The sequence below is a fragment of the Eleutherodactylus coqui genome, chromosome 1 (genome assembly GCF_035609145.1).
Source record: "Eleutherodactylus coqui strain aEleCoq1 chromosome 1, aEleCoq1.hap1, whole genome shotgun sequence".
Lineage (NCBI taxonomy): Eukaryota > Metazoa > Chordata > Amphibia > Anura > Eleutherodactylidae > Eleutherodactylus > Eleutherodactylus coqui.
The window spans coordinates 52,066,886-52,211,064 of record NC_089837.1 but is presented as its reverse complement, the minus strand read 5'-3'; the positions used below and the strand labels follow the sequence as shown (position 1 = coordinate 52,211,064).

The 144,179-nt window shown below is 44.8% G+C and overlaps 1 protein-coding gene across 1 annotated transcript; it reads right to left on the bottom strand.

Annotated features, from left to right (window-relative positions):
- Positions 1–40,830: 40,830 nt before the first annotated feature.
- Positions 40,831–140,676, bottom strand: LOC136620922 (cytochrome P450 2C5-like). The gene is made up of 12 exons (XM_066596001.1): positions 140,425–140,676; positions 125,807–125,969; positions 123,709–123,858; positions 117,527–117,687; positions 54,234–54,396; positions 48,566–48,715; positions 47,330–47,490; positions 46,247–46,423; positions 44,589–44,724; positions 44,192–44,376; positions 41,680–41,821; positions 40,831–41,009 (listed from the first exon to the last, which is right to left on the bottom strand). Exons 1-12 carry the CDS (start codon positions 140,605–140,607, stop codon positions 40,831–40,833), a joined length of 1,950 nt encoding a protein of 649 aa, XP_066452098.1. The 5' UTR covers positions 140,608–140,676.
- Between the last annotated feature and the right edge of the window lie 3,503 nt (positions 140,677–144,179).

The window sequence follows — 144,179 nt, the reverse complement described above, 5'->3', positions numbered from 1 at the left end:
CATACAATCTCCTATATATCGCTATATGGTTGACGACTAGAGATGAGCGAACGTGTTCTTCCGAGCTTGATATTCGTGCGAATATTAGGGTGTTCGTGATGTTCGTTATTCGTAACGAACACCATGCGATGTTCGGGTTACTTTCACTTCCTTCCCTGAGACGTTAGCGCGCTTTTCTGGCCAATTGAAAGACAGGGAAGGCATTACAACTTCCCCCTGCGTCGTTCAAGCCCTATACCACCCCCCTGCAGTGAGTGGCTGGGGTGATCAGGTGTCCGCCTAATATAAAAGTCGGCCCCTACCGCGGCTCGCCTCAGATGCCTGGTGCGTTAGATGAGGGACAGTGCTGTTTGTACCGGAGCTGCTGTAGGGAAAGAATTGGTAGTTAGTGTAGGCTTCAAGACCCCCCAAAGGTCCTTATTAGGGCCACTGATAGCTGTGTGTTGGCTGCTGTTAGCAGTGGCAATTTTTTTTTTCTCAAAATCGCCTCTGCAGAGCGTTGCACCCGGCATTAGGGACAGAAGTGCTGCATAGGCAGGGAGAGTGTTAGGAGTGAGTGTAGCCTTCACGAACCTCAACGGTCCTTTCTAGGGCCATATTTATCCGTGTGCAGTACTGTGCTGGCTGCTGTTAGCTGTGCTGCATTTTTTTTTACTTCTCAAAATCGCCTCTGCAGAGCATTGCACCCTCCATTGATACTGCAGGGAAAGAATTGTGTAGGCAGGGCCACAACACAGTTATTATTCATTGAATATACGCAGTGCTGCCTTTTGGTGCAAAAAAACAGAAAATATTTCTATTTGTCCTGCCTCTGTCCGTCCTAAGGGCGGTGGACACGTGTCGGCTGCGTCTGCAACCTTTAAAAATCAGACGCACCCAGCTACGTTTTACTCCTGGCTTCGCCATTTGCTTTCCTTAATTGGGAAAAAAAATACCTGCTCTGCCACAGTTAATAACTCTGCTACCCTCACGTTCTGTGACACATTAGCAGGAAAACAGCACAGTTATTAAACTTCTCATGTTCATAGAATATACGCAGTGCTGCCTTTTGGTGCAAAAAAACGGAAAATAATTCTATTTGTCCTGCCTCTGTCCGTCCTAAGGGCGGTGGACACGTGTCGGCTGCGTCTGCAACCTTTAAAAATCAGACGCACCCAGCTACGTTTTACTCCTGGCTTCGCCATTTGCTTTCCTTAATTGGGAAAAAAAATACCTGCTCTGCCACAGTTAATAACTCTGCTACCCTCACGTTCTGTGACACATTAGCAGGAAAACAGCACAGTTATTAAACTTAGATTATACATTCACTAGAGGCAGTGGGGCCTTTCGTTTTCAAAAAAGGGAAAAAATTATATTTGGCCTGCAGTCTTGCGCCAATTTATTAGCTGCCTGTGAAATCAAATCACTGGTAATACAGCATGCTGAGGGGTAGGGGTAGGCCTAGAGGACGTGGACGCGGCCGAGGACGCGGAGGGCCAAGTCAGGGTGTGGGCACAGGCCGAGCTCCTGATCCAGGTGTGTCGCAGCCGACTGCTGCGCGATTAGGAGAGAGGCACGTTTCTGGCGTCCCCACATTCATCGCCCAATTAATGGGTCCACGCGGGAGACGGTTATTAGAAAATGAGCAGTGTGAGCAGGTCCTGTCCTGGATGGCAGAAAGTGCTTCGAGCAACCTATCGTCAACCCGCATTTCTGCGCCGTCCACTGCTGCAAATCCGAATCCTCTGTCTGCTGCTCCTCCTTCCTCCCAGCCTCCTCACTCCACTACAATGACACCTGCTCAGGAGCGGGAACACTCCCAGGAACTGTTCTCGGGCCCCTGCTTAGATTGGGCAGCAGCGGTTCCTTTCCCACCAGAGGAGTTTATCGTCACTGATGCCCAACCATTCAAAAGTTCCCGGGGTCCGGGGGAAGAGGCTGGGGACTTCCGCCAACTGTCTCAACAACTTTCTGTGGGTGAGGAGGACGATGACGATCAAACACAGTTGTCTTGCAGTGAGGTAGTAGTAAGGGCAGTAAGTCCGAGGGAGCAGCGCACAGAGGATTCGGAGGAAGAGCAGCAGGACGATGAGGTGACTGACCCCACCTGGTGTGCAACGCTTACTCAGGAGGACAGGTCTTCAGAGGGGGAGTCAAGGGCATCAGCAGGGCAGGTTGCAAGAGGCAGTGCGGTGGCCAGGGGTAGAGGCAGGGCCAGACCGAATAATCCACCAAGTGTTTCCCAAAGCGCCCCCTCGCGCCATGCCACCCTGCAGAGGCCGAGGTGCTCTAAGGTCTGGCAGTTTTTCACAGAGACGCCTGACGACCGACGAACAGTGGTGTGCAACCTTTGTCGCGCAAAGCTCAGCCGGGGAGCCAACACCAACAGCCTCACCACCACCACCATGCGCAGACATATGATGGCCAAGCACCCCACAAGGTGGGACGAAGGCCGTTCAGCGCCTCCGGTTTGCACCCCTGCCTCTCCCCCTGTGCCCCAACCTGCCACTGAGATGCAACCCCCCTCTCAGGACACAGGCACTACCGTCTCCTGGCCTGCACCCACACCCTCACCTCCGCTGTCTTCGGCCCCATCCAGCAGTGTATTTCAGCGCACCGTCCAGCCGTCGCTTGCGCAACTGTTGGAGCGCAAGCGCAAGTACGCCGCCACGCACCCGCACGCTCAAACGTTAACCGTCCGCATAGCAAAATTCATCAGCCTTGAGATGCTGCCGTATAGGGTTGTGGAAACGGAGTCCTTCAAAAGTATCATGGAGGCGGCGGCCCCGCGCTACTCAGTTCCCAGTCGCCACTACTTTTCCCGATGTGCCGCCCAGCCCTGCACGACCACGTCTCCCGCAACATTGTACGCGCCCTCACCAACGCGGTTACTGCCACGGTCCACTTAACTACGGACACATGGACAAGCACAGGCGGGCAGGGCCACTACATCTCCCTGACGGCACATTGGGTGAATTTAGTGGAGGCTGGGACAGAGTCAGAGCCTGGGACCGCTCACGTCCTACCCACCCCCAGAATTGCGGGCCCCAGCTCGGTGGTGGTATCTGCGGAGGTGTATGCTTCCTCCACTAAAGCACCCTCCTCCTCCTCCTCTGTCTCGCAATCAAGATGTGTTAGCAGCAGCATGTCGCCAGCAGTCGGTGTCGCGCGGTGTGGCAGCACAGCGGTGGGCAAGCGTCAGCAGGCCGTGCTGAAACTACTCAGCTTAGGAGATAAGAGGCACACGGCCCACGAACTGCTGCAGGGTCTGACACAGCAGACCGACCGCTGGCTTGCGCCGCTGAGCCTCCAACCGGGCATGGTCGTGTGTGACAACGGCCGTAACCTGGTGGCGGCTCTGTAGCTCGGCAGCCTCACGCACGTGCCATGCCTGGCCCACGTCTTTAATTTGGTGGTTCAGCGCTTTCTGAAAAGCTACCCACGCTTGTCAGACCTGCTCGTAAAGGCGCGCCGGCTCTGCGCACATTTTCGCAAGTCCCACACGGACGCTGCCACCCTGCGCACCCTGCAACATCACTTTAAGCTGCCAGTGCACCGACTGCTGTGCGACGTGCCCACACGGTGGAACTCTACGCTCCACATGTTGGCCAGGCTCTATGAACAGCGTAGAGCTATAGTCGAATACCAACTCCAACATGGGCGGCGCAGTGGGAGTCAGCCTCCTCAATTCCTTTCAGAAGAGTGGGCCTGGTTGGCAGACATCTGAAATGTCCTTGGTAATTTTGAGGAGTCTACCCAGGTGGTGAGCGGCGATGCTACAATCATTAGCATTCACCATTCCTCTGCTATGCATCTTGAGAAATTCCCTGCAAACCATAAAGGCAGCTGCTTTGCGCTCGGAAACGGGGGCGGGGGAAGACAGTATGCCGCTGGATAGTCAGGGCACCCTCCTGTCTATTTCTCAGCGCGTACAGGAGGAGGAGGAGGAGCATGAGGAGGATGAGGAGGAGGGGGAAGAGACAGCTTGGCCCGCTGCTGACGGTACACCGGCTGATTGCCTGTCATCCTTTCAGCGTGTATGGCCTGAGGAGGAGGAGGAGGAGGAGGAGGAGGAGGAGGATCCTGAAAGTGATCTTCCAAGTGAAGACAGCCATGTGTTGCGTACTGGTACCCTGGCACACATGGCTGACTTCATGTTAGGATGCCTTTCTCGTGACCCTCGCGTTGCACGCATTCTGGCCACAACGGATTACTGGGTGTACACACTGCTCGACCCACGCTATAAGGAGAACCTTCCCAGTCTCATTCCCGAAGAGGAAAGGGGTTCGAGAGTGTTGCTATACCACAGGACCCTGGCAGACAAGCTGATGGTAAAATTCCCAGCCGACAGCGCTAGTGGCAGAAGGCGCAGTACCGAGGGCAAGGTAGCAGGGGATGTGCGTAGATCGAGCAGCATGTACATCCCAGGCAGTGCAACAGTCTTTAAGGGCCTGGCCAGCTTTATGGCTCCCCACCAAGACTGTGTCACCGCTCCCCAGTCACGGCTGAGTCGGCGGGAGCACTGTAAAAGGATGGTGAGGGAGTACGTAGCGGATCGCACGACCATCCTTGGTGACGCCTCGGCCCCCTACAACTACTGGGTGTCGAAGCTGGACACGTGGCCTGAACTAGCGCTGTATGCCCTGGAGGTGCTTGCTTGTCCTGCGGCTAGCGTCTTGTCGGAGAGGGTGTTTAGTGCGGCTGGGGGAATCATCACAGATAAGCGTAGCCGCTTGTCAACCGACAGTGCCGACAGGCTAACACTCATCAAGATGAACAAAGGCTGGATTTCCCCAGACTTCTGTTCTCCACCAGCGGACAGCAGCGATACGTAAGCAATACGTAGGCTGCACCCGCGGATGGAAGCTACGTTCTCTCTCACCATCCAAAACGGGGACATTTCTGCTTCATCAATCTGTGTCTAATATTCCTCCTACTCCTCCTGCTCCTCCTCCTGAAACCTCACGTAATCACGCTGAACGGGCAATTTTTCTTAGGGCCACAAGGCTCACTCAAATAATTTTTCTGAACAATTTTTATAAGTTTCAATGCGCTTAAAAGCGTTGGAACTTTAACTTGAACCAATTTTTCGTTACACTGGGCTGCCTCCAGGCCTAGGTACCACTTAAGCCACATTAACCAAAGCGATTCACCTGCCATCTTGGTTGGGCATGGCCAATTTTTACTGAGGTACATTAGTACTGTTGGTACACCAAATTTTTGGGGCCCTCACCTACAGTGTAATCATAGTAATTTCTATGTTCTTCGCCTGCACTCATGGTACAGAAAGGTGTGTGGGGTTGGCCTACACTTTAGCTACATAAATGTAACTTGTGCCTTGGCTATACTAAGGCTACTGAAATGGAACTAAGACTGCGCTCCCACTATACTGCTGCTTCAGAATTGTTACTGGGGCCTGTCTTGAGTGCTACTATTGCTGACATGGAACGAAGACTGCGCTCCTGCTATACTGCTGCTTCGGAATTGTTACTGGGGCCTGTCTTGAGTGCTACTATTGCTGACATGGAACGAAGACTGCGCTCCCGCTATACTGCTGCTTCGGAATTGTTACTGGGGCCTGTCTTGAGTGCTACTATTGCTGACATGGAACGAAGACTGCGCTCCCGCTATACTGCTGCTTCGGAATTGTTACTGGGGCCTGTCTTGAGTGCTACTATTGCTGACATGGAACGGAGACTGCGCTCCTCCTATAATGCTGCTACTGATATGTTAGTGGGGCCTGTCCTAATGCTACGGCTGAAATGTTACGAATTCTGGGCTCTGCCTATACCGCTGCTAATGGTATGTCTCTGGGGTGTGGAAACAGAGGCTTCCCAAAGACATGATGGCGGCGAGGCCATTTCCCACCGACGCGGTTACTGTTAAGGTGCATATTAACACGGACACGTGGAGAGGACATGTAGTGCCTCAAAAACATCCCCCTCCTCCTCCAACAGGGAAAACATTCTTGGCAAATGCCTTTGCATTGGTTCGTCTGGTGGCAGTCCAAGAATTTCACCTTTACCGACACAACAAGAGAGCCCCCACACCATCCCCCCGCCACGGCCCACTTAATCCTGGCCGCATTCCGAAAACCAACAAAATACAACCGTGCTACTAGGTCCGCAGTCACCACCACATTACCACCAACGCGGTTACTGTAAAGGTGCATATAACCACGGACACGTGGAGAGGACACGTAGTGCCTCAAAAACATCCCCCTCCTCCTCCAACAGGGAAAACATTCTTGGCAAATGCCTTTGCATTGGTTCGTCTGGTGGCAGTCCAAGAATTTCACCTTTACCGACACAACAAGAGAGCCCCCACACCATCCCCCCGCCACGGCCCACTTAATCCTGGCCGCATTCCGAAAACCAACAAAATACAACCGTGCTACTAGGTCCGCAGTCACCACCACATTACCACCAACGCGGTTACTGTAAAGGTGCATATAACCACGGACACGTGGAGAGGACACGTAGTGCCTCAAAAACATCCCCCTCCTCCTCCAACAGGGAAAACATTCTTGGCAAATGCCTTTGCATTGGTTCGTCTGGTGGCAGTCCAAGAATTTCACCTTTACCGACACAACAAGAGAGCCCCCACACCATCCCCCCGCCACGGCCCACTTAATCCTGGCCGCATTCCGAAAACCAACAAAATACAACCGTGCTACTAGGTCCGCAGTCACCACCACATTACCACCAACGCGGTTACTGTAAAGGTGCATATAACCACGGACACGTGGAGAGGACACGTAGTGCCTCAAAAACATCCCCCTCCTCCTCCAACAGGGAAAACATTCTTGGCAAATGCCTTTGCATTGGTTCGTCTGGTGGCAGTCCAAGAATTTCACCTTTACCGACACAACAAGAGAGCCCCCACACCATCCCCCCGCCACGGCCCACTTAATCCTGGCCGCATTCCGAAAACCAACAAAATACAACCATGCTACTAGGTCCGCAGTCACCACCACATTACCACCAACGCAGTTACTGTAAAGGTGCATATTACCAGTCTGACTGGGGCATGCAGACACCTTGACAGAATGAATAGTGTGTGGCACATAGGTTCCCCATTGCTATGCCTACGTGTGCAGCTCCTGATGGCGGTGGCACAGGATTCTATTTCTCATTGCTTCTGTACAGCATTGTGGGCTATCGCCCCGCCCCTTTTAAAGAGGGTCGCTGCCTAGCCATGCCAACCCTCTGCAGTGTGTGCCTGCGGTTCCTCCTCATGGCAGACGCACTTCTAAATAGACATGAGTGTGGCGTGGCATGAGGGCAGCTGAAGGCTGCGCAGGGACACTTTGGTGTGCGCTGTGGGGGGGAGGGGGGGCGGTTGGTCAGCATGTAACCCAGGAGAAGTGGCAGCGGAGTGTCATCCAGGCAGTGATTGTGCTTTGTTGTAGCTAGTGTGGTGCTTAGCAAAGGTATGCCATGCTAATGAGGGCTTTTCAGAAGTAAAAGTTGTTGGGAGGGGGGGGGGCCCACTCTTGCCGGTATTGTGGCTTAATAGTGGGACCTGTGAACTTGAGATGCAGCCCAACATGTAGCCCCTCGCCTGCCCTATCCGTTTCTGTGTCATTCCCATCACTTTCTTGAATTGCCCAGATTTTCACACATGAAAACCTTAGCGAGCATCGGCGAAATACAAAAATGCTCTGGTCGCCCATTGACTTCAATGGGGTTCGTTGTTCGAAACGAACCCTCGAACATCGCGGGAAGTTCGTTCCGAATAACGAACACCCGAACATTTTGGTGTTCGCTCATCTCTATTGACGACCACTTTACAGTTAGCAAGAACACTCCATTTGTTCACATATACATAAAGATGTCTATTACTATTCCCTTATATATATAAGTTCTTAAAATCCTACTGATCGTAGGTGAGATCAACCAGGGCGATATACGTATATAAGTCACCAGTATTGATAACACTATGTAACAGGATTTTGTTTAAGTGGATTTTTTTTGTTCCTTGTTATTAGGTAACAAAACCATGAAAACATCCAAAATTTTATCTGTGAGATAATTTTTAGAGTCAGGAGATCGACTTTTCAAAATTTGTTAAAATTCCTTTATTTTCCCAGTTCAAATTGGATTGCAGTGTTGTATAACAATATTTACTGACAATAAAATTGCTGAAAACTTTCCTAAACATGTAAAATATGCATCAGTGAATGAAAAATCACTTGAGGTTACTTAAATGTCATTAAATGCATAATAATAACCTCTAAAAGTGCACAGTTTTCCTACTCTTCCTCTTGTGGGTTAGGTCACTTTCTCAAATTATTCCCCAGATAGTCACAAGGACTTATGGGTGAATGGGAGGTATGAGACATCTATAATACAAATAAGACTGCTGGCCTGTTGAAACCTCGCTGTCGCTCAATAAATCTTTCAGGTTTTTACCTGCACTCTTGGTAAACAAATCTTTCAAGGGTGCACCTATACTCTTGGTAAACAAATCTTTCAGGGGTTCAACTACACTCTTAATAAACAAATCTTTCAAGGGTTCGCCTATACTCTTGGTAAACAAATCTTTCAGGGGTTCACCTGCACTCTGGGTAAAAAAAATCTTTTGTTTTAGAATGGGTTGTTGAATTGTGGAGATGTGTAGAAGTACTGGCATCTGAGTTCCCTTTATGCCCAATTTTGTGACAGAGGTGGCATGGGATTGGAATTATGATCATATGTTAATTTATCAGCAATTCTCATCAGCATTGTGGGCTATCACCCAGAATTTCAAAGAGGGTCGCTGTCAGGCCCTGTCAACCCTCTGCAGTGTGTGTCTCCTGTTCCTCCTCATCCAATATGCGCTTATAAATAGACATGATGGTGGTGTGGCTATCAAGCAACCGTGTGGCATGAGGACAGCTGAACGCTGCGCTGGAAAAAATTTCAGTACACTGTGGACTACTGAGTAGGCGAAGGGGTGCGCCTTACCACTTCTGCAATGGGGAGAGCTGGACGCTGCGCTGGGGAAAATTTCCGTACGCTGTGGACTACTGAGTAGGTGAAGGAGTGCGCCTTACCCTGTCTGGGATGGGGACAGCTGGACGCTGCGCTGGGAAAAATTTCAGTACGTTGTGGTTGCAGGCTTGTGCCTGCATTCTGGGGGGATTGGACAGCAACGCCAGCATGTAGCACAGGAGAAGAGGCAATGGTGTCACCCGCAGGCGGTGATTGGCCTTTGTTCCACCTAGTGTGGTGCTTAGCTAAGATGTGCCAGCGTGTGTGCCTTGCTTTTTATGGTCTGGCCCAACTAAATTGTTAGGCGGTGACCACCAGGTTCTTGCCCACAATTTGACTTAATAGTGCGACCTGGGAGCCTCAGATGCATCCATGCAGGCTACTCCTGCTGTTCCCTATCCATTTTTGTGGTGTTTCCATCACTTTTTGATGTTTTCAGGTGACTCACTCACCCTCCCATATGCAGAGCATGGGTAACCTTGAAATGGGGCTCATTACTCGAAACAAGCTCTCGAGCATTACAAAAAGTTTGGGTTGAGTAACGAGTACCTGAGCATTTTGGTGCTCACTTATCTCTATTTACGTATCCTAAATGATAGGTCTAGCTCTGAAATACTACCACATGACCCAACAGATAGATTTGTTGGAGAACTTAAAGAGATATTGCTTTCAGCCAAGGAACATTCCCTGATAGGGGAAAAAGAGTTCCTATATTTGTATCCCCAAACACCTCAAATTACGACCTTTTATGGGCTACCTAAGCTGCATAAAGGATTATCGCCAATGAAAGGTAGGCCCATAGTGTTAGAGATCGACAGTCTGACTCAAGGAATTAGCAAGTATCTGGATATTATCCTGAGACCCTTTATTGAGGCATTACCGGCTTACATCAGAGACACCATGGATGTACTCAAACGTTTGGAAAGTCTATCATTATCACCGGATACAAAGCTAAGCACCTTATATGTAGAATAGCTCTACAGCTCCATCCCCCATTCGCGTAGACTGCAAGTTGTTGAATTCTTTTTGAACCAGAGAGGTACACACCTTCGAGCACATAACAACATGCTCTTGCAGTTTCTCTCATTCGTGCTCGAATGGAGCTATTTTCTCTTTGAGGAGAAACACTTCCACCAGCTATGGGGCACTGCAATGAGGAGCCCATGTGCCCCCACTTATGCCAACTTGTACCTTGGGCTGGTGGGAGGAGACATCAGTGTTCTGCGAGGCGAATGAGAATTGGACATCGTATGTTGACCTATGGATTAGGTATATCAACAACATTTTTATCCTCTGGTCGGGTCAGACTAAGAATTCCACAGCTTTGTGAGACATCTCAATAATAAGAATCTCTGACTTTTTTTCACTGCGGAAATCAACCCAATAACCATCACCTTTCTGGACCTCCGAATCCCACGAACGGAGGCTGGATTATGGGAGACAACAATTTTCCGGAAATGAACAACAACTAACATCTTGCTGCACTGGAGCAGTCATCACCCCATATCTTTAAAGAAAAGAAACGCTAAGGGGCAATTTATAAGAACACGAAGGAACTGCTCGAGTGATGGCGATTTTAGAGAAAAGTCTCAAGAAATGTCTCAGCAACTTAAAAGTAGGGGGTTATCCGGTTATCCTAAGAACTAACCCAACAGCAGAATATCTTTAGTGGAATCCCTCTACATAATCACTACACCATAAATATGAATTTGATCTGAAAAACAGCACAATATTTTTGGAACTAAAATTGGTGTGGGGCAATGCTATGAGTAAGGTAGCTTGCTACCTTCAGATGGAAATCGTTTGAATATATGCCGTGTACCCGAGATATGTGAAATTTGTACACTTTCCATAATAAAAATCTGTGCCCAGAAAATATATAAATCCTATAAAGTGAGGCACTATCCCTGACCTAAACACCACGGCCTCTAAAGCTGGGTCACAGCTCTCTAAAATTGAAAGATAAATTCTACCCTGATAAAACAGTGTAGGTTCATCTAGCTGTAGAAATGCATTCATTTGGAGTTAGTATTAGGCTATATTGAACTCCTATTAGTCTAATGGAGCTGGATGCATTGAGGCAATACAACTAGGGATCCAAGGATAGCTAGCATCCACTGAATAGAGAAGCAATAGTAGCCAGAAAAGGATATTTAGCTATTGCAATAATAGGTCAGATAATAGACAGATGTGAACCAATGCATTGATTATCCATATTGGTAGGGAGAGATTAATAAAGGCCATTCGATCTGATAGTATGTAACATTTCTAATAAAACTAGTTGACATACCTTCGCCTGAGTTAATTTGATACAGGTGTTTACGTGTTCTTCACACAGAAAATTTTATAAAGTCAAAGTTACTTTAGAGTAACTGAGGTATAAAATATGTATACATATAGAGGGGCATTAGTTTCTCCTCAGGCTGCATGTACTGATGTCTCTTAACAGAATGTGCCATCCCTCTCACTCTCCTTATTTAGGACCTAAGGAATGCTCGCACCAAATTTCACACTTGTACAACACAGGGAAGTTACATTAGATAGGGGTGCACTTACTTTTGTAATTAGCATTGAATAATCAAGTTGGGATGCCCCTACTTTTCCGATTTAGGACCTTATTTTTCTATTTAGGACCTAAAGAATGATTATCCAAAATTTCATGCTTGCACAACACCGGGAAGTTACATTAAATAGGGGTGTACTTTTGCAATAAACATGGAATAATCGAGTTGTGACCCCTTCACTTTTCCTATTTACAACCTAAAAATAGTTGTGCCAAATTTCATGTTTGTACTACATCGGGAAGTTACTTTACATAGGGGTGCAAATACTTTTGCACTTAACAATGAATAATCAAGTTGTGACCCCTTTACTTTTCCTATTTCGGACCTAAAGAATGGTCATGCCAAATTTCATGTTCGTATGACACAGGGAAGTTAGAGAATTATATTAGGTACATTACATAGGGTGCCAATACTTTTGCACTTAACATTGAAAAATCGTGTTGTGACACTTTAGTTTTCTTATTTATGACCTAAACGATGGTTGTGCCAAATTTCATGTTTGTACAACACCGGGAAGTTACATTACATAGGAGTGACAATACTTTTGAACTTACCATTGAATAATCGAGTTGTGACCCCTTTACTTTTCCTATTTAGAACCTAAGAGATGGTAGTGCCAAATTTGATGTTTGTACGACATCGGAAAGTTACATTACATAGGGGTGCTAATTAGAGATGAGCGAACGTACTCGTCCGAGCTTGATGCTCGGGCGAATATTAGCGTGTTCGGGATGCTCGTTACTCGTAACGAGTACCACGCGATGTTCGGGTTACTTTCACTTTCATCTCTGAGACGTTAGCGCGCTTTTCTGGCCAATTGAAAGACAGGGAAGGCATTACAACTTCCTCCTGTGTTGTTCCAGCCCTATACCACCCCCCTGCTGTGAGTGGCTGGGGAGATTAGATGTCACCCGAGTATAAAAATCGGCCCCTCCCGCGGCTCGCCTCAGATGCCTTGTGAGTTAGCTGAGGGAAAGTCCAGTTGTGTTGGAGTTGCTGTAGGGAGAGTGTTTGTAGTGAGTGTAGGCTTCAAGAACCCCAACGGTCCTTCTTAGGGCCACATCTACCCGTGTGCAGGCTGCTCTTAGCAGTGTATATATATATATTTTTTTTTAAATCGGCTGTGCAGAGCATTGCACCCTGTATTAGGGACAGAAGTGGTGGTTAGGCAGGGAGAGTGTTAGGAGTGAGTGTAGGCTTCAAGAACCCCAACGGTCCTTTCTAGGGCCACATTTAACCGTGTGGAGTACTGTGCAGGCTGCTGTTAGCTGTGTTGCATATTTTTTTTTTTCTCAAAATCGGCTGTGCAGAGCATTGCACCCTGCATTAATATTACAGGGACAGAATTGATTAGGCAGGGCCAGAAGACATATATTATTCATTGAATAGACGCAGTGGGCCTTTCCTTTTAAAAAAAAGGGAAAAATGTATATTTGGCCTGATTCTGACAGTCCTCAGGGCTCTGGGTACGTTTGTGCTGCGTGGAGAACGTAAAAAAATCAGACGTAACCAGCTACGTTTTACAGCAGGCTTGCGCCACTTTCTTTCCTGCCTGTGAAATTCCTTGCTCAGCTGTAGTTAATAACTCTGCAACACTAAAGTTCTGTGACACATTTGCAGGGGCACAACACAGTTATTAAACTTATTATTCATTGAATAGACGCAGTGGGCCTTTCCTTTTAAAAAAAAGGGAAAAAAGTATATTTGGCCTGCCTCTGACAGTCCTCAGGGCTCTGGGTATGTGTGTGCTGCGTGGAGAACGTAAAAAAATCAGACGCAACCAGCTACGTTTTACAGCAGGCTTGCGCCACTTTCTTTCCTGCCTGTGAAATTCCTTGCTCAGCTGTAGTTAATAACTCTGCAACACTAAAGTTCTGTGACACATTTGCAGGGGCATAACACAGTTATTAAACTTATTATTCACTGAATAGACGCAGTGGGCCTTTCCTTTTAAAAAAAAGGGAAAGAAGTATATTTGGCCTGCAGGCTTGCGCCAATTTATTTCCTGCCTGGGAAATCAAATCACTGGTAATACAGCATGCTGAGGGGTAGGGGTAGGCCTAGAGGACGTGGACGTGGCCGAGGACGCGGAGGGCCAAGTGAGGGTGTGGGCACAGGCCGAACTCCTGATCCAGGTGTATCGCAGCCGACTGCTGTGCGATTAGGAGAGAGGCACGTTTCTGGCGTACCGACATTCATCGCACAATTCATGGGTCCACGCGGGAGACCTTTATTAGAAAATGAGCAGTGTGAGCAGGTCCTGTCGTGGATGGCAGAAAGTGCTTCGAGCAACCTATCGTCCACCCACAGTTCTGTGCCGTCCACTGCTGCAAATCCGAATCCTCTGTCTGCTGCTCCTCCTTCCTCCCAGCCTCCTCACTCCACTACAATGACACATGCTCAGCAGCGGGAAGACTCCCAGGAACTGTTCTCGGGCCCCTGCTCAGATTGGGCAGCAGTGGTTCCTCTCCCACCAGAGGAGTTTATCGTCACTGATGCACAACCATTGCAAAGTTCCCGGGGTCCGGGGGATGAGGTTGGGGACTTCCGGCAACTGTCTCAAGACCTTTCAGTGGGTGAGGAGGACGATGACGATGAGACACAGTTGTCTTGCAGTCAGGTAGTAGTGAGGGCAGTAAGTCCGAGGGAGGAGCGCACAGAGGATTCGGAGGAAGAGCAGCAGGACGATGAGGTGACTGACCCCACCTGGTTTGCAACGCCTACTCAGGACAGGTCTTCAGAGGGGGAGGCAAGGGCAGCAGCAGGGCAGGTTGCAAGAGGCAGTGCGGTGGCCAGGGGTAGAGGCAGGGCCAGACCGAATAATCCACCAACTGTTTCCCAAAGCGCACCCTCACGCCATGCCACCCTGCAGAGGCCAAGGTGCTCTAAGGTCTGGCAGTTTTTCACAGAGACGCCTGACGACCGACGAACAGTGGTGTGCAACCTTTGTCACGCCAAGATCAGCCGGGGAGCCACCACCAACAGCCTCACCACCACCAGCATGCGCAGACATATGATGGCCAAGCACCCCACAAGGTGGGACGAAGGCCGTTCACCGCCTCCGGTTTGCACCGCTGCCTCTCCCCCTGTGCCCCAACCTGCCACTGAGATACAACCCCCATCTCAGGACACAGGCACTACCGTCTCCTGGCCTGCACCCACACCCTCACCTCCGCTGTCCTCGGCCCCATCCACCAATGTCTGTCAGCGCACCGTCCAGCCGTCGCTAGCGCAACGGTTGGAGCGCAAGCGCAAGTACGCCGCCACGCACCCGCACGCTCAAGCGTTAACCGTCCACATAGCTAAATTTATCAGCCTTGAGATGCTGCCGTATAGGGTTGTGGAAACGGAGTCCTTCAAAAGTATGATGGAGGCGGCGGCCCCGCGCTACTCAGTTCCCAGTCGCCACTACTTTTCCCGATGTGCCGTCCCAGCCCTGCACGACCACGTCTCCCGCAACATTGTACGCGCCCTCACCAACGCGGTTACTGCCAAGGTCCACTTAACAACGGACACGTGGACAAGCACAGGCGGGCAGGGCCACTACATCTCCCTGACGGCACATTGGGTGAATTTAGTGGAGGCTGGGACAGAGTCAGAGCCTGGGACCACTCACGTCCTACCCACCCCCAGAATTGCGGGCCCCAGCTCGGTGGTGGTATCTGCGGCGGTGTATGCTTCCTCCACTAAAGCACCCTCCTCCTCCTCCTCCGCAACCTCTGTCTCGCAATCAAGATGTGTCAGCAGCAGCAGCACGTCGCCAGCAGTCGGTGTCTCGCGGCGTGGCAGCACAGCGGTGGGCAAGCGTCAGCAGGCCGTGCTGAAACTACTCAGCTTAGGAGATAAGAGGCACACGGCCCACGAACTGCTGCAGGGTCTGACAGAGCAGACCGACCGCTGGCTTGCGCCGCTGAGCCTCCAACCGGGCATGGTCGTGTGTGACAACGGCCGTAACCTGGTGGTGGCTCTGCAGCTCGGCAGCCTCACGCACGTGCCATGCCTGGCCCACGTCTTTAATTTGGTGGTTCAGCGCTTTCTGAAAAGCTACCCACGCTTGTCAGACCTGCTCGTAAAGGTGCGCCGGCTCTGCGCACATTTCCGCAAGTCCCACACGGACGCTGCCACCCTGCGCACCCTGCAACATCGCTTTAATCTGCCAGTGCACCGACTGCTGTGCGACGTGCCCACACGGTGGAACTCTACGCTCCACATGTTGGCCAGGCTCTATGAGCAGTGTAGAGCTATAGTGGAATACCAACTCCAACATGGGCGGCGCAGTGGGAGTCAGCCTCCTCAATTCTTTTCAGAAGAGTGGGCCTGGTTGGCAGACATCTGCCAGGTCCTTCGAAACTTTGAGCAGTCTACCCAGGTGGTGAGCGGCGATGCTGCAATCATTAGCATCACCATTCCTCTGCTATGCATCTTGAGAAGTTCCCTGCAAAGCATAAAGGCAGATGCTTTGCACTCGGAAACCGAGCCGGGGGAAGACAGTATGTCGCTGGATAGTCAGAGCACCCTCCTGTCTATATCTCAGCGCGTTCAGGAGGAGGAGGAGGAGCATGAAAAGGATGAGGAGGAGGGGGAAGAGACAGCTTGGCCCACTGCTGACGGTACCCATGCTGCTTGCCTGTCATCCTTTCAGCGTGTATGGCCTGAGGAGGAGGAGGAGGATCCTGAAAGTGATCTTCCTAGTGAAGACAGCCATGTGTTGCGTACAGGTACCCTGGCACACATGGCTGACTTCATGTTAGGATGCCTTTCTCGTGACCCTCGCGTTACACGCATTCTGGCCACTACGGATTACTGGGTGTACACACTGCTCGACCCACGCTATAAGGAGAACCTTCCCACTCTCATTCCCGAAGAGGAAAGGGGTTCGAGAGTGTTGCTATACCACAGGACCCTTGCGGACAAGCTGATGGTAAAATTCCCATCCGACAGCGCTAGTGGCAGAAGGCGCAGTTCCGAGGGCCAGGTAGCAGGGGAGGTGCTGAGATCGAGCAGCATGTACAGCACAGGCAGTGCAACAGTCTTTAAGGGCCTGGACAGCTTTATGGCTCCCCAGCAAGACTGTGTCACCGCTCCCCAGTCAAGGCTGAGTCGGCGGGAGCACTGTAAAAGGATGGTGAGGGAGTACGTAGCCGATCGCACGACCGTCCTCCGTGACGCCTCTGCCACCTACAACTACTGGGTGTCGAAGCTGGACACGTGGCCTGAATTAGCGCTGTATGCCCTGGAGGTGCTTGCTTGTCCTGCGGCTAGCGTCTTGTCGGAGAGGGTGTTTAGTGCGACTGGGGGAATCATCACAGATAAGCGTACCCGCCTGTCAACCGACAGTGCCGACAGGCTAACACTCATCAAGATGAACAAAGCCTGGATTTCCCCAGACTTCTCTTCTCCACCAGCGGACAGCAGCGATACCTAAGCAATACGTAGGCTGCACCCGCGGATGGAAGCATCGTTCTCTCTCACCATCCAAAACGGGGACATTTCTGCTTCATCAATCTGTGTATAATATTCCTCCTCCTCCTCCTGCTCCTCCTCCTGAAACCTCACGTAATCACGCTGAACGGGCAATTTTTCTTAGGGCCACAAGGCTCACTCATATAATTTTTCTAAAAAATTTTTATACATTTCAATGCTCTTAAAAGCGTTGGAACTTTAACTTGAACCAATTTTTTGTTAAACTGGGCTGCCTCCAGGCCTAGTTACCACTTAAGCCACATTAACCAAAGCGATTAATGGGTTTCACCTGCTATCTTGGTTGGGCATGGCCAATTTTTACTGAGGTACATTAGTACTGTTGGTACACCAATTTTTTTGGGCACTCACCTACAGTGTAATCATAGCAATTTGTATGTTCTTCGCCTGCACTCATGGTACAGAAGTGTGTGTGGGGTTGGCCTACACTTTAGCTACATAAATGTAACTTGGGCCTTGTCTATACTGCAGCTACTGAAATGGAACGAAGACTGCGCTCCCACTATACTGCTGCTTCGGAATTGTTACTGGGGCCTGTCTTGAGTGCTACTATTACTGAAATGGAACGAAGACTGCGCTCCCACTATACTGCTGCTTCGGAATTGTTACTGGGGCCTGTCTTGAGTGCTACTATTACTGAAATGGAACTAATACTGTGCTCCCCCTATAATGCTGCTAGTGATATGTTAGTGGGGCCTGTCCTAATGCTACGTCTGAAATGTTACGAATTATGGGCTCTGCCTATACCGCTGCTAATGGTATGTCTCTGGGGTGTGGAAACAGAGGCTTCCCAAAGACATGATGGCGGCGAGGCCATTTCCCACCAACACTGTTACTGTTAAGGTGCATATAACCACGGACACGTGGAGAGGACACGTAGTGCCTCAAAAACATCCCCCGCCACGGCCCACTTAATCCTGGCCACATTCCGAAAACCAACAAAATAAAACCGCGCTACTAGGTCCGCAGTCACCACCACATTACCACCAACGAGGTTACTGTTAAGGTACATATTACCAGTCTGACTGGGGCATGCAGTGTGGGCCGAAGCCCACCTGCATTAAGCACGACATTACTACCTCAGCTGTGTTGGGCAATGCAATGGGATATTTTTATGTACCGCCGGTGGCTTCCTGGCACCCACCCATGCTGTGGGTCCACAGGGAATTATAAATGCATCTGTTTCCACTTGCAAAGAACCCCAGTCTGACTGGGGCATGCAGTGTGGGCCGAAGCCCACCTGCATTAAGCACGACATTACTACCTCAGCTGTGTTGGGCAATGCAATGGGATATTTTTATGTACCGCCGGTGGGTTCCAGGGAGCCACCCATGCTGTAGGTGCACACGGAGTTTAACCTACATGTGTCCACTTGTAAAGAACCCCAGTCTGACTGGGGCATGCAGTGTGGGCCGAAGCCCACCTGCATTAAGCACGACATTACTACCTCAGCTGTGTTGGGCAATGCAATGGGATATTTTTATGTACCGCCGGTGGCTTCCTGGCACCCACCCATGCTGTGGGTCCACAGGGACTTCACAATAGGGAGTTGTACCTGCCTGTGTCTATGAATTAAAAAGCCCGGTCTGACTGGGGCATGCAGACACCTTGACAGAATGAATAGTGTGTGGCACATAGGTTCCCCATTGCTATGCCCACGTGTGCAGCTCCTGATGGCGGTGGCACAGGATTATATTTCTCATTGCTTCTGTACAGCATTGTGGGCTATCGCCCCACCCCTTTTAAAGAGGGTCGCTGGCTAGCCGTGCCAACCCTCTGCAGTGTGTGCCTGCAGTTCCTCCTCATGGCAGACGCACTTATAAATAGACATGAGGGTGGTGTGGCATGAGGGCAGCTGAAGGCTGCGCAGGGACAGTTTGGTGTGCGTTGTGGACACTGCGTCGTTCAGGGGGGAGGGGGGTTGGGCAGCATGTAACCCAGGAGAAGTGGCAGCAGAGTGTCATGCAGGCAGTGATTGTGCTTTGTTGTAGGTAGTGTGGTGCTTAGCTAAGGTATGCCATGCTAATGAGGGCTTTTCAGAAGTAAAAATTGTTGGGGGGGGGGCACTCTTGCCGGTATTGTGGCTTAATAGTGGGACCTGTGAACTTGAGATGCAGCCCAACATGTAACCCCTCGCCTGCCCTATCCGTTGCTGTGTCGTTCCCATCACTTTCTTGAATTGCCCAGATTTTCACACATGGAAACCTTAACGAGCATCGGCGAAATACAAAAATGCTCGGGTCACCCATTGACTTCAATGGGGTTCGTTATTCGAAACGAACCCTCGAGCATCGCGAAAATTTCGTCCCAAGTAACGAGCACCCGAGCATTTTGGTGCTCGCTCATCTCTAGTGCTAATACTTTGCACTTAGCATTAAATACTCAAGTTGTGACCCCTTTACTTTTCCTGTTTAGGACCTAAAGAATGATCGTGCCAAATTTCATGTTTTTACGACATCAGGAAATTAAAGAATTAGATTTGGTACATTGCACAAGGGTGCCAATATTTTTGCACTTTGAATTGAATAATCGAGTTGTGACAACGGGAAGTTAGAGAATTCGTGGTAAGTCAGTGAGTCAGTCAGTCAGTGAGTCAGTGAGGGCTTTCACCTTTATATATATAGATAGAGGAAAGGAGATATTTGAGATTTTAGAAGGGATCTTCTGTTTGATTATCAATACTGGTGACCTTTATACGTATATCACCCCGGTTTGACCTCGCCAACGATCAGTATGATTTTAAGAAATGATATATATTAGGGGATGGTAATGGACATCTTTATGTATATGTGAACGAATGGAGTGTTCTCTCTAACTGTAAAGTTGTCGTCAACCCTATAGTGATATATAAGAGGTTGTATGGACTGGATATTGGATGACACCTATATGTGAGACAACGGTTGTTATTCCTTAATGTCTTTTTGCCTGTTTAGGAAGCAAAATACTCACACATCACATATCTGGAATAATGTGTGATCTCTTGAAATGGGAGTCACACGAGAAATAATATTTATACATCTACACGTTGTTTTAAGTAATAATAATAATGGTTATATTTTAGATTTTTTTCTTGGTTATTCCCGGTGATAAAGAAAGATCTTTCATCCATTACCCCGGTCTCAACAACTGTGACAGCCAGTGTAGACAAATTGTTTGGTTGAGCTTATGTAATAAATGTTCACCAGACAATTGTTCATTTAATGATTTTTCAATTAGCAGCCTACTTTATAGACCAACTTTAGCACTTGTATACTGGTACTTGTATACTGTAGAAGGAATATGTGTTCAACGCGACCTGAAATGACTGCAGTGCAGATGTGTAGTTGGCTCCTCGGCCCTCTCCAAAAGCCACAACCGGGGAAATCTTGTGTCTCTGTATTCAGTGTCATAGTATGTTATGTTTCTACATACATAATAGGGACACCTCTTAATGTTGCTTGTCATGATTGGCCAGGCAATAAAATCATGCCAATTTCTGCGAAATCGGATCAGGTCATTCCAACCTGATTTTTTTTCCCAATCATTTTACAAATAAAAGCGTGCATGTGTTTTATTCTTTGAATGTGGCTTAGTTGTTAGCACTGTTACCTTTCAGTGCTGGGGTCTTAGGCCACCCTCACATATGCGCTTGGCAAAACACTGTGCAACTTTTGTTTTTGGTTGCAAATTCCTGCGCCCAAGAGCGTGTTTTAGCGCACCTCAATGTAGCAAAATAGAGCATACAGTGCTCGAAAATTGCGAAAATTGCTTAGATCAAGCGCATATTCTGCAAGGCCCCGTTGAAATCAATGGCAGAGTTATACCGCAATTATTGCAGAATTCCAAACCTTACGGTAATCATGCTAAAAAGGGCATGTGTGTGAGAGCCCTTAGATGCAAAATCTATTGAGGAAAAAATCTGCAGGGACTTTGAAAAACTCCATCTAGATGTTGCCCTTTGTCAGATTTGACCCAACAACCCCAGCACTGCAAATAAGCAGCTCTAACATTTGAACCCCCACAGTTGTCTGGTCTGCTCCAGAGGTAGAAGAATAGCATGAATAAACACAAAGAGAACATAAAAACTCCATCCAAATGTTGCCCTTGCTCAGTTAAGAACCTACAGCACAAGTGTGGTGGCTCAGTTGTTAGCACTGCTACTATGCAGTGCTAGAGTTGTAAGGGCAACATCTAGATGGAGTTTTTCAAAGTCCATGCTGATGATATCCTTGATGTGATTTGAAACTAGGAACCCAGAACTAAAAGGCAACAGTAGTAACAGCTGAGTCACACCCCATTCCCCAATTTTTAATGTTCACTGATTTCATTGGGAGTCAGAATCAGCTGTTCTGGTTAAAGATAATATTAAAAAAAAATCATGTTGGACAGTCCTGACCGTAATATTTTACTAATCACTAACAGATATAATGTTTTTACATAGTGCTGCCCATACACTGTTTTATCACTGCACGCACATAGAACTGTCATGTTTTTTTTTTCACTTTGAAATGTGTATTTGAAGACCCTGGTGTGAAAACATTTTGATGTGTTGCCTCCCTGTTAGCTGTAAACCTATTAAATAATCATTACCCTTTGGGACAGTTTGGTCTTATGTAATAAACTAGTAATTATTAGGACTTTATAGTAGCAGTGTTTTTGGTGGCACATACATTCACAGCAGCTTGATTAGCACAAAAAAAGAAACACAGTTTGGCTCCTCCCACAGCAATGACATCAACAAAGGTCCTTCAGCCCACTGGATCTCTACGGTGGTGGTAGGTCAATGTGTTCTGTCAGGACTGCTGAGTTGTGTCGGAAATTATAGTACCAGTGTTTCTAGTGGTGCAATGCGCCACGCAGCTCTGCTACATGGTACATGCACACACACAGCTCTACTACAACCCATACATCACACACACACACAGCTTGGCTCCTCCCACAGCAATTACATCACCACAAGTCCTTTAGCCCACTGGATTGCTGTGGTGGTAGTAAGTTGTTGTCTTCTGTCAGGACTGCTGAGTTGTGTCTTCTGAGATAATAACGGCTTAGTTGTATTCTCAGTGTGTTACTTTTATCCTCCCCTTCCAAGAGCCCTAACTGTGCTGTTCTTCTGTCGGTCAGACTCTGTGTTTTATATATGTTGTAGGACCTTTGATGGCGTCACCAGGGGGTGGAGCGATGACGTTACCAGGGGTGGAGCATAAGAATCACTAACACACAAACAAGTGGTCATTAGTATTTGACTAGCAAAAATACAAATCACCTTATTTACCTATAATGCCATTAATGTGCTGAAAAATGTCTCTAATTTCTCCCTTCTTTTTAATTTGCTGTCTATTGTCTGTTGTCAAGTGATGCCCTTCTTTTAGATGACCTCTCTTTGGGTATTCATCTAAGGAATTGTATAGGGGCATCTGTATCTGGCACTCTGAGGGGCATCTCTGCAGAAAGCAGCTGAAGGTCATCTGTGCGAGAATAGGATGGATTTGCCTCTTTTCCATTTTTAAATGTTGGCGAGGTATGCACATGCTCAGATTGGACTGGCATTACATTGTAGCAGTCAGCTCATCTATGTGTAAAAACAGCCCACGTTGGAGGTATTTTAGCAACTTTTTATTCTTCACCTCATATTCCATTGCTGTAAGTAAGAGATGTTGTGATTGTGAGAGCTTGCTGCAGAGCTTCACATTCATGCCGCCTCCTGGGGCTACAGTAGACCTCACCCCCGCACTCAGATTCACAACTAGACCATTGCACCATAAGATATGTGCTTTATGGCAGCTTCAGAAAGATGTATTTGTGCGCATTTTTCAATGCAAAAAATACATGCATGCAATATTCAGAGACTAGAACCCATTGATATCATTGGGTTGTTGTGCAACAACGCTTATTTTGTGCACATTTTGGTGGTGCCTCCAAAAATAGAACCAGCTCTATTTTTTGCATTTTGCACACCAGGGGGCCCTACAGAAGTCTATGGGAGGTGCGCAAATATGCGCACAACATGCAGCGGGATGCGAAAGATGCTGCACAGGGAAAAGAACATATCTGGACCTCATTAGCATAAATAGCGTTTTAAATCACGACATGGGTGTGTTGGCTGCACATATGAAGAGACCCTGCGTGTACAAAAAGAACAGTACAATGCGCCAATACGTGTGTAAATCAACTTTGTTTACTGTGCAAATACGTCAAGCAGAGGAGAGCGTCTTAGCATATTTGCACAAATGCTCATCTAAAGCCGCCCTTAGTTGTTCATTACGGCCTATTTAAATACAACGATTATCACTCAAAATTAGCTCAAAAGCCATCTTTTGAGCGATAAATGTTGCCTGTAAATGTGCCTTTCTGCTGAACGATGGATTTCAGTTCGGCATGAAATCTATCTTTCGGCAGATCAGCTCATAAGAAGGACCGCACGCTGTGTTTTGCCTGGGAACCACTGATTACATTGTCTCAGCTGTCAGCCCCACGGCAAAACAAAGCAAATGTATTCAGAGAGCAGCGGGTGGTCTGTTCTCTGAATACAGCTCCCAGCGGCTCACACGCTAGTAATTGGTACTAATCGGCATTAGTATCAAGTAGTGGTTTATGCGAAATGATCGCTCAAAAGCCATCTTATTACCTATAAAAGTTCTAATCATTCTCTAGATTTGCTTGTGGTAAAATAATAATTACAAAATGGATCCCGTTATCTCACCAATTTGTATCCTGGATAAATATTTATATGTAAGTCTACAATGTCCATTATCTATGTATTTATATAACCTTTTGCGATGAACTGCATGTGTTATCCCCATAAGGGCTCACTCACACAGGCATGTGTGTTCTTCAATCGCATGAATATGCAGTGCATTGATATGGCCGAAATATGCATATTCCCTGCATATTGTGTTTTTTTGCAAGCCCCACAAAAAGGAAGGCAAGAATAGCCCCATTGATTTCAATGGGCAAGTAACTTAAATATGGGCTATTTTGGTTAATAATACACACCAAGATAGGACATGCTGTGGTTTTCTTCACACTGCTGAAATAGGCGGGAAACATACACACATATGAATAATCCAATTGAAATCACTTGGTCTTACTCACTGCGTATTGGGTGCGTTAACAATCTGCACCTAATATGCAGCATATTACACCTGTATGAATGAGGCCCAACAGTGTGAAAAATGTGCAATTCCTAATTTGTCTGCTGGCTAAACAATTGTATGAAGTATTTGAGGAGTATTTGCATGAATCTAGAATATCCATAAAAAGGCTGTCATAAAGAGATGATGCCTTTCAAGCCAACATCTTTCATATCTTTACTTCATCACCTTACAGTTCCCCTCTCATAGCACCTATAGCCACTGTTATCCTGTAGCCCGTTAGATTTGTATCAGGTATAACAGGGGATGTAAGCGTACCAGGTGAGAGAGGTATGTTTACAGTTGTAAGAATAAGCAGCCCTTTGGAATTCCCTAGATTTCTGCATTGATTGCTAATAGAGATGAGCGAGCACCAAAATGCTTGGGTGCTCGTTACTCGGGACGAACTTTTCGCGATGCTCGAGGGTTCGTTTCGAGTAACGAACCCCATTGAAGTCAATGGGCGACCCGAGCATTTTTGTATTTCGCCGATGCTCGCTAAGGTTTCCTTGTGTGAAAATCTGGGCAATTCAAGAAAGTGATGGGAACGACACAGCAACGGATAGGGCAGGCGAGGGGCTACATGTTGGGCTGCATCTCAAGTTCACAGGTCCCACTATTAAGCCACAATAGCGGCAAGAGTGCCCCCCCCCCTTCCCAAAAACTTTTACTTCTGAAAAGCCCTCATTAGCATGGCATACCTTAGCTAAGCACCACACTACCTCCAACAAAGCACAATCACTGCCTGCATGACACTCCACTGCCAATTCTCCTGGCTTACATGCTGCCCAACCGCCCCCCCTCCCCCCCACAGCGCACACCAAACTGTCCCTGCGCAGCCTTCAGCTGCCCTCATGCCACACCACCCTCATGTCTATTTAGAAGTGCCATGACGAGGAACCGCAGGCACACACTGCAGAGGTTGGCATGGCTAGGCAGCGACCCTCTTTAAAAGGGGCGGGGCGATAGCCCACAATGCTGTACAGAAGCAATGAGAAATAGAATCCTGTGCCACCGCCATCAGGAGCTGCACACGTGGGCATAGCAATGGGGAACCTATGTGCCACACACTATTCATTCTGTCAAGGTGTCTCTGCATGCCCCAGTCAGACCGGGCTTTTTAATTCATAGACACAGGCAGGTACAACTCCCTATTGTGAAGTCCCTGTCGACCGACAGCATGGGTGGCTCCCTGGAACCCACCGGCGGTACATAAAAATATCCCATTGCATTGCCCAACACAGCTGAGGTAGTAATGTCGTGCGTAATACAGGTGGGCTTCGGCCCACACTGCATGCCCCAGTCAGACTGGGGTTCTTTACAAGTGGACACATGTAGGTTAAACTCCGTGTTCACCTACAGCATGGGTGGCTCCCTGGAACCCACCGGCGATACACAAAAATATCCCATTGCATTGCCCAACACAGCTGAGGTAGTAATGTCGTGCTTAATGCAGGTGGGCTTCGGCCCACATGGCATGCCCCAGTCAGACTGGGGTTCTTTACAAGTGGAAACAGATGCATTTATAATTCCCTGTGGACCCACAGCATGGGTGGGTGCCAGGAAGCCACCGGCGGTACACAAAAATATCCCATTGCATTGCCCAACACAGCTGAGGTAGTAATGTCGTGCTTAATGCAGGTGGGCTTCGGCCCACACTGCATGCCCCAGTCTGACTGGGGTTGGTTACAAGTGGAAACAGATGCATTTATAATTCCCTGTGGACCCACAGCATGGGTGGGTGTCAGGAAGCCACCGGCGGTACATAGAAATATCCCATTGCATTGCCCAACACAGCTGAGGTAGTAATGTTGTGCTTAATGCAGGTGGGCTTCGGCCCACACTGCATGCCCCAGTCAGACTGGGGTTCTTTACAAGTGGACACATGTAGGTTAAACTCCGTGTGCACCTACAGCATGGGTGGCTCCCTGGAACCCACCGGCGGTACATAAAAATATCCCATTGCATTGCCCAACACAGCGGATGTAACGTCAGCTGTAATGCAGGTGGGCTAAAAATTCATTTGATTACACTGTAGGCGAGGGCCCACAAAAATTGCTGTATCAACAGTACTAATGTACATCCAAAAAATTGGCCATGGCCAACCAAGACGGCAGGTGAAACCCATTAATCGCTTTGGTTAATGTGGCTTAAGTGGTAACTAGGCCTGGAGGCAGCCCAGTTTAACGAAAAATTGGTTCAAGTTAAAGTTTCAACGCTTTTAAGAGCATTGAAACATATAAAAATTGTTTAAAAAAATTATATGAGTGAGCCTTGTGGCCCTAAGAAAAATTGCCCGTTCGGCGTGATTACGTGAGGTTTCAGGAGGAGGAGCAGGAGGAGGAGGAATATTATACACAGATTGATGAAGCAGAAATGTCCCCGTTTTGGATGGTGAGAGAGAACGATGCTTCCATCCGCGGGTGCAGCCTACGTATTGCTTAGGTATCGCTGCTGTCCGCTGGTGGAGAAGAGAAGTCTGGGGAAATCCAGGCTTTGTTCATCTTGATGAGTGTAAGCCTGTCGGCACTGTCGGTTGACAGGTGGGTACGCTTATCCGTGATGATTCCCCCAGCCACACTAAACACACTCTCTGACAAGACGCTAGCCGCAGGACAAGCAAGCACCTCCAGGGCATACAGCGCGAGTTCAGGCCACGTGTCCAGCTTCGACACCCAGTAGTTGTAGGGGGCAGAGGCGTCACAGAGGACGGTCGTGCGATCGGCTACGTACTCCCTCACCATCCTTTTACAGTGCTCCCGCCGACTCAGCCTTGACTGGGGAGCAGTGACACAGTCTTGCTGGGGAGCCATAAAGCTGTCAAAGGCCTTGGAGAATGTTCCCCTGCCTGCGCTGTACATGCTGCCTGATCTCTGCGCCTCCCCTGCTACCTGGCCCTCAGAACTGCGCCTTCTGCCACTAGCGCTGTCGGATGGGAAGTTTACCATCAGTTTGTCCACCAGCGCCCTGTGGTATAGCATCATTCTCGAACCCCTTTCCTCTTCGGGAATGAGAGTGCAAAGGCTCTCCTTATACCGTGGGTCGAGCAGTGTGTACACCCAGTAATCCGTAGTGGCCAGAATGCGTGTAACGCGAGGGTCACGAGAAAGGCATCCTAACATGAAGTCAGCCATGTGTGCCAGGGTACCTGTACGCAACACATGGCTGTCTTCACTAGGAAGATCACTTTCAGGATCCTCCTCCTCCTCCTCTTCCTCCTCCTCAGGCCATACACGCTGAAAGGATGACAGGCAAGCAGCATGGGTACCGTCAGCAGTGGGCCAAGCTGTCTCTTCCCCCTCCTCCTCATCCTCCTCATGCTCCTCCTCCTCCTCCTCCTGAACGCGCTGAGATATAGACAGGAGGGTGCTCTGACTATGCAGCGACATACTGTCTTCCCCCGGCTCTGTTTCCGAGCGCAAAGCGTCTGCCTTTATGCTTTGCAGGGAACTTCTCAAGATGCATAGCAGTGGAATGGTGACGCTAATGATTGCAGCATCGCCGCTCACCACCTGGGTAGACTCCTCAAATTTTCCAAGGACCTGGCAGATGGCTGCCAACCAGGGCCACTCTTCTGTAATTAATTGAGGAGGCTGACTCCCACTGCGCCGCGCAAGTTGGAGTTGGTATTCCACTATAGCTCTACGCTGCTCATAGAGTCTGGCCAACATGTGGAGCGTAGAGTTCCACTGTGTGGGCACGTCGCACAGCAGTCGGTGCACTGGCAGATTAAACCGATGTTGCACGGTCCGCAGGGTGGCAGCGTGCGTGTGGGATTTGCGGAAATGTGCGCAGAGCTGGCGCACCTTTCCGAGCAGGTATGACAAGTGGGGGTAGCTTTTCAGAAAGCGCTGAACCACCAAATTAAAGACATGGGCCAGGCATGGCACGTGCGTGAGGCTGCCGAGCTGCAGAGCCGCCACCAGGTTACGGCCGTTGTCACACACGACCATGCCCGGTTGGAGGCTCAGCGGCGCAAGCCAGTGGTCGGTCTGCTCTGTCAGACCCTGCAGCAGTTCGTGGGCCGTGTGCCTCTTCTCTCCTAAGCTGAGTAGTTTCAGCACGGCCTGCTGACGCTTGCCCACCGCTGTGCTGCCACGCCGCGTGACACCGACTGCTGGCGACGTGCTGCTGACACATCTTGATTGCGAGACAGAGGTTGCGTTGGAGGAGGAGGAGGAGGAAGGTGCTTTAGTGGAGGAAGCATACACCGCCGCAGATACCACCACCGAGCTGTGGCCCGCAATTCTGGGGGTGGGTAGGACGTGAGCGGTCCCAGGCTCTGACTCTGTCCCAGCCTCCACTAAATTCACCCAATGTGCCGTCAGGGAGATATAGTGGCCCTTCCCGCCTGTGCTTGTCCACGTGTCCGTTGTTAAGTGGACCTTGGCAGTAACCGCGTTGGTGAGGGCGCGTACAATGTTGCGGGAGACGTGGTCGTGCAGGCCTGGGACGGCACATCGGGAAAAGTAGTGGCGACTGGGAACCGAGTAGCGCCAGGCAGCCACCGCCATCATGCTTTTGAAAGCCTCCGTTTCCACAAGCCTATACGGCAGCATCTCTAGGCTGATCAATTTTGCAATGTGCACGGTTAACGCTTGAGCGTGCGGGCGCGTGGCGTCGTACTTGCGCTTGCGCTCAAACTGTGGCACTAGCGACGTCTGGACGCTACGCTGAGAGACATTGCTGGATGGGGCCGAGGACAGCGGAGGTGATGGTGTGGGTGCAGGCCAGGAGACGGTAGTGCCTGTGTCCTCAGAGGGGGGTTGGATCTCAGTGGCAGGTTGGGGCACAGGGGGAGAGGCAGTGGTGCAAACCGGAGGCTCTGAACGGGCATCGTCCCACCTTGTGGGGTGCTTGGCCATCATATGCCTGCGTATGCTGTTGGTGGTGCCTCCCCAGCTGATCTTGGTGCGACAAAGGTTGCACACCACAGTTCGTCAGGCGTCAGGCGTCTCTGTGAAAAACTGCCACACCGTAGAGCACCTTGACCTGTGCAGTGTGGCATGGCGCGAGGGGGCACTTTGGGAAACAGTTGGTGGATTATTCGGTCTGGCCCTGCCTCTACCCCTGGACACCGCACTGGCTCGGCCTGTGCCCACACCCTCACTTGGCCCTCCGCATCCTCGGCCGCGTCCACGTCCTCTAGGCCTACCCCTACCCCTCAGCATGCTGTATTAGCAGTGATTTGATTTCACAGGCAGGAAAGAAATTGGTGCAAGGCTGCACTCAACCGTAGCTGGTTGCGTCTGATTTTTTTACGTTCTCCACGCAGCACACACGTACCCAGAGCCCTTAGGACTGACAGAGGCAGGGCAAATATACTTTCTTCCCTTTTGTTAAAAAAGAAAAGGCCCACTACGTCTATTCAATGACTAATATAACTGTGTTGCGGCCCTGCAAAAGTGTCACAGAACTTTACTGTTGCAGAGTTATTAACTGTGGCAGAGCAGGTATTTCCCAGGCAGGAAAGAAATTGGCGCAAGGCTGCACTCAACCGTAGCTGGTTGCGTCTGATTTTTTTACGTTCTCCACGCAGCACACATGTACCCAGAGCCCTTAGGACTGACAGAGGCAGGGCAAATATACTTTCTTCCCTTTTGTTTAAAAGGATAGGCCCACTGCGTCTATTCAATGACTAATAACTGTGTTGTGGCCCTGCCTACACAATTCTGTGCCTGTAGTATCAATGGAAGGTGCAATGCTCTGCACCGCCGATTTTGAGAAAAAAAAAAAAAAAGTAACACAGCTAACAGCAGCCTGCACAGTACTCCACACAGTTAAATGTGGCCCTAGAAAGGACCGTTAAGGTTCTTGAAGGCTACACTCACTCCTAACACTCTCCCTGCCTAAGCACCACTTCTGTCCCTAATACCGGGTGCAATGCTCTGCACTGCCGATTTTGAGAAAAAAAAAAAAAAGTAACACAGCTAACAGCAGCCTGCACAGTACTCCACACAGTTAAATGTGGCCCTAGAAAGGACCGTTGAGGTTCTTGAAGGCTACACTCACTCCTAACACTCTCCCTGCCCAAGCACCACTTCTGTCCCTAATACCGGGTGCAATGCTCTGCACTGCCGATTTTGAGAGAAAAAAAAAATTAGCAACACAGCTAACAGCAGCCTGCACAGTACTCCACACAGTTAAATGTGGCCCTAGAAAGGACCGTTGAGGTTCTTGAAGGCTACACTCACTCCTAACACTCTCCCTGCCTAAGCACCACTTCTGTCCCTAATACCGGGTGCAATGCTCTGCACTGCCGATTTTGAGAGGAAAAAAAAATTTCTCCACTGCTAACAGCAGCCTGCACACACGTAGATGTGGCCCTAAGAAGGACCGTTGGGGTTCTTGAAGCCTACACTCACTACAAACACTCTCCCTACAGCAACTCCAATAGAACAGCACTTTCCCTCAGCTAACTCACAACACATCTGAGCCGAGCCGCGAGAGGGGCCGACTTTTATACTCGGGTGACATCTGATCGCCCCAGCCACTCACAGCAGGGGGGTGGTATAGGGCTTGAACGTCACAGGGGGAAGTTGTAATGCCTTCCCTGTCTTTCAATTGGCCAGAAAAGCGCGCTAACGTCTCAGAGAGGAAACTGAAAGTAACCGGAACACCGCGTGGTACTCGTTTCCAAGTAACGAGCATCCCGAACACCCTAATATTCGCACGAATATCAAGCTCGGACGAGTACGTTCGCTCATCTCTAATTGCTAATAAAATGTGGTCTGATTATTATCTAATTATAAACACAATTTTGCTAATAATACACAAACCGCTATACCATTTGTGTATTTTATTGAGAAAACATCCACAGTGCAGAGAACAAAAGTGAACCATTACATTTAATAACCTATAGATCCCCCTTTAGCAGCAATCAACTCCACCAAATATTCCTTTCATACACCTGCAAATAAGCATTCCATAACATGAAAAAGAAATTTTGGACCATTCATCCCTGCAGTTGTGTTTTAGTTGATCAATATTTCTGGGCTGCCTTGCTTGCTAAGCCCTTTTCAGGTTATGTCACAGCATCTCAATAGGGTTATGTAGAGGACTCTGACTTGGTCATTCCAAAACACAAGCTGATTTACTTGCGTGCTTTGAGTCATTGTCTTGTTGCTTAAGGCCATGGACAGCTGTCCTTACATTCCCCTTTGAAATGTTTAGATCCACCTTAGTTGTTCCATTTTTGATCATAAGGTTTCAACGTCCTGAGGCAACAGCGCAGCCCCAAGCCATAACGCCTCTCCACAATGCTTTAAATATTTGTGTTATTTAGTTACACTAACTGACATATCTGGCTTCGCCTGAGTTAATTTGGAACAGGTGTTTTCCCATTGTTCGCATGGAAAGTTTTGTGGAGTCATGGTTACATCAGAGGAACTGAGGATTAAAATGTGTTCACCATTTTGCATGGTTCTTCGCATTACTCAGGAAACACCATGTGGATGTGACCATGCATCATCGTTCTCATGTTTAGCTCATTGTTTTGTGTTTTAGGAGGTGTTGCCACACTTAGTGTGTGTTCTTTGAGGCAGGGCTAGAACTTGTTCATAAATATCAAAGTGACTGCTGCTCAAATTATCACTGCTAAATCAAAGTCTTTCAGCAAGCCTCGCTTGTTGACCGAAGGCATGATACAGATTGTTATTATTGTGATAATCTTCAAAGTAAAGAAGAACATTTCTCCTGCTGCCACCAACTCATGTAAGTATATATGTGTTCACTGTTTCATGTTTTTGGGGTTTATTTTTTACAGCATTCACTGTGCAGTATAAGTTACATGTTATCTTAATTCTATTTGACAGTATAGGTATGGCAATACCAAATTTTTGATTTTCACTATTTTGTACAATAAAGTCTTTGTTTTTTTTCGTCAACATATTCTGAAAGCCATAACTTTTATATTTTTCCATTGGTGAAATTGTGATGACTTGTTTTATATACAGGATGAGTTGATATTTTCATTGGTACCATTTAGGGAAACATACAACTTTAACTTAATCCTTTTATAGATTGGGTCATTACCAATTATGTGTGCTTTTTTCAATGGGGTAAAGGTGTAGTGTTTTGTTTCAAAAACTTTTTAAACATTTTAATTTTTACTTTTTTATTAGCTTTTTTTAGCCTCAAACATTTGCATAGATGAGCTTCATCGCTCCTACAATGCACTGCAATACTTCCAGCTGTCATATCAACCAATCTGCATCACACTGGCGAAGCCTTGTATATAAATACCCTAGGCAAGGCAGAGTGGTCTGTTGGTGCTCCCTAGCAGCGGGTTTTCAAAGGGGTGGTGCAAGATTCAAAAGACAGGGCTGCTTTCTTGCAGAAATGATGTCACACCTTTTCACGTTTTTTTCTGGTTTGGCAGCTCAGCTCCATTGCAGTGAATGGGGTTGAGCTGCAATACCACACACAACCTGTGGATCAGTGTGGTGTTGTTTTTAAAGCCACCATGTTTTTCTAATACAGGACAACTAGCATTTAAAGAACACAAATCCTGTATTCTAGTTAGCACTCTGAGTTCCTGTTCATGAGATAGACGTCTTACCCAATAGAGCACATGAGAATATCCAGCTCATGAATGAACCAGAGACTAAATATACTTAAAGTGGATATAAAAAGTCTACGCACCCCTATTAAAATGCCACATTTTTGTCATGCTGAAAAATCTGACAAAGATGAATCCTTTCAGATTAATTTGTACCTTCAATGTGACCCATTATCTGTACAATTCCATTGTACAATTCAATTCCATTGAACACACTAGAATCTTTTAGGGTGAACCCATCCCCCCCCCCCCCCCAAAAAAAAAAAACTAAACTAAAATAATGTGGTTAAAACCAATACTTTTTTTTTAATGTGCCCTATGATTTTATGACAGCATTCAGTCTTTGAGGTAGGCGTCTATTAGCATGGCACATCTTGACTTGGCGCTCTTTGCTAATCCTTCCTTGCAAATGTCCTCCAAATCTGTCAGATTGTGAGGGCATCTTGAGTGTAGCGCCCTCTTCAGGTCAACCAACAGATCTGCAATGGGATTCAGGTTTGGGGTCTGGCTGGGCCATTCCAAAACTTTGATCTTCTACCGGTGAAGCCATTCTTTTGGTGATTTGGAAGTATGCTTTGGGTTGTTGTGCTGAAAGGTGAACTTCCTCTTCATCTTTAGCCTTTTAACAAAAGCCTGAAGGTTTTATGCCAAAATGTACTTATATTTGGAACTGTTCATAATGCTCTCCACCTTGAATAGAGCTCCAGTTCAAGCAGCAGAAAAACAGCCCCAAAGCATAATGCTGCCTCTACATCTTCACTGTGGGTATAGTATTCTTCTAGTTATGTGGCTTTGCACTGAACATACCTTTTGGAATTAGTTCCAAAAAATTCAGCCTGCTCTCATCAGACCATAACACATTCTCCCATATACTTTAGGCAGCGTTGATGTAGGTTTTGGCAACACATAACCAGGCTTGGATGTTTTTCTTTGTTAGAAAAGGCTTCCGTCTTGACCCCCTACCCCACAGCCCAGACATATGAAGAATACAAGAGATGGAAGTGCTCCACTATTCCTAACCTTAAGAAAGTAATTACATTAATAAACTCTGCATGTATGTTCAAGAGCTCTATAGCTATTAGAGACTCTTTATACCACAAATTCAAGCTCATTTGGTCTAGGTGGCTTGAAAATCCCCAATGCACTATATCTTAATATTGTCTTAAAGGGGTTGTCCCGCGGCAGCAAGTGGGTCTATACACTTCTGTATGGCCATATTAATGCACTTTGTAATGTACATTGTGCATTAATTATGAGCCATACAGAAGTTATAAGAAGTTTTTCACTTACCTGCTCCGTTGCTAGCGTCCTTGTTTCCATGGAGCCCGCCTAATTTTCGGCGTCTAATGGCCAAATTAGACGCGCTTGCGCAGTCCGAGTCTTCTTCTTTTCTCAATGGGGCCGCTCGTGCAGGATGCCGGCTCCGTGTAGCTCCGCCCCGTCACGTGCCGATTCCAGCCAATCAGGAGGCTGGAATCGGCAATGGACCGCACAGAAGCCCTGCGGTCCACCGAGGGAGAAGATCCCGGCGGCCATCTTCAGCCGGTAAGTAAGAAGTCACCGGAGCGCGGGGATTCAGGTAAGCGCTGTGCGGTGTTCTTTTTTAACCCCTGCATCGGGGTTGTCTCGTGCCGAACGGGGTGGGGGGGGGGGGGGGTTGAAAAAAAAAAAACGTTTCGGCGCGGGACAACCCCTTTAAGAGTGTCAGACCTACTTGGATTATATTGATTCACAGTGTAAGGCTTTTTTCCCAGGAGCGATATACACTACATTGGGAGAGCTAAAACTGGTAAAGGGGCGAACAAATCAAGCGTTTGTGCACCCATTCAGACGGCATGGGTCCCGGCGCATATACGCCAAGACTACCATGCCGTCGCCTCTTTCCCTTCTCTCCTCAACGCAGACCCCCCTGTCCTCTCCTCCTTGCTCATTCTTTGCAATGGGGGGAGGCGGGATGGGACGGAGCTAAGTGTCGTTCCATCCCGCCTCCTCCCATTGATGGCTATGGACAAGGGGCGGGGAGAGGGTGGGAGCTTAGCCAGCAATGGGAGGAGGTGGGATGCACCAATGCTTAACACCACCCCTGTCCCCCCCCTTCCATTGCAGAGAACCAACGGGGAGGAGAGGACATGTGAGACTGCATGGGGGAGGAGAGCAGAGGGAGGGAGTTTAGCAGCCACACTGCTAAGCTCCCTCCCATCCGCGGCCGCTGCCATGGACTTCAATAGAAGCCCATGCAGCGGCTGATGTATTACGGCCCAAGAGATAGTTCAATCAGATCACAGTGTATATCAGCCGGCCGATATACGCTTGTGCAAAAGAAGCCTAACTCTCAGTTTTTAATTGTTAGCTTTTGTTCTGTATTACTTAGTATATAACCAAGCTACATGATTGTTTAATATTGTTTATTGCATTCCTATACATTGCATACAGGCATATTACTATTTCTCTGTCTTCTGTAAAAGTATATTTGAAATTTATGCTGACAGCTTCTATAATATGTATTTGTACACTTAAAAACTTTGAATAAAAATCAATAAAGAAAAATTGTCCAATTTCATCAAGTTTAGTCCAATGTGTACCTTAAAAGGGTTGTCCCGCGAAACAAAGTGGGGGTATATACTTCTGTATGGCCATATTAATGCACTTTGTAATGTACATTGTGCATTAATTATGAGCCATACAGAAGTTATTCACTTACCTGTTCCGTTGCTGGCGTCCCCGTCTCCATGGTGCCGTCTAATCTTCAGCGTCTAATCGCCCGATTAGACGCGCTTGCGCAGTCCGGTCTTCTCCCTTCTGAATGGGGCCGCTCGTGCCGGAGAGCGGCTCCTCGTAGCTCCGCCCCGTCACGTGTGCCGATTCCAGCCAATCAGGAGGCTGGAATCGGCAATGGACCGCACAGAAGACCTGCGGTCCCCCGAGGGTGAAGATCCCGGCGGCCATCTTCACAAGGTAAGTCAGAAGTCGCCGGAGTGCGGGGATTCGGGTAAGTACTGGACGGTTTGTTTTTTTTATGCCTGCATCGGGTTTGTCTTGCGCCAAACAGGGGGGCTATTGAAGAAAAAAAAAAAACGTTTCGGCGCGGGACAACCCCCTTTAACTTTTCTGCATTTGGCTTGTTTCTTTAGTTCCTGACATAACCCAGTCTGAGATTTCCTGTGTGTTTTTTTTTACCCTAGTTTCTGGCATTCTGTGATTTAATTTCCCTTTCTGTCTTTAATGTACATCTGTCATCTAGTGGTCATTAGTTTGTCCATTGGATTGTCTTTATACAATATAGAGATACCCTATTGTATGAGGGAGTACACAGAAGAAACACAAATCTTCTTCTGGTGGGTGGGGCATCACTGATGCAGGTTTCTGCTGCTAGATGACTGTCTGGGGAATACACAAGTAAAGGTAATGATCTCACCTATGTAGCAGGTTATGTCAGCTCCAGTCTTATATTTCTTGCTGTGTCCTCTTTTCAGCATGAAGAAAGCAGTCTCTCATCCGTACCGCTCGATCCTAGGCGATTTCTTGACACATGTGCATTTAAATGGTAGGAGCTTGGATGCATAGAGATAAAAGCTTTCTTCTGTTTATTCAATATGTGCCCATCATAACAAGAAAAATACAAATGTCCTGAGGACGCGTTTCAACCTTCTCAGGTCTTGATCAGCTCATTCACAATATGTTACTTCCTTCCTTAAATAGTAATCTTATTACATTTTTACCTGTTAATTAACCCTTACATATCTCTGAGTGCAAGTGCAAAAGTATGAGCTCCCTGCTCCTATGGGAGTTACCACTTATATGCATTGCTTTTCAGTTTATACTGATCTTGATAATATTCAATATTATAAAAAGTTTCAAATATTAAGTTTGTTCATTACATTAAACAATTCCAGGTCCAAAAAGGACTTGTCAGGGAATTTGAAGACACGTATTATAGAGACCAAATTATTCCGGAAGGCAACGGTGGGCAACACAATTTTACATGTGGAGAGTGCACATCCGCAACATGTGATAAGAGCTATCCCGAGCATGCACTACCAATGACAACTTTGTTACAACAGTAAAAGAGATTAGGGAAAGATTAACGGAGAGAGCTAATAACAAACAAATTCTGGATAGTTCAGAGAGAAGAGTGAAAAGAATGAATAGAGAGGAGTTAATAAAGGGAACACAACAACAGAAAAAACTTAAAGATAAAAATAAAAAACTAATATTCTCTACTAGATATAGTAATGAATTCAATCAAATCAGGAGTCTATTCTATAAATATTTACCAATTTTACGACAAGATCAAACAACAAATAAATTACACAGGTCTGCGATTAAAAAATTGTAGCATATTTAATTAGTGGGTTTAACAGTATTTTTTGTGCTGATTACGGTAAAAATAGTGAAAAAATTCCATCACCCCTAGATAAGTCACAAATTTCACCTGAAATTTTCTTATTTTCAGGGTTTTCCAGGTTCGGTACGCGTACGACAACGAATCTAAACTGTCTGCTAGGCGTGACCTTGACTGCAGTCAGTGACTCAGTGTGGAGCCAGCCACTGTGGTGTACGCATCAAACAGTTTTGTGATACGGTATTTAGAAGAAATGGCTACTAGAAGATGTGTCAACTCTCCTAACTGTTTCTGTTATATTTGTGGGTCTTATACCGTCAAGAAGCAAGAAAAGGAACATTTCTAATTTTGTTCAGAAGGTGTATTTTGCATACTTTGGTATGAAATTAGGGGACCAAGATAAATCTTGGGCTCCCCATATAGTGTGTTCTGTGTGTGTTGAAGAACTGAGACAATGGTTTCAAGGTAAGAAAAAATCATTTTGTTTTGGAGTACCCATGGTTTGGAAAGAGCCTAAAAATCACAGTGATGACTGTTATTTTTGTTCTTGTTCAGTGCAAGGTTTCAATTTAAAAAACAGGAAGGACATTTCATACCCAACCAACATACGTTCGACTATTCGCTCTGTTCCTCATGGACCTGACTTGCCTATTCCTTCACCTCCGGATACCCTGGACAATATTTTAGACGATTTAGACCAAATGTCACATAATAGCAGCGATAATGATGACAGCTATGATCCAGGTACCAATGACCCTGAACTTTTCTCTCAATCAGACTTGAACGATTTAGTACGAGATCTGGGCCTACCAAAGGATTCAGCAGAAGTGTTAGGATCTAGACTTAAATAAAGACATATGTTAGCCTCCGGTGTTTCATTTTCATGGTACCGACTTAGAGAAAAGGAATTTGTCCCTTTTTTTACACAAGAGGGTAAACTAGTTTTCTGCAACAATGTACCTGGAATCATGGAAATGTTTAACATAACGTATGACCCAGAGGAATGGAGACTTTTCATAGATTCGTCAAAAAGGAGTTTGAAAGCCGTACTTCTTCACAATGGTAACCAATATGCTTCTGTGCCTGTTGGACACTCAGTCCATTTGAAAGAATGCTACAAAAATCTTGGGTTTGTTCTTAATAAGCTCAGCTACTCTGACCATAAATGGACCATTTGTGGGGATTTTAAAGTTATTTCCATGTTACTAGGTCAACAAAGTGGTTACACAAAGTTTCCATGTTTCCTCTGTGAATGGGATAGCCGTGACAGGAAACAACACTATGTCAAGCAGACCTGGCCAATCAGAAAGGCTCTTATTCCTGGAGTTAAAAATGTTGAAAGACAAAGTTTAGTGGATCCTAAAATGATCTTACTTCCACCACTTCATATCAAATTGGGACTAATGAAACAGTTTGTGAAAGCATTACACAAAGAAGGAGAGTGTTTCAAGTATCTTTGTGAACAGTTTCCTGGGCTATCAGATGCTAAGCTGAAAGAGGGAGTCTTTGTTGGGCCTGACATAAGAAAACTTTTAAAAGATGAAATCTTTGTCACTAAAATGGAAATGGAAGAAAAAAAATGCCTGGAATTCATTTAAACTTGTTGTAACAGGCTTTCTTGGAAATAAAAAAGACCCAAACTACAAAACTTTGGCTGCTGAATTGTTACAAAACTACAAAATCTTGGGCTGCAACATGAGTGTCAAAGTCCATTTCCTTCACTCACATCTGGACTACTTTCCAGAAAATCTTGGGGCTGTGAGTGAGGAACAAGGAGAACATTTCCATCAAGATCCAAAAGAAATGGAGCGCAGATATCAAGGTCGATGGAATGTCAACATGATGGCAGACTACTGTTGGATGTTAAAAAGGGAAAATTAACAAGAACACAACCGAAAAAGTACCAAAAGAAGCTTTGATGGAAAAAGAAAATGTTTTTACAAAGACTTATAATAACTTTGCAACACATTTGTATCACTAGTATGCTTATTTTAGCTAGGCATTGTTTTTTTTTTGCTTTTACTTCATGTTAAAATAATAAAAACAAATAAAAATGTTTCCGTTTTTTGTATTTTTTCCAAATACTTCAACTTTATTTTGTAGGCAAGCCTTACGTGATAGAAAGAAACCCATGTGATTTTTGAAATCTGTGCAAAAAACTACATAAAGATGATTTAACAAAATCAAAACAATTTTTAAAAAAGTTTTTTTTGCAGACCTGTGTTATTGGAGGGCAAAACTTTATTTGTAGCGAAAAGAGGTAGAAATCTAGCCAATGTATTATCCCCAAGTATATTGGTAACAAAGGATTCTGCCAAGCAATGGTTAAAGAGTGATACTCGCTTGAGTAACTGCCTTAACCAGAGGTGTAACTTGAAGCTCCCGGGCCCCGATGCAAAACTTGTAACAGGGCCCCCAACTATAATGCTTTACTTATAGTACTGGGTTCCCTATATGGATAAGAGAGGCCTTATGGGCCCCCTAAGGCTCCTGGGCCCGGGTACAACCGCATCCCCTGCATCCTCTATAGTTACACCCCTGGCCTTAAGCGAGCATGCTCGCTCATCTCTACTGGGGAATCCTTCTGAAGTGGTATGCCAACCAACATTGTAGGGGAAGGTTGTGTTTAGCAAGTTGTTCAGTTTTTCATCTATATTGTGATGACTGATTTATGCAACAAGTGAAGTCAAATGTGAAAACAATGCTTATTTGTATTTTTCATGTGTGAGTGATTGTGCACAGGGTCAATCAGCCAAAGTTTTTATTTGAAAGTCTTGAAAAGGTTATTCCACGTCGTACAGAGAAAATGTCCCAATTTGTGGCAAACTGGTGACTGGTTCTTTCATAATGACCACACATCTGCCCACACAGTGCTGAGTGTTAAGCAATTTTTGATGAAAAATGGTATGACACTCTTGCCTCACTTTTCATATTCACCCAATCTCACTCTCACTATTTCCTCAAGTTAAGAGACCTCATAGGAAAACATTTTGCCGTTGTTGAAGAGGCGCAAGTACTAAAGAATTTCAATAGAAACAAAATTTTAAAAAATGCTTTGAGCAGTGGAAAAAATGTTTGAACAAATGTATTGCTTCAAATGGAAAATACTTTGAAAGTGACTGAAGTTTCAAAATGTACAAATAGATTATTTTTAATAAAGAATTCCTCATATATAGAGTGAGTTATCTTAGTAAATGCATTTCTTTACTTATCTCCTTCTATGTGATTCACATAAAGATGTCCTTTTAGATATCTTTTGGTGGCTATTGAACTCTGTCAACAGTTCTTCAACATATAAACCCCTAATAGGTTAGTTCACCGGACTCCTAATGATTTATGTTCATGATTCAGAATTTTTAATCACCTGATTTCTCAAATGGAATCTACCATTTTATAGAGCTTGCGAGGTTCCTCTTTGGGTTATTCAGATGGAGGATGTTGAGTTAAAGGATGTTGGCTTGGAAGATATTACCTTGGATAACATCGGCTTGGAGAACGTTGACTTGGATGACCTTGGCTTGGAGGGCATCATCTCTTCATTACAGACCGTTAGGAATAATACTTCTTTGGCCAGTAGACCAAATAAGAAGCCTACATTTTTTACATTGTTATGGAGACACCATGTTTCGTTCATTTCAAGAACTTATAAATAGATAGATAACAGACATTGTAGACTTACATATGAATATTCATTTAGGATACAAGCTGGTTAGAGGGTTCTTGTTCATGGCAACAAGCTTCCCCTTTGGAAATGTTCTTTTGCCACAAACTTATCTAGACAATGATTAGAATTTTCAATATAGGTGACACTCTTTGGTCACACACGTGGTACAGCACATATCTTATGAGACAATGGTGCGGATGTGAATCCACTTGCAGGGGTGAGGTCTAGTGTAACACCTAGAGGAGCCTGAAATGTGAAATTTTGCAGCAGTCTTGTGAAGAAAATGAAAAGCTCCATTTTCGCCAAGCTCTCTCCAGCGCAACTTCTCTTACCTACAGCAATGAAATATTGGACAAAGATTAAAAATTGGTAATTTTCAAGTAATAAAAAAGCATAACATTGTATACCTCCAACCTGGACTGTTTTAAGACATTGGTGGTCCCAGTGCTACAATATTATATATAAAAGGTTCAACCTTTCTCTCCTCACACAGATTTCTCCTAGGTGCTTCCTACAGAGCTGCCCCTCAGAGTGTCAAATACAGATGTCCCCATACAGTTCCTTAGATGACCCCCAAGTGAGTCCTAGATGTACTCCAGAGTGCCTGCCTCAAAAGCTCTTGGGCTGAACTGGGAATCTTACCTTTTGTCCTTAAAATAGGCATGCCCCAACTAGACATGTGTTGAGAATTTATTCAACATCAGTACATGTTGACACCTTGGAATCACTCTTGATAAAATCAACACTGGGAACCATGGTCACTATCACTATAACCTTCGCACATCTTGGGGTACTTCTATTTACCTTTGGGGGTAACAAAAATATAGGGTGGTCCATTGTGCTCTGAACCTTTCAGGGCCCTAAATGCATTGTTCAACTAACTGGACCCTAAATTTTGATGCAATTTAGATAATTACAGCTTTTAATTTGGTGAGGGTTGATGATGAAGCCTTTACTTATTACTCCACCAAAGTGCTAATCACATTTGAGAAGATTACTCACCAGCTGAAAAGGGCATGAAGGCTTCTTTCCTTACAAAATTTCCACTTGAATCAAGGAAGTGTTCTGGGTAAAACTCATCGGCTCTTACAAAATGTTTCTTGTCATAAAGTACGGAGGTCAACAGCGGCATTACCTGTGTCCCCTAGAAATTAGAACATTTGCATAATTTATATTTACAATAGAACTGAATTGATTAGGTTTGACATTTACAGGAGGGAAAGCAACTAAACAATACATTTTGACACCAGTTTCTTTAAGTGCACAAATCAGAGAAAATTTTTTTATGGCAATTCTACCCTGTGTGGATATTTTATAGTTGGAGCTTTCCTGTATGGAAATTAGAGCCGTGACCCCGAAGTGCAGCATAAAATCAAATAAGCAAGTTTTCTGTGGATCAGTTTCAGTGTAAATCTACATTGCAGGTGGAAATCCAGTAAACTGAATGACTTCCAATGAGGCCCGGTTATCGGTGCTAGACTAGACAGGGCCAGGATTTTACTGCCAACCTTGGGGAGTTTTTTGTACAGCAGTACACAGAGTGCACTGTGAAAGGCGTGATTGAGCAAAAACATCCAGCGAAAAGGAATCCTGTGGATGTAAACAATTAATCATTCTCTAGCACGGATGGCCTATAACAACAAACAACTAGTTTGTTTGCCACTGCTTTTCTAAAAGAAAAAAAAAAGTTGAGACTCAGGTGGGCAAAACGAAAACAAAAATTGGATCACTGAGCAGTGGAAAAACACCACCTTATCAGATGGATCAGTATTTCTCTTGCACAATGCTGATGGTGGGTTGGTTATCAGACTTTTGCACAAGCAGCATGAATTGTTGAATGCTTTGTCATGTGCCAGGACTGTGATCTCTGGTTCCCCTCATAGCATCCTCCTGAAAGTTAAGACCCCCTGTGCTGTCACTGTGGTTGCAGACAATATGTCCTCGTATTACACAGGGCATTTCTTAAAGCCTAGCATGCTCTCAACTTTCTTATCCCCAACCAATCCTGACAGGTCTTAGCCTATTGAAGGCTCCCTCTACCTCTAGAGGGTGTCTAACCAATTATGTGCTCTAGTGTGAGAAGCTGCTATGTTGTACTGACTGTTTCCTGGTTTTTATCCGTGCCTGTTCCATTCAGCTTTTCCATTTTCTTGCTCCTAACCTTGGCTTGTTTATTGACCAAACTTACTCTATCTGCTGCCTATGCTGAATCTTGGCCTGATTCATCATTATGCAAGAATTCTGTATGTCCTGATCTCAGCTCAGTTATATTGAGAAGGTACAGGTCCATAATAAATAAAGAATCTGTCTCAAAATGGCCGTTAGATACAAAATGGCTGCTAGATACGAAATGGAGCATTATAAATGTAAATAAGCTCATGTGTAGTAAAACAGCAATGCAAAGCAAAAAAGGTTTAGAGCAGGAGGTACGGTACAGTGTCTAATGATCTGTTTTTATTCTTCCGAGAAACCAAGTCTGGGTGCCTGGTACAATTGTTATCAGAAGAAACTCCCCCACGCCATGAGGTTTGGACGAAGAGACTGATTGTGCTAACAAGACATTACGACCGTCTAAAATCACAAGGGAGGACCAGATAACGCTGGGGAAAGCAGATATTTGAAGGACATTTAATATCTATTTTCACGCTATGCCATTCCTGAACAATGCATGACTCATAATTTCTGTCTAACCCAATGAGATTAACGCTGTGAGTAATAACCCATTCCTTTCCTGTATTAGAACTATACCAAGTGAAAAAATGCGCAGTATGCCCGCCTTATGCAGAGTGAGCTGTATACTTGCCGTGGCTCCACTCTACGTATTTGAGGAAACTGATAACTGTTTTTGAGTTTAGTTCTTGGTTTCTAAGGTGCACCCAGGTACGGACTAATTTGGACCTTAAGACCTGAAAGGTTATGTGACCGTGCAGTGGTCCCTAACAGTATGACCACATTTCTATCTGCTATTCTAATACAATGGTATGGTAACCGTGACCAGTTGGTGTCAATTACCACATAACCAAGACGACTTCTGGATTAATAGTCTGGGGTTCTCTGCAATAAAGTCCAGATCCCAATTGGTGAGGTTAAATGGTGAATTCCAGAGAATCCTAGGTGTTGCCCACAGATCTAGCCATAAACCAAATCAGTTTTATGGCACAGTGGGTCTACATCTACTGTCCTGACACTCTTCGTGTCAGGTGTAAACAATTCAGACTGGTGGAGATGGACTAATGAGTAGGGGATTGCTTTCTTGGCACACCGTACATCATTAAACACCTGTGGATAGACACAACAAATTGTTACAGTTCTGAAGATCAAAAGAGGTTCAATGTGTTACTAGAAGGGTGTCTCTAAAAAGATAGCCTTCAATGTATGTACATGGAACCATAAAGCAGTGTATAGATTGGACTACGTGATCTCATCAATTATGTTTCAGTGAGGCAACAAGTACTCCCTGAGGATTAAGGAGAGGTATGAGCCCATATAAGCTTTAAAGTTTCTTGTAACTTACTTTGGGTAGAAGATATCCTCTGAAGTTAACATCTTGGGTAGTAGCATGTGGGACATTTGTTGGAATAATATTTCCAAAACGCTGAATCTCATGGATGACGGCATCAGTATATGGCATCTGTTTACGATGAATCACTAGGGGCTCAGCTGACCCGATAACTTTCTCAATCTCACTTTGGACTGTTCCTATCATCAACAAAAAAGAGAAATTCATAACAGAAATAAAAAGTTGTGTCATAAGACTGCTCATTATCTTTAAGTAGTCTGATACCAATGTGTAAAAAATTAGTAAAAAGTTGTGTCATCAGTTTTGATCACATTTGTTTAGGGCTTCACTACCTTTAGTCACATGGCAAACTGTGTAATGTAACATATAAACAGTATATACAGTCTCTTACTTTGGATTTCTGGATGTTTTATCATCAGCAAAAGACCCCATCTTAGGGTGGTGGAGGTTGTTTCCATGCCAGCAGCAAAGAGGTCTGAAACGAGTATTGTTAGGTTTTCGTTGCTGAAGTATAATTGTGTTTTTTCCTAAAATATAAAATAATGTATATCACATGCTTGTCAGTGTTGTAATAACAAGATGGAATGTCCTTATGTACAACCCCAATTCCAAAAAAGTTGTGACTCTGTAAAAATTAATAAATGTATTGAAAAAAAAAGAATGCAAAGATGTGGAAAGTGAAACATTTTTCCATTTCATTTTAAAAAATGTACTCATTTACAAATTGATGGCAGCAGCGCTTCTCAATAGAGTTGGGAAAGGGGTAACAAAAGGGTGGAAAAGTCAAGGTCCTTCTGCAACAAAAGCAGCAAAACATAAGGAAACACAAAGAAGCTACACATTATAACACATTAGGATGAACATATAGATTTTTCATCAACCTGTCTTTTTCACTATCTCTGCACCAAGGCCCCACTGTGAAGCTTCAGTGGCTGTCCGACCCAAAAACAGTGCGTACAGTAAGCACTCTCCACAACATCCAAACTTCGCAAACCAGCACAAAACACTATCACAAACTTTATATGTGACAGAGCCATCCCATGCAGATGGATCAATAATGGATTAGCCAAATCAGGTCAAACTGCAACATAATCAGACAAACACGTAATTGGGCAAAATAACATTCGAGGCAATACGTACAGCACAATCTCCTGCTGGCTCAACTAATTCATCTTCGACAGTTGCAAGTGACAAATCACCCAAGATCAATCTAAACACACATCATTCCAATGCAGCCTACCTCCCCGATCCCTACAAAGGAAAACCAATTTGCCTTTCCAAAACATGCCAAAAAATGACAAAACAAAAGCAAGACAGAAAACAGCTCTTCAAAATGAGACACACACAATGAGCCCAGTTGTAGCAATAGATCAAAAGAAAATGTCTGCCAAGTATATCGCTGCACATCCCAAACACGCCAGAAACCTTTCAATGCCTGCCAAACCCAAAACAGGGTAATGTTCTGTAACCCCTTTAACTTAAACAAAAATGACAATGCTGACAACATCCTACCCATCAATGTCACCGAAACACTCTCTACATAAGCCTCAACAAGGAAATTAACTACAGCCTCCAGCAAGTCATCAGGACCCAACTGCATATTCCAATTAATATAATTTCATTCAAGCCATACCGCACTATAGGCAGCTAATCACTGGGGAAGTAATATGATAAAATTGTTACTGAGGTACAGTGGTAGCAGAAGTAGGTTCATAATGTAACAATGTTTTTTAGGTACCGTGATTACTTATGGGGGGAACCTTGAATCTCCTAGGGCTAAATGTAAAATATGTAACAGGACTCCTACCTACCATATGTAATTTTAATACTGGTATCTTCTTATGTGGCAGAGGAATTATTGGGCCCTTTCAGGTACCAGGTCCAAGATGCTATAACTAGCTCTGTGATCTCTAAAGCTAAACCCCTGAAGATAGCACAGAAAACGTCCCTATAGTCCTACATAAAAGAAAACCAACATATTGTGATGTCACCAACAGTTGTTCTAAATTGCAAACTCAGCTCTGTTCAGCTGAATTAGTGCTTCAGTACCTCTTGTTGTTTCACCAAGAATGCATCAATAAGATTCCTCTGGTCATTTACATCCAGTTCTTTCCTCTGGTTGGTGAAGGTCTCTCGAATAAATGCATGCAATTCATCTACATTCCTGACAACTGTTTGTTGGACTGTAGAACACCAGCGCATCACAGATGGAAATGCATTATACAGCTGTAGTGAGAAAAATGCACGAATAGATGTAAAAAAAAAAGCTTTAAAGTGAAGGAAATGTTTGTACTGAATTCTATTTTATTGTTTATTTGCTTCCTAAATGCAAAAAAAAACAATGCAAATAACTGTCTAAATAACCTTCATTAAAAATATCCTAATATTTTACTGTTGTAGAGTCTGTGTAACTCCTCTACATTGCTAGCTCTGTTATAGCCCCTGGTTGTGTGGACTTCCAAATTGGGATAAGGATATCTGGGTGTGTGTAATGGCTGTTTCAGATGTGGGTTACACGATCATGTGTGCACCTAACAGGTCTGGGAAGAAGGAGAAGAAATCAAACAGTGCTGGCCGCACTGCAGGTGGGAGGGCAGAAGATGCTGGTGACAGTAGCCAGCGGCAGAGCAAGGAGAGAGGAGGCACTTCCTAAGATTAATATGGCAGCCATGGGGCCCTTTCTTATTCCTCTGCCTGCCATGTTTAACTGTCAGCCACTGGGATGGTGTCACAGAGTACCTGGTGATGTGACTATAAGGGAAGCCCCTATCCTTTGTTTTGATAATTTAGATGGCTCAGTGTACTGCGACATATAAGTGGTTGGAAAGCCAAGATCTGAGTGGTCTCCATTTTAGGCTGTTGTGGCTGGAGACAAGCTGATTTTCACAGCCATCCTACCATGGGTGCTGGGCAGGCACAACTTCTGTAGTTGTATCATGCTGCATTTTCAAATTTTAGCAAGATAGAAGCATTGCTCCAATGAGCACAGCTGCCACTTCTTTCTGCAAATTGTTGAAGACCCCAAGACACCGACCAATCACATATTGAAGTCATGTTCTGTGAATAGTCCATCAATGTTACAGTATTTCCCGAAGGACCCATTTAAATATAACATGGAGTTCAGCTGCTCACCACACCCATTGGGCCTCCAATTAATTTGACATTTTCATTAATAATCTTCAGAAGCTTCACAAGTGTGGGATCTTCATAAGCAAATCGATGACTCAGTAAGATGGAGACTATTATGTTGGCTACAGCAGCATTTATTATCATGAGGTTATCAAAGGGCTCGCCTACAAATACAAGGGTCAAAATATATTAATTAAATCAGCTGAAGTGTGTGAATTTTCTCAACTTGTAAAATACAATATTTTCTAGTATAAGGAGTCAATGTCCATTCATAGTAAATGGGCAACCATACAGTCACCAATAAAAGCTGAATGGGAATTGCCAATTGGAAAGTGTCATGGGTTTTTTCCATCAACAGGGGCAGAGACATAGCTACAGTAGGGGGTACTGAAGTTACAGTTGCTCTCAGACTCATTTGATTGGACATTGATGACATATCCTAGCATTACCATCATCAAATATGCCAATAATCTCTTTAAGAGTTTGAGAGTAGTAAACTTTGAAATGGTGGTTGGTGCATATGTCCAAGGCCTTTTAAAATAATTTGTGGACAAAATGTTATGATTGTACATTGGGGTGCAGGGTGTAGTCTAGATGGTGTTGCCCAGCTTTACACTACTGATGTCCTATCCTCAGTAAAGGTCATTAATTGTAAATTTGTAGAAGTCTGCCATTCAGGTCCCTCAGTAATAAGCCAGGCCAGTGCCTTACTGTACGGTTGTATTGGGAATGGAGCTGCTTTTTTCCAGCAATATAGCAGCTTCCAACTGGTCATCGGGTAACCTCTGCCTATCTACTATTGATAGCCTATCCTGAAGTGGGTCATTAATAATGGAAAGCAGGACAATTGTGTAAACCTGGTGTCACGTCCATGCGGCACAAGAGCACCGCGCTCAGCGCTGGTGCAGGGTGACCTTCATACTGAACAGAAGAATCATACCCCAATATACTGATTTGATGGTCTACTAACAACGTTGCACAAGTAGACCAGAGGACCATCCAGTGGTTGTGGGTACTGATGTGCTAACAGACACCAGCCATAACAGTGCTCATTACTTCCAGCAGAAGACATTTCTATTTGAAAGTGACCATGGAGCAGATGATGGAGTTCTTAGCTGAATGTTGGACTTTTATCTCCTCGGTACCCCAGGGTAACATTAGCTACTACTTATTATGGTAATTATACATTTAACTCACAAGCAACACATGCACTAAAGTATAATAGAACCGCTCACCAACCTTTATAAGATTTGAACTTTTGCACCAAAAAATCACTTTCTTCGGTAATTTTATTTTCAATGCCTTCCTTCCCCATTCCAAAATCTCGAAGTGTCGACAGAGTGAATCGTCTCATCACTTTCCAATTATCATCATGAGCGAAAGTAACTCCTGAGGACACGAGGGAAAAATAATAGACATACAAGATGGCGAACAACATTTTCCCTACAGATTGAATAGTCAAACATTGTTAAAAATGGAAAACTTTTAACTTAATTAAGTAACATTAGGGCTGAGTGTCCACGGGCGGGACGGAATATCGCGAGTGGGGGAGCACTAATGTCACCATGACTTTCTGCATGTTTAGCTAAAAGGATAGGTTCATTGTGGAGAATCGCAGCATCCACGATTTTTAGACACGAGCAGAAAATCGCTCATGATTTTCTGCTCATGTACATTGGGCTGCGGTTTCCATAGTTATCCTATGGAAAATGTGTCATGCGTGCTCCGCGTGCAATTTATCGCTGCGGATCACGCTACGACAAATCGCCCATGGACTGCCAGCCTTACTGAAAAGTCCAACTAGAATTTTTTGCGATGTGGAAATTTCTAAATACAGGGTTATTCAAAACGAAGGAACAGATTTGGGGATCTAGTAACAAACACACTTCAAATGATAGGCACACAATCTGCAAATGACTGAAAAGAGGAAAAAGGGATTGTTCTCAGTTACAGAAACCAAGTCATCTTGTAGATATGATACCTTTTAATGGCTAACAAAAATACATAATGTTATTGCAAGCTTTTGGATCTTCTCAGAATCCTTCCTCAGCTCAGGCATAATGAAAAGATTTGGATGGGACATCATCCTCTTTTCAGTGATATGCGGATTGAGTTCCTGTGATTGTTCTCAGCAAGAGAAACCAAGTAATCTTGTAAATATGATACCTTTTAATGGCTAACAAAAATACATGATGTTAGTGTGAGCTTCCGAACCAAAGCAGGGTTCTTCCTTAGGCTTAAATAAAATAGATCCAAAGAGGCATGCATATTTATACACACTCATGACACACATATTTATGACAAGGCACAGGCATGGATGTGATTGGTTAGCACTTAAAGGAATACAGCAACAGAAACAGAAACATTTTTAAATCAGGGCTACCCAAATCTGCTCCTTTCTTTTTGAACAAGCCTGTTGCCTCAGACTCTATCAATTCTGTTTTCTATTGTAGGATTATACATTTCCAATCAAACAATTTTCTTTAAGCTAATGGCATGTCAACATGTTGCTAAATTTCACTATTTCTAGCATGGGGTCACACGAGCGTGTTTTCGCACGTACATAGATGCGCACCTACGTATGAGCAAAAACACGTGTGTATGCAGCTGCGCGCTTGTTTTCAATGGAGCCGCGGCTGCTGCCGGCAGCTTTTTAATTTTTTTTTTATTAAACAACGTCACTTTTTATTTTGTCTGTCTAGGTGACTAGAAGCTGCAATCTTTTGATTACTTCTACAGCCATGGCCAAAAACTTTGAAACTGATACCAAATTTTGCTGCTTTGATTTTTTAAATCTTTTAGTAAGATATTTCTACAGAATACTGACCTACAATCATTTTGATGCTTCTATGGTATACTCATACAAATATAAGTTTTTAAACTTTTATTGACAAATGCATCAAATTTAAGCAAAGACCCTTATTTTTCAAGACTTTTGTAATTTGACCTGATATGCTGGATATAAGCTTCTGGCCAAATCCTGACTACTGGCAAACCATTATTGTCTAATCAGTGCTTGGAGTCTAAAGGGAGCTTCATCTATGAAAATAATTTTACTCCAGTCCTCAGCTGTTCATTCCATGTACAGTATTTTCTCTTATGAAGCCCCTTTCAGACTATTCAGGACATCTGGAAAAATGACTGCTCGAAGAAAAGATGAGCGCTACCATGAGTCCTATGTCATGCCAACAGTAAGGCATCCTGGAACCATGTAGAGTTGCTTTTCATCCAAGGGAGTGGGCTCACTCACAATTTTGCTTAAGAACGCTGCCATAAATAAAGAATAGTAGAATTATAGAACGGTAGAGTTGGAAGGGACCTCCAGGGTCACCGGGTCCAACCCCCTACTCCGTGCAGGATTCACTAAATAATCCCAGACAGATATTTGTCCAGCCTTTGTTTGAAGACTTCCATTGAAGGAGAACTCACCACCTCCTGTGGTAAAGTGTTCTACTTATTGATCACCCTCACAAGTTTTTTCTAATATCTAATCTATGTCTCCTCCATTTCAGTTTCATCCCATTGCTTCTAGTCTTTCCTTGTACAAATGAGAATAGGGCTGATCCCTCTGCACTGTGACAGCCCTTCAGATATTTGTAGACAGCTATTACGTCTCCTCTCAGCCTTCTTTTTTGCAAGCTAAACATTCCCAGATCCTTTAACCGTTCTTCATAGGACATGATTTACAGACCATCTTGGTAACTCTTTTCTGACATTGTTCCAGTCTTTCTATGTCTTTTTTAAAGTGGGGTGCCCAGAACTGGACACAATATTAAAAATGAGGTCTGTCTAAGGAAGAGTAGAGGGGGATAATGACCTCATGTGATCTAGACTCTATGCTTCTCTTAATACATCTCAGAAAAGTGTTTGCCTGGTATAAAGGCATCCTTCAAGAGCAACTTCTTCCAACCATCCTGGAGTAATCTGGTGTTGAGCAATGCTTTTTCCAGCATAATTGACTACTGTTTTACAAGACATAAGTGATAAATTAGTGTCCTTAGTGAACAAAATAATCATATGTGGAGTCCATGGCCAGGGAATTCCCTAGATCTCAATCCGATTGAGAACTTGTCATCAATACTCAAAAAGCAGGTGGACAAACAAAAACAAAGAAATTGTGAGAAACTTCAAGCACTGATTAGGCAAGAACATATTGGCATCAGTCAAGATTTGGCCAGAAGCTGATATTCAGTAAAAAGTTTTGAAAAATAAGTCAACACTAAATATTACGTTTTTGTCTAAACTTGTAGTATTAGTCAATAAATGTTAAAAACATATGAAATGTTTATTATTGTACTACAGTATACCTTAGAAATATCTGACTAAGGCTTCCTGCAGACGGGGCGGAAATTCTGCGGCGGGATTTCCTGCGGAATTTCCGCCCCTGGAAGCTGCCATAAGATTGCGTTAACAAACGCAATCCTATGCAGACGGCTGCGATTTGGCCGTGCGAAATCTCACGCGGCAAACAAATCGCGGCATGCCCTATTTCTGTGCGGGGCTTGTCTACAGGTGGTCTAAAGGATCTGAAACACTAAGGCCTCATGTCCACGGGGAAAATCAGGCCCGCCACGGATTCTCCATGCAGAATCCCACAGCGGGTCCCTCATTTTCCAGGGACATGAGGCTAAAAATAAGATTAAACTCACCTGTCCGGACGCTGTGTATCTTCCCTCCGTTGCAGTCGGATCTTCTTACTTTGGCCCTGCGCATGTGCTCGGCACGCCGGCAACGTGCCGTGCGCATGCGCTGGGCACTTCATTTTATTTTTTGAACTCCTGCTCTCCCGCGCTAACGCAGGCCTCAATAGAAGCCTGCGGGAGCCTTCGCCGCGGGAGACTCTCACTAAAATGGAGCATGTCGCGGGTGTTTTCCCGCAGACGCAATCCGCGCCTAAAGGGACAATGACATCCGCAGGTATTTAACTACCTGCGGGTGTCCAACACTGTGGGAAAAACGCTGCAGATTTTAAATCTTATTTTCCCTGTGGACATGAGGCCTAAAGCAGCAAACTTTGTAAAAAAACTAAATTTGTGTTAGCCTCAAAACCTTTGTCTATGGCTGTATAATGCTTTGTCATACTCAGTATAATAGGCAGATACTTCTGGCAAATCTGGAGGCCTTTGACCGTCACCTGACATGAAAACCCATCATCATCCTGCAAGTGCTATTGACCATGGCATCTAAAGGGTTAAACAGCTGTAATTGGAGGTAATTTTGATCCTAGCTGTTATGGGGCATTTGCTGTATTACATAGCTGGCACTCACTGTTAGAGGCATTGTCACAATGCCTATGTGCATGCCATCCACTGGATGTACAATTATGTTCTACTGCAGTAAAAACATCATGGCAGGACACAGTGTTATGCAAATTTGTGGGAGAAGATTAAGGAATTTTGTCCATTGAATAACATTTACCTCCCACATTAATCTTGTAATTCTCATGTGCTGCCTCGTATGCATGGTATTGTAGCAAGCAAAGGTGCTGCTCTGGCACTTCAGGCATTCCTGTTTCCCAAGGCTTAGGGCTCCAGAACTCTAGTCGAGGCAACTGGGGAAGAAGTTTCAGCTCAGAAAATAGTAGTGAGAGAGTGTCCAGAAGTGAGAAGTGTAGTTGCTAGGAGAGTGAGAGTTTGCCATGTGTGGTGAGCTTGATGCTCGTTCGAGTATTAGCGTCCTTGATTGTGCTCGTTACTCGAACGAGCATCAAGCTGTGTTCGACCCTGCCCCAGTTTTTGGCTCCTCCCCGCTGTAACGAGCCTGTTTGGGCCCCTCCCCGCCACGACGCAGTGCGCATCATTGGCAAATTTTTGGTCTGGTAGGGGGAAAGAGAAAGAAAGAGAGAGAGAGAGAAAGAGAGAAAAAGAGAGAGAGACAGAGAGAGAAAGAGAAAGAAAGAGAAAGAGAGAGAGAGAGGGGGAAAAAAAAAAAGCCCGGGACCCGGCGTCCCACATACAAAAATGCTTGAGTCTCCCATTGTAGTCAATGGGGTTCATTACTCGAGTAGAGCTCTCGAATTTTACAAAAAGCTTGACTCGAATAACGCGGATCCGAGCATCTGGGTGCTCGCTCATCTCTAGTGGTGAAGTAATCCCCATTAATCACCTTCAGTATCCTGGAAGTAGTACCTGAGATGTGTCAAGAAAGAGGAACTTAAATTTACTACAGTGGTAAAGCAAATACAGAGGATATCTTCCCTTAATAATCTACTTTTCATCTTTTATACACATAGTGTCAGGGGTCACATGACATATTTGGTGGCCACATGACTGACATTCATTACTATGAACAGACAATTGCTCATATAGGGTCTACTGCACTGATATAAAAAAAAGTATACAAAGAGAATTTTAAATACATGCATATTAGAGAATTGTATGATTTCCCATTATATAGCTAAAGAAATGTTGAAAGTGGAAAGGTCCTTTAAATGGGTTGTACCACAATTCCAAGTTATTCTCTATATACAGGATAGGGGACACAATGGTCTCACTGATAAGATGCCTTCCGATCTCAGGAATGGGACTCCAGTGTCTTGTGCTGCCTGTCACTGCCGGTCACTCCCCCCCCTCCCTCGCAGTGATGTCCCTGTGATTGAAGAGCTGGCTGAGCATGCACAGTGAGCTCTCAATTAACTTCAATAGGACTGACAGAGATACCTGAATGGGTGTGGTTCTGCTATCTTAGCAGTACTTTGAAAGCAAATGAAGCATTAGTACATATGCGTGACCAGCTCTTCATACAGTCTCCATCTCACTTCAAGGTGTCCGGTGAGGAGAATGGGGGACACGGCAACTGACATTTTCCCCAAAATTAGCGGTTTTCCAAACTGGACAACTTTTCAGATCTGAAATGAACTAGGAGGAAAAATCAACTAACCAATCAGTGTTAATAACCAGATATTTACCGTATCCCTTTGTTATTTCATGAAAAAGTGGCACTTTTGCTCTTCCCGAAAATTCATCTGCATGATTCACAAGAGCGTCTTTCACTGCCTCGTATCCACATAGTACAACAACTTTTTCTTCCCCTAGTTTTATCGTGTAAACCGGTCCATACTTCTTAGAGAGCTGCGAAGTGAAGCGGGGTAAAGCTATTAATTTGGATATAAGGCCGGGATGGTTCAAATAAACTTATAGTACATTTGGCAGAGCTTTTAGTGAGCAGTAGAGCCCATTAACCCCTTAATGACATGGCCTATTTTGGCATTGAGGACCAAGCGATTTTTTGGTATTTTTCCATCTCCATTTTTCAAAAGCCATAACTTTTTTATTTTTCCGTGGACGCGGCCGTATAAGGGCTTGTTTTTTGCGTGGCGAGCTGTAGTTTTTATCGGTGCCACTTTTGGGTACATAGACAATATCGTAAAATGTTTTAATTTTTTTTTTTATGATAACAGGGAGAGAAAACACATCAATTCAGCCATAGATTTGTTTTTCTTTTTTTTACAGCGTTAATCATGCAGCATAAATGACACACTAAATTTTTTCTGCGGGTCGGTACGGTAACAACGATACCAAAATTGTTATATTTTTTTTAGGTTTTTACACTTTTTGCAATAAAACCCCCTTTTTTTTGGAAATTTTTTTTTCCTCTATAGCTGCATTCAAAGTCCTGTAACTTTTTTATTTTTCTATGTACGGAGCTCTATGAGGGCTTATTTTTTACGAGACGAGCTGTAGTTTTTATTGGTACCATTTTGGGGAATGTACAGCTTTTTTGATCACTTTTATTGCATTTTTTGGGAGGCAAAATGCTAAAAATTAGCATTTTGCATCTGTTTTTTAGCGTTGTTTTTTACGCTTTTTATCGTACAAAATAAAAAGTGTGTTCAACTTTTTGTACACTTCGTTACGGACGTGTCAATACTAAACATGAGGGGTTTTAATTTTTTTCCCCTTTTTTTATGCTAATATTAGACAAAGCATAAAAAAAGGGTTTTTTAAATTTTTTTTTTACATTTTTCTTTTTTTACACTTTTCTTTTCTTTTTTTTATACTATTTGAGTCCCTCTGAGGGACTTACAACACTGTGCCTATGATCGCTGTTATAAGGCATGGCAGAGCTACTGCTCTGCCATGCCTTATCGCTTATACAGCGATTATAGGCACAGGCAATACAGGACGCCAGTGTCTGGCGTCCTGTTGCCATGACAACAGGCCGGGCTCTCGCGATGAAATCGCGAGCTCCGGCCGGAGACATAGAGGGAGCGCGATCCCTCTGTGAACTCTTTTTCCTGCCGCGATCTACTTAGATCGCGGCAGGGAAGGGGTTAACAGCGGGCGGCGCATCTCCAATGCCCCCCCGCTGTTGCAGCGGGACGCCGGCTGCGACTGACAGCCGGCTCCCACTTCGGGATAGCGCTGGATCTTATGTGATCCCGCGCTATCTCCAGGACGTACCGGTACTCCCTGTTGCGGGAAGTACCAGGCTGCCAGGACATACCGGTACGTCCTGGAGCGGGAAGGGGTTAAGAGTTTTACCAAAGAACCATATAATTTATGAATACACTTGTGCCGCCAATAGCAGCTGATACTAGGATGGAGGCATACCCCGCAACATGGGCCCTGCCCTTTCCTATAGCTCCCCACATTTTCCACTTTGCCTATCATATACATCTTCTGCCCCTGTACCTCCTTATCACCCCCCATGTTCTGTGTCCTAATAATTAACCCCTTTAGGACATGGCCTATTTTGGCGTTGAGTATCAAACGATTTTTGGTATTTTTTCATCTCCATTCAAAAGCCATTTTTAATTTTTCCGTCGATGCGGCCATATAAGGGCCTGTTTTTTGCGTGGCGAACTATAGTTTTTATTGGTACCATTTTTGGATACATAGACTATATTGTAAAACTTTTAGTATTTTTTTATGATCGCAGGGAGAAAAAACTCATCAATTCTGCCATAGATTTTTTTTTAAAGTGTTAATTATGCAGCATAAATGACACACCACATCTTAGATTTTTTTACGTTTTTCCACTTTTCCACAATAAAAACTAGAGATGAGCGAACATCAAAATGCTCGGGTGCTCGTTACTCGGGACGAAATTATCGCGATGCTCGAGGGTTCGTTTCGAGTAACGAACCCCATTGAAGTCAATGGGTGACCTGAGCATTTTTGTATATTGCCGATGCTCGCTAAGGTTTTCATTTGTGAAAATCTGGGCAATTCAAGAAAGTGATGGGAACGACACAGAAACGGATAGGGCAGGCGAGGGGCTACATGTTGGGCTGCATCTCAAGTTCCCAGGTCCCACTATTAAGCCACAATAGCGGCAAGAGTGGGCCCCCCCCCTCCCAACAACTTTTAATTCTGAAAAGCCCTCATTAGCAATGCATACCTTAGCTAAGCACCACACTACCTCCAACAAAGCACAATCACTGCCTGCATGACACTCCGCTGCCACTTCTCCTGGGTTACATGCTGCCCACAACCCCCCCCCCCCCGCACGACGCAGTGTCCACAGCGCACACCAAAGTGTCCCTGCGCAGCCTTCAGCTGCACTCATGCCACACCACCCTCATGTCTATTTATAAGTGCGTCTGCCATGAGGAGGAACCGCAGGCACACACTGCAAAGGATTGGCATGGCTAGGCAGCGACCCTCTTTAAAAGGGGCGGGGCGATAGCCCACAATGCTGTACAGAGGCAATGAGAAATATAATCCTGTGCCACCGCCATCAGGAGCTGCTCACGTGGGCATAGCAATGGGGAACCTATGTGCCACACACTATTCATTCATTCATTCTGTCAAGGTGTCTGCATGCCCCAGTCAGACCGCGATTTTTTATAAATAGTCACAGGCAGGTACAACTCCGCAATGGGAATTCCGTGTGCACCCACAGCATGGGTGGCTCCCTGGAACCCACCGGCTATACATAAATGTATCCCATTGCAGTGCCCTGGACAGCAGAGCTAACGTTAGATTAAATGCAGGTGGGCTTCGGCCCACACTGCATGCCCCAACCTGACCGGGGTTTTTAATTCATAGACACAGGCAGGTACAACTCCCTGTGGACCCACAGCATGGGTGGGTGCCAGGAAGCCACCGGCGGTACATAAATATATCCCATTGCATTGCCCATCATAGCTGAGGTAATGTCATGTTTAATGCTGGTGGGCTTCGGCCCACACTGCATGCCCCAGTCAGACTGGGGTTCTTTAGAAGTAGACACATGCAGTTACAACTCCCTGTGGACCCACAGCATGGGTGGCTCCCTGGAACCCACCGGCGGTACATAAATATATCCCATTGCAGTGCCCAGCACAGCTGATGTAACGTCAGCTTTAATGCAGGTGGGCAAAAAATTAATTGGATTACACTGTAGGCGAGGGCCCCAAAAAATTGGTGTACCAACAGTACTAATGTACGTCAGAAAAATTGCCCATGCCCAACCAAGAGGGCAGGTGAAACCAATTAATCGCTTTGGTTAATGTGGCTTAATTTGTAACTAGGCCTGGAGGCAGCCCAGTTAAAATAAAAATTGGTTCAGGTGAAAGTTTCAACGCTTTAATGAGCATTGAAACGTATAAAAATTGTTTACAAAAATTATATGACTGAGCCTTGTGGGCCTAAGAAAAATTGCCCTGGCGTGATTACGTCAGGTTTCAGGAGGAGGAGGATGAATATGAATGAGTTTTTGATGGTGATAGAGAACAATGCTTCCATCCGCGGGTGCAGCCTACGTATTGTTTAGGTATCGCTGCTGTCCGCTGGTGGAGAAGAGAAGTCTGGGGAAATCCAGGCTTTGTTCATCTTGATGAGTGTAAGCCTGTCGGCACTGTCGGTTGACAGGCGGGTACGCTTATCCGTGATGATTCCCCCAGCCGCACTAAACACCCTCTCTGACAAGACGCTAGCCGCAGGACAAGCAAGCACCTCCAGGGCATACAGCGCGAGTTCAGGCCACGTGTCCAGCTTCGACACCCAGTAGTTGTAGGGGGCAGAGGCGTCGCCGAGGACGGTCGTGTGATCGGCTACGTACTCCTTCACCATCCTTTTACAGTGCTCCTGCCGACTCAGCCTTGACTGGGGACCGGTGACACAGTCTTGCTGGGGAGCCAGAAAGCTGTCAAAGGCCTTAGAGAGTGTTCCCCTGCCTGTGCTGTACATGCTGCCTGATCTCTGTGCCTCCCCTGCTACCTGGCCCTCGGAACTGCGCCTTCGGCCACTAGCGCTGTCGGATGGGAATTTTACCATCAGCTTTTCCGCCAGGGTCCTGTGGTATAGCATCACTCTCGAACCCCTTTCCTCTTTGGGTATGAGAGTGGAAAGGTTCTCCTTATACCGTGGGTCGAGCAGTGTGTACACCCAGTAATCCGTAGTGGCCAGAATGCGTGTAACGCGAGGGTCACGAGAAAGGCATCCTAACATGAAGTCAGCCATGTGTGCCAGGGTACCTGTACGCAACACATGGCTGTCCGCACTAGAAAGATCACTTTCAGGATCCTCCTCCTCCTCCTCAGGCCATAAACGCTGAAAGGATGACAGGCAAGCAGCATAGGTACCCTCAGCAGTGGGCCAAGCTGTCTCTTCCCCCTCCTCCTCATCCTCCTCATGCTCCTCCTCCTCTTCCTCAACGCGCTGAGATATAGACAGGAGGGTGCTCTGACTATCCAGCGACATACTGTCTTCCCCGGCTCTGTTTCCGAGCGCAAAGCGTCTGCCTTTATGCTTTGCAGGGAACTTCTCAAGAGGCATAGCAGAGGAATGGTGACGCTAATGATTGCAGCATCGCCGCTCACCATCTGGGTAGACTCCTCAAAGTTTCCAAGGACCTGGCAGATGTCTGCCAACCAGGCCCAGTCTTCTGTAAAGAATTGATGAGGCTGACTCCCACTGCACCGCCCATGTTGGAGTTGGTATTCCACTATAGCTCTACGCTGCTCATAGAGCCTGGCCAACATGTGGAGCGTAGAGTTCCATCGTGTGGGCACGTCGCACAGCAGTCGGTGCACTGGCAGATGAAACCGATGTTGCAGGGTGCGCAGGGTGGCAGCGTCCGTGTGGGACTTGTGGAAATGTGCGCAGAGCCGGCGCACCTTTCTGAGCAGGTCTGACAAGCGTGGGTAGCTTTTCAGAAAGCGCTGAACCACCAAATTAAAGACGTGGGCCAGGCATGGCACTTGCGTGGGGCTGCCGAGCTGCAGAGCCGCCACCAGGTTACGGCCGTTGTCACACACGACCATGCCCGGTTGGAGGCTCAGCGGCGCAAACCAGCGGTCGGTCTGCTCTGTCAGACCCTGCAGCAGATCGTGGGCCGTGTGCCTCTTCTCTCCTAAGCTGAGTAGTTTCAGCACGGCCTGCTGACGCTTGCCCACCGCTGTGCTGCTACGCCGCGCGACACCGACTGCTGGCGACGTGCTGCTGCTGACACATCTTGATTGCGAGACAGAGGTTGCGTAGGAGGAGGAGGAGGAGGGTAGTTTAGTGGAGGAAGCATACACTGTCGCAGATACCACCACCGAACTGGGGCCCGCAATTCTGGGGGTGGGTAGGACGTAAGCGGTCCCAGGCTCTGACTCTGTCCCAGCCTCCACTAAATTCACCCAATGTGCCGTCAGGGAGATATAGTGGCCCTGCCCGCCTTACTTGTCCACGTGTCCGTTGTTAAGTGGACCTTGGCAGTAACCGCGTTGGTGAGGTCGTGGTCGTGCAGGGCTGGGACGGCACATCGGGAAAAGTAGCGGCGACTGGGAACTGAGTAGCGCGGGGCCACCGCCGCCATCATACCTTTGAAAGCCTCAGTTTCCACAACCCTATACGGCAGCATCTTCAGGCTGATAAATTTGGCTATGTGCACGTTTAACGCTTGAGCGTGCGGGTGCGTGGCGGCGTACTTGCGCTTGCGCTCCAACACTTGCGCTAGCGACGGCTGGACGGTGCGCTGAGAAACATTGTTGGATGGAGCCGAGCACAGCGGAGGTGAGGGTGTGGGTGCAGGCCAGGAGACGGTAGTGCCTGTGTCCTGAGAAGGGGGTTGGATCTCAGTGGCAGGTTGGGGCACAGGGGGAGAGGCAGCGGTGCAAACCGGAGGTGGTGAACGGCCTTCGTCCCACCTTGTGGGGTGCTTGGCCATCATATGTCTGCGCATGCTGGTCGTGGTGAGGCTGTTGGTGGTGGCTCCCCGGCTGATCTTGGCGCGACAAAGGTTGCACACCACTGTTCGTCGGTCGTCGGCACTCTCATTGAAAAACTGCCAGACCTTTGAGCACCTCGGCCTCTGCAGGGTGGCATGGCGCGAGGGGGCGCTTTGGGAAACAGTTGGTGGATTATTCGGTCTGGCCCTGCCTGTACCCCTGGCCACCGCACTGCCTCTTCCAACCTGCCCTGCTGCTGCACTTGCCTCCCCCTCTGAAGACCTGTCCTCAGTAGGCGTAGCAAACCAGATGGGGTCAGTCACCTCATCGTCCTGCTGCTCTTCCTCCTAATCCTCTGTGCGCTCCTCCCTCGGACTTACTCCAATTACTACTACCTGAGTGATAGACAACTGTGTCTCATCGTCATCGTCCTCCTCACCCACTGAAAGCTCTTGAGACAGTTGCCGGAAGTCCCCAGCCTCATCCCCCGGACCCCGGGAACTTTCCAAAGGTTGGACATCGGTCACGGCAAACTCCTCCGGTGGGAGAGGAACCATTGCTGGCCATTCTGGGCAGGGGCCCAGGAACAGTTCCTGGGAGTCTGCCTGCTCCTCAGAATGTGTCATTGTAATGGAGTTAGGAGGCTGGGAGGAAGGAGGAGCAGCAGCCAGAGGATTCAGAGTTGCAGCAGTGGACGGCGCAGAACTCTGGGTGGTCGATAGATTGCTGGATGCACTTTCTGCCATCCACGACAGGACCTGCTCACACTGCTCATTTTCTAATAAAGGTCTACCGCGTGGACCCATTAATTGTGAGATGAATGTGGGGACGCCAGAAACGTGCCTCTCTCCTAATCCCGCAGCAGTCGGCTGCAATACACCTGGATCTGGGGCTCGGCCTGTGACCACACCCTGACTTGGGCCTCCGTGTCCTCGCCCGCGTCTACGTCCTCTAGGCCTACCCCTACCCCTCAGCATGGTGTATTAGCAGTAGTGCAGAAACAGAACGCTGTAATTAAATGTGCCACTTATTGGCCTGTGGTTGGAGGCTGAATTTTGCGCAAGCCTGCTATAACACTTAGCTGGCTGCGTATGAATTAGGACAACTACCCCCAGCAGAGACCCAGTACACTTGTGGACAGGAATACAGCGGTGATGTAAGAGGCAACACAGAGGCAGGAAAGAATTTTGCACAAGCCTGCTGTAACACTTAGCTGGCTGCATATGAATTAGGACAACTACCCCCAGCAGAGACCCAGTACACTGAGGACGGTCACAGGCAGCCCAAAATAGATTTTTTTCCCCAAATGTTTTTGGAAAGGCCCACTGCCTATATACACTAAATATGTCTTCTGTCCCTGCCTCACCACTACTGGCCCTGGACAATGTAAAATTACTGCAGGACGCAATGCTCTGCACGGCCGATATACAAAAAAAAGAAAATGTGCAACACTGCAAAAAGCAGCCTCCACACTACTGCACGTGGTTAGATGTGGCCCTAAGAAGGACCGTTGGGGTTCTTGAAGCCTTAAATAACTCCTAACGCTCTCCCTATAGCAGCTCCGGCACCAGCAGCACTGTCCCTGAACTATGTCAGAATGCATCTGTGGCGAGCCGTGGGAGGGGCCGATTTATATACTCGGGTGACACCTGATCTCGCCAGCCACTCACTGCAGGGGGGTGGTATAGGGCTTGAACGTCGCAGGGGGAAGTTGTCATGCCTGCCCTGTCTTTCTATTGGCCAGAAAAGCGCGCTAACGTCTCAGAGATGAAAGTGAAAGTAACTCGAACATCGCGTGGTACTCGCTTCTAGTAATGAGCATCTCGAACACGCTAATACTCGAACGAGTATCAAGCTCGGACGAGTACGTTCGCTCATTTATATACATAAAATTGAATGTATGCGTGTGTGTGTGTCTGTCTGTCTGTGTGTGTGTCTGTTTATCCTTTATGCGCTACTACACCATTCATCCGATCGCCATGACACTTTGGGAAGTTGTTGAGTACACTCCTGGGAAGATTATAGGCATAGTACAACTATCCTACGATAAATGGCGCGCGTGCGAGCGTCGTCGACAGTTACGCCCCCCCCCCCCACGTAGATCGTTCGATTTCCATCACTGCCACTAATTCTCTTACTTCTCAATGTTGTAGAAACATGAAATTTGGCACGAGCATTGATTATGTCATAAATAGGAAAAGCAAATGGGTCCCAACTCAATTATTCAATTCTAAGCACCAAAGAATTAGCGTCCAAATTTTACATACGGAATCTAATTTTCTCGCTTCCCAATGTCATAGAAACATGAAATTTGGCACGGGCATTGAATATGTCATAAATAGGAAACGCTAATCGGTCCCAACTCGATTATTCAATTCTATGCGCCAAAGAATTAGCGTCCAAATTTTACGTACGGAATCGAATTCTCTCGCTTCCCAATGTAATAGAAACGTGAAATTTGGCAGGAAAATTGATTATGTCATAAATAGGAAAAGCTAATGGGTCCCAACTCCATCATTCAATTCTATGCGCCAAAGAATTAGCGTCCAAATTTTACATACGGAATCTAATTTTCTCGCTTCCCAGTGTCATAGAAACTTAAAATTTGGCACGAGCATTGATTATGTCATAAATAGGAAAAGTTAATGGGTCCCAACTCGATTATTCAATTCTAAGCGCCAAAGAATTAGCGTCCAAATTTTACGAACGGAATCTAATTTTCTCGCTTCCCAGTGTCATAGAAACATGAAATTTGGCACGGGCATTGAATATGTCATAAATAGGAAACGCTAATCAGTCCCAACTCGATTATTCAATTCTATGCGCCAAAGAATTAGTGTCCAAATTTTACGTACGGAATCGAATTCTCCCGCTTCCCAATGTAATAGAAACGTGAAATTTGGCAGGAGCATTGATTATGTCATAAATAGGAAAAGCTAATGGGTCCCAACTCCATTATTCAATTCTATGTGCAAAAGAATTAGCGTCCAAATTTTACGTACAGAATGTAATTTTCTCACTTTCCGGTGTCATAGAAACGTGAAATTTGGCAGGAGCATTGATTATGTCATAAATAGGAAAAGCTAATGGGTCCCAACTCGATTATTCAATTCTATGCGCAAAAGAGTTAGCGTCCAAATTTTGCGTACGGAATGTAATTTTCTCACATAGAAACTTAAAATTTGGCACGGGCATTGAATATGTCACAAATAGGAAACGCTAATGGGTCCCAACTCGATTATTCAATTCCAGGCGCAAAAGAATTGGCGTCCAAATTTTACGTACGGAATCTAATTTTCTCGCTTCCCAATGTCATAGAAACTTGAAATTTGGCATGAGCATTGATTATGTCATAAATAGGAAAAGTTAATGGGTCCCAACTCGATTATTCAGTTTTAAGCGCAAAACAATTGGCGTCCAAATTTTACGTACGGATTCGAATTTTCTCACTTCCCGATGTAATAGAAACTTGAAATTTGGCACGAGCATTGATTATGTCATAAATAGGAAAAGTTAATGGGAAGTTGTTGAGTACACTCCTGGTAAGATTACTGGCATAGTACATCTATCCTACGATAGGTGCCGCGCGTACGAGCGTCGTCGACAGTTATGCCCCCCCAGACAAAGATCGTTTGATTTCCATCTCAAGCACAAAAGCAAAAGGCATTACGAGCAACAGGATGCGTGTTCAACTACAAAATGATGCATCCGCCGAACGTATCACAAACAATTCCTGGATATTGAGAATGCTGTGGTAAAATAAAAGCTGTGCTGTGATTGGTTGCTATATATTATACCGCTGAGGTAAAATGAATGCTGCGTTGTGATTCATTGCTACTTTTTATATTGCTGAGGCAGAATAAAAGTTGCGCTGTGATTGGTTGTTATTTCTCTTACTGCTGAGGTAACATGAAAGCTGGACTGTGATTGGTTGTTATATTTTATACTGCTGAGGTAACATATAAGCTGCGCTGTGATTGGGTGTTATATATTATACCACTGAGGTAACATGAAAGCTGCGCTGTGATTGGGTGTTTTATATTATAAAGCTGAGGTAACATGAAAGCTGCGCTGTGATTGGTTGTTATATATTATACCACTGAGGTAACCTAAAAAAGCTGCACTGTGATTGGTTGTTATCTAGATATATAAAAACGAATGTATGTATGTCTGTCTTCGCAGCAACGCGCGACAGGTAAGCTAGTCTCTAATAAAACCCCTTTTTTTTAAAAAAATATTATTTTTTTCTAAATCGCTGCATTCAAAGTCCTATAACTTTTTTATTTTTCTATGGACGGAGCTATCTGAGGGCTTATTTTTTGTGAGATGAACTGTAGTTTTTATTGGTAGCATTTTGGAGTACATAGGTTTTTTTATCACTTTTATTGCATTTTTTGGGAGGCAAAATGCTAAAAATAAGCATTTTGCCTTAGTTTTTTAGCGTTTTTTTTTAAACGTTTTTTGCCGTGCAGGATAAAAAGCATGTTGTACGCGTCGTTATGGATGTTTTTTTTAAAACTTTTTTTTTACATTTTTATTTTATGTATTTTATTTTTCACTTATTTTTACACCATCTGGGTCCCTTTGAGGGACTTACACTGCAGGGCTGAAGATCGCTACGATAATGCATAGAAGGACTTCTCTACTGCCATGCCTTATCACTTATTATAGCAATCTTAGGCAATGGCAATACAGGACACCAGTATCTGGCATCCTGTTGCCATAGCAACGAGCCGAGCTCTCGCAATGTTATCGCGAGAGCTGGCTGAAGTCACAGAGGGAGCGTGCTCCCTCTGTGAACCCTTTCCCTGCCGCAATCTACTTGGGTTGTGGAAGGGAAGGGGTTAACAGCGAGTGGGAGCATCTCCGATGCCCCCCGCTGTCGCAGCGGGAGGCCGGTTACTAGTGACAGCCGACTCCCGCTGCAGGTTAGCGCAAGATCTGCTATGATCTCGCGCTATCCCTATGACGTATGGGTATGTCATTTTGAGGGAAGTACCCTGCTCCCATGACGTACCCTTACATCATGGGGATGGCAGGGGTTAAATTCCATATGTAATTTTCATACTGTTTTGTGTTCTCCTGTGCCTCATCTCCTGCCCATGTACCTCCTGTGTCACCCCCACCCCGTCTCTTCCCAAATAGTTGTATACCACATAGAATTGTTGTCTTATATTGTGTTCCCCCATGCTTTGTAAGCACTGCAGAATAAGTTGGCGCTATACAGATAAAGATTATTACAAATAAAGATTATTATTAGTGAGACTTCCATGAACAATTACTCACTTGTAGAAGCCCTTTAACTAACAATTGGGTATATAAATTTGCAATATTAAAAGCAAATCTAGAAGTTTACCAGATCCAAATCCTGCATGTTATAATCAGTACACATAAATATATTATATATATATATATATATATATATATATATATATATATATATACACACTAGCTGATATACCCAGCCTCGCCCGAGTTAATTTGGTACTGGTGTTTATCTGGTGTTCATACGGAAAGTCGTCGTTACTTTAGAGATACCAAGGAAAAAAATATGTTCACCATTTTGCATGGTTCTTTGCTTTACCCAGGAAACACCACATGAAGGTAACCATGCAACTTTTCCTTTATATAAAATTACATCAGGAAGTGAGAGAATTAGATTACGTATGTAAAATTTGGACGCTAATTCTTTTACGCTTAGAATTGAATAATTGAGTTGGGACCCATTTGCTTTTCCTATGTATGACATAATCAATGCCCGTGCCGAATTTGAAGTTTCTATGACATCGAGAAGTGAGAGAATTAGATTATGTATGTAAAATTTGGACGCTAATTCTTTTGCGCTTAAAATTGAATAATGGAGTTGGGACCCATTAACTTTTACTATTTATGACATAATCAATGCCCGTGCCAAAATTCAAGTTTCTATGACACCAGGAACTGAGAGAATTAGATTCCGTACATAAAATTTGGACGCTAATTCTTTTGCGCTTAGAATTGAATAATCGAGTTGGGACCCATGAACTTTTCCTATTTATGACATAATCAATGCCCGTGCCAAATTTCAAGTATCTATGACACCGGGAAGTGAGAGAATTAGATTTCATACGTAAAATGGACGCTAAATTGTTTGCGCTTAGAACTGAATAATCGTGTTGGGACCCATTAGCTTTTCCTATTTATGACATAATAATCAATGCTCGTGCCAAATTTCAAGTGAGAGAATTAGATTACGTACCTAAAATTTGGACGCTAATTCTTTTGCGCTTAGAATTCAATAATCGAGTTGGGAGCCATTAACTTTTCCTATTTATGACATAATCAATGCTCGTGCCAAATTTCAAGTTTCTATGACATTGGGAAGTGAGAGAATTAGATTACGTGCGTAAAATTTGGACGCTAATTCTTTTGTTCTTAGAATTGAATAATCGAGTTGGGACCCATGAGCTTTTCCTATTTATGACATAATCAATGTTCGTGCCACATTTCGAGGTTCTATGACATTGGGAAGTGAGGGAATTAGATTCCGTACGTAAAATTTGGATGCTAATTCTTTTGCGCTAGAATTGAATAATCGAGTTGGGACAACTTTACTTTTTCTGTTTTGGAGATAATCTATGCTTGTGCCAAATTACAAGTTTCTACGACATCTGGAAGTGAGATAATTAGTGTTGAGTCAGTGAGTCAGTGAGGGCTTTCATCTTATATATATATATATATATATAGCAAACATTAGATGAAGCACCCACTCTAGACAGGATGTTGTACTAACGGTAATCTGCAGTACCATTATACTTGATAAGCGCAATATATGAACATGGCATGTTACGATATAAAGGCTAGAAGCCTTGTGTGAACTTTGATGATGAAGTGGTGCTAATGCAGTCTTATAAAATAAATCTGGATAGAACCAGTAGGGATATATGTTTTATCAGGGAACGTGGCTTGGCTGCCAAAATGAATGGCTGTCTGACTGCAGAAACCCTGATCCACCAGGGAACCAAAGCGACTGTAAAGTGCTTTAATCAAATAAACCAGAGAAGTTGATTCATTTTTACTTCCCTCAGTCTCCAGTGCTTTACCAACATGGCACTATCAAAAGCTTACCAAGAAGTTTCCCTGTATCTTAACATGTATAGCGATCATCTGGGTGCGCGTAGTCTGAGAGGTTGAGGTGAAGACCCAAATCAGAGCTATTGATTAACTAGCACTTCCAGCCAAACTTTGCAAATGTAGAAACCTGAAAAAAAATTCTCCGAAAACCAGGTGGGAATTCTTCTACGGTGAGCACGGCCTTCACTCCCTAAGCCAATCCTTCAAAATAATAACAAAAGATGAACCCTCCAGAGGGAGGACCTAATGCAGGAGTGAGTGACTATACCTTTTCTCAAACCACATCACCTGCTATTACAGACATTTTCAACTTTATTCCTGTTACTGATAAACTAGTCACAGACACCTCCATGAAAGCAATGTTGGAAGCACTGCAAATTTCTTTACAATACAATTTTACTCAACTTACTCAAACTCACAGCTCGGCCATCGCTGAAGCTGAGAAAGGAATCAACCACATGGAGACTAAAATGGCTGAATTCGTATCATAACATAAAAACTTATAGACATTGTAACTTGGAAGACTCTGAAATACAGTGGCGGACTTGGAGGATAGGTCACACCACAACAACATCAAATTCCAAGAAATTCTAGAAAAAGTCTCCACCTCTAAGTTAATGCAGTACTTGCAGAATCTCATGAAATCATTATTACCAGAATACTCCTAGCATTATCATATAATTGATAGGGCTCACAGACTCCTCCATCCTAAACAGCTAGCGGATCATGTACGAAGAGATATTCTGGCTCGTATCCATATTAAAAAAAGCTGTTGGAGGCAGCCAGGAAAAAGGGCTCATTACCTGCACCTTAAAAAGCATTGCCATTATTTAAAGATTTTTTGCTGCAACTGTGGCACAAAGGCAACAGCTGCTCCCTATAACCAAATCACTTAGAGACAATACAAAGGCATATAAATTTAGATTCCCTGTGTGCCTACTAATAAACCACAGCGGCACTACCTTCATTGTTAAATCATTGGAAGAAAGAATTGGTCTCTTCTGACAATGGAACTTAAACATCTCCTTGCCTACTAGAGATCCTAGACAAACCCAACGATTGCCTACTGGAGAATGTTACGAAACATTCAAAATTCAGAAACACCAAAGAACTTTTCCCTCCATTTCCGTTCTCATTCCCAAGTTTGTGAAGGACTGTTTGTTATTGTTGTGTTTTTCTGTCTCTTTTCTTCTTTTTTCTTTATTGAAAGTGCAGCATCCGAGGAATAGGCCCACAGTTGAGGAGATAGTGGGGTAGATAAGGCCTTGTCACGGGGCTCTACAATCTCCTCCCCTGGAGGTAGCACGGGACCCGACCTAGTTACTGCTGGGGGAGTTTCACAAGGTAACCCAGTATGCGGGGTTTGTCATTCGTGATGCCACCATTCTGTCCTCTGCAGTGAATCCAGAAGTTGGAAATAAATAGTCCACACACGGGGATAACGTTTCAGAGCAAAACTGGGAACAGTCGGTTGAGCTTGTTTACTTGTAGAAATAGTTACAGTTCAACACTTTACATTCCAGCAGCGTACCAGTGCAAACACAATAGTGGTGGGGCAGGGAGGATTCACATGATGTCTGACAAGTCCACAGTTCCAGTTATCTGTGGGGTTCTGCTCCTGCCCACTCTCTTTCTCTCTCTCCAGCTCTCTACCAGTCAAGACTTACATTTGGAAATGGGCACTCGATGCTGCATGGTGGTTCCTCTCACTCTTCCAATCCTCCATCTTAGTAACAGGGAACCCTGGGTGAATAGGGCCCGGGGCACACATCAGGCCATTGCTCAGCCTCTTCTATCTTGGGCACACACAGGCCGTTCCCTGTCTGTGTGGATCACTTGCTAACTTGCAGGCTTGTCAGACAAGCTCCCAACTTTGCACCTTACACTGACTTTTGCAAGAAGACCTAGAAGCCGAATCTCTTGCATCCACCATGCATACACATATATAAAACATGATCACCTGACACACAACAAGATACATTTTCCAGACATAACCCAGACATTAACCCATTCGGTGCTGCAGACAGGCAATACACATCAAATTCACTCACGAATAAGACACTGACAATATAAATGCACAAGACAAACACATTCATACTTATGGAGGGATTCTGTTAACTCTGGGCCACTACAGACCCCCCCCCCCCCCCTACTTAGAACAAGCTGACCCTGGTGCTTCTTCAAAACAAAGTATAGGTCTGGAGTTGGTCAGTCTTAGTGCTCTACCCATAAATTATGTGAAGAACCATCTGCTCAGTCATGGAGGGTGCAAGGTGTAACCTTAACATTTACTCCCCCTCTTGTAACTACTTACAGCTTATCCATCCCAGTGTACACAGACTACCAAGGATGTCCCTTTCTTTGAAAACGATTAATGAAAAATGGTATGGCCATAACCACCGGACATAAATGCTAGTCTGGATAAAATCCAGTATTCATTAACATTGCTATGGGGCACTGACATAACTCTTCTCTCCAAAGACAAAAGAAGACAAAAAGAGAATGCAACACAGTAACTAAACAAAAGAATAGAAGAGGGTAACTGGAAGGTTTAGAGAAACAAGAGGCAAGTGGAATGACTATCACTTCCCCTGAAAAATGACGTGAAGGGTGGTAGCTAGAAGTCAATACCCCCCAACCGAGTTGACTAGAAAAAATGACATTGAGGCTGTATCCCCTGTGACAGACAAGATAACAGACAAGACACTGACAATACAAATGCACAAGACAAACACATTCATACTTATAGCTCAGTCACACATGCGTATCCGGGCACCAACGCGCCCGTCTTCCTGCCGGATGAGACGGCCGCACTGCAGGTAGGAATGATTCTCCGCAGCGCCGGCAGAAAGAACACATGACCGGCTCCAGTGCCGGTCATGTGTTCTTTCTTCCAGCGCTGCGGAGGGTCGTCCGCACTTTTTCTTGCAGGAAGACAGGCACATCGGCGCCCGGATGCATCTGTGTGACTGAGCCCTTATTGAGGTGCTCTCTTAACTCTGGGCCACTACACCAGGTATGACCATTGATTGACATGGCTGTTCCCATGATGACAACTGTGCAGAGCTTTTACCACAAATGACCTTTATGTAAATATGCTTATTTTATTTACTGTTAGACATTAAATGTTAAAGGGTTCAACAGCCATTGAATACATTTATATGTTATAATGTTAAAATTCGGTCCCCAGATATTTTTTGCGCAGATAATATTGATGCTTTCCATATAAAACATCCAAGATAGCCCAGAATCTTTCAATCTCACTTTACTTCTAAAAGACTCTGTAACATTTCAGCTAATTCAAGAGATGATAGACCCACAGGTAAGATCTGTATATATATATATATATATATATATATATATATATATATATATATATATATATATATATAAAGGTGAAAGCCCTCACTCACTGACTCACTGACTTGCCGCTAATTTTCTAACTTCCCGATGTCCTACAAACATGAAATTTGGGATGATCATTCTTTAGGTCCTAAATAGTAAAAGTAAATGGGTCACAACTCGAAAAGTCAATGCTAAGTGCAAAAGTATTGGTGCCCCTGTGTAATGTACCAAATATAATTCTCTAACTTCCCGATGTCGTACAAACATGAAATTTGGCAGGAGCATTCTTTAGGTCCTACATAGGAAAACTAAAGGGGTCACAACTTGGTTATTCAATGCTATGTGCAAAAATATCAGCACCCCTATGTAATGTAACTTCTCAGTGTTGTACAAACATGAAATTCTGCACAGACATTCTTTATGTCCTAAATAGTAAAAGTAAATGGGTCACAACTCGAAAAGTCAATGCTAAGTGCAAAAGTATTGGTTCCCCTGTGTAATGTACCAAATATAATTCTCTAACTTCCAGATGTCGTACAAAAATGAAATTTGGCAGGAGCATTCTTTAGGTCCTAAATAGGAAAGTACTGGTGTCACAACTTGATTATTCAATGCTAAGTGCAAAAGCATTCACACCCTGTGTACGTAATCTAATTCTCTAAATTCCTGGTGTCACAGAAACATGAAACTTGGCACAGCCATTCTTTATGTCCTAAATAGGAAAAAGTAAAGGGGTCACAACTTGATTATTCAATGCTAAGTGCAAAACTATTGGCACCCCTATGTAATGTAACTTCAGTGTCATACACCAAATAATAAAGTCACAGCAGGATTAGATGAAATTTGTAAAAAAGTGTATCTTTTTTCCTCCATGATAATAAACAGCTGATGCCTGCGCTGTATGAAGAGAGGTTGTGTCGCGATCTCTCTTCATACATACCCCAATGCTGCTGGACGTAAATGTACATCCTGGAGTGGGAAAAGGTTAATATGCGGGGTGCACAGCATGGGAAAAAAATTAAATCTGGCAAAAATAGCTAATTTAGCCTATCTCACCATACAAAGAACAGAATAGAAAGTGATTTGTGAGAAAATTGTGCACAGATCAAAAAATGGTACTCATAAAAAGTACAACTCATCCCGCAAAATAAAAACCCTTACACAGCTCCGTTGATAAAAAAAATTAAAATGCTAGGGGTCTTTGAATGCAGCGATAAACAAAATAATCTTTCTTTTTTAAACTGTGAAAAAGTAGTGAATAAGAAAAAACCTATTACATTTTGGTATTTGCATAATCGTACTGGCCCGTAGAATTACTTTAATTATAAAATTATTTATACTGCTCAGAGAATTCAGTGAAAAATAAAAATACAAAACATGCCAGAATTACAGATTTTGTTAATCTTGCACCTAGAAGAAATGGAATAAAAAGGGATCAAAATTTTACATGTTACTAAAAAATAGATAAATAAAGTTCATCCCACATAAACAAGGGCTTCTAGAGCTCTGGCAATGGAAAAATAAAATGAATACTGCTCTTGGAATGTGGCAATATAAAATCAAACCTTTAAGAAAAAAAATGTTTTAAATGTGCAAAAATAACAAAACATAAAAAAACTGCATAAACTTGGCAACGCCGGAATCGCGTTATCACATTATTTATTCTGCACGCTGAACGCTGCAAAAATGAAAGCCAAAAAACAAATGGCAGAATTTCTTTTTTTCTCCATTCTCCCTAAATTTTTTTTTTTACAAAAGTTATGCAATACATTATATATACCCAGAAATTATGCCATCAAAAATACAACTTGTCCAGCAAAAAACAAGCCCTCGTATGGCCGTGTCAATGGAAAAAAGAAAAACTTATGGCTCTTGGAACGCGACTGGAAAAGTAGTTGAAATTAAATGATTGGGCCATTTAAAAAATCTGCCCTGGTAGGTCTCAAGCGGTTAAATGCCTACTTTACTTATAATACATTACCAGACGTGAACCCTAACATCTTGTGGAATGTTCATAAGGTAAAAAGTTCTTGTGTCATAATAGGACACCATGTGGAAAAAGAAAGAACTAAAACAGTAAATGATTTACTGAAAAAATAAAGGCTCTCGAATTACAAAATAAACAAAGGCAAACAACCCAACAGGCAGAGCAACTCTTTCGATATAGACATCAACTTCAAAGTCACTTACTATAAAACTACGAGAAGAAATAAAAAAGGACCAAGGCCCAATTTTATTCTCAAAATAACAAATCTAGGAAATTACTGCCATGTCTTAAAGCCCAACAACTTAAATCACAAAATCCATATCTAATTGGCCAAAATAACAAAAGAAAACTCACAAACCCCATAGAACAATTTTCAGGATTATTATTGTACAATCTCAAAGACGACCCTTTTAGGTTCTCAAGTGCAGCACAACAAATTCAAGAGTTTCTGCAAAAAATCAGCTTACCTACTCTCTCTGAAACTCCACAGGAAGCTCTTGATTCACCTATTATGATAGCAGTATAAACTCCCTACGCCTTGCTTAATCGCCTGGCCTACATGGCCTTATGAATGCTTATTGTATGAGGTTTCAAAATCTCCTTAGAATAACGGCTATAGAAGGTTCTATTTCTAAAGAAAATCCAGAAGCTTTAATCCTTTGCAATCCAATTTTGGATTCAGGGTTTCCTAGGGGGCTTTCTCTTTCTGCCATTTTACAACAGCGCCATCTGCTGGCTAGAGACAGTACAGTAGTATGTGACATGCCACAGAGGCCCCCGACAACAGAGCGACCAGTAATATACAGTAAAAATACCCTGCCGGACGTCTTATGACATCAGAGCTGTACAGGCTTCAATCAGAATGTTGGAAGACGTCAGGCAGTGGATTGGAAAGGGTTAATAGTTACCATTCTTAAATCAGGGAAAAACAGATACTTCCCAGAACTTTTGGCCTATATCAGTATTAAACATGGCTAAAAGAGGGACTTCATTGAAAAGAGTGCAAAAACAGCTGAGGGAAGATGTTGTTGAACATGATACACCAGGATTTCGGTAGGATACAATTTCACGATTAACAAACTCTAAATGCAACAACCTTTAGGAAAACATCTAATCTATGTAGAGTTGAATCTTACAGAAGGGGAGGCTATCTCTCATGGAGATGTACAGATATTTGTATGAATGTGCTCCCATGTTTAACCCCTTAATACTACAGGACGTACGTTTTCTGCTCGGTTTTTCCTGACAGCTGGCCCCCTGCTGCAAGAACGTGGATAGATAAGAACACTGATCCCCACTGTTAACTCCCTACATGCCACAATTAATGTAAATCACGGCATACAAAGGATTCACAGAGGGAATTCGACCATTTATGATGACATTGGCCCTCGAAGATATAACAGGATGTCAGATACTGGTGTCCTGGCTTGGCATTTTCTGTGATTGCTATTGTAAGCGATAAGGCATTGCAGTACGGCAATGTAATATCATAGTGATCATACTTGTTATGGTTCAAGTACCCTACAGGGCCATAAAAAAAGTAAAAAAAATATTATTGTTAATAAAAAACCACCTTTTTTGCACACTTTCCCTTATTTGTATACAAAAAAATCTCACATATTTGGTATCATCATATCTGGAATGACCTGTAAAATAAAAGGAACACTCTATTTTCTACTGCAAAAAAAAACAAAAAATGCTTATTTTGTTCATTTGGCATCACCAATAAAAATGTAATGGGACTTTAAATGCAATGATAGAAACGTAGAAAAAAAAATAATTAAAAAAAAGTGTGTAGTATAAAATTAATGACAAGTTCCCTTTAATTGAAATACACCTTGTATTGCATGTAACTGTTGAGACTTGTTGTTATTGCTTCACTGCAAATTTCATGTTATTTACCCCACTGATATTATAAGTCCAGAACTCTCTTTGTACAACCTACTGTTATTTTATGCTACTGACATTGTAAGTCAGGATTGCTCTATTGTAACCTATATTATATCATTGTTTCCTTTACGAAAATAATAATTCACTGTGGCAGAGGGGTTAAAAAATCTTACATAGAAGCCCTTCACAGAAAAAAACACCCTGAGGCCTTAGTCAGACGGGCGTTTTTTTGCGCGATTTGCGCATGCGTCCGGCGATTTTTTAAAACCATTGCTTTGCAATGGTATCGGACACATGAGCGCTTTTTATGCTCTCGTCCGATAAATTATAGAACAGAAATCGCAGATCGCACCTATCTGCGATCTGCGATTCCTGTTCTCTTCTCTATATGCGCTCAATGGGGCCGGCGGCAGCAGCGCCGACCCCATTGAGAACATATAGAAGACAAATCATTCTTCTCTGCCACAGCTGTAACAGCTGTGGCAGAGAAGAACGATGTTTGCCCATTGAATTCAATGGACCGGGCAATACAGCCGGCTCCATTGAAAGCAATGGGCTGCCGACGTGCGCGGGATGAATTGTCAGGAAGGGCTTAAATATATAAGCCCTTCCCTGCAATTCATCCAGAAAAGTGTTAAAATAAAATATATATATATATATATACTCACCTGCTCCCGGCAGTCGGAGTTCCGTGCGGCCGGCCTGCAGTGGGTGTGAAGGGGGTGTGAGTCAGACCTGCCCACTGATTGGCTCAGCGCTGAGCCAATCAGGGGGCAGGTCTGGCTCACACCCCCTTCACACCCACTGCAGGCCGGCCGCGGGGAACTCCGACTGCCGGGAGCAGGTGAGTATGTATATATTTTTTATTTTAACACTTTTCTGGATAAATTGCAGGGAAGGGCTTATATATTTAAGCCCTTCCCAACAATTCATCCCACACTCGCCCGCAGCGCATTGCTTTCAATGGAGTCGCTGTATTGCCGGCTCCATTGAATGCAATGCGCTGGACAGCTCCGGCCCGTTTCTAATGAAACGCGGCTAGGAGCAGATTTTCGGGCGATTTTCGGGCACCGGTCACGTGATTTGCGGATGCGCATCCGTCATGCGATCCGCAAATCGCGCCAAAAAACGCCCGTCTGACTAAGGCCTGAAGATGTAATGTTATTCAAAAATATCAAAATAGGTGTTACGTTCATCCTGGACTGCAAACAGGAACCTGGTATGAGGGCGGCCAAAACAGATATGAAAACGAATTATACAGGTGGCTAGATGCACAGAAAAGTGAGGAGACAGACAAGATGGGGCACTTTAAACCCCTGAGACCGAACCCACCTCGCAGCAAAACACCCATCCCAAAAGGGACGAGGGAAAACTGAGTGCTGGCAACCAAAGAACAAAAAGGGACAGACAAAAACTAAAGGACAAGCACAGTAAAATACCAGACAAACAACAGATACAAAACAAGGAACAAATCCGAACACATGAGCCAGACACATAGGAGCTCTGAGCAGGCTGACTGCTCAGGAAACACTGAAAATCATCAGCAACTCCCAGTAAGGAAGAGCTGGATCTTATAGGCAAGAGGGAGAAGCCGACTGGCTGACAGAAATGTCAATCACCATCCATACCTCACTTACAGATGCAGGTCTAATTAACCTGGACTAGTACATACAGGAGATGTTACCCTGGCTGGTCAGGATAGAACCCACAGAAAGAAAGGTGTGCTGGCAAATACTTGACAGTTTGATAACTCTGACATGACAATAGGGAGCTATAGAACATGCACACAAAAATACTGAATATTTCCATGGGCACATGTAGAAGTGTCCAAAGAGAGGAAGCAAACAGTTGACAGAGACCCAAGACAGTACAGGTTTCAGCTTCTGTACTTGCTACCTCTCAATGCACAAAAAAAGCGGGAGAGCTCAACCAAAAAGAACTAATACTAATAGAAGCTGTTGTGGGTGATGGAATGACTCCATCTGATATCACAAAAGTGCAAAAAACACCTGATAAGAAGGTGAGATGTCCAGTCAGAGCAGGTAGATGATGGAGGGTAAGCCAACTCCGAATGGACATCTACATTTCAATTGGATAAGCCTTGGACTACTGTGTATCACAATTCAGAGATGTATTAGACACAGAAAGTGTCCCAACTCATCCACTAGGAGGACTAAGACTACCAAACTGCATCTATAAAGGTTTAAATGAAATAGCAGAGTCAGTCCCAAAATGGATAAACTAAAGAGACTTCTGATCATAAAGCTATTACTGGTTCAACGCGTTTCCTTGAGAAAGCCCAATTCATCAGGAACTGTTAGGTCGGCTACCCATGTCTACTGCCCTCTTACTATCCCTGGCAAACGTGAGCGCTGCTCTGCTCCTTCTGTATAAATAGAGTCCTTGCTCCTACTTTCTTTCAGCACTGCAGGAGTTAATTCTCCTCAGTGCTTTCAGCCCAGCTGCAGGGTAAATGGCTATTACCTGCCTATAAAGCTGAGCTGAGGATCTCTCCCTCTTTGCCTGAGTGTTGTTGTGTGTTTGTCTCAGACACCCAGCATATATAGGTTGCTTGTTTTGGACTTTATTATTTGCCTGATCCTATACTTGTATCTGTATATTGTTTGTTTGCTGCTTTCCTGACTTTGCATCAGATCCTGTTTATTGTGTTTTTCTCTGTCATCCAGCATAACTTTCCTATCTCTGACTTCACTATCAGCTCTTTATCCTGTACTTGTATTGTATACTCTGTCACCCAGCATAGCTATCCCATCTCTGCCTTTGCTGTCTGCTCGTTATCCTGTTTGCAGTCTGGCCTGTTTCACGGTGCCTTGCACTGGTGCCTCTGACTCTTGGGGCTCAGCTGCCAATCACACCGGGATAATTCTAAGAGATAACAGCCTGTTTGGTTTTCCACAGGAGAGTCCAGATCCCTGTACAGGGGTTAAAGGGTGAATACAGAGGAATTGGCAGGATAATGGCCTTAGGTTTCGTCAAACTGGTTGGTTGGCACAGTGGATCCACACTCACTGTCCATAACAGGAACCTAATATTATAATACATTTCAGGATGGATAATACACTTTGTGTCTCAAATCAAAATGGGAGGATGCTATAGTCAAAAATAAGACTAAGCTTGTCTATAACCAGTACTGCCACTGGAAAATGGATGGAAATAATTGTTCAAGACCTGAAGAAATATCCAGATTGGGAAAGCAAGACGTAAGAACCCTATAGAAAAAAAGTGTCCCAAGTGATTTGGGTAAGGAGAATGGAAAAAAATTCCAAAATTGACGATAAAGACTAGAGACATTACCCAAAGCACATGAAACATAAATGATGAACGAAAAAACCATCAGCCCTGATGGTGGACTGACAGCTAAAAATAATACACAGCAATACCATCAGTCGGGATGTGGACTGGCAGTTGAAATAGTATACCATCAGGACTAACGGTTCTGCTGTTCATTATTTATAGCCGTCAGTCCAACATGTGGATATCTTCCCTCCTCCACATTTATTCATCATGATCATGATGAATGTCCTTTCAATATCCTTATGAGAAAACACACCATTGACACCTTATTCTATATGGTAGGAACAGTACTGCTTTCAGATTAAAAGTATGTTCATGCACCTTTTTGGCTACTGAATCTGTTTTTATTAGAGATGAGCGAGCACCAAAATGCTCGGGTGCTCGTTACTCGGGATGAAATTATCGCGATGCTCGAGGGTTAGTTTCGAGTAACGAACCCCATGGAAGTCAATGGGCGACCCGAGCATTTTTGTGTATCGCCGATGCTCGCTAAGGTTTTCATTTGTGAAAATCGGGGCAATTCAAGAAAGTGATGGGAACGACACAGCAACAGATAGGGCAGATGAGGGGCTACATTTTGGGCTGCATCTCAAGTTCCCAGGTCCCACTATTAAGCCACAATAATGGCAAGAGTGGCCCCCCCCCCCTCCCAACAACTTTTACTTCTGAAAAGCCCTCATTAGCAATGCATACCTTAGCTAAGCACCACACTACCTCAAACAAAGCACAATCACTGCCTGCATGACACTCCGCTGCCACTTCTCCTGGGTTACATGCTGCCCAACCCCCCCGCACGACCCAGTGTCCACAGCGCACACCAAAGTGTCCCTGCACAGCCTTCAGCTGCACTCATGCCACACCACCCTCATGTCTATTTATAAGTGTGTCTGCCATGAGGAGGAACCGCAGGCACACACTGCAGAGGGTTGGCATGGCTAGGCAGCGACCCTCTTTAAAAGGGGCGGGGCGATAGCCCACAATGCTGTACAGAAGCAATGAAAAATATAATCCTGTGCCACCGCCATCAGGAGCTGCACACGTGGACATAGCAATGGGGAACCTATGTGCCACACACTATTCATTCTGTCAAGGTGTCTGCATGCCCCAGTCAGACCGGGGTTTTTTATAAATAGTCACAGGCAGGTACAACTCTGCAATGGGAATTCCGTGTGCACCCACAGCATGGGTGGCTCCCTGGAACCCACCGGCTGTACATAAATGTATCCCATTGCAGTGCCCATCACAGCTGAGGTAACGTCCGATTAAATGCAGGTGGGCTTCGGCCCACACTGCATGCCCCAGTCACACTGGGGTTCTTTAGAAGTGGACACATGCAGTTACAACTCACTGTGGACCCACAGCATGGGTGGGTGCCAGGAAGCCACCGGCGGTACATAAATATATCCCATTGCATTGCCCATCACAGCTGATGTAACGTCAGCTTTAATGCAGGTGGGCAAAAAAATAATTGGATTACACTGTAGGCGAGGGCCCAAAAAAATTGGTGTACCAACAGTACTAATGTACGTCAGAAAAATTGCCCATGCCCAACCAAGAGGGCAGGTGAAACCCATTAATCGCTTTGGTTAATGTGGCTTAATTGGTAACTAGGCCTGGAGGCAGCCCAGTTAAAATAAAAATTGGTTCAGGTGAAAGTTTCAACGCTTGAGGGCTTAGTCACACGGGCATTTATTGCCGCGATTTGCGCATGCGCATGCGTCCGGCGATTTTTTAAAACCATTGCTTTGCAATGGTATCGGACACATGAGCGCTTTTTATGCGCTCGTCCGATAAATTAGAGAACAGAAATCGCAGATCGCACCTATCTGCGATCTGCGATTCCTGTTCTCTTCTCTATATGCGCTCAATGGGGCCGGCGGCAGCAGCGCCGACCCCAATGAGAACATATAGAAGATAAATCATTCTTCTCTGCCACAGCTGGAACAGCTGTGGTAGAGAAGAACGATGTTTGTCCATTGAATTCAATGGAGCGGCAATACAGCCGCTCCATTGAAAGCAATGGGCTGCCGGCGTGCGCGGGGTTAATTGTCGGGAAGGGGTTAAATATATAACCCCTTTCCTGCAATGCATCCTGAAAAGTGAAAAAATAAAAAAAATGTATGTACTTACCTGCTCCCTGCAGCTGGAGATCCCGGCGGCCGGCCTGCAGAGGGTGTGAAGGGGGTGTGACTCAGGCTTGCCCCTGATTGGCTCAGCCTGAGCCAATCAGAGGCTGATCTCAGTCACACCCATTCATGAATTCATGAATGGGTGTGACTGAGACTTGCTTCTGATTGGCTCAGCGCTGAGCCAATCAGGGGCAAGCCTGAGTCACACCCCCTTCACACCCACTGCAGGCCGGCCGCCGGGATCTTCAGCTGCCGGGAGCTGGTGAGTATATCCTTTTTTTTAATTTTTTCACATTTAAGGATGCATTGCAGGAAAGGGGTTATATATTTAACCCCTCCCCGACAATTCATCCCACACTCGCCCGCAGCGCTTGCATTCAATGGAGCCGCTGTATTGCCGGCTCCATTGAATGCAATGCGCTGGACAGCTCCGGCCCGTTTCTAATGAAACGCGGCTAGGAGCAGATTTTCGGGCGATTTTTGGGCCGATTTTTCGGCGCCGGTCACGCGATTTGCGCATGCGCATCCGTCATGCGATGCGCAAATCGCGTGAAAAAACGCCCGTGTGACTAAGGCCTTAATGAGCATTGAAACGTATAAAAAAATTGTTTACAAAAATTATATGACTGAGCCTTGTGGGCCTAAGAAAAATTGCCCGTTCGGCGTCATTACGTGAGGTTTCAGGAGGAGGAGCAGGAGGAGGAGGATGAATAGAATACACAGATTGATGAAGCAAAAAGGTCCCCGTTTTGGATGGTGATAGAGAGCGATGCTTCCATCCGCGGGTGCAGCCTACGTATTGCTTAGGTATCGCTGCTGTCCGCTGGTGGAGAAGAGAAGTCTGGGGAAATCCAGGCTTTGTTCATCTTGATGAGTGTAAGCCTGTCGGCACTGTCGGTTGACAGGTGGGTACGCTTATCCGTGATGATTCCCCCAGCCGCACTAAACACCCTCTCTGACAAGACGCTAGCCGCAGGACAAGCAAGCACCTCCAGGGCATACAGCGCGAGTTCAGGCCACGTGTCCAGCTTCGACACCCAGTAGTTGTAGGGGGCAGAGGCGTCACCGAGGACGGTCGTGCGATCGGCTACGTACTCCCTCACCATCCTTTTACAGTGCTCCCGCCAACTCAGCCTTGACTGGGGAGCGGTGACACAGTCTTGCTGGGGAGCCATATAGCTGGCAAAGGCCTTGGAGAATGTTCCCCTGCCTGCACTGTACATGCTGCCTGATCTCTGCGCCTCCCCTGCTACCTGGCCCTGGCGAACTGCACCTTCTCCCACTAGCGCTGTTGGATGGGAATGTTACCATCAGTTTGTCCGCCAGGGTCCTGTGGTATAGCATCACTCTCAAACCCCTTTCATCTTCGGGTATGAGAGTGGAAAGGTTCTCCTTATACCGTGGGTCGAGCAGTGTGTACACCCAGTAATCCGTAGTGGCCAGAATGCGTGTAACTCGAGGGTCTCGAGAAAGGCATCCTAACATGAAGTCAGCCATGTGTGCCAGGGTACCTGTACGCCACACATGGCTGTCCTCACTAGGAAGATCACTTTCAGGATCCTCCTCCTCCTCCTCCGGCCATACACGCTGAAAGGATGACAGGCAAGCAGCATGGGTACCCTCAGCAGTGGGCCAAGCTGTCTCTTCCCCCTCCTCCTCATGCTCCTCCCCCTCCTCCTCAACGCGCTGAGATATAGACATGAGGGTGCTCTGACTATCCAGCGACATACTGTCTTCCCCCGCCTCCGTTTCCAAGCGCAAAGCATCTGCCTTTATGCTTTGCAGGGAACTTCTCAAGAGGCATAGCAGAGGAATGGTGACGCTAATGATTGCAGCATCCCCGCTTACCATCTGGGTAGACTCCTCAAAGTTTGCAAGGACCTGGCAGATGGCTGCCAACCAGGCCCACTCTTCTGTAAAGAATTGAGGAGGCTGACTCCCACTACGCCGCCCATGTTGGAGTTGGTATTCCACTGTAGCTCTACGCTGCTCATAGAGTCTGGCCAACATGTGGAGCGTAGAGTTCCACCGTGTGGGCACGTCGCACAGCAGTCGGTGCACTGGTAGATTAAACCGATGTTGCAGGGTCCGCAGGGTGGCAGCGTCCGTGTTGGACTTGCGGAAACGTGCGCTGACCCGGCGCACCTTTCTGAGCAGGTATGACAAGTGTGGGTAGCTTTTCAGAAAGCGCTGAGCCACCAAATTAAAGACATGGGCCAGGCATGGCACGTGCGTGAGGCTGCCGAGCTGCAGAACCGCCACCAGGTTATGGCCGTTGTCACACACGACCATGCCCGGTTGGAGGCTCAGTGGCGCAAGCCAGCGGTCGGTCTGCTCTGTCAGACCCTGCAGCAGTTCGTGGGCCGTGTGCCTCTTCTTTCCTAAGCTGAGTAGTTTCAGCACGGCCTGCTGACGCTTGCCCACCGCTGTGCTGCCACGCCGCGCAACACCGACTGCTGGCGACGTGCTGCTGCTGCTGACACATCTTAAGTGCGAGACAGAGGCTGCGTTGGAGGAGGAGGAGGAGGGTGGTTCAGTGAAGGAGGCATACACCGCCGCAGATACCACCACTGAGCTGGGGCCCGCAATTCTGGGGGTGGGTAGGACGTGAGCGGTCCCAGGCTCTGACTCTGTCCCAGCCTCCACTAAATTCACCCAATGTGCCGTCAGGGAGATATAGTGGCCCTGCCCGCCTGTGCTTGTCCACGTGTCCATTGTTAAGTGGACCTTGGCAGTAACCGCGTTGGTGAGGGCGTGTACAATGTTGCGGGAGACGTGGTCGTGCAGGGCTGGGACGGCACATCGGGAAAAGTAGTGGCGACTGGGAACCGAGTAGCGCGGGGCCGCCGCCGTTGCCATCATGCTTTTGAAAGCCTCCGTTTCCACAAGCCTATACAGCAGCATCTCCAGGCTGATCAATTTGGCTATGTGCACGTTTAACGCTTGAGCGTGCGGGTGCGTGGCGGCGTAATTGCGCTTGCGCTCAAACAGTTGCGCTAGCGACGTCTGGACGCTGCGCTGAGAGACATTGCTGGATGGGGCCGAGGACAGCGGAGGTGAGGGTGTGGGTGCAGGCCGGTAGGCACTCGTGCCTGTGTCCTGAGAGGGGGGTTGGATCTCAGTGGCAGGTTGGGGCACAGGGGGAGAGGCAGTGGTGCAAACCGGAGGCGGTGAACGGCCTTCGTCCCACCTTGTGGGGTGCTTGGCAATCATATGCCTGCGCATGCTGGTGGTGGTGGCTTCCCAGCTGATCTTGGCGCGACAAAGGTTGCACACCACTGTTCGTCGGTCGTCAGGCGTCTCTGTGAAAAACTGCCACACCTTAGAGCACTTTGGCCTCTGCAGGGTGGCATGGCTCAAGGGGGCGCTTTGGGAAGCAGTTGGTGGATTATTCGGTCTGGCCCTGCCTCTACCCCTGGCCACCGCACTGGCTCGGCCTGTGCCCACACCCTGACTTGGGCCTCCGCGTCCTCGCCCGCGTCCACGTCCTCTAGGCCTACCCCTGCCCTTCAGCATGCTGTATTACCAGTAGTGCAGAAACAGAACGCTGTAATTAAATGTGCCGCTTATTGGCCTGTGGTTGGAGGCTGACTTCGCTTACGGAATGCACAGCAGAGGCAGGAAAGAATTTTGCGCAAACCTGCTGTAACACTTAGCTGGCTGCGTATGAATTAGGACAACTACCCCCAGCAGAGACCCAGTACACTTGTGGACAGGAATACAGCGGTGATGTAAGAGGCAACACAGAGGCAGGAAAGAATTTTGCGCAAGCCTGCTGTAACACTTAGCTGGCTGCGTATGAATTAGGACAACTACCCCCAGCAGAGACCCAGTACACTTGTGGACAGGAATACAGCGGTAATGTAAGAGGCAACACAGAGGCAGGAAAGAATTTTGCGCAAGCCTGCTGTAACACTTAGCTGGCTGCGTATGAATTAGGACAACTACCCCCAGCAGAGACCCAGTACACTGAGGACGGTCACAGGCAGCCCAAATAGATTTTTTTTCCCAAATGTTTTTGGAAAGGCCCACTGACTATATACACTAAATATGTCTTCTGTCCCTGCCTCACCACTACTGGCCCTGGACAATGTAAAATTACTGCAGGACGCAATGCTCTGCACGGCCGATATACAAAAAAAAAAAAAAAAGTGCAACACTGCAAAAAGTAGCCTCCACACTACTGCACACGGTTAGTTGTGGCCCTAAGAAGGACCTTTGGGGTTCTTGAAGCCTAAAATAACTCCTAACGCTCTCCCTATAGCAGCTCCGGCACCAGCAGCACTGTCCCTGATCTCTGTTAGAATGCATCTGTGGCGAGCCGCGGGAGGGGCCGATTTATATACTCCGGTGACACCTGATCTCGCCAGCCACTCACTGCAGGGGGGTGGTATAGGGCTTGAACGTCGCAGGGGGAAGTTGTAATGCCTTCCCTGTCTTTCTATTGGCCAGAAAAGCGCGCTAACGTCTCAGAGATGAAAGTGAAAGTAACTCGAACATCGCGTGGTACTCGTCATGAGTAACGAGCATCTCGAACACGCTAATACTTGAACGAGTATCAAGCTCGGACGAGTACGTTCGCTCATCTCTGGTTTTTATCTATAGTTGTAATCAAAGTTGTGTTTTAGGTTCAATTCTGTGATAGGTTGTTTCTCAACTCCTCCCCCAGCCTGCTCCCCTGTTGTGACCCTATCAGTTTACTCTGACTGACAGAATTAGCTATGATGCTAGTCTTGCAGTCTGCTTTGCTTTGGGAAATAAAACAAGAATAGAAATCAAACAATCCGAAATTTTGTAATGTAAATCAATTCTAAAAAGGTCTTCATTTTCAAAAATACACTGAGGGTGGCTTCACACAAGCGTGGCTTGTGCCGCACGTAGGTGTGCACAAAAGTGTGCACCCGCGTACGTGCACAAACACGCGTGAATGCAGGTCCGTGCCAATTGCAGGCAATTGGCTGGCAGCAATCCCTTCAGTGATTTTTCTTGGAAGGGCTTTATATATAAGCCCTTCCCTGAAAATCATCTCTGTGTAAAAATTTTTTTTTTAAATTTTGTATATTATACATATATATATATATATATATATATATATATATATATATATATATATATATATATATATATATATACACACACACACACACATATATATATATATATATATATATATATATATATATATATATATATATATATATATATATATGTACATACACACACTCACCTCCCGACGGGGAGTCTCCCTGTCACTGAACACTGTCACAGCTGTGGCAGAGGATTTCTTTGTCTCCACAGGGAGTAAAGAATTTCCCACCATAGCTGTTACAGCTGTCACAACTGTGGCAGAGGATTTCTTCATCCCTGCAGGGATTAAAGAATTCCCTGCCACAGCTGTGACAGCTGTGTCAGAGGATCGTGATGTTCTCCCATTGGTTTTAATGGGACTGGCACTTCTGCACTCTCTTTGAACACAATGGTCTGCTGGCAAGCCCTGCAGGGATTTTTGCGGAAAGGCTTTAAATATAAGCCCTTCCCTGAAAATCATCCCTAGAACGTGTTAAGAATAAAAAAAATTATGTCTACCCTCTCTTCTCCCTGCCTGCTGAAACGGCTGTATCTGATTGGCTAAGCACTCAGCCAATCACAGGCAGCTCTCAGTCATTCATAGAATTACAGATGAGTGCTGTCTGTGGCAGGGGATTCTTTACTCCCCGCAGGGATGAAGAAATCCCCTGCCACAGCAGCTGTGGCAGGGCATTCTTTACTTCCCGAGGAGATGAAGAAATCCTTTGCCACAGCTATCACAGCTGTGGCAGGGGATTCTTTACTCCCATCGGGGAGTCCTTTTGGAACTGATCACTGTGACAGTGCTGTCACAGTGTTCAGTGAAAAGGGGTCTCCCCGCTGGGGAATATTGGCGCGCATCATGGACCTATGGTGCAGGCATGTCCTATGTTTTGCAGGTACATGTGTTTGCATGCCTGTAAAACACAAACATGTGAACACACCATAGATAATCAATGTTGCTAATTGGATCGTGTTTTTGTACGCACAACTCTACGCACATAAACACACTCGTGTGAATCCATCCTGAGAATGTACATAGCCCTTAAGTTCCAACAAAAGTTCTAGAGTTTGTGTAGATTAGATATCTCATCACCCATGAAAGTAAAGGGTGCAAACAAATGGGATCAGGACCCTCCTGTGTAAGTCTATAGCTTCGGTCCTAACAGACCCACATATAGCAGCATTTACTGTAAACTAACGATAATTACAATGCCGAAAAACTGGACCAAGCTACACCCGCCGCTTCAAAAAATAATGATAGATGCAGCTATTATTTCTTGTTTAAATATTTTTTAATACGTTTTTTACTCATAATCATTAACAAACATAAAATAAAATATATAATAATAATTATAACTAACAAATGAAGGGTAAACATCCAGATACAACCACATGGTAATCATAGACCCCCACGTGCTGAATCCTGCGCGGTGTACATGGTCACCATCCTCAGATATACATACACAAATCATCTGTATTGCAAAATTCCTTTGATGTTCCGTTTGACCCGGCCAGCCAACCATTCCTGTCCTAATAAGTGGCCAAAATGGTGGCCGCTGGGCCACGCCGGGCACCAATAAGCTATAGGAAAATTTCTTTATGAAACTAACAAAAAAACAAAAAACGACAAGAGAAAAAAAAATTCAAAAAAGGGGAATAAAAAAAAAAAAAAAAAGAGGGGAGGGAAAAGAAGAATATATATTTTTTATACTTTACCCTTTTTTTAATGACCATGAAATTAAATATAGTTGGCAACCCCACTGTGATCAAGCCAATGCCAAATAGGTAACTCTCTCTTTTTTATTCTATTCTTGAATATAACCAAATATATTTACATAAGATACATATTCACAATCTAAAATAAAAATAATCACATTTCCAGGAAGGATTTAGCTATTTTAATTGTAATTGTAATTGTAAAGGGGTTAAACAATTGTGGCCAATTTCCAATAAAGCTTATGGAGGTTCCATCAGTAGAACCCTGTGATCGTCTCTTTGTCAGGTGATCCTTCTAGTAAAAAGGATTGTATGTATAAGGTGAACAACACCTTTACTCTCTATACTATATGCAGCTTATTATATTCCCCTGCCTCCCGACCCCTTCAGGATACAATAGTCTTAAATCTGAATGTTACCTGATGAAGTGTTTGATATGGTTTCTTCAGGTCCAGAATGTGCAGATTTCCAATGATGGGTAGCGGTCTGGGTCCGGGGGGCAGATTATATTTACCACTTTTCCGTCCATAGTAAAATAGGGCAACAAAAAAGCATAGAATGACAGACAGAACCAATGTGGTGGGATCAGAGAGGTTCATGGTGCCAGGAAAGGTTTCTATGGAAAGACAGATATAAGTGTGTTTGCATACTGTTGGTAACAGACAATATCTGATGTATGTAAAGGAACAGAGCTAAGTTATTTATTAGAACTGCAGATACTACATTATCTCAATGAGTTATTATAATGCACTAACAGAAGTCTGACACAACAAATCCTGCTACAGCTGTATGTGCTATCTATCTATCTATCTATCTATCTATCTATCTATCTCATGTCTATCTATCTATCTATCTATCTATCTCATGTCTATCTATCTATCTATCTATCTATCTATCTATCTATCTATCTATCTATCTATCTATCTATCTATCTATCTATCTATCTATCTATCTATCCTCTTACCTTAGATCCTGCAATGGTCCCAGTAAGATTTTGTCTTTCAGTCCGCAATAATGTTTAGTTGGAAGGTAGACGGGGTCCAGCTCTTCAGCTTGATTTACCAGTTCTGATTCACATTGTATAAAAAGTGTAATCAGATAGTTATAGTTGTACTCCGGACAGATACTCAGCCGATAACATCTACAGGACTGAGGGTTCAGCAATGTTGCACCATCAAAGTACAGGCAGGAAAAAGAAAATTAAATCATTAGTCAAATAACTAATATGTAACCTGTAGAATCAATTCAAATGCAGGGATTTTGCAGTGGACAGTCCGTTTAGAGTGAGTTACAGGGATTATACCAAGATTCACTTTTGTCATCTATCAACAGGACAGCTGAGACCCCAATTGATCCCAGAAACAGGGGTCTCATGTTCTCCCTTCCGCTTTGAACCAACATTAACCGCTTAAGGACATGGCCCTTTTTTTTCTCTTTTTCTCTTTTTCCTCCCCCTTTTAAAAAATCATAAGTCTTTTATTTATCCATTGACGTAGCTGTATGAGGGCTTGTTTTTTGTGCGACAAGTTGTTTTTCCATATTTGTTGTACTGAAAAACCTATAAAAAAGTCTTAGTGGAGTGAAATAGAGAAAAAATGAAATTCCGCCATCTTCATGTGTCTTGTTTCTATGCCATACGCACTGCAACAAAAGTGACACGATGACTGTATTTTATGGGTCAGTACGATTAGCAAATTTAACTAGCTTTTTTGCTTTACTGCTTTTATTTTTTTTCAAAGATTATTTTTTTTTAAATTAATAATAATAAACTTTATTTGTATAGCGCCAACATATTCCCTAGTGTTTACATAGACAGGGGATACGGAAAGACAAAAGTACAAAAATTACAGAACCGCGGTTACATTTAGTAATCAGTTGATGAAAACGATAGGGGTGCGGGTCCTGCTCCAACGAGCTTACATACTACAAGTAATGGGGGGGGATACAGAAGGTAAAGGACTGGAGATGTGCACGGTATGGCGAGGTGGAGAGTGAGAGATGCTATACAGAAACAATGGTCAGACATTTAGCCGTGTGACGGCAGAATCGATATGACTGCAGGGCAGGTTGATGGCGGCTAGTGGGGATTGCAGTCATTAGGTCAGGGAGCATGTTATCAGTTGGCATACAGAGGAGTTTGTTTAGGGAATGCGGTATGAAATTATTTACTGCCGCTGTATTCTGACAGCTATGACTTTGATGAGCTTAGAGATGGCCTTAACCTTATTGACTGGGACAATTTCCTCAAGAATAAGTACAGACAACAAATGGGAAACATTTAAAAACACCTTAAATACTCACTATGAGCGGTTCATACCTTACATTATATAAATACATGAAAACCAATGTAGCACAATAAATATGTAAAGGGGGCAATAAACAACAAAAATAAAGTGTTTAAACTACTAAAACAAGAAGGCAGCAAACAAGCACTAAAGCCTTTTGGCTGCCTGTCCACGGGCATTGAGGTATCCCGCGACGTATCTCCACTGAGAGACGCCGCCCGGGAGCAGGAGCCGGCAGACAGATCTCTGCTGTCAGCCTATCTGACAGAGAGGCTGACCACAGAGAATCGCAGCAATTTGCAGCATGCTGTAAATTGCCAGAAGTGAGCGGAGAATTGCAATGATTCTCCGCTCGTGGACAGGGGGTGGCGCTTTCCATAGCGACGCTATGGAAAGCTTCAGACAGCGTGATTCGCCGGCGATTTGCCGCCAGCGAATCATCGCCTGTGGATAAGAGCCTATAAGGAAAAAAAATGATTATGTAAAAAGCAGATAAAAACAGTAAAGGTAGAAATAAAAAGACTCATTACTAGAGACAGTACAAACTATAAACCATTTGTGCACCCATTCAGACGGCCTAGGTCCATCACCTATATGCCGAGCCCGGAATTCCGTCTGGCGGGAGGAGACAGTTTAGCTTTGCTAAACTGCCTCCCTTTTTCCGCACCCTCCCCGGCGCCTTTATGCCACGGGAATACGTCCATCTGCACTGATGCATTGTAAACCAATGCATCATATGGGCAGTGTATATCAGTAGCATTTTTTTGAACAGATTATAACCTTTCTAAATAAGCAGGTTGTTCGAAATGGGTAATCCCTTTAATTCCCCACCACTTACATTTCTGGTACTAATAAAAAGTTTGACAGTCCCTTTATTTTTAGGCATCTACTAATAGCCGTCAACATTTAGTCCTCAGGGACTGTTGACATTTGTCGTTGGCACACCAGTTTTAGTATTACCACAACTAGAATCCCACAGATTAGAGATCACTGGCATATACTAACAATGTGCTATAAGCTTTTCAGGTAAAAAGGCCCTTTAACAGCTGTTGAAAATTTTTCTTAGGGATTTTTCCAGAAAACCCCAAAATGTTGAGATATTGGAAATTACAAGTTTACTGCAAATGTTTAAATTAGTTAATAGAGATGAGTGAGCACCAAAATTCTCGGGTGCTCATTGCTAGAGTCAAACTTTTCATAATGCTCGAGAGCTCTTTTCGAGTATTGAACGCCATTGGAGTCAATGGGGGACTCGAGCATTTTTCAAGCTGATCGATGCTCCGCATGGGGGAGGTTGTGTGAAACACCTGAAACCATGAGAAAGTCATGGAAACAGCACAGAAACGGATAGGGAAAGGAAGGGACAGCATGTGTGGGTGCATCTGAGGCTCCAAGGTCCCACTATTAAGCCAAATTGGGGGCAAGAGCCTGGCGCTAACCCCCCTAACAATTTACTTGGGACCGACCATAAGCAGCAAGGCACACACGCTGGGATTGCTGTCCTACCCCTCGCACGAGCCTGCGTCCACATCGCACGCAAAATTTTCTCTGTGCAGCGTTTAACTGCCCTCATGCCACACGCTGGCTTGATGGCCACACCACCCTCATGTATATTTACAAGTGTGTCTTGGGTGAGGAGGAACCAGAGGCACACAGTGCAGAGTGTTGGCAGGGCCAGGCAGCGACCCTCTTTGAAAGTTTGAGTGATAGCCCACAATGCTGTTGAGAATTGATGATAAATTGACATACGATCATAATTCCAATCCCGTGCCACCTCCATCACAAAATTGTCAGGAGCTGCAAATGAGGGCATAAAGGGGACTCAGGTGCCAGCACTTCTACACATCTTCACAATACAGCAGCGCATACTAACACCAAAGATTGGTTTGAAGCAGGAGGTGTCGCAAAAGTAGCCACCACAGGTATACAGTAACCCTGTGAAAGTCTCATGAAATCCGTTTCACTTCCTGTGAATGCTCCAATCCTGTATCTCAGATAAATGTGGTAATTTGTAGCACGAGAGATAATACATGCTGACTAACGCTGATCCCCAGACCCCAAGGAGGAGGAGAAGGTGGCATAATAAGCCCGAGAAACCATGACCGAGGTAGGACCCACAATACTCTGTGTGGGAAGCACGTGAGCAGGCCCAGGGTCAGGCTCAGTCCCAGCCTCCACCTGGTTGACCCAATGTGGCATGAGTTACATAGCTATGGGAAATCCATGTGTCCCCACACAATTCATTTGGTGTATGTGTCAGATAGCTGAACAACGCAATGGGAAAGCTGTCTGCACTATGCGCCCTACCCAAGTCATTCAGTTTATTTGTGCCAGATAGCTAAAACACCGCAATCAGAAATCTTTGTGCACCCACAGCATAGGCGAGCCCCTGCAACCCAGGGGCAGTATAAAATATGAAGAAATCAGAGTGCCTACACATGGCAGAGTTTCGGCCAGCCCAGGACCTCGGCCTCTGCCCATACCCTCAGCAATCGTGGGCGTGAAGCACACTTGGATGCTAGTAGAGCTGTGAAGTCTCCTTAAATCAGTTACATTTCTTTTGATTGGTTCAAACCAGTGTCTCAGATAACTGTGGTAACACAAGAGCAAATATATGTCGACCAGCGCTGATCCCCAGACCCTAAGCAAGAGGAGGAGGTGGCATGAGAAGCCCGAGAAACCATGACCGAGGTAGGACCCGCAATACTCTGTGTGGGAAGCACGTGAGCAGGCCCTGGGCCAAGCTCGGTCCCAGCCTCCACCTTATTGACCAAATGTGCTGTGAGTTACATAGCTATGGGAAATCCATGTGTTCCCACACAATTCATTCAGTGTATGTGTCAGATAGCTGAACACCGCACTGGGAAATCTTTTTGCACCCACAGCATAGGTGAGCCCATGAAATCCAAAGACAGTATTACACATGAAGAAATGAGAGTGCCCAAACATGGCAGAGTTTCACCCCACCCAGGACCTCGGCCTCGGCCAACACTTCTGCCCAAGTCATTCTGTGTATTCTTGCAGGACAGCTGAACACCACTATGGGAAACCTTTGTGTACCCACAGTATAGGCCGATCCCTGAAACATTTTTGTAGCAAGAGTATAGGCAAACCCCTCAAACCTTCCTGTAGCAAGAGTATAGGCAAACCCCTCAAACCTTTCAGTAGCAAGTGTATAGGCGGACCTCTGTAACATTTCTGTGGCAAGAGTAAAGGCGGACCCCTGAAACATTGGTGTACCAAGAGTATAGGCGAACACCTGAAAAAATGTAGTTACCAAGAGTATAGGTGAAGCCCGGAAAAATAAGTTTGATAACAGTATAGGCAAGGGCCTGAAAAATTGGTGTACCAACACTATAAGTGTACCCCTGAAAAATTGCTGAACCCGGTGAGCAGGTGAAACCTATAAACATTTCTTAAAGCTACAGCTCGCTGTTGCCTAATTTGTAACAGAAACCTGAGGCAGCCCTCCCAAAAATTGGTTTTAAGTTACGCTTTTTAAACGTTTAAAACTTTTAACAGAGCCTTTTGGCCCACAGAAAAATTTGCAGTTCAGCGTGATGACATGCTGTTTGAGGAGGAGGAGGAGGAATAATATCCGAGAGGGATTGACAAAGCTAATTCTCCCCTTTTTTGAGATGATAGAGGATGCATTTTTCTCATGTTGCAGCGAAATGAATATTTAGGATCTGCTGCTTTCCACCGGTGGAGAAGAGAAGTCTGGGGAAATCCAGCCTTTGTTCATCATTATGAGGGTAAGCATGTCGGTGCTGGCAGTTGACAGGTGGGTACGCTTATCTGTGATGATCCCCCCAGCTGCACTAAACACCCTCTCTAACAAGACTCTAGCAGCAGGGTAGGCCAGCACCTTCAGGGCGTACAGTGCAGGTTTGTGCCACGTGTCCAGCTTTGACACCCAATAGTTGTATGGAGCAGAGGCATCATGGAGGATGGTGGTACGGTCGGCTATGTACTCACTCACCATCTTTTTACAGTGCCCCCTCCGACTCAGTCTTGACTGGGGACTGGTGACAGTCTTACTGGGGAGCCATAAAACTGGCAAAGGCCTTGGAGAGTGTTCCCTGCCTGCACTAGACATGCTGCCTGATCCCTGCACCTCCCCTGCTGGTTGGCCCTCTGAACTGCATCTTCTACCGATAGCGCTGTCAGATGGGAACTTTAGCATCACTTTTTCCACCAGGGCCCTGTGATATTGCATCACTCTCGTACCCCTTTCCTCTTCAGGAATGAGAGTGGAAAGGTTCTCCTTATACCGTGGGTCGAGAAGGTGGTACACCCAGTAATCCATGTTGGACAGAATGCGTCTAAAGCGCGGGTCACAGGAAAGGCAGCCTAACATGAAGTCAGCCATGTGTGCCAGAGTCCCAGTGTGCAACACATCGCTGTCCTCACTATGAGGATGCTCCTCCTCCTCCTCTTCAGCCCACACACACTGAACAGATGAGAGGGAAGCAGCATGGGTACCCTCTGCAGTGTGGCCAGCAGTCTCTACCCCCTATTCCTCCTCCTTCCCCTGCCGCTCCTCGTCCTCCTCCAAAAAGCGCTGAGATATAGAAGTGATCGTGGTCTGGCTATCAAGCGACATACTGTCATCCCGTGTCTCCTGTTCTAACCGCAAAGTGTCGGCCTTTATGCTTAGCAGCAAATTTCTCAGCAAGCAAAGCAGCGAGATGGTAACGCTGAGAATGGCCGCATCGACGCTCACCATTTGGGTAGACTACTCAAAGTTTCCGAGGACCTGGCAGGTGTCTGCCATCTATGCCCACTCATGTCTAAAGAACTGTGGAGGCTGACTACCACTCCGCGGCCCATGTTGCAACTTGTATTCCACAATTGCTCTGCGCTGCTCGTACAGCCTGGTCAACATGTGCAGCGTAGAATTTCAGCGTGTGGGCACGTTGCACAGCAGTCTTCGCTCTGGCAGCTGAAATCGATGTTGCAGTGTCCTGAGGGTGGCAGCATCCGTGGTGGACTTGCGGAAATGTTCGCAGACGCGGCGCACATTGCCGAGTTGGTCAGACAAGTGGGGGTAGTTTTTCAGAAACCGCTGAACCACCAGATTAAAGACGTGGGCCAGGTATGGCACGTGTGTGTGGCTGCCAAGCTCCAGAGCCGCGACCAGGTTATGGCCGCTGTCACGCACGACCATGCCCAGTTGGAGGCTCAGCGGCGAAAGCCAGAGGTCGGTCTGCTCTGTCAGACCCTGTAACAGGTCGGGGGCCGTGTGCCTCTTGTCACTGCCTGCATCCTGGGAGGGGGATGGAATCTGTGTGGCAGGTTGTGGCACAGGGGAAGAGGCAATGGTGTGACCCAGAGGCGGTGAATGGCCTTCGTTTCACCTTGTGGGGTGCTTGGCCACCATATGCCTGTGCATGCTGGTGGTGGTGAGGCTGGTAGTGGTGGCTCCCCGGCTGATCTTGGTGTGGCACAGGTTGCACACCACTGTTTGTCAGTCGTCTGCGCTCTCACTAAAAAACATCCACACCTTTGAACACCTCTCCCTCTGCACGGAGTCTTGCCGTGGGGGGGGGGAGGTGGGGTGCTTTGGGAAACAGTTGGGGGATTCTTCTCTCTGGCCCTGCCTCTACCCCTGGCCACACCGCTGACTCTTCCAACCTGTCCTGCTGCTGCACTTGCCTCCCCCTCTGAAGCCCTGTCCTCAGTAGGCTTAGCAAATCAGGTGGGGTCAGTCACCTCATCGTCCAGCTGACCTTCCTCCGAATCCTCTGTGCGGTCCTCCCTCGGACGTACTGCCCTCACTATTACCACACTGACAGAAAACTATGTCTCATCATTTTCATCCGCAAAAAGCTCTTGAGACAGTTGCTGTAAGTCCCCAGCCTAATCACCCGGACTCTGGGAACTTTCCAAATGTTGGGCATCGGTCACGACAAACTCCTCAGGTGAGAGAGGAACATTTTTTGCCACTCTAGGCAGGGACCCGAGAGCAGTTCCTGGGAGTCTGCCTGCTCAGAATCTGCCATTTTCATGAAGTGAGGGGGCTAAGAGGAAGGAGGAGCAGCCCCATGGCCTGCATAGAAGATTGGGTGTTTGATAGATTGCTAGACGCGTTATCTGCCATCCATGACAGGACCTGCTCGCACTGCTCTGCTTGTATTAAAGGTCTACCATGCGGACCCGAAATTGTGATATGAAGCTGGGGAGCATAGAGACTTGGCTCACTCCTAATCCCTCAGCAGCTGGCTGTGATTCACCGCGCGCAGGACCTCGGCCTGTGCTCACAGCCTCACTTGGACACCTGCGTCCGCCTCCACATCCTCAACCATTGCCCCTACTCCTCATCATGTCGGATTAAGGATAAAGCAGGGCCCAAATAAATTACCCCACAGTACAGCACTGAGAACTGTGGCTAATTCACCGCACACAGAGACTTGTAGATACCGGAGGCTCTATGCTGTGACTGGAAAAAATTAAACTGATGTCTTGCTCTGATACCTAGGGGTCATTTACCGCTCACAGAGACTTGTAGATAAGAGAGGCTGTATGAAGTGGCAGAAAACAATTAACCCAGTGGAGAGCGCTGATAACTGCGGATACTTCACCCCACTGAAGGAGAGGGTGTTGTGAGAAGCTCTGCACAGAGGCAGAAAGCTAAAAAGCCAGTGGATAGTGCTAATAACTGCGGCTACTTCACCGCACCCAAGGAAAGGGTATTGTGAGACCCTCTGCACAGGGGCAGAAAGCTATACAGCCAGTGGATAGTGCTAATAACTGCGGCTACTTCACTGCACCCAAGGAAAGGGTATTGTGAGACACTCTGCACAGGGGCAGAAAAGTATAAAGCCAGTGGATAGTGCTGATAACTGCGGCTACTTCACCCAACACAGAGAATGGTATGTGTGAAATGCTCTGCAGTGGCCCAGGGAATTATAGTGTACTGTTTAGTGATGAGACCTCTGCCTAATGCACTGCACACATAGAACAGTATAGCTGAAATGCTCTGCAATGGCCCAGGAAATGTTAGCGTACTATTTAGCGATGAGACCTCTGCCTAATGCACTGCACACATAGAACGGTATAGCTGAAATGCTCTGCAGTGGCCCAGGAAATATTAGCATACTATTTAGCAATGAGACCTCTGCCTAATGCACTGCACACATAGAATGGTATAGCCGAAATGCTCTGCAGTGGCCCAGGAAATATTAGCATACTGTTTAACAATGAGAAATCTGCCTTATGCACTCCACACAGAGAATGGTATAGCTGAAATGCACAGGCCTAGATTCTTGGTGCACTACTGCTCCCAGCCAGCCACAACACTAATTCACACAATGAGGAGTAGCTCTAAGAAGGACTGTTGGGGTTCTTGAAGAGAGGATCCCTACTCTAACACTTTCTTTATATGAGCAGCAGCAGTTTCCCTCACCTCTGCCAGCATGCGTCTGAGATGAGCCACGGGCGGCACCAGCTTAAGTACTGATTGGCCCCCTGATTGGCCCAGCCACTGACTGCTGTAGACGTGCAGAGGGCTGGCACGTCACAGTAGGAAGTGGTAATGCCTTCCCCGCGTGTTTATTGGCTAGAAAATGGTGCTAAACATGCAGCTAAGGGAAATCAAATTGACTCGAGCACCGCGTGGTGTTCGTCTCCAGTAACGAGCATCTCGAGTTCCCTAATACTCGAACGAGCATCAAACTCGGACGAGTGTGCTCACTCATCTCTACTAGTTAATGATTACTCATTGCATAAAGCATGGGTTATATGTTGGTTTTTTTTCATGTAGTCAAGACAAATAAAAAGAGATAATGAGTGAAAAGTCCAGATAAGTGAAATGAGGTTACAGATTAGAAAAAAACTCTAAATACAACAAAAGAGAATGTTTTGCACTCTATCTGCAGGATCGACTCAGGAAAACTGGATGGGATGTTGTAACTTTAACTTCACAGCAATAAAACATAGGCAGATAAATTAATAAATGCCTCCCCTGGAAGTTATTAAGTGTATTAGGTCTACAGTTAATTCATAAGTTAAATAACCCCATCCATCCTCTAGTGAATGATTGGCATTGTCGCGAAGAACCTGCCAACTACTCCCCAGAGAGCAGTATAAGCTTTCTATCTCATAACCAAAGACTCAGAGAGCGCAAACAAGAATACAGGATTTGTAATTTTTCAGATTAAAAGCAGTTGTCCAGTATTAGGCTGAAACCCCACTTTCCAGCAATTTATCAACGATGTATTTTGAGATCTGTTGGACCAATTTGTAGTAACATATGTCGATGACATCCTCATCTTCTCTGATAAATTGGAGGAGCATTGCAGGCACTATCGGGTGGTCTTGGAACAGCTCTAAATGAATAATCTCTCCATCAAACTAGAGAAGTGCGAGTTTGAACAGACCCAAATGCAATTCCTGGTGCCTGGAGGCACAAATCGCTTTGGAGAAACTAAAGACTCTGTTTACATCAGCACCCATACTGATCAACCTAAGACCAGAATTACCTTTTGTTATTGAGGTGGACACTTTCGATTCCGCAGTGGGAGCTATCTTGTCACAAATTGGGCTACATCCTTGTGCATTTATGTCCTACACTTTGTCCCCTGTGGAGAAAAAAGTTGACGTTGCGATCAATGAGCTTTTGGGCATCAAAGTGGCTTTCACCAAATGGAGACACCTCTTGGAAGGAGCCCATCATCCAGTAACAGTTCTTACTGGCCATAAGAACGTAATAATCATAAGATGGCTACTTGCTCACAAATGGCTATGCATAGGATAGAACATGGAGTCATATTCATTTCACTAACAATTCAAAGCTTGCCGGTCACATTAGGGTCATAAAGATTTTGAGACTCCTGCTTCGTCCCTTCTGGTGGTTCGACTTCAGGAAGCATGTGAAGAGGTATGTCACCTCTTGGAAAGTATGTGCTCAGAAAAAGACACCACGGGCTCGTCCTTTGGGTTTCCTACAACCTCTTCCAGTCCCAGCCAGGCCACTGGGATCTATATCTATGGACTTTAATGTGGATCTGTCTCCCTCAAATGGGATGACCACCATTTTTGTTGTTGTGGACCGACTTACAAAGATGGCTCACTTTATCCCCATCAAAAGAATTCCCACCGCCAAGCACACCGTGGATTTGATGATCTGAGAAGTTTTTCAACTACATGGCATTCCTGATGATGTGGTCTCTGACAGAGGGGTGCAGTTCACCTCAAAGTTCTGAAAACACTTCTGCACGTCCCTGGGAACTACCATAAATCTCTCCTCTGTGTTTGATCCTCAGTCTAATGGCCAGAACAAACAAAGCCTTGGATCAGTATTTCCCTTGCTTCATTTCCCATCTTCAGGACGACTGGGTGGATTTTTTATCAACAGCGGAGTACACTTACAATAACTCTCAACACAGTTCAACTGCACAGAGCCCTTTCTATTCCAACTATGGTACACATCCCGTCTTCATTCGTCGCCTCCCCATAATCACTCCTGTTCTGATGGTTAATCATAGACTGACGGCATTAGCAGAAATGTAGAAGCAATTGAAAAAAGCCTTATGGGAAGCCCAGGATATGTATAAAAAAGTGTCCGACTGACACCGCCAAGCAGCTCCTACCTTTCAGGTTGGAGAAAAGGTGTGGTTAGCCACCAAGAACCAGAAGGCCCATGTACCGGCTCCCAAACTTGGGCAAAAATTCACAGGACCCTTCCAATCTCAGTGAGGGTCAGCAGCTGAAGCTCCTGGTAAGCCTGAGGATTCACCCCATCTTTCACGTGTTCCTGCTGAAGCCAATCCAGGAAAATACCTTTGTGGGAGGACATCAACTGCCTCCCCTGCCCCTCCTGTGAAGGTTCAGGGACAGGATGAGTTTGTTGTGGATAAAAAAAAAAAAAAAAAATTGACGTGGCAGGGATATGGGCCAGAGGAGAACTCCTGGGGGCCAGAAAGAAATGTACATGTTCTGAGGATCACAAAGGAGTTTCATAGGAGATTCCCAGGTAAACCTGCACCTGGGATGTTTGGAGACCATCCTCGAGAAGAGCAGCTCCTGCCAAGGCTTGAACCTATGATCTCCTCTATTCCAGTCAGTAGCTTTCTCCACTAGGCCATCCAGAACTTGGAAAGCTTTTCTAATGAAAGCAAGCCATGCTCCTCTTTTTCTCTATATTGGCTCCCCTCTGTTCCTTATTTAGCCAGCTATATAAACCTAAACATGATGCCTCCTTCCTTGCATGATGATTGTGCTCCACAATCTTGATCTAGCTCCACTGCTGCCTGATCCTCTGCTATCTACACTGAGACCTCCTGATACTGACCTCTGGCTTCCCTTCCGTCAATACTATCCGCCTCCTCCATTTGTACTGCAACACAAGACCTCCTGATGCTGACTTCTGGCTTCCCTTCTGCCAACGCTACCTGCCTCCTTTATTTGTACAGCAATATGAGCTCTCCTGTTGTTGACTCCTGGCACTTCCCTCACTACTCTCTAGACCTGCAGCTGCTACACCTGAGGCTCCATCCTAGTGCCTGAAACCACTACAGAAGGATAGATATGGAGGATATTGGCTTGGAGGACCTTAGCTTAGAGGAAGTTAGCTTGGAGGACCTTTGCTTGCAAGGCATAATTTCTTCATAACAGAATATTCAGGATTCATGCAAATGCTCCTCAAATAGATCTTAAAATTGTTTAGTCAGCAGACTAATTAGGAAGTACATATTTCTTACACTGTTAGGACTCATTTATACAGGAACAAGTATGCCATTTATTACGGACATATATTTTACGCAGTGAAGTAAACTAATTTATTTAAATGAAATTATTCACATGTGCGCCTTTCTCATGCCTATTTCAGACATGTGAAATGAAACGCAACATGTCCTATATCAGTTTGGATTATTCACCAAAATATAACCTGTATTAAATTTAATTGCCTTTTGAACTCAATGGGGTCATTCTTACTTTCTTTTTTGTGTATGCAAAAACACACAGACCCCCCCCCCCCCCCATGCAATATGCAGGGAATATGTATTCTTCAGTTGCGCAAGTATGTAGTGTATTTACCCAATTGAAGTACACATACGCCTGTGTGAATGAGTCCTTATGGAGGTAACACATATAGTTAACCGCAATAGTTTATAAAGAGATAGATAACGGGCAATGTAGACTTACATATGAATATTTATCCAGGATACGGGTTTGTAAGACATCGGGATCCATTTTGCAAATATTGTTTTACCACAAGTCTATCGAGACAATGATTAGAATTTTTACAGGTGACACTCTTTGGTTGTGCACAAGGTAAAACACATATTTTATGGGACAATGGTCCAGGTGTGAATGTGAGTGCAGGGGTGAGGTCTAGTGTTGCCCCAGGAAAAGGCTGGAATGTGAAGTTCTGCAGCAGTTTTGTGTAGAACATGATGAGCTCCATCTCAGCCATGCTCTCCCCAGCACGTCTCTTACTCACAGTGGTGAAATATGAAGTGAAGAATAAAAAATGCTAATATACCTCCAACTTAGGTTGTTTTTACACATTGGTGAGCATAGGGCTACAATATAAGTGGGCCAGTCCAATCTGAACATTTGCATTGCTTGCTACCATTTAAAAATAGAAAAGAGGCAAAACCATCCTCTCCTCACACAGATGACCTTGAGCTGCTTTCTGAAGAGATGTCCCTCAGAGTGCCAGATACAGATGCAGTTACTATACAGTTCTTTAGATGACCCCAAAGAGGTCATCTAAGAAATGGGCATCACTTGACTACAGTCAATGGACAGTAAATGAAAGGAAAAAAAAAGAGAGAACCCTTGTGGCCTGCACATTAGCGGAATTTTTCAGCACATAAATGGCATTTTAGGTAACAAAGTAACATAGTATGTAAAGCTGAAAAAAAGACATATACCCATCCAGTTCAGCCTATTAATCCCTAATTCCGGAGGAAGACAAAAAAAAAAAAAAACAGTAAGGTAGAAGCCAATTTTCCCCATTTAAGGGAAAAAATTCCTTCCTGACTCCAATCTGGCAAATAGAATAATCCCTGGATCACCGACCCTTTAGAAGTTATTAAATGATAACATACAATATATTATATCACTCAAGAAAAGTGTACAGGCCCCTCTCGAACTCTTTTATTGAATTGGCCTTCACCACATCCGCAGGCAGTGAGCTCCATAGTCTCACTGCTCTTTCAGTAAAGAACCCCCTTCTATGTTAGTGTAGAAGCCTTCTTTCCTCTAGACCAGACCTGGGCAAAGCACGGCCCGCGGGCCACATCCGGCCCGCTGAATAGCTCGGACCGGCCCGCAAAGAGTGTCCTGGTGACTCACCAATGAGTCCGGTGCTCATGTCCACGGGGAAAATCGGGCCCGCTACGGATTCTACATGTAGAATCTGCAGCGGGTCCCTCCTGCCCCGCAGACATGAGCGCTGAAAATACAAATAAATGACAATAAACTCACCTCCCATCCGCTCCGTTTCTTCTCTTCGCGGCGGCGTCATCTTCTCTCGTCGCGGCCGAATCTTCATTCTTCGGCTCGGCGGATGTGCACGATGACGTCGGTGACGTGCCCCGCGCATGCGCCGGGCCGAAGCAAAATGATCCGGACGCGGCTGAGAGAGGATGGCGCGGCGCCGAAGAGAAGAACCGGAGCGTGTGAGTAAAATGTGATTTTTGTGTCCCGCGGATCCGGACGGCTTCCATAGGCTTCAAAAGAAGCCCGCGGGAGCCGTCCCCGCGGGAGACCCGCATGAAAATGGAGCATGGTCCAGATTTTTTCATGCTCCATTTTTTTTTTAAATCACTTTTATTGACGATCCGCGGGTATTTATCTACCCGTGGGTGGTCAATGCATCCCTATGGGGTGCGGATCCGCGCGCGGGAGAAGAGTTAAAATCCGCTGCGGATTTTAATTCTTCTTTTCCCCGTGGACATGAGCCCTAAGCCCTAAGGGCTCATGTCCACGGGCAAAATGAGATTTAAAATCCGCAGCGGATCTCCCGCGCGCGGATCCGCACCCCATAGGGATGCATTGACCACCCGCGGGTAGATAAATACCCGCGGATCGTCAATAAAAGGGATTTTAAAAAAAATGGAGCATGAAAAAATCTGGACCATGCTCCTAAAATAGGAATTTCAAGGATTTACTCACCCGCAGCGGGCCGCGAAGCTCTTCTCTTCCTCACGGCCGCATCTCCCTTGCTTCGGCTCGGCGGATGTGCCCGGCGCATGCGCGCGGCACGTCGACGACGTGGCGGCGTAAGGAATTCATCCGCCGGCCGAAAAAGAAGATCCGGCCGTGAGGATAGGTAAATTCCTTTTTATTTGTATTTTCAGCGCTCACGTCCGCGGGGCAGGAGGGACCCGCTGCAGATTCTACATGTAGAATCCGTAGCGGGCCCGATTTTCCCCGTGGACATGAGGCCTAAGTGATGCCACTGTAACTTCTGAGTGGAGATGGGAGTGCTCCTTACCGCTCCCCTCTCCATTGGCAGACACGGGGGCCGCGCGGTAAAACGGGGTGAAACACCGGGTGTTCACCGCGCCGTATTCTGGCCGCAAATCGGGCGGCTGGAATACGGCCCCATTAAGGCAATGTGCATGGAGCCTTCGTATGTTGGTCTGGCCCTCTAAAACCATTCCAATTTCTCATGTGGCCCCATGGGAAAATTAATTGCCCACCCCTGCTCTAGACGGTCACAGGACAGTCACAGTCCTGGGTATAAATAGATGATGGGAGAGATCTCTGTATTGTGCCCTGATGCATTTATGCATAGTTATTAGGTCGGCCATCAGCCATCTGTTTTCTAAACTGAATAATCCCAATTTTGATAGCCTCTCTGGGTATTGTAGTCTATCCATTCTGTTTATTACTTTATCTGCCTGCTTTTGTACCCGCTCAAGCTCTGATATGTCAAATTTGAGTGTCGGTGTCCAAAACTGTCCACAATATGCCATGTGTGGTCTGACCAATGACTTGTAAAGATTAATGTTCTCATCATGTGCCCCTAGACCTCTTGTGATGCACCACACGATCCTATTTGCCTTGGCAGCAGCTGCCTGACACTGGTTGCTCCAATTAAGCATACAGTTAACTAAAATCCCCAAGTCTTTTTCCATGTCATTGTTCCCCAGTGGATTCCCATTTAGTGTGTAATGGTGATATGTATTTCCTCGGCACATGTACAGAACTTTACCTTTATCAATGTTAAATCTGACTAAAGTTCTTTGCGTTTTTGCTACTTATCACATAAGAACAAATTGCCTCAAAGGGCAGTGATCATTTAATTGGTTTATAGCTAATAGAAAAGCAACACATGAATATGTTTTCCCACCAGGCACCTCAAATACACATTTCAGAGTTAAACAATGCACTATGTAAACACACTGTAGCTGTAAATGTTGAATGATAAATGAAATATTGGGGCCAGGAATGACCAAACTGTTTTTTTTCTAAATGTATAACTAATTGGAACAGCCAATTCTGACTCCCAATGTAATCCATGAGGGTTAAACATTTTGAAAGGTGTGTGTTACAGCACTGTTGCCTTTTAGTGCTGGGGTCCAGAATTCAAATCCCATCAAGGATAACATCTGCATGGACTTTGAAAAACTCAACCCTTGGTCAGAGTGGAATCTACAACTACAGCACTGCATAGTAGCAGTGCTAACAACTGAGCCACCACACCCGTCATGGAGTTGCAAGTTCATATCTGATCAAGGGCAAGATCGATATGGGGTTTTTATGTTCTTTTTGTGTTTATTCGTGTCGTACTACTACTTCACTGACCAGATAGGTGTGGTAGTTCACTTCTTAACTCTGATGCTTTGTAGCACTGGATTTTTAGGTTCAAATTTGACCAAAGGCAACATCTGGATTGAGTTTTTCAAAGTCCATGTAGATGTTGCCCTTCATGGGTTTTGAACCTAAGACTCCAGAACTGCAAGGTCACAGTGCTTACAACTGAGTCACGTTCATAGAAAAAAAATGCACGCTTTTATTTTTAATACAATTTTTGAAGAAATCGGGTCGGGATGACCCAATCTAATTTTGCAATGTTTGGCACAATTTCATCACATAGCCAATCATGATGAGCAACACTAGCAGCTGCTCCTACTATGTATGTAGAAACATAACATACTATGACACTCTGAACACAGAGACACAGGATTTTCCCAGTTGTGGCTTTTGCAGAGGGCCGAGGAGCCAACTTCACATCTGCCATCATTTCAGGGCACATTGAATATATATTCCTCCTACAGTATATAAGTACCATTGTCGCACTTGTTAAGACTGGCAAGTTGTTTGGACCAGGCGATGGATGAAGGATCTTTCTTTGAATGAAATGTCCTTCGTTTGACTGTTAGTCAATATTATGGAGTTCATCGGTCAGCTACCAGGGTTGTGCTTGTTATATTTCCCCTGTTGAATAATTGATTTTGTTGAAATCATCCATTTTCATAATCTTTAGTCTAATGTGCATGGGATAGTTCCTGGCATATGCCAGTATTGGTTTCCTGTCATTCTTTTAGTTCCTGACATACAGTGGCTTAATTTCCTGGTCTCTGTCATCCAGTGGTCATTACTTTGTCCACAGGATTATCTTTATACAGTACAGATATAATCTGTTATATATAGAGAGTGGACTATCTTTATAAAGACATTTCTTTCTTTATCTCCTCTGGGTAGTTCACATAAAGTAATAAGTTCAGATATCTTTTGGTGGCTATTGAAATTTGTCAACAGTTCGCCATCAGATGCACGTCTAGTAGGTTTATTTCTTGTATTTTTTGAACTGGGAGAAGAAACACAAAACCAAAAAGCTCCAGTAAAAAGTGTTAATTAGCCCCAGGTATATATACAAGATACTATACCATCCATGACATACTAAAGTATACTGGTATGTTATTCAATGGCAATCAATATACTACACAACACTATAAACTATCTCTATTATAGATGAGCGAGCACGTTCAGATAATGCACTTACTCGACAGAGCATCGCACTTCTCGAGTAACTGCATTTTCGTCCAAGCAGGCTCGAGGGGGCGGTGAGGGTGAGCGGGGAGGGAAGAGAGAGTGAGAGATATCACTCACTCTCTCACCCGCTATCCCCCACTGCCGCCCCCCCCCCTCCCAAGCCTGCTTGGACGCTCCCTCTTTCCCCCCCGCTTACCCTCACCATTCCCCGAGCCTGCTCGGACGAGAATGCAGTTACTCGAGAAAAGCACAGCTAGCTCAAGTAACTGCATTATCCGATCATGCTGCTCATCTCTAATCTCTATCTCATAGGTGATCAATATATACTCAAGTATATTATTAACTTTCATTTTATTTGCAGCTGAGTTTTGTTACAATCGTGCCACATGTTTTCGCATATTGTACATTAGATTTTATATTATACTATATACACACTTTACATACTTTTTGCTCCACATTATAACCTTCAAAGTGAACCAGTCACATTAAGCATGTCCTATCTGCACCCAGCATGTTATACAGCAGGAGGAGCGGAGCAGAATGATTTGTAGTTTTGTGGGTAGAGGTTCCATATAAGTAGTATTTTAGTTATTTAACCTCCTGAAGACACGGCCTGTTTTTGCCATGAGTATGCAACCATTTTTTTTTTTGCATTTTCATCTCCACTTTTCAAAAGCCATAACTTTTTTATTTTTCTATCCGTTTTTTGCATGGTGAGCTGTAGTTTTTATTGGTACCATTTTTAGTACATATCATATATTGTAAAACTTTTCTTTTTTTGAGAGCAGGGAGAGAAAACTCGTTAATTCTGCCATTGATTTTAATCATACAGCATAAATGAACCGAACCCATTTTTCCTGCAGGTTGGTACAGTTTCAATTGAAAAATACAATTTCTCAAGGCTTTTCCACTTTTGAACAATAAAGAGCCTTTTTTTTGGAAATAATAATTATTTTTAAATTGCTGCATTCAATGTCCCATAACTTTTTTATTTTTAATGTATGGAACTCTGTGCAGGCTTGATTTTTGCGTTTTGAGCTGTAGTTTTTAGGTGTTCTTTATTGGGGTACATTTAGCTTTTTGATCACTTTTATTGCATTTTTTGAGAAGCAAAACAAACAAAATAGGCATTTTGGCAGTTTTTAACTTTTTGTTTTAAGTTTGTTTCCATGCAGGATAAATGGTGTGTTCAATTTATTGTACTGGTCGTTATGGACACGATAATACCAAATATGTGGAATTTTATTTTATACAAATAGGTGAAAATGCACATACAAGGTATTTTTTATTTATGTTTTAGCTTTTTACACACTTTTTACACACTTTTTTTTTTAAACACTTTTTATATCACTATAGGGGATTTGAACCATTGCAGCCATAATCGTTATCATAATGCACTGCAGGACCTCTATATTGCAATGCCTTATTGCTTATAATAGTGATCATAGGCAATGGCAACCCAGAATCTGGCATATTGTTGCCATGGCAACCCATCGGTACTCTGTGATTACATTGCAGCAGTCCAATTATGTCACAGAGAGAGCACACTCCTTCGGTGAACCCTTTGCATGCCTTGATCTATGTAGATCGCGGCATGTAGGAGGATAACAGCAGGAATCATTCACTGTATGTATCCCCTCTGTTGCAGCAAGAGGGAGACTATTGGTAACGGTCATCTCCAACTGCATGTTAGGAATCCAGTTGGTTGTCCTATTCAGTAATTCACAGTTATCTCTATATGCACACTCATAAAATCAAACCTGTCAATCACTGGATGAGACCACCCACTGGACTCTTAATGATTTATGTTTGCAATCTTCAATTTGTAATCACCTGTTGTCTCAATGGCTTTTAAATGTTCTCTTGCACGCGATACAATGGAAGCTCAATGAAACTGAGCTCTATCATTGTTTTTGGAGAACACATTGGTGTCAGCATAGAGATATTGTCTAAAATATTTTCCATTTTAAGCTTAGCAATGTGTTTAAGTAAAACCTTTAGAGAAGCCTGTTGATTGTGAATCGAGTCCTTCATAGTATAATGATCATTAGATTGGCCTTGTTATATTCCTCTCTGGATTATTTAACTGGTGGACGTTGAGTTGGAGGACATTGGCTTGGGAGATGTTAGCATGGATGGCAATGGGTTGGAGGATGGTGGTTTAGAGGGCATTCCTTGGAATGTATGATTTCTTCATAACAGACTTTTATGAATATCCTAGATTTATGCAAGCGCTCCTCAAATACTTCTTAGAAATGGCTTCGCCAGCAGATTAACTAGGAGGTATACATTTTTTCAAACTGTTATAGGGACAACATGTACAGTTCATTGCAAGAGGTTAAAAATAAATGAATAATAAAGACATTTAAGATTTACATATGAATATTCATTGATGATACAAGTTGATGAGATAGTAGGATCGTGTTCATAGCAACTGGCTCTCTCCTCTTCAAAAGTTGTGTTACCACAAACCAATCTAGATAATGATTAGAATTTGTATAGGTTACACTCAATGGTTATTATGCACGAGGTAGGGCACATATCATATGTTGCATTGGTGCGCATGTCAATCCCAGTGTAGGAGTGAGGTCTAGTGAAGCTCCAGGAGGAGCCTGGAATGTAAAGCTCTGCAGTAGTCTTGTGAAGAAAATGAACAACTCCATTTTCGCCAGGCTCTCTCCGGCACAACTTCTCTTACCTACAACAATAAAATTTGGGTAAAGAATAAAAATAGGTTATTTTCATAGCAAAAACAATAAAATGCTATTTACCTCCAACCTCAGCTGTTTTACAAAGGGGTGCTGATAAGTCCTTGGCTTTGTGATCTTCATTTGCTTTTACATCACTGAAAGTGATAGTATTTGAATGCACAATCTTTTCAACACTTTGTCAGCAGACTTTGATTTCAAGCAATTATGATAATGTGCAGGTTTGACGAGAACATGGAGTAATCTGCAATAGATTTCACTGTAAAGGAGTGCAGAGCAGTGATGAAATTCCTGTTTCTAAAAGACGTGTCAGCCAAAGACATTCATTGTGACATGGTGCAAACTTTAGGCGATAAGTAGTCTTTGCACTGCACAGTGAAAAATTAGGTTACCAAATTTAAAACCGGTCACTTCAATATCAACGATGAAGAGCATTCTAATTATAAACAATTCATAGATTTGTAACTTTTAGGCCTCCTGCACATGGGCGGAAATCTCGCTCCCCGGCCGCCGGCTCTGGTCTGCGCATGCGCCGGCTGCCTGGCAGCCGGCACATCAAACATCTGGAGCCGCGGAAGCAGGTGAGTATGCGCTGGTCCCTGCAGGGGCGCGTGACAGGTCCACGCTGCGAGAATTCTTGCAGCCCGATCCGACCCGGCCGTCTGCAGGCGGCGTTATTGACAAATGCATCATTTTAGGCAGAGACTCGTTATTTACACTGTTTGGCAGTTTTGGGGCCTAATTCAGACTGATGGCAGCCCATTCTTTAGTGCTTAGAGTTTATCACTAATTCTGTGTTTTTGTTTTTTTTAAAAATTAACCATAGGTATTTAGATCTGAGGGGCATCACTACAAAGTGGGTGAACTGGGACCCGTATAGTGCATTTTTACTGAGTGTGGGCCTATATGGGGAATTATTATTGAGTGGGGGGCCATTTAAAGCATTGTAACTGGCTGGGGGCCTGTGTGGGAACCTATAGGGAACATTTCTATTGAGTTGGAGCTTATATGGTGAATTGCTATGGAGCTGAGGCCTATATGGAGCATTATTACTGGGTGGTGGTCTATTTAGGGCATTATTACTGTGTGATAGCCATGAGGGTCCACTCAATATAGTGAAGAATTATTTCCTGTGAGTCTAAAACTACAAAGCAAGCTATGTACCCCAATCTTCTGCAGTCCACTTACTGTACTTCCTGAAAAATGTCAATTTGTCCTTGATGTTTTTCTTGGAGAGAAGTGGCTTATTTGCTGTCTTTCGTGACCCCAGACAAGCCTCCAAAAGTAAATGTAGGTGCAGCAACATTGCCTTCTGCCATTCCTAAGGAATCGCTTTTCGAGGTGGGATCACTCAAAATTTTGCCTAAGACCACTGCCATAAAGAAAGAATGGTGATCTAAACATCCTCCTAGGGCAACTTTTCCTAATGATGCAGAAGCAATTTGCGGATGAATTATGCTTTTTCCAGCACTATGTCACAAGCACTATGTCACAAGGCAAAAGTGATAACTATTTGACTTGGGGAACAAAATATTGAAATTTTGGATCTATGACCAGGAATCCCCCCAGATGTAAATCCAATTGAGAACCTGTGGGCAGTCCTCAAAAAGCAGGTGGACAAACAAACTACAGTATTGGTGATAAACTCCAAGCCCTGATTAGGTGAGAACAGCTTGTCATCAGTCAGGGATTTGGCCCAGAAGTTGATATCCAGCATGCAATGGTGAATTGCAGAAGTCTTGAGAAATAAGGGTTAACATTTAGGCTTTGCCTAAACTTGGTGTATTTGTCAATTAAAGCTTACAAACTTATGAAACTTCAGAATACCATAGAGACTTTTGCCTTAAAGATCCAAAAACACGGAAGCAGCTAACTTTGTGAAAACCAAAATTTGTGTCAGCCGTAAAACTTTTGTCCATAACTGTACACAGTGGGAACCATGGTCATTGTCATTAGAACCAATCTTGACACTCTTCGGGATATTGCTATTTACCTTTGGGTATAACAAAAAATTTGGGTTCTCCATTGAACGCTTGACCCTCCATTGCCCTAAATGCATTGTTAAACTAGCTGTACCCTGAACTTTAACTTATTACTATTTGGATTATTAGTATTACAGTCCTTAATTTAGTGGAAGTTGATGATGGAGAAGTTTCCTCATTTCTCCTTATTACTCCATCAAAGCATTAAAATACAACATCTAAGAAGACTACTCACCAGCTGAAAAGGGCATGAAGGCTTCTTTCCTTACAAATTTTCCACTGGAATCCAAAAAATGTTCTGGGTAAAACTCATCAGCTTTTACAAAGTGGTCCTTATCATAAAGTACGGAGGTCAACAGCGGAATCACATGTGTTCCCTAAGGATGTGAACATTTACATAAGTCATATTTACAATGGAATCTAATTGATTGGTTTATCACAGGAAGGCAACAAATAAATGTGTTTGAACACCAGACCAAAGGGAAAAGTTCATAGCAATTCTCCCCTGAATGGCCACTTTGTAAGCAACCCTGTTATTTTACAGTAAGCGTTTCCCTGTATGGGAATTAGATTTGTGATTCCAGCATAAATCAAATGACAAGTTTTCCGTTGAGTAATTTAAGTGTGAATCCACATTAGGTGGGACAATCCAGTGATCTGAGTGACTTCCCACAAGGCCTGGTCATTGTCTGCTAGACTAGCTGTGGCCAGCATTTCACTGCCCACCTTGTGGGGTTTTCTCATGTGGTGGTGTGGAGAGTATATTGAGAATGATGTGATTAAGGAAAAACATCCAGTGAGAGGGCATCCCGTAGATGTAAAAGAACTCATCGTTCCTTAGCATGGTTGTTCTATAGACACAGAAAACCACATTTAAATGCTAATGCTGTCTAAGAGAAACCGAAAGGTGAGACTACAGCAGTAGGAAAAAGAGCGCAAAAATGGGATTACTGAGTTGTGGAAAAACATTACTTAGTCAGATGGATGCAGATTTCTGTAACATTATGCTGATGAGGGGTGGTTGGGGGTGGGGGGAGGGGTCATTAGAATTTGACACAAACAGCATGAACCCTTTTTCATGTTCTAGGATCAGAGCATTCAGCTACCTTCACCTCCTCACCCTGGTGGTCATGGCCCCCATGTTATTCCTAGCAGCAGACACCATATTCTCCTTTGACACAGGGCACTACTTAAAGGGTCAGCACGTACCTAGCTCTCCCTTCTTGGTCTATTTAAGGCCCCCTCTGCTTTTAAATGGTGCCTAAGCAATTAGTATGCAAAAGAGTTTTGATGCATGCCTGTTCCACTTACCTTCCTCATCATCTGCACTCTTGCCCTTTGTTTTTTTTTAACATGTTTACTCCATCTGCTGCCTGCACTGACCATTGGCATGATTCATCATTATGCAAGAATTCTGTTTACCCTGACCTCGACTCTGTTATATGACAACATCTCTGTCTGCTCCTCTGCTACTATGCTATGGTAACCTTGACAAGTTCATGTCAGCTGCCACAAGACCACTTGTCCGAGATTAGTTCTGGAGTAACAGTGTGGGGTTCGCTGCAACGAAGACTAGATCCCAATATTGGAGTTAAAGTGTGAATGCCAGGTGCTGTCCCCAGATCTATCCCTGAGCCAAATCAGTTTTGTGACACAGTAGGTCTACTTCCACTGTTATGGCGCCCTTCGCATGAGGAGTCAATATTTCAGACTGGTGGAATGATGATGTGGGAATAGTTTTCTTGGCACACCTGTGGATAAACACCAAAATGAATGTATGTGATTCTGAAAGAAGGTCCATTATGCTACTAGAAGGGTGTCTAAAATAAAGTGTATGTGTTTGGAACCATAAAGCAGTGTATGGACTAGACTATGGGATCTCATCAATTGTACTTCCACAAGGAAGCATATACTGCCTGATGAGAAATAGAAGGTATGAGCCTATTGAAGACTCAAAGTTTCTTTTTTACTTACTTTGGGCAGAAGATATCCCCTGAAGTTAACATCTTGAGTAGTAGCATGGGGGAGGTTGGTTGGAACAATGTTTCCAAAACGCTGAATCTCATGGATGACGGCATCAGTATATGGCATCTGTTTACGATGAATCACTTGGGGCTCAGCCGACCCAATAACTTTCTCAATCTCACTTTGGACCTTTCCTGTTGCCAACAAAAAAATAAAACGTTTTGTCATGTAATTTGATAACATTTAGCCTAGAGTTCTTCTTCGGCTCTGGTCACTGCTGATTACTGCAAATATCATGCAACCCTAATATTTTCCCATGGTCAAACTTTTTGGTATTGTCACAATTTGCTCAGGATTGTTTTCTTCTTTTGGCAAGGTGACAGTTTTGGAAACCTAGGATTTTGTTGTAAATGAAAAAGACATCTTGGAGTAAGTGCGCCCTTGGGCACATACTTATGCTACATTTCCCAATTCTTCCTCTTTGAATGGAATTTTATCTGAAGCAAGTGGTTAGTAGAGCCCTTAAGCTTTATTTGCATAAGACTCGGCATTCTGTAAGTAAGTTGATTCCCATTCGGAAAAAAAATAGCAATATGTGTCCTCAGTTTTGATCACATTTAGTTTAGGGCTCCACTCTGGACTTTAGCCACATGACACACTGTGTAATGCAACATATATGCAGTATATAAAGGCTCTTACTTTGAATTTCTGGATATTTCATCATCAGCAGTAGACCCCATCTCAGGGTGGTGGAGGTTGTCTCCATGCCAGCGCCAAAGAGGTCCGTAACAAGCCCTGTTAGGTTTTCATTGCTGAAGTATAATTGAGGTTTTTCCTTAGATAAAATATATCACAAGCACATTAGTATTGTAATCAGATGGAATGTCTTTATGTAATAAACCAATGTAGAAACCACATTAGATCACAATGCATGATGACATCTATTGAGAACTTCTTAGTGTTGTGCGTTGGGGCAGTTTTCTTAACATATTCATAAGTGACCATTTAATATTATTGACTACTGTGAAAAAGTACACGGAATAGGAACTTTATTAGAGATAGAGCGTTGGGCCTGCTTCGGCCTTTAGAACCACAGCAATTCGTCATGGTGTAGATTCCACTAGGTGGTAACGTCCTCCTGCAAGAATATTGACCCATACTGACAGGAGTAATTCTTGTAGTTAACTCCTTCCCTCTACAGCGACTATTGGGCTTCCAGACCAGGACCCCAGTTTTCAAATCCCATGTGTCATTTTGAAATGCTTTTACTTATGCAAGGGATTCTGAGCCTGTTTTTCGTGACACATTGTACTTTATATTAATGGTGAATTTTGGTCAATACGTTTTGTGTTTATTTATTTAAAAGAATCCAAAATTTACAGAAACATTTTAAAAATTTGTAATTTTCAAACATTGAATTTTTCAGCTTATGAAACAGATAATCATATCGTGCAAAATAGCTAATAAATAACATTTACCATATGTGCGTTTTATGTTGGTACCATTTTGAAAGCCTTCTTTTATTTATCTTGGCTGTCAGAAATTATCTAAGCGTAAATGCAAAATATTTCTAATTTTGATGCAAAAATGATGTTCAATCAACTGAATTTACCACTGATGACTACAATTAAGATGTAAAAAACATCTCAAAGATGATCAAGGGAAATGGGAGGCCCCCAGAGCTGCATTTCAAATGTCATACCAAAATACTTACCGTATATCAATGCAAAATGGTAGATTTTCTTTTTTTTTTACATTTAAAAGATTTCTGTTTTCACTTGGCCATGTTAAAAAAAACAACACATTTTGATGTCATTAAGATGGAGCTGGCTGGCAAATTTTGGCCTGGGGAACAAGTACACAACACTAGCCCAAAAGTAGTGCCCACCCTTAGAGTTTGCTCATATGCAGGAAGCTGATTCTGACACTAAATTCCCGACTAAGTTGTTAGTACTTCACACGGATCCGCATGGAAACACCTTAGGAATTCTGCATGTATAATTTGCCTGCTGACAGGGCTAAAACCTCATAAGGATCCACAGCAAATCAGTGATGAGTGAATGCACCCAGAAAAATTGGTCCTAAAATGGGACAGGGATAGGACTCATTTATTAGAACAGCTGTATGCACACAGGCATCAGCTTAACTATAGGGAATGCTGGGGATGTGGTTGCACCCGGGCCCAGGACCCTTGTGGGGCCCACATGGGGGAACTCTGTGATCCTCTGTCGTGGCTGTAAGAGTCGCGGCGGGGAAATCTTTCAGCCCCGCAGTGATTCGAGGCTTTTTCCAACATGGAAATGCCTAGTATCCAGGAGCTTCACATGAATATCACCAGCCCAGTGTGAAGCCAGCCTAAGGGTGGAAACAGGCAGTGCTACTGGCTACACACAGCCATAGTATGGACACACAAATTATTGGCAAAATTAAATGCACGTTAGTTTGTTCTGCCTGTGTGGGGCCAGCCACACTGTGATCTTCCATGATTAACTTATTTATCTTTGTAACATAAATACAGCACCAAAACCAAGCTCATAACATACATATATACTAGAACTAAGCTTATGTCATAAATACAGCAGCAGAACCAAGCTTATACCGTACTTACAGCACCAGAACCAAGCTCAGAACATAAATCCAGAACCAAGAACGATATTTCTTCTTTAGCAATAGCAATTACAATGAAGTTGCCTCCAGTGATTACAGGCGATGTTGTCCGTACTGGACTGGAGTCATCCGTACTTGGTTCTCTTCTCTCTGGATCCACTGAGATTTCTTCCATCCATGACACTCTCCTCATCCTGCTGCTGAAACTGCTAATGAACTTCTCAGTGCCTACAGTAACAATATGCTATTGTGGTCCTACTAGTAATAGCTCTTTTGCTGTGGTCCCATTAAGTAATAAGATGTCTCTGTAGACTGTAGCTCCAATCAGCAATAGTGTCCCGGCTGTGGCCCCACCAAGTAATAGCATGTCCACTGTGGTGTCATATATGTAAAGGGATATCTCTGTGGCCCCACTAGTAATATGATCCCTGCTGTGGCCTTAATTAGTCTTAAGACTCCTGATGTGGCCCGATTTAATACCAGAGCTATCACTGGGGTTCCAGTTAGTAGAACAATCTCTGCTGTGACCCCAGTTATTAAAAGACCTTTGCTATGGTCCCATTTAGTAACAGTAACCCCAATGTAGGCCAATTAGTAATAGGACTTTACTTTGGCTTTAATTAGTAATTACAGCTGTTGTGGCTCCCCACTTCGTAATAAGATCTCCTTTGAGGCCTCAATGAGCAATAGAATCCCCCTCCCTTCTTTGTTGCCCTAGTTAATGATAGGACCCTCTATGGCCTAGTAGTAAAAGGACCGCTCTTTGTTGCCCCAAACTTCTGGCTGCCAGTAGAGCTTACTATCATCCTTGGATACACAGACAGGACTTCCATCTCCCCTCTCATCTTGCACAGCATGACATCAGTCCCCTGTCTTGCTGCAGCACACAGAGTCTAATTAACGCTGCAGTAGGGGTCAAGAATAATCTAATGCTATGCAGGATAGCACAGGGTATGACATCACATGCAAGAAGGAAATAGTTTTTATGTCCAAAGTATCTATCACAAGCTTACGGGCGGCTGTACTATAAGAGCAGTGGCTGGGCAGCCCTAGATGCTTGCTGGAAGCCCACCCAGGGGGTTCATGCACCACTACCTCCCAGCCTGCCCTAGCACTAAGAGTTGTACTAAATTGCAAACTCAGCTCTACTACAGCTATTTCAGTGTTTCAGTACCTCTTGTTGTTTCACCAGAAATGAGTCGATCAGATTCCTTTGGTCATTTGCATCCAGTTCTTTCCTCTGGTTGGTGAAGGTCTCTCGAATAAATGCATGCATTTCTTCTACATTCCTGAGTACTGTGTGCTTGACTGTAGAACACCAATTCATCACAGATGGAAATGCGTTATACAGCTGCAAAGAAAAAAATACATGAAAGGATGTAAAAAAAAACTTAAAAGCCTAAAGGGATTTTCCTACTACTTAAATTAGCTTCCCAACCACTCTGTCCTTCCTGGTTGTTGCTGACGGTACTGGTGTATTATGTTGCCACTGGGAGTTAGGGGTGGCGACATAATACGCCGGTATTGACAATTGTTAACGCTCCCAGCTTGTAATTGGCTGGGGGCATGTTTAATCCCCCAACTACCATCCTTGTCATGGAGGACAGCGGGACCACCAGGAGTGCCAGCGGTAGCAGCAAGTGCCCTACTGCACGGTGAGGACAGCGCGAACACCGGAAACTGCGGCACCAGGAGCAGGAGGAGAGCAGACGGTGGCAGGAAGAGGAGAGCCGGCGCCAGTGGCGGTAGGATGACAGACAGCAGAAGCGGCAGGAGGAGAGCTGCCGGCACCAGGAGACCCACAGGCAATGGTGGCTGGACAGGTACAGCTCCTAGCAGCAGTGTCTGTAGAGCTAGGGTTAGGGTTAGTTTTCCAGTTAGGTTTATATGTAAAACAAACCCTAACCCTCCAGGCTAGGCAAAAATCCAGACAGACGGTGCTGCTAGTCTGCCAATCAGGAGCTAGGGTGTTACAAGAGCGTTCCTCCAACCCCTGTCAAACCCGTAGCTTCTTGTGGCTTCAAGGTACACCAGTACCGTTGCTGACCAGGGCATGTGACTACTACTGCCAATGATTGACTACGGAAGTGATTTTCTATAGTCAGTATTTGCCTGCAGCAGTCACATGTCTTAATCAGCAGCAACTAGGAAGGACAGAGTGGTTGGGAAGCAATTCTAAGTTATGGGAAGGCCCTATAAAGGTGATGGACACATTAGCACTGAATATTATTTTATTGTTCATTTGCTTCCTAAATGCAAAATAAATGTCTAAATAGTCTTTATTAAAAATATCCTAATATTTTGCTGTTGTAGATTCTGTGTAACTCCTGTACATAGCTGTCTGCACTGCAGCATCTTTCTGTGCTGGCTCTTTCTGTTATGCTGTGATATACTGGGAACATGCAATCTAGGTGTGCCCATTGGGCCTTTCAGATGAAGGTTGCATGCTTGTGTGTTTGCACTGCAAGTCTGGGTCAGAAGCAGAAGGAATGACATGGTGCTGACTGCACAGCAGATGGGAAGGCAGTGGCTGCTTGTGATAGAGACCAGCAGCAGAGGAAGATGAGAGGAGACACCTGTAAGGTTATTTCTAAGTGACTGCCCAATATGGATCTTTCCTATTCCTCTGGCTGTGATATTGAACTGTCATCCCCTGGGATTGTTCTTAGGGTTCCAGGGATGTGATGATAAGGAGAGCTCCTTCTCTTTGTTTTGATGACTTACTGTAGATGCTGCAGTGTATTACAACATCTAAAGAGTGATCTCCAATCTAGGTTGTTGCAGCAGGAGACAAGCTGCTAATCAAAGTCATCCTCGCTTGGTTAAGTGGTGGGCACAGCTTTGATGGTTGCATTCTGCTGTATTGAGAAGTCTTATGAAAGTTGATGCAATGCCCTAATGAGTACAGCTGCCTCTTCTTTCTACAAATTGATGAAGAGCCTAAGACACCGACCAATCACATTTTACAAACTGTTCTATAGATTGCCCATCAACATTTCAGTATTTCCCGGAAGACCCCTTTAGACATAACATTGAGTTAAGCTGCTCACCATAGCCGCTGGGCTTCCAGTTAATTTGATAACTTCATTAACAATCTTTAGCAGCCTCACAAGTGTGGGATCTTCATAAGCAAATCGATGACTCAGCACGATGGAGACTATTATGTTGGCTACAGCAGCATTTATTATCATGTGGTTATCGAAGGGCTCGCCTGGAAATACAAGCGTCAGAATATATTAATTACATCATCTGAAGTGTGTGAATTTTTGCAACATCTAAAATACAACATGTGCCAGTGCCTGTTATAGTCACTGCCAATGGCAAACCATGCAACTTCTGATAACAGCTGAATGGGCTTTACCTATAGAAAAGTGCCATGGACTTTTGGATAGCAGTCATCATGATACATCAATTTATCCATCAGTAGAGGCAAGGTCATAGCTACAGTAGGGGGTACAGAGGTACAGTCACACCCAGGCTCTGATGGCTGTGTGGGCTCAAATGCCACTCTGACCAAGGGCATAGCTGTGGGAGGCTGGCAGGTTATCTGCCTCATGCACAGCTGGACAGGGGGCACTGGCAGCAGGCCCGGACTAGCAATTTGGCATTATGGCTATATATTCCTACAAGGGGCCAGTATGGCTATATATTACGACAGGGCAACAGTATGGCTACATATTACTACAGGGAGGCAGTATAACTATACATCTCTACAGGGTGACAGTACAACTATTTATTACTAGTCACAGTAAGGGTTCTGTTGTATCTCTAAAACGTAACTTTTAATCATCAATAAAAAATAAAAATAAAAAGGAATTTGTATCTCAAATTCCTAAATTTTAGACACAAAAAAACAAAAACACTATATAAAAAACTGCACCCCTGTATTTTAGAAAGGGGAAAGCAGTGTGTAAATCACCTAGGAGACCGATCTCTTATACCAACGGTATCAGATTTTCTATCCCTATACCCAGTGGTATACGTCCTAGAGCTAGAAATAATCTAGGTCGGCTCACTAAGAATGACGTTCCCAGCTTGCTTAGATTGCTGCAGCTATTCAGTAAATGAGAGACATAAAAAATACCTCCGCTTTTAGAGCAGGTGTATTGTTCCTCCCACAAGGAAATGCTGCCTTTGCTGTCAAGAAAAAAGCCGTAAGTGTGAGAGCATTCACGCTTTTTCGGCTATTTTCAAAGAGGTCAGAAGTATGGCTGACATATAAGTAACACTAAAGCTCAATACAATTTCTTGTGAGCTGTGGTCAACGAAAACAATAGTGCAGTACACCAAACTGCCAAATGACTTATTTTGTGGGTTCAACGCGTTTCCGCTACGGATGGCGTAGCCTCATCAGGAACCACCAAAAAAAATAAAAAATTTTTTATTTTTTTTATTTTTTTGAGAACAAAGAAAGTCAGCTTCTAGCTAATCGGTCAATCCCAAAAACGGGAAAGTTTAACCTCAAAAAATGAGGGAGATAGACGATCCTATCACTAGGCAAATCAAATGAATAAACCCAGTTTCCCCCAAAGTAAAGTTGCAGGAACAAAATACAGGGGTGCAGTTTTTTATATAGTGTTTTTGTTTTTTTGTGTCTAAAATTTAGGAATTTGAGATACAAATTCCTTTTTATTTTTATTTTTTATTGATGATTAAAAGTTACGTTTTAGAGATACAACAGAACCCTTACTGTGACAAGTTATACTCCATCTAGGCGTTCTTCCTGCAACTGTGAAACCCCCAACTATTTATTACTTCAGGGGGAAACTACGGCTTTAGACTCCAACAGGAGGTCATTATGGCAATATATTTCTACAAGGGGACAGTATGACTATTGCTACAAGCAGGAAAATATGAATGTCTTAGTACAAGGGGACAGTATGGCTAGAGGGGGATGTTATGGCTATATATTACTATAGGGGAATAGCATGGCTCTTTATTACTATAGGGTAATAGTCTGGCTCCTTATTTACTACAAGGTACATTTTTGATCATTCATTGTTCATTACAGGGGGACAGCACGGCTTGTTACTCATTACTCAGGGAGCACTGTGAGTTGCACTGTTATACTGTTTGGGGAAAGCATGGGTGGCACTATTGAAAGATTGTCTTAATAAAGGGATTAAGGATATGAAAAAGCAAAGAGCCAAAGACATCTGTGTGGGAACCTCTGAAGAGAGAAGTTGTGTCTGAGAGAAGCTGTCATGTTGAGCTGGATGGGATGGAGAAGAAAACCACAATGCTAATTAGAGTCACAGTTTCATTGTTTATCCTGCTATTGGCTGCCTCTGATCAGTTCCGCAGTCACTGTATGGTATGTGGAGTGATGATGGGTAGTAGCATTCTGGCTTGTGAACATACAACTACCATCATACTTTACCATTATTCAGGTTATATTAGGAATTACAAACTTAACAATACAACCCCTTTTTAATAGGACCTCTTCGGGTAAAATAGTAAACAAGAGAGATACTAACCCCTCCACGAATGCTGGGATCCAGCAATGTAGCTTGCTGTGGTTCCAGCGTTTGTTGTGACAGATGATGTCACAAGAAATCACGTGATTGCTGCAGCTATGAATGGTTGCAGCATCACATTCTAGAACTCCTAGTATCATGGCACTCAACAGGATGAGGATAGGTCATCAATAGTAGATTGGCAGGGGGTCTACCATCGGGGATCCCAGGCAATTAGCCACTATACAGAGCTGCTGTATAAGGAATGGAGCTGCAAGTTTCCGGTAACATAGGAGTTACCAAAAGTAGCACATCCACCCTGATAACAGCTGGTTATCAACTATCTTGAAGATAGGCTACTTGTAGTTGAAAGCTGGACACTTGTGTAAAGCTGGGCAATACCTTTTAATATGATTCAAAGTGATAGTGACACCAACAGTAGAACAAATTGAAATATGGTAAAATTCCTCTACTGCTCCACCTTTTAGAAGGCAATAGTCCTGCACGTCAATGTCCGACCTTTTAATAAGCCTTGTAACAATGACTGGGAATATACAGTAAGCTAGTCAGAGTCTTTTCCAGAAGGAAACACTAGTCATGCAAAGACAGACTGTTTCAGAGTTTTTTGCCCCTCGTCAGTGTGCAGAATGCTTTTGGTTTGGCTGGGTGAGAGGCCTGTGACATAGATCAGAAGCGGTACAGTTTCTTTTTAGGTAGAGCACCTAGTAGGTGTGGACTGATTTATACTGCAATGTGTGCTCCTCTGGGAAATTTATGCAAATAGGAAGATAGAACTATGCTTCTACAGCTGCTAGAAGGCCACATTCCTGCAGTCAATATTAAACCTTTAGCAAGCCTTAGAACAATGACTGGGAACATAACCCAATGCCAGGGTCTCTGTAGAAGAAAAAGAAAACCATGCATAGACACACTGTTTCAAAGTTTTTGCCACTCATCAATGTACAGTAGGTTGCTGGCTTAGCTTGTTGAGACCTTAGCTAAATGGTGGATGTTCAGATTCATCCCTTCTGGTGTGCCCTTTGTACCCCAGAGTAACACTAGCTACTACTAATTACAAATGTTTACAAAATTCATGTTACTGAAATAAAATTAGTAATTTCTTAGCTATTTTTATGTGCTCAACACAAATATGACGGTTAGAATGGAAAATTGGCTCTATTTTTTGGTAATCTGCAATAATTGTTTACATCACAAAATGCATGCCAATAGTAATAGGCCTCTGGTTAATACCTGTAAAAAATCAAGTCATAGACTACGTCTTAGATCTCTTTGCCTGTCTCTTGTCCAGCTGTTCGGGAGCATCTCTGTGGAGTGTCCAGCAGTAGTCAGCCAGAATGGAAGTGGACAATTTTCCCTGATATCTTTGTTCCATTGTTGCGATATCTTGATGAAAACGTTCCCCATGTTCATCACTAACCATACCACAGTTGTCTGGAAAGAAATGTAGATGGGAATGAAGGAAGTGAATCCTTAGAGACATATTGCAACCAAGTTTCTTATACTGCATCAGCATGTCTTGTTCCTTGTAGTTTTATGCCCTAATATTCCCGAGAAAGTTTGTAGACACTAGGCGAAAAACATTCCATGCTTGTTTTGCATTACCCTGCGGCAAGTGGTTGAACTGGTCATCTTTGAAGAGCTCTCAAATCAGAGGACTCACAAAAACTCCTTATTTAATCTGTGATTCGCTGAGTCAAGGAAATTTTTCATAAAGGTATTGTAATGCTGACAATGTCCGGTCCATGGCTTTCATGAAGTTCTTCATCAAAGCTAGCTTGATGTGAAGAGGAGGTAGCAGGATTTTGTGAGCCTCGACCAGAGTTGAGTGCTGGATATTCTTCTCTCCAACTGATGCATTTTGTCTGCGAGTCCATTCCATCCGCAGTAGTGCAATTTCCTTGCTCGGCTATCTCACTTACATAAGAAACACATGTATTTAGTATATCCCTGCTGCAGTCCCATTAAAAGGGCAATTATCTTTAAATCACTACAGAGGTGTCAGCTTACTTGTTATACTCAATGGAATTCAGTAGCTACTTTAAGTTATCGTACGTCTCTTTCATGTGGACAGCATGCACTACTGGAATATATGGATGACGGTTTCCATTGTGCAAAAGCAAAGTCTTAAAACTCAAATTCAAAGAGTCTACAAATAGTCTCGATTCTTGTGAATCATGAGTGATTTCTAAGGCATTCATGAGGCCCTCAATATCGGAAAAGAATACCAGATTACCTTTTTTTCTGAAGAAAGGCTCAAACTGCTGGTGCCACTTTAGAAATGAAGTAACTGACATCTTCTTCCAGAAGATTCCATTGTTGGAGTCTTGAAATTCTGCCTTGTTCTTGGATAAGTCCAAATCATGAATCAGGTCATTTAGTTCTTCTTGGGTTATTCTGTGTGGGGTTGATGATGCCCCACAGTGAAAATCTGGATCACTGCTTGCTGACGGACCAGGAGAAGAACAGGTTGGCTCACCCTTATCCTCATCAGCTGAATCAAGAGAATATCCTGCTGGAGGCTTTGGAATAGGAAGTCCCACACCATATGGAACTGGTCTCAATGCAGATGGAATGTTGGGGTAGAGTATTCTCTACTTCTTTTGCTTCATTATCCTGCCGGATAGAGAAGGAACAAAGCAGAAGTAACAGTCATTTGTGTGGTTGCTTGGCTCTCTCCACACAATCGGGACTGCAAACAGCATTGATGGTCTTTTGCCCTTCAACCACTGTGAAAGCTCTATTGTAATGTAGCACAGCATCCAAAGTAAAGATGATTTGCCTTCTTCACTTGAGAAGTGATAGTTTTCTTCTGGTTGGCAAATGTCACTTTCCCACAAATAAAGCAAAAATAGTCCACGGTATTAAGGCACTTTCGATGCATTAGTATTCTGTATTGTAACTAAATGGATAAAATAACAGTTTTATGCAACATTAGCTTAAACTGTATCCCACGAAGTCTGAAATATTTTAAATGCTGAACCTTTTCGACTGGGCTTTCTATGGTGAACTAGGTTTAGGTGTTGATATGTACATTGGTAATGTGGGAGTTAACACGGTGTACTGGTTATGTTGGGGTTAGGTGTGGGGTAATGAGCTCAGAGGCAGAGGCTGATCACATGATGGTGACATCACAGGTCCTGTAAGCACACGGCTGCTGTCTGGCTCAAACTGTAAGTGTAACTGTAGCTGTAAGGATGTTGTTACAATCCTACTGGACAAATTTAGACGTTGAAACACAGAAAATGAACTACATGAAATATCTTCAAAATGAGAGGACATCAAAAATTTTCATGGTCATATTTGTGTTCAGCACTCCAGCCTTCTACAGATTAGGACTAGAGATGAGCGAGTATATTCGCTAAAGGCAATTGCTCAAGCGAGCATTGCTTTTAGCGAGTATCTCCCCCGCTCGAGACAGAAGGTTCGGGTGCCGGCGTGGGGGAGCGGTGAGTAGCGGCTGTCAGCAGGAGGGAGCGGGGGGGGGGAGAGAGGGAGAGAGAGATCTCCCCTCCGTTCCGCCCCGCTCTCCCCCGCAGCTCCCTGCCCGCTGCCGGCACCTGAACCTTCTGTCTTGAGCTGGGGAGATACTCGCTAAAGGCAATGCTCGCCCGAGCAATTGCCTTTAGCGAGTATACTCGCTCATCTATAATTAGGACCCTTTTTAGTCAGTAAAAATTTCAGTGTTGACCAGTGTTCTAGTAATTGTCATTTTGACTCAAGACATGCATAAAGTTCTAATGGAACCACTTACCAACCTTTATAAGATCTGAACTTCTGTACCAAAAAGTCACTTTCTTCGATAATCTTATTTTCAATGCCTTCCTTCCCCATTCCAAAATCTCGAAGTGTCGACAGAGTGAAACGTCTCATCACTTTCCAATTATCATTGTGAGCCATAATAACTCCTGATAACATTAAGGAAACATATTAGATATATAATGGCAGCCAACATTTTTCCTACAGATTCGATAGTCATAAATTGTCATAGATGGAAACATTTTGCCACAATTAAATAACTAAAGTCTTCTCCGTATTAGACATTTTAGAAGAAAGTCCAACTGGAATTCTCTGCTTTGTGGGAATTTCTAAATCTTATCTCCCATTGACTCAATCACTTCTGTTTCCTTTTATAGGATTATAAATGTCGAATCAAAAACTTTTTCCAGTTCAACATGTAGCTAAATTTCATTACTTTTTTGTTTTATTTTTTAATTTCAGTGCTGCTTTACTCATTCATAACTAGAGGTATTTTGGGCCTTTGCGCATCCCCCCCCCGCATTTGCTCGGACGAGTATGCAGTTACTTTCACTCATCTCTATTTATTATATTTCTTTTCAGAGGAAATTAAAAAATATAGATGTTCCATCACAGTCTTTTTTTTTGCATCATGCACCATACAGTATAAATAATATGTATTTTGTGGGTTGGTAGGATTACAGCAGTACCAATTTTATATAGTTTTTTTGTGTTTTAATATTTTCTGTCGAATTAAAGCATTAAGCCATAACTATTTTTTTTTCTTTCATGTAGCTGCATGGGTGCTTCTATTTTGGGAAATGGGTTGTAGTTTATTTAGGCACTATTTTGGGGTGCATAGTATCTTACTATTTGGCATACATTTTTAATAGGACAGGATAGAAAAAAACAGCAAGCCCTTACTGTTTTTTCCTACACCAAAAGCAATGCCATTTTAATAATGTGTTATCTAAAACACGTGTAATCTTCCGACTACTTCTATGATGCTTTACAAAACTCAGTATAATAGGAAGATGCTTTTAGCAAGCCTAGAGGCTTTTGTCAGTCCTCTGGCTGCCATTGACATCTATCGGCACCCTGTGATTGTGCTGATGGGCAGACATAAGGAGAACCTTCCTTCTCTCAAACTCTCTAAGTGCTGCAGTTGCTACTGACAGTAGCATCTAAGGGGTTAAACACCTGGAATTAACTTTGATCCCAGCCACTGCAGAGGGATATTGGCTGTATAATACAACTTTTCCCACTTTTGAAAGCATTGGCACAACATCTGTGCCCATGACAAACACTAGATGTACCAGTATGTTCTACTATGATAAAGAAACATTTTTGGGAAGGGATTAAGGAAGTTTGTCCATTAAATAACATTTAGTCCAAAAATTAATGCTATGAATCTCTTGTAATGCCAAATATGCACATATACACTGTATTGTAGCATACAAAAGGGCTGCTGTGACACTTCGATCAGGCATTCCTGTTTCCTACAACAGTTGTTCTTGTTAACCATTTAGTAAGTCACGGCCCTCGGTGACCCTAAAGGCTCCCTCCCTCCATGTTTTTCGGTTTTGCCCTGCTTCTTTCAGTTGTGTGATATCCAAGCCAGTATCAGCTCTGATAGTATCGGCCATGGTGTCCTTTGGCGGCCGAGTTTTCTTTTGCCACTGATCTGTCCAATCATTATAGATTTTTCTAGTGACCCTGCTCGCATAACATGGCCAAAATATGTGAGCTCGGTCATCTTGCCCTCCTGTGATATATCGGGTCTTATACGATTCAGGACTTCTCTGTTTGTTAAAGAGGGTGCCAAAATACTAGTCTAGACAATTAGTTACCAGGAAAGCGAGATCTTGCTGTGTGTGGTGGAATAATCTGACCTCCAGCAATCACGTACTGTATCCTGGAGTTGTGTTGAGAAAGAGAAACAGCCACTTACTGGAGTGGTGACACAGAAGTAGGAGCAGCAATGCAAGAGAAAATCTGGCTTTCTACAGGAGTTTTTGTCAGTCATAAACCACAGCATGAGTCTAATACAACAAGGACATATGGTGTAAGAAGTTATCAATGCTGAGATTACTGATAGAGCCAAGTGGACTTACTTACCGTATCCCTTTGTCATTTCATCAAAAAGTGGCACTTTTGGTCTTCCCGAAAATTCATCTGCATGATTGACAAGAGCGTCTTTCACTGTCTCGTATCCGCACAGTACAACAGCTTCCTCTTCCCCTAGTTTTATCGTGTATACCGACCCATACTTCTTAGAGAGCTGCGGAGGGAAGTGGGATAAAGCTATCATTTTGGACTTAAAGCCAGGATGGTGCATATAAACTTCTAGTACGTTTGGTAGAGATCTTAGTGAGGATTGGAGCCCATTCAATGTTTTGCTAAACAACCATATCATTTGTGAGTACACTTTTGCAACCAACAGCAGCTGAGCCTCTGGTGGTCCTGATAGTGGAAAGCTAAAAAGGCTTGGAGCCGTACACAGTAAATATATAAAACTGAAATTATATCAGTGTATATTAGTGTGGAGTAAGGAAAGGATAGGAGTAGGAAATAAACATGAAAATATAGTGACAAGGGTTATTTCTTGCTAGGAAACCCAAAGATTCTCTTATGGTGCACTGTTGCCACTCATGTGTTCCTAGGTCTGTGGTCAAATGCTGTCATCCTCAATGTCTTCCACACTGTACTTCCTCTGCTTCTTTGGTCTCAGTTCAAAGGGTTTATGTGCTCCTGTCCCTTTTCTTAAAGGGCAAGCACCCATTCCCTAATTGCGTCTCAAGCCAACCATGCTCCAACTCTAGCTATTCTAGGCATCCTTCCCCAATGGAGGTTGCCTAAGTAATTGATCCCATTAGCCATTGTTATAAATACTCAATAAGTACTGTATTCTGGTTCTGCCCCTTGCTCATGTTCCTAATGATTCTGACATTGACTCTGTATTCTGGACTTCGTTATTGCCTGCTACCTGTCTTGACCTTCAGCTTGCACCTCGTTATTGCATTTGTGCCACTAGCCCTGACCACAGTAAGTTTCTGGATGCTCACCTGTTCAGACCACCAGGTACCAATAAATCCAAGGAAATAGGGTACTCTATTAACTTGAAAGAAAGTATCCTGCTTTATTCCATTAACGTGCCATAAAATACAGGAATACAGAGAACGAGTTTTGAACCCTACAATGGGTCCTTGATCACCTCAATGTTCATTCCACACACTTACATTTAAACATATCAATTAAAAACAAGCACCTGAATTTTAACCCTGTGAGCGCTATCTGCACATTCTAGCGGAAAATGCCTTGTCCCTATTATCAAGGAAGATACTGCGTGTGTTATAAATGAATAGAAATCTAATATATTCATGCACAATTTAGATGTAACTATGCTAATAAATTTGAAAATATATTAATTTGTTATATCAAACGATATTTTTATCTTTTTTCCTATTCATTTCATGTTCAATGTCTTCATACATTCACTTTTAAATATTATTGTTGTACCCCGAACTGAGATATTATTTATTCTGTATCAATATTTTCAATGATATATCAATGTTCATGGACAATTTAAGGGCTCAGTCACACTGGCGTTTGTATGCGCTTATGACAGTTGCGTTTGCGGTTCGCATCTACATAGGCACAATGCTTTGCAATGAATTCATGAATGGGTGCCTCGGATTGTCGGAGCACTGTGAACAATCAGAGGCAGCTCTCAGCTGTCATTCAATAGCTGAGAGCTGCCTCTGTTTGTTTATAGTGCTCAGCCAATCAGAGGCAGCCCATTCAGCAGGCGGGGATTTTTAATCCCCGTCTGCTGAATACTACTGAAAGCAGTTCAGGAGAAGAGCCAGCTAGACGCGGCTGAGCTGCAGAGAGGTGAGTACAGATTTTTTTTTTTTTTACACTTTTTTTTTAGGATGGTTTTCAGGGAAGGGCTTATATTTGAAGCCCTTCCCCGAAAATTAATACAGCACTTGCCGGCAGCCCATTGCTTTCAATGGAGCCGGCTGTATTGCCAGCTCTATTGAATTCAATGGGAAAACATTGCGCTCCTCTGTGACAGCTGTAGCATGTGTCACTGAGCCCTAAAAGTAACCATGCTAATAAATTTAAGAATATATCAATTTGTTATATTAAACTATATTTTTATATTCCATTTATTTTATGTTCACTATCTTCATATATTAATTATTTAATTGTTTTACCCAGAAATGAAACTTTATTTATTATATATTAATATTTGCAATTATATATCATCATGTTAGTATCATGAATTTACTAAGTTTAGCATAATATCACCAAATTTGATCATCCAATAAAATTCATATATACTATTTTCTTTATATATTGATGAGAAGTCTGAAACTTATTGGAATTTTTAATATATATAGAATAAAACCCTTCATGCCAGCTGGTATTCTTGTGTTTAATTTTACAATCCAAAATGCCTCCAGTTTAAGGCTTATTCAGAGTACCGTATATTGGCTCAGTTTTCATGCTGAGCCGATATAGGGTGTCCTTGTCTGCAGGTGGGGGGGGGGGGATGGAAGAGCCAGGAGCAGGAAGTGAGCTCCTGCCTCTTGCCACTATTTGCAATGGGAGGGGCGGGGCGGGGGCAGAGCTACACGCTGAGACTTACTAAGTATGCAAGAGGCAATTTTTTAATTTTGTAAAAGCTATCATTAAACTGGGTTGAAATTACCAAATTATTCTTTCCTCCTTAGAACTTTTTTTTGCAGAGTTTCATCCAAGAAATCTTCCCTTCTACGGTCGTTCACCTTGTTGCAAGCTCTATCTAGCTTCATTGGATTTATTCTTACAAAGTCACTACGACTGGGCGAGATAATTTAACAAGGAGAAGGTGCCTGCAAGAGCGGTGGAGTGCAAGTTCCCAGCAAAGGTGAGCTCTTTTTTCCTTTTACATCAGGTACCAAGCCTCGGACCAATGCGGCATCAGCAACCACACTACTGGGATTGCCGGGAGTAGTAATGGCTTGGGGATCCTGCCACAAAGACCGTAAGGACTCAAAGCTGGAGGACTCAAAGCTGAAACAAGGGTACCCAAAGTGCTACCGCCCCAGATATCCCAGAGTCAAACCAGTGTGTGGCAAAGTAGACCCACATCCATCTACCTGACACATTCCTCAATAAATCTGTAATTTTTCTTGGTTCCCTATGAAAATGTTCCTGTCTATCAAACTATCACATGTCTCAACAAAGTGGGCTGTAGCTGTGAAGTCCAGAAGAGACCGTAAAACTGCTGTGTGAAGGAAGAAATTACCAACAAGATCCTGGATTTACTAATTAGTGAAGAAATTTGAGACAAATTAACGGAACGTTACGTTCAACAAGATGGCACAATATGCCACACATCTAATGCAAACATGAGGGAAGCTGAAAGTTATTTTGGTGACTGATTAATTTTGGAAAATTTGTGGCCGCCAAGATCACCAGACCTGATGCCTCCTGATTTCTTCTTGTGGGATTTAGTGATGGTCACATACACAGCAATAAGCCGTAAACAATTGTGCCCTAAAATATGTGATATGGCAGGAAGCTGCTGCCATTACTGATGTCACATTAGCCAATATGCAGACCTGCATACAACAATCCTTGGATACTAGAGGTGCCATTTTCAGCAGATGCTCTAGATAGACCTTGCTTTGCACCATACAAAGTTAATACAGATAATTCTCACAGGGAACCAGAGAAAAATCACAAAGTCATTGAGGAATATTTGGGTTTCCTAGTGAGAGAATCACCCTGTACATGACGTATAAACCTTCATAAAATACAAGAAATTCGAAGGATAAAATATGTGTTTCCTGAAAATGTATAAAACTGTTTGAATGTCTAACAGAGTTAACTTTTCTCGTTTGTATAAAGCCTAGAAAATGTGTTCTGAATACATGCTATGGTTCAAATAAAGTTATATTATTGATGATATTTCTAGTTCTTAGGAAACTTAGGTAGTATGGTGGCTCAGTGGTTAGCACTGTTGCCTTGCAGTGCTGCAGTTCTGTGTGCAAATCCCACCAAGGACAACATCTGCAAAGAGTTTGTATGTTCTCCCTGTGTTTGTGTGGGTTTCCTTCAAGTACTCCAGTTTCCCTCACAGTCAAAAAACATACTATTAGAAAAACAATATTAGCGCCAGTGTTTCTAGTGGCATAATGTGCCACATAGCTCTGCTATATGCACTTTACATACACAGCTCTGCTACATGCACATCACACACAGCTCTGCTGCATGCTCGTCACACAGTTACAGCTCTGCTACATGTACATCACATACTGCTCTGCTGCATACATTTTTCACCCCATACAACAGGGATAACAACCAGAACAGCAGAGTCCTGCACCCACTGATCACCCCCTGCTCATGTGAACCCAGACTCCTCCCACACAGGTAAATAATCACAGGTACTGTAAGCACATGGCTGCTGTCCAACTCTGCAGGTGTTTAATAAAGGGAAGTAGCAGTGATGACGTCACCATCATGTGATTATGGATGAAGCTAAGAGCCCCAGTGACTGATCCCATGATGGTGGCATCTTCTCATGCAACTGACACAGTCACTCACTTACAGACAGCTGGTCATTAGTATTCCATAGCATCTGAGGCCGCGGGGGTTGTAGTGGATGTAGTTCATTCGTAATCTGCACAGGGATGAAGTACCTGTGATTACATCACCGTCATGTGATCAGGGTAAGAGCATGTAACTCACTCACAGACACAGAGCCCAGCTGAGTAATCACATGATGGTGACATCTTCACAGGTCCTGTAAGTGCATGGTATGTGTCAGGCTCTGTATGTTTTAGGACCTTTGATGATGTCACCATCATGTGATTAGGGGTGGAGCATGTAACTCCCTCACTCACGGATGGACAGGAGGTCGAAAGTATTTTGACTAATAGGTCAGCTCAGACTGTGAGCCCCAACGGGGACATCAAGTGATGTACAACACTGAGAAATAAGTATTCACCATATAAATGTGCAAAATAAATATAATATGTGTTTGTTTCAACTGCAGTGACTATATCTAGCCACAAGCTGGACCCAAATCAGTGGAGCTTTATGTAAGGTGTTCATCTCAAAGCAACCCTCTGTGCTTGGAGAAACAAAATTGTCTGCCACGCTTCTCTGCCTACCTGATACATATTGTGCATAGTCTAAGATACTTCCTTGCTGATCTAACTGGCTAGCTCTGCACACATTGGCAGCACTGGTCAATCAAAGCAGGTGTAGTGTCTTATGCTAATATGCAGTGTGCATCAGGTAGCCAGAGAAGCTGGTGCGGCCATCTTGTTTGTCCAAATAGTCATTTTAAGAGTAAAATAAATTATTGTGGATAAATAGAACTTTTTCTTATGTAGATATGTAATATGATTGAACATAATATGTAATCTGATCCACCATTGTGGTACTCACGGATCACCACAGTACGTCAAGATAATATTTCTTATTCCCAAGGTATGTGGTCTTTACCATATTCACCAAAGTATATCTTCAACAATGGGATAATCTGGGGAAGTGGTGGAGGATTCAATTGCAATGCCCCTAACACACAGGGTGGTTGCCCTAATAAGGATGTCCCTGTGATCCTGAAGACTCACTACTAGTGTCCCTCTACATATCCTTAAGAAGCAGCCAGTGAGTAACCAGTTACTCTGGTAATTATAACAAAACCGCTCCTTCCTAACATGTCTCTACCTTCCTGTTATCTTGGGTTTCTACATCTGTATATCCAGCCCACAACGTTTATATGTGAACTGTGCTGTTTATTATCTAACATTTTTGAAAATCCCTCAATGAACCCTTTCTTTCAGCACTCCAGGATTTTCCCCCGCATCCCAGGTAAGAGCAGGGAGTAAAAGGTGCTTTAGTTTTAGTATGCTTAATGAATGCCTATAGGCTAGTCTGTGCAAAGGCCCTTTTACATACAACGATTATCGCTCATAATTCGCTCAAAAGACATCTTTTGAGTGATATTCATTGTGTGTAAATGTGTGTCCGTTGTGCACTTACCATGCACTTTTCGTCCATCGCTGAGTTCAGCTCAGCTCAGCTTAACCCCTTAGTGACCACCCTATTGTGTTTTTAAGCTCTGCCAGGACTTGTATGGAGGGAGATATGGAGGACATCTCTGTTTATTACAGCTGACACCTGCGGGCAACAGCCACGTTCGGACGTGCGGCTGATCGGGACTGTAATCCTTTAAATGTTGCTGTCAAATCTGAGAGCGGCATTTAAATCCCCCGAACGATGTTTGGGGGTCCCGTACAGCCCCCCTGCAGTGTGATCGGGGGAGCGGTGTAGGTGTCATGGCAGCTGGGAGCCTTCTGAAAGGCCCCAGGGCTGTCATGGCAGAATGCCTATCAAGCCATCCCTGAGGGTACACAGACACACACACACATTGCTACAGGCAGATACACACACTGCTACATAGAAGTACACACACGCACCACTGCACACAGGCAAAAACACAAACATGGATACACACACACCGCTACATGCAAGTACACACACCACTACACTCAGGTACACACACACGTACACACAACGTAACACGCAGGTACACACACACACACTGCTACATGCATGTACATACACACAACGCTACACGCAGGTACACAAACAGCTACACACAAGTACACACACTGCTACACGCAGGCACTCACACACTGCTGCACGCAGGTACACACACACACACACACACACACATACACTGCAACACACACACACCTCTACATTCAGGTAGATATGCACAGCTACATGCAGGTACATTCACACACAGCTACATGCAAGTACACACACACACTGCTTCACATAGTAAAACACACACAGCTACATGCAGGTACACACAACGCTGCACGGAAGTACATACACACTGTGCTACACGCAGGTACACACACACACAACACCACACACACCGCTACACTAAGGTACACACATACATACCGCTACACGCAGGTACAAACGTCGCTAAATGCAGGTACAGACAAACACACCACTACACGCAGATACACACACACACACCGCTATACACAGGTACACACACCGCTAAATGCAGGTATAGACAAAAACATCGCTACTAGAGATGAGCGAGCACCAAAATGCTCGGGTGCTCGTTACTCGAGACAAATTTTTCGCGATGCTCCAGGGTTCGTTTCGAGTAACGAACCCCATTGAAGTCATTGGGCGACCCAAGCATTTTTGTATATCGCCGATGCTCGCTAAGGTTTTCATTTGTGAAAATCTGGGCAATTCAAGAAAGTGATGGGAACGACACAGAAACGGATAGGGCAGGCGAGGGGCTACATGTTGGTCTGCATCTCAAGTTCCCAGGTCCCACTATTAAGCCACAATAGCAGCAAGAGTGCCCCCCACCCCAACAACTTTTACATCTGAAAAGCCCTCATTAGCAATGCATACCTTAGCTAAGCACCACACTACCTCCAACAAAGCACAATCACTGCCTGCATGACACTTCGCTGCCACTTCTCCTGGGTTACATGCTGCCAAATCCCCCCCCCCCCCACGACCCAGTGTCCACAGCGCACACCAAACTGTCCCTGCCCAGCCTTCAGCTGCCCTCATGCCACGCCACCCTCATGTCTATTTATAAGTGCGTCTGCCACAGGAAAAGTAGGCACACACTGCAGAGGGTGGGCACGGCTAGGCAGCGACCCTCTTTAAAAGGGGCGGGGCGATAGCCCACAATGCTGTACAGAAGCAATGAGAAATCCAATCCTGTGCCACCTCCATCTGGAGCTGCACACGTGGGCATAGCAATGGGGAACCTATGTGCCACACACTATTCATTCTGTCAAGGTGTCTGCATGCCCCAGTCAGACCACGTTTTTTTATATATAGTCACAGGCAGGTACAACTCCGCAATGGGAATTCCGTGTGCACCCACAGCTTGGGTGGCTCCCTGGAACCCAACGGCGGTACATAAAAATATCCCATTGCATTGCCCATCACAGCTGAGGTAGTATTGTCATCTTTAATGCAGGTGGGCTTCGGCCCACACTGCATGCCCCAGTCAGACTGGGGTTCTTTAGAAGTGGACACATGTAGTTACAACTCCTTGTGGACCCACAGCATGGGTGGGTGCCAGGAAGCCACCGGCGGTACATAAATATATCCCATTGCATTGCCCAACACAGCTGAGGTAGTAATGTCATGTTTAATGCAGGTGGGTTTCGGCCCACACTGCATGCCCAAGTCAGACTGGGGTTCTTTAGAAGTGGACACATGTAGTTACAACTCCCTGTGGACCCACAGCATGGGTGGCTTCCTGGAACCCACCGGCGGTACATAAATATATCCCATTGCATTGCCCATCACAGCTGATGTTATGTCAGCTGTAATGCAGGTGGGCCAAAAATTTATTGGATTACACTGTAGGCGAGGGCCCACAAAAATTGGTGTACCAACAGTACTAATGTATCTGAGAAAAATTGCCCATGCCCAACCGAGAGGGCAGGTGAAACCCATTAATGGCTTTGGTTAATGTGGCTTAATTGGTAACTAGGCCTGAAGGCAGCCCAGTTAAAATAAAAATTGGTTGAGGTGAAAGTTTCAACGCTTTAATGAGCATTGAAACGTATAAAAATTGTTTAGAAAAATTATATGACTGAGCCTTGTGGGCCTAAGAAAAATTGCCCGTTCGGCGTGATTACGTGAGGTTTCAGGAGGAGGAGCAGGAGGAGGAGGAGGAATATTATACACAGATTGATGAAGCAAAAAGGTCCCCGTTTTGGATGGTGATAGAGAATGATGCTTCCATCCGCGGGTGCAGCCTACGTATTGCTTAGGTATCGCTGCTGTCCGCTGGTGGAGAAGAGAAGTCTGGTGAAATCCAGGCTTTGTTCATCTTGATGAGTGTAAGCCTGTCAGCACTGTCGGTTGACAGGTGGGTACGCTTATCCGTGATGATTCCCCCAGCCACACTAAACACACTCTCTGACAAGACGCTAGCCGCAGGACAAGCAAGCACCTCCAGGGCATACAGTGCGAGTTCAGGCCACGTGTCCAGCTTCAACACCCAGGAGTTGTAGGGGCAGAGGCGTCACCGAGGACGGTGCTGCAATCGGCTACGTACTCCCTCACCAGTGCTCCCACCAACTCAGCCTTGACTGGGGACCGGTGACACAGTCTTGCTGGGGAGCCATAAAGCTGGCAAAAGCCTTAGAGAGTGTTCCCCTGCCTGCGCTGTACATGCTGCCTGATCTCTGCGCCTTCCCTGCTACCTGGGCCGCAGAAATGCGCCTTCGGCCACTAGCGCTATCGGATGGGAAGTTTACCATCAGTTTGTCCACCAGCGCCCTGTGGTATAGCATCATTCTCGAACCCCTTTCCTCTTCAGGAATGAGAGTGCAAAGGCTCTCCTTATACCGTGGATCGAGCAGTGTGTACACCCAGTAATCCGTAGTGGCCAGAATGCGTGTAACCCGAGGGTCACGAGAAAGGCATCCTAACATGAAGTCAGCCATGTGTGCCAGGGTACCTGTACGCAACACATGGCTGTCCTCACTCGGAAGATCACTTTCAGGATCCTCCTCCTCCTCCTCTGGCCATACACACTGAAAGGATGACAAGCAAGCTGCATCTGTACCCTCAGCAGTGGGCCAAGCTGTCTCTTCCCCCTCCTCCTCATGCTCCTCCCCCTCCTCCTCCTCCTCTGGCCATACACGCTGAAAGTATGACAGGCAAGCAGCATCTGTGCCCTCAGCAGTGGGCCAAGCTGTCTCTTCCCCCTCCTCCTCATGCTCCTCCCCCTCCTCCTCAACGCGCTGAGATATAGACATGAGGTTGCTCTGACTATCCAGCGACATACTGTCTTCCCCCGCCTCCGTTTCTGATTCCAAAGCGTCTGCCTTTATGCTTTGCAGGGAACTTCTCAAGAGGCATAGCAGAGGAATGGTGACGCTAATGATTGCAGCATCCCCGCTCACCATCTGGGTAGACTCCTCAAAGTTTCCAAGGACCTGGCAGATGGCTTCCAACCAGGCCCACTCTTCTGTAAATAATTGAGGAGGCTGACTCCTACTGCGCCGCGCAAGTTGGAATTCCACTATAGCTCTACGCTGCTCATAGAGTCTGGCCAACATGTGGAGCGTAGAGTTCCACTGTGTGGGCACGTCGCACAGCAGTCATTGCACTGGCAGATTAAACCGATGTTGCAGGGTCCGCAGGGTGGCAGCGTGCGTATGGGATATGCGGAAATGTGCGCAGAGCTGGCGCACCTTTCCGAGCAGGTATGACAAGTGGGAGTAGCTTTACAGAAAGCGCTGAACCACCAAATTAAAAACATGGGCCAGGCATGGCACGTGCGTGAGGCTGCCGAGCTGCAGAGCCGCCACCAGGTTACGGCCGTTGTCACACACGACCATGCCCGGTTGGAGGCTCAGCGGCGCAAGCCAGCGGTCGGTCTGCTCTGTCAGACCCTGCAGCAGTTAGTGGGCCGTGTGGCTCTTCTCTCCTAAGCTGAGTAGTTTCAGCACGGCCTGCTGACGCTTGCCCACCGCTGTGCTGCCACGCCGCGTGACACCGACTGCTGGCGACGTGCTGCTGCTGCTGACACATCTTGATTGCGAGACAGAGGTTGCGTAGGAGGAGGAGGAGGGTGGTTTAGTGGAGGAAGCATACACCCCCGCAGATACCACCACCGAGTTGGGGCACGCAATTCGGGGGGTGGGTAGGACGTGAGCGGTCCCAGGCTCTGACTCTGTCCCAGCCTCCACTAAATTCACCCAATGTGCCGTCAGGGAGATATAGTGGCCCTGCCCGCCTGTGCTTGTCCACGTGTCTGTTGTTAAGTGGACCTTGGCAGTAACCGCGTTGGTGAGGGCGCGTACAATGTTGCGGGAGACGTGGTCGTGCAGGCCTGGGACGGCACATCGGGAAAAGTAGTGGCGACTGGGAACCGAGTAGCGCGGGGCCGCCGCCGCCATCATGCTTTTGAAAGCCTCCGTTTCCACAAGCCTATACGGCAGCATCTCTAGGCTGATCAATTTTGCAATGTGCACGTTTAACGCTTGAGGGTGCGCGGCGTCGTACTTGCGCTTGCGCTCAAACCGTGGCGCTAGCGACATCTGGACGCTACGCTGAGAGACATTGCTGGATGGGGCCGAGGACAGCGGAGGTGAGGGTGTGGGTGCAGGCCAGGAGACGGTACTGCCTGTGTCCTCAGAGGGGGGTTGGATCTCAGTGGCAGGTTGGGGCATAGGGGGAGAGGCAGTGGTGCAAACCGGAGGCGGTGAACGGGCATCGTCCCACCTTGTGGGGTGCTTGGCCATCATATGCCTGCGCATGCTGGTGGTGGTGCCTCCCCAGCTGATCTTGGCGCGACAAAGGTTGCACACCACTGTTCGTCGGTCGTCAGGCGTCTCTGTGAAAAACTGCCACACCGTAGAGCACCTTGACCTCTGCAGGGTGGCATGGCGCGAGGGGGCGCTTTGGGAAACAGTTGGTGGATTATTCGGTCTGGCCCTGCCTCTACCCCTGGCCACCACACTGGCTCGGCCTGTGCCCACACCCTGACTTGGGCCTCTGCGTCCTCGCCCGCGTCCACGTCCTATAGGCCTACCCCTACCCCTCAGCATGGTGTATTAGCAGTAGTGCAGAAACAGAACGCTGTAATTAAATGTGCCGCTTATTGGCCTGTGGTTGGAGGCTGACTTCGTTTACGGAACCCCAGGAAATAATTTGGCGCAAGCCTGCTGTAACACTTAGCTGCCTGCGTATTTATTTGGAGAACTACTACCCCCAGCAGACACGGATCCAGAACACTGAGCACAGTGACAGGCAGGCCAAATAGATTTTTTTCCAATATTTTTTTGAAAAGGACCACTGCGTATATTCAATCTATAATATATGTCTTCTGGCCCTGCCTACACAATTCTGTCCCTGGACTGTGTCACGGAACTGCAGTGTTGCACTGTTATTAACTGCAACAGACCGGTGATTTCAGAGCCAGGAAATAATTTGGCGCAAGCCTGCTGTAACACTTAGCTGGCTGCGTATTTATTTGGAGAACTACTACCCCCAGCAGACACGGACCCAGAACACTGAGCACAGTGACAGGCAGGCCAAATAGATTGTTTTCCAATATTTTTTTGAAAAGGACCACTGCGTATATTCAATCTATAATATATGTCTTCTGGCCCTGCCTACACAATTCTGTCCCTGGACTGTGTCACGGAACTGCAGTGTTGCACTGTTATTAACTGCAAAAGACCGGTGATTTCAGAGCCAGGAAATAATTTGGCGCAAGCCTGCTGTAACACTTAGCTGGCTGCGTATTTATTTGGAGAACTACTACCCCCAGCAGACACGGACCCAGAACATTGAGCACAGTGACAGGCAGGCCAAATAGATTTTTTTCCAATATTTTTTTGAAAAGGACCACTGCGTATATTCAATCTATAATATATGTCTTCTGGCCCTGCCTACACAAATCTGTCCCTGATGTGTGTGTCACGGAACTGCAGTGTTGCACTGTTATTAACTGCAACAGACCGGTGATTTCAGAGCCAGGAAAACATTTTGGCGCAAGCCTGCTGTAACACTTAGCTGGCTGCGTATTTATTTGGAGAACTACTACCCCCAGCAGACACGGACCCAGAACACTGAGCACAGTGACAGGCAGGCCAAATAGATTGTTTTCCAATATTTTTTTGAAAAGGACCACTGCGTATATTCAATCTATAATATATGTCTTCTGGCCCTGCCTACACAATTCTGTCCCTGGACTGTGTCACGGAACTGCAGTGTTGCACTGTTATTAACTGCAAAAGACCGGTGATTTCAGAGCCAGGAAATAATTTGGCGCAAGCCTGCTGTAACACTTAGCTGGCTGCGTATTTATTTGGAGAACTACTACCCCCAGCAGACACGGACCCAGAACACTGAGCACAGTGACAGGCAGGCCAAATAGATTTTTTTCCAATATTTTTTTGAAAAGGACCACTGCGTATATTCAATCTATAATATATGTCTTCTGGCCCTGCCTACACAATTCTGTCCCTGGTGTATTACTGCAGGGCGCAATGCTCTGCACGGCCGATATACCAAAAAAAAAAAAATGTGCAACACTGCTAAAAGCAGCCTCCACAGTACTGCACACGGTTAGATGTGGCCCTAAGAAGGACCGTTGGGGTTCTTGAAGCCTACACTAACTCCTAACACTCTCCCTACAGCAGCTCCAACACGATACCACTGTCCCTCAGCTATCTCACAACGCATCTGAGGCGAGCCGCGGGAGGGGCCGATTTTTATACTCGGGTGACACCTGATCTCGCCAGCCACTCACTGCAGGGGGGGTGGTATAGGGCTTGAACGTCGCAGGGGGAAGTTGTAATGCCTTCCCTGTCTTTCAATTGGCCAGAAAAGCGCGCTAACGTCTCAGAGATGAAAGTGAAAGTAACCCGAACATCGCTACACACAGGTACACACACTCACCGCTATATGCAAGTACACACACAGCTATATGCATGTACACACACACCGCTACATGCAGCACTAGTACACACAGGCACACACACACACACTCAGCACTGCTACATGCAGGCACACACACACACTCAGCACTGCTACGCACAGGAAAACATTTTATGTTTGTGTAGTGAACATCTGCACAATCTAGTAGTATAAAATGAGTCCCCCCCCCCCCCCCTCTTATGCTGGTTAATACCACCATATCCCTGACTACTTGGGAGAGCGGGATTAGCAGTTCGCTCCCACAATCCTTGCGCTAACTCCCCACAAAAGTTCTCTATTTTGTGTAGAGGAGATTGCTTGTCACCCACTTAAATAAAGGGTGCAGCCAAATGGGATTAGGACCAAGAGTGTATGTACCACAGAGGAAGAGCATACCCCTGCTACGGGCCCTTGGAGAAAGGGGGCCCCAGCTGTGATTGCAACATCCCTTTTTCTTCTGCATAACAAGACCTTGTGCAGAACCTTCCTCCTGCATCATTAGCAAACAAGGGGGTAGAGGATTCGCTCAAGGGTCACTTTAAATGGCATGGAATGGGAAGCAAACACCAGGCCTTACTGTCCTGGGTGGCAAAACTGGACACCACAGTTGGGGGCCCATTTAAGTTTTTGCTATAGTGCCCCATCACTCCTATATAGTTTGCTTGTTAAGACCCTTCTCTCTATGTCCACAGGTCAGTTCCTTACATGGACACGTATAGCAGCATTCACCGTGACATGTAAAACTAGGATAATTGAAAATACAAAAACGCCCACAAGTTGTACCCGAGCTTCAAAATTAATCCTAGATGCAGCTATTTTTTATACTGTCCCCTATTTTTACTGACTGTGATATGACATACAGTCGGCCACCCGGCTTTGACTTTTTGTCTTCTTAAATATAACTTTTTAATCCACCAACTATATTTACATGAGACAAAAGTGTAAACTCAAAATCTACAATAAAAAGGTGACATGTCCAGGAAGGTTTTTCCTATTTTAATGTGATTGTCAGGAAGTTAAACAATTGTTGCAAAGTTCTATTAAAGTTTACTGTACGTACATAAGTAGAACCCTGTGATTGGCTCTTTATCTGGTGACCCTTCTGTCAAAAAGGATTCTATAAAGTGAACAACTCCTTTAATTCTTTACTCTATACTGTATGCAGCTTATTACATTCCCCTGCCTCCCGACCCCTTCAGGGTACAATAGTCATACAATCTGAATATTACCTGGTGAAGTGTTTGATACGGTTTCTTCAGGTCCAGAATGTGCAGATTTCCAATGATAGGTAGCGGTCTGGGTCCGGGGGGCAGATTATATTTACCACTTCTTTTGCGTCCAAAGAAAAATAGGGCAACAAAAAGGCACAGAATGACAGACAGAACCAACGTGGTGGGATCAGAGAGGTTCATGGTGCCAGGAAAGGTTTTTATATAAAGGCAAATGCTGTTTGATTTACCAGCTCTGCTTGAAATACCAGTTCTGATTCACATTGTATTAAACCGGAAGTGTAATCAGATAGTTATAGTTGTACTCTGGCCAAATACTCAGCCCCTAAAGTCTACAGGACTGAGGTTTCAGCAGTGTTACAGCATCAAGTACAAACAGGATAAAGAAAACCAAATCACTAATTCAATAATTGCTGGAATCAATTGAAATGCTGGGATTTGTTGTGTACACATAAGGCTGCATTCCCACGAACGTATATCGGCTCGGTTTTCACGCCAAGCCGATATACGTCGTCCTCATCTGCAGGGGGGGGATGGAAGAGTCAGGAGCATGAGCTGAGCTCCCGCCCCCTCTCTGCCTCCTCTCCGCCCAAATAATAAACTTTATTTGTATAGCGCCAACTATTTCGCAGCGCTTGCATAGACAGGGGGATACAGAAAGACAAAAGTACAAACATTACAGAACCACGGTTACATGTAGTAATTCGTTGATGGAAACAATAGGGGTGCGGGTCCTGCTCCAACGAGCTTACATACTACAAGTAATGGGGTGATACAGAAGGTAAAGGGGCTGGCGGTGTACGCGGTATGGCAAGGGATTCTATACACATAGACAATGGTCAGATATTTGGCCGTGTGACGACAGAAACAGTATGACTGCAGGAGCGGTTTATGATGGCTAGCAGGGATTACAGTCAGTAGGTCAGGGAGCGTGTTATCAGGCGGAGTACAGAGGGGTTTGTTTAGGGAATGCGGTATGCCTCCCCAAAGAGGTGCATTTTTAGAGCATGCCTGAAGTTCAGCGAGTCCTGGATTGCTCGGGTAGCCTTTGGTAGTGCGTTCCAGACCGGTGCTGCTCTGGAGAAGTCTTGGAGGCGGGAATGAGAGTTTCAAATTAAAGGGGCACTCAGTCTGATTTCGTTAGCATAGCGGAGAGCCCAGGATGGGTGATGGATTGAGATGAGAGAAGCAATATAGGGTGGCGCTGAGAGCGTACACTATATACCAGTCTCTGGGGGCTGTGAATTTAGGCTAACAGCAGCATATACTGTTTTAAATTTTTCTGGCCCTGCTGCCAGCGTACTCTATATACCAGTGTCCGAGGGCTGTGAATCTGTGGTATCTAATAATAGTATACATTGTTTTACATTTTTCTGGCCCTGCTGAGAGCGTACTCTATATACCAGTCTCTGGGGGCAATGATTCTGTGGTATATAACAACAGCATACACTGTTTTGAATTTTTCTGGCCTTGTTGAGAGCGTACACTATATACCAGTGTCTGGGGGGTTGGGAATTTGCGATATCTAACAACAGCATACACTTTTAAATTTTTCTGGCCCTGCTGCGAGCGTACTATATATACCAGTGTCTGTGGGCTGTAAATCTGCGGCATCAAACAACAGTATACATTGTTTTACATTTTTCTGGCCCTGCTGAGAGCATACTCTATATACCAATCTCTGGGAGCTCTGAATTTGTGGTATCTAACAACAGTATACACTTTTTAAAATTGCTCTGGCCCTGCTGAGAGTGTACTCTATATACCAGTGTCTGTGGCCTGTGAATCTGCAGTATCGAACCACAGTATACACTTTTAGATTTTTCTGGCCCTGCTGAGAGCGTACTCTATATACCAGTGTCTGGGGGCTGTGAATCTGTGGTATCTAACAACAGTATACATTGTTTTACATTTTTCTGGCCCTGCTGAGAGCGTACTCTATATTCCAGTTTCTGGGGGCTGTGAATTTGCGGTATCTAACAACAGTATAAACTTTTTTAGAATTTTCTTGCCCTGCTGAGAGCGTACACTATATACCAATTTCTGGGAGCTGTGAATTTGCAGTATTTAACAACAGTATACACTTTAAAATTTTTCTGGCCCTGTTGAGAGCGTACACTATATACCAGTGTCTGGGTGGTTGTGAATTTGCAGTATCTAACAACAGCATTCACTTTTAAATTTTTCTGGCCGTGCTGCGAGCGTACTATATATACCAGTGTCTGGGGGCCTTGAATCTGCGGCATCAAACAACAGTATACATTGTTTTACATTTTTCTGGCCCTGCTGAGAGCATACTCTATATACCAATCTCTGGGAGCTCTGAATTTGCAGTATCTAACAACAGTATACATTGTTTTCAATTTTTCTGGTCCTGCTGAGTGTGTACACTATATACCAGTGTCTGGGGGCTGTAAATCTGGGGTATCTAAAAACAGTATTTATTGTTTTACATTTTTCTGGCCCTGCTGAGAGCGTACTCTATATTCCAGTTTTGGGGGGCTGTGAATTTATGGTATCTAACAACAGTATAAACTTAAAAAAAAAAATTCTTGCCCTGCTGAGAGCGTACTCTATATACCAATCTCTGGGAGCTGTGAATTTGCAGTATCTAACAACAGTATACACTGTTTTAAAATTTTCTGGCCCTGCTGAGAGCGTACACTATATACCAGTGACTGGGGGCTGTGAATTTGCTAATTTAACAATAGTATACACTGTTTATTCTGTCTATTTTGGCCTATAAGCGTACACAAAATAACTTGCATTTGCGTAGCATTTAGTCCAAGTGCTTTTTCCAACATTTTGAAAACTAGGGATAATGGTCGAGGACGTGGCCGACCAAATGAGGGTGTGGGCAGAGGCCAAGGTCCTGGGCGGGGTAAAACAGTGGCTGCTCCTGAGGGATTAGTATAGCGCCGCGTATCTCCGCTCTCCAGCTTCATCTCACATTTTGCAGGTCTGCGTGGTAGACCAGTATAACAAACACAACAGTGCGATCGGGTGCTGACGTGGATAGCGAATAAGGCATCCAGTAATTTATCCAACACCCAGTCTTCCACACAGTCCACTCCTGCTAGCTAAGGGACTGAACCTATGAATCCTCAGGCTGCTCTTCCTTCCTCCCAGCCTGGCTACTCCAGGAAAAGGAGAGATTCTGAACAGGCATACTCCCAGGAACTGTTCTCGGGTCTCTGCCCTGAGTCGGGAAAAAACTGTTCATCAGTCACCTGAGGAGTTTGTCGTGACTGATGCCCAAAATTTGGACCTTTCACAGTCTCAGGGTGATGAGGCTGGGGACTTCCACGTAGTGTCTAAAGAGATTTTTGTGGATGATGATGATGATGAGACACAGTTGTCTGTCAGTGAGGTTGTTATTAGGGCAGTAAGTCTGAGGGAGGAGCGCACAGAAGATTCAGAGGACGAGCTGGTGGATGATGAGGTGACTGACCCCACCTGGGTTTCTAAACCTACTGAATACAGAATTTCAGAGGGGAAAGCAAGTGCTGCACCAGAACAGATTCGAAGAGGGAGTGAGGTGGCCAGAGGGAGAAGCAGGGCCACAGCAAATAATGTTCCCCACAGCACCTGCTCGTGGCAAGCCTCCATGCAGAGGGCTAGGCTTTCGAAGATCTGAAGGTTTTTTTTATTGAGAGCACGGATGACTGATGTATAGTGGTGTGCAACCTGTGCCGCACCAAGATCAGCAGGACGGCCACCACTACCAGCCTGACCACCACCAGCATGCGCAGGCA

What these genes read in the sequence shown, in the direction of transcription:
- LOC136620922 (XM_066596001.1), bottom strand. Translation starts at nt 140,607, where the DNA reads ATGAACCTCTCTGATCCCACCACGTTGGTTCTGTCTGTCATTCTGTGC. An exon ending in AAAGTTCAAATCTTATAAAG is followed by an intron (nt 47,491 to 48,565) that starts GTTGGTGAGCGG and finishes TTGTATTTGTAG; the next exon opens with GCGAGCCCTTTGATAACCTC. An exon ending in TTGGAGGCCCAATGGGTGTG is followed by an intron (nt 46,424 to 47,329) that starts GTGAGCAGCTGA and finishes TTCTCACTACAG; the next exon opens with CTGTATAATGCATTTCCATC.